Source organism: Dermochelys coriacea, chromosome 2 (assembly GCF_009764565.3).
Source record: "Dermochelys coriacea isolate rDerCor1 chromosome 2, rDerCor1.pri.v4, whole genome shotgun sequence".
In the NCBI taxonomy this organism is placed as follows: Eukaryota; Metazoa; Chordata; order Testudines; family Dermochelyidae; genus Dermochelys; species Dermochelys coriacea.
In genome coordinates, this window is record NC_050069.1 from 148,117,151 (window position 1) to 148,261,329 (window position 144,179).

A 144,179-nucleotide genomic window follows, 5' to 3' on the forward strand; every position below is an offset into this window, starting at 1 on the left:
TTAAAAACTTTTTTTGAAACTTCAAATTGGAACTCGTGTGTGTGTGTGTGTGTGTGTGTGTGTGTGTGTATACATATATGTATATGTTTACTTTAATCTTGTAAATATCTTGTAAAAACTTTTTTTTTCTTACATAATAAGTATTTAGATAGTTTATTATAGGATTGGCTACAAGTGTGTGTTTTTGGTGTGAGATCTAAGGTGCACTTGACCTGGGGTAAGCTGCCCTTTGGGACTGGGACTAATCTGAATGTTTCTGTGTTCTTCGGAGTATGGGACCATCTATCACAAAGGTAAGCCTACCCGAGTGGCAAGACAGATTGGAGTATCCAAGGGGACTATCTGTGACTTCATGTTAAGGCTGTTTTAGTGCCTGAGGAGTTTACAGTTGATAATTGGTTGGTGAAATCTAAGTATAAAACTCTCAACCAATTTGGGTTTTGTGCTGTTTCCTAACAGTCTGCCCTGAGGTTGGTACCCATGCTCTTGAGCCACTGCAGGACAGCCTGACACCTTAATTTTATGGGGAGACCTTATCTTGGTGGGGCTATGTTGCAGAGGCTGCAATATTTGTGAAGTTCATATGGAGCACAGACCATACGGATGCTGAGAAACTGACAGTAAGTGTTGGTGGGCAAAGCAAATGAAACTTCTTTTCATTTGTGGGAGGGGAGGCCACTTCAGATACTCACAGTGGGCTGCATAGATGGATGGAGGTGCAGTGTTGAAGAGAGGGAGTGGGTAGTCAGTGCAGAATTAGGATCCCAAAGATTAAAAATTAAGGATTTGCAGGCAGATCTTGCAAAATATCTCAATGCAAAACCCACAGATTCCTATCTACAGGCACAGTGACTGAAGCTACCATTTGGAATAAGTATACTGAGTGAGTCACCTGTGGTTCCTTTAGAAACTTTTTATATTTTTCAGAATTGTTTTTTGAAAATTGGTAGTGCTCAAGATGGCATATGAAACCATAGAATCATAGAATCATAGAATATCAGGGTTGGAAGGGACCCCAGAAGGTCATCTAGTCCAACCCCCTGCTCAAAGCAGGACCAAGTCCCAGTTAAATCATCCCAGCCAGGGCTTTGTCAAGCCTGACCTTAAAAACCTCTAAGGAAGGAGATTCTACCACCTCCCTAGGTAACGCATTCCAGTGTTTCACCACCCTCTTAGTGAAAAAGTTTTTCCTAATATCCAATCTAAACCTCCCCCATTGCAACTTGAGACCATTACTCCTCGTTCTGTCATCTGCTACCATTGAGAACAGTCTAGAGCCATCCTCTTTGAAACCCCCTTTCAGGTAGTTGAAAGCAGCTATCAAATCCCCCCTCATTCTTCTCTTCTGCAGACTAAACAATCCCAGCTCCCTCAGCCTCTCCTCATAAGTCATGTGCTCTAGACCCCTAATCATTTTCGTTGCCCTTCGTTGTACTCTTTCCAATTTATCCACATCCTTCCTGTAGTGTGGGGCCCAAAACTGGACACAGTACTCCAGATGAGGCCTCACCAGTGTCGAATAGAGGGGAACGATCACGTCCCTCGATCTGCTCGCTATGCCCCTACTTATACATCCCAAAATGCCATTGGCCTTCTTGGCAACAAGGGCACACTGCTGACTCATATCCAGCTTCTCGTCCACTGTCACCCCTAGGTCCTTTTCCGCAGAAAACATAACATAACAAAACCGTAACATTAAGGACAACCTTTTCAGAAATAGTCATTAGACACTCAGACATTATGTGTCTCCGTTTATGGCTTCCCAACTTGAGATGCATTGGACATAATATTTTAGAGGTGACGAGCATCTTCAACTCCCATTGATTTCATTTGGATTTGTGGTTGCTCAGTGCCTCTGATAATCAGATCCATGTTATCCCAGGTTTTAAAACTGCCTGAAGGGAATTAAATCCAGCATGCCAGTTCCACTTACTTAATAACTAAGCAGAAGAAGTTGGCTACAAATTTATGGTGGGAGGAAAAAGCCTCCAAATTTTTTGAATAGCCATGAAAGTACTGTAATGTTGCTACCTAAATTTAGTATTTAATACAGTAGTTCATTTTGTGTGTATGATCAGTAATGATAGAAAAACAAGACTAAACTCTAAGAGGGAGTTTTTTTTTCTTTCAGCAGTCAGCTGTGGTAGCACTAAATTGTTTTCATCTTACACCTGCAGCAAATGTCCCCTTTACTATGACTTTTACTACTCTCAGCAATTAAATCCTCAGTTAGTAGCAAAATGTGCAGAATTATCGGGTTAGGTTTAAGGGAGATCCAGGGTACAGATCTGACATTGTAAACTTGCTCTAGAATAAAAGTTGTGTATTCTTGTCTTCTATTACGAAAGATACAGACATTGATTGGGATGGATTTAATCTTTTTAACATCTGATTTCTTTTGCTTACCTAGGCTGGTATTCTGAAAAAGGATGTTTTTAAAACCTTTTACATATCCAGTACCTGAAACAAGGTTTCTTCATGCAGGCAGAAGTGTATATAAACTTAAAATCAGATATGGCAACTTCCTCAGGTAAACAAGTTTCTTTCTTTTAGGTATGAACCAAACCCATACTTTCAGTCCACAACAGCATGAAGCTACAGTCCGAATGTATTGTACTGCTATCTCAAACTGAGGATTTTGGGAGATTCTTCATTTACTAAGCACTAGCACCATTTCTGAAGGTTCCAAACTGTAACAGTTCTATTTTCGATCATGTAGGACTGGATATTTCCTCTTCAAAGTTCATTAACACCAGACTGAGCATTGGTCAGAGGGAGTCACCTGAGACTATGAAATGGTCCTCCTGCTCTCTTTTCCAGAGTGTTGAGCACACTGCCCTTTTTTTTATTATTGGTGGAGTTCGTACCTATTCCTGTAATTAAGATTGCCTAACACTTTTCATTATAAGGCCTTGTTTTCAGTTGCTTATAACTTCGCTAATCTTGAAAGGTTTTGTCTGAATTTTTCCTGTTGAGTATCTACCTCAGACTTTTTTGAAACGTTCATCTAAAATAGTCCAATAGCAATTTACAAGAATGAAGTTAAGGAAAAATAGGTTAATTCATGTTAAAATATTCTTACAAATGTTTAACTGAGAAGCTCTAGTGCCTTCATGGTTTGGAGCAGGGCTTTGATAGGTTGCCCTAGTGTTAAGGATGTGCTTTTTGCTGTCTCTAGATAAGTTACAAGCCTTTGGAAAAATCTATTGGTACATGCTTAGAGGTTTGCTTGCTATATTGACAGCCCTATTCAACAGGAGATTCCATTTTCACCACATGTGCTCCATCTCTTCATAGCACTATGTGCTGACTGAATCAGTTCAGTGCCATCCTCAAAGAGCAACAGCATGCCTCATTCTGGAGCTGCAGAGGCTGAGAAGGACTCTCTGTAATTGCTCCTCTCAATTGACAGAAGTTGAGGTGCCAGGCACTGGAACTGAGAACAATGAGACTGGCTCTCATACTCTCAGTGCTTCCACTGCTGTCACCTAAGCAGCAAGGAGGAGAAATCAGTATCTTTTCTTTTAGGGCCTGATCCAAAATACACTCAGGTTAATATGTCTTTCCATTTCTGTCAAAGGCCTTTGGATCTGGCTCTTTCTGATTTTATAAAGTTTTGTTCAAGTAATTATGCACATAGATTCCATTCTTCATGCGCCTGTGCCCCCATGTATGCAAAATCAGATTCTGTTGACCAGTAGTGTCTGTCTTAGTTGCAACTGTGCCATGTATGTCTTGTGACCCTCCCCCAAGATATAAAGGGGGGAGCAGGCCCAAGCATTGCTCAGTTCCTCCTTACCACCCATGACTGAGATGCCTGCCTTTTCACTATGCTTGGTGCTGGGGTTATTTAGGATTGTTAATTGGCTAAACAAAATGAATAAACTGATTAACTATATAAATATAGGAATTTGCATTGATTACATTTCAGTAAGACTAGACCCCTATCCTCCACCATGCAAGCTAGCAGTATGGCAGACACTACATCTCCAGGATTCAAGACCAGACCCTGGTGTGATGCTTTGATGCCTATTAACAAGCAGCACTGCTGGTGCTTACTCTACCTTGGAGAGGGACATGTCCATGAGCTGTTTGTTTGAGAGTTAAAGAAGCCCACCTGAAGGTTTTCCTCCTTGAGAGATGAATGCAAGTTTGGTCAGTCTGTCTGTTAGTGCCTGATGAGCCAAGACCCCATCCTGAGCTCCTGGGGCACTCTAGTCAAAGTTCATTTACCCTTATTCAAGCATCTGTGTCTTCTGACAAGGGCAGAAAGAAGCACCATTCTAAGGATGAGTGAAGGAACAGGTGAGGGTCTCTGGCACCTAGAAAGCTGAGACACAAGAATCATCCAACTTGTCTCAAGTTCAACCTTCCAAGGGCCAGAAGACTGAAAAGGCCTCTTCTGGTGTAAGCCACTAAAAACAAGTGGTGTCACTATATCTGCAGATCATGCTTCTCTTGGTACTGACCCCTCAGCATCAGGTGCCTTAATTCTGCTGGTCATATTTGGCCTTGAGTTCCTTGGCTTCCCTTATCAATTTGATTTCTGATTTATATTCATTACTATCAAACTTCCCCTTTTTTTTTTTACTTCCCTTCTAAATAACTATATTTGCTTTTTCTTCTAAACCAGGTTGTTTTTTTAGCCAGCAGGGCATTTTTCCTCAGTTGTGAGGATATGGCTTTTTGGGCATCGAGTAAGGTGTTCTTAAATGATTTGCAATTATCTTTCAAATTTAAGATAAAATTCTTCCCACCTGATTTGGCTCAATTGTTTTCAGCTTTGTGAAATTGGTCTTAAAGCACCACGTTTATGTATTACTGGTTTGGACTTTATTCTGCTTGCCCCTGATAAATTTGATCAAGTTATGGTCACTTGTACGTAAGCTATTAGTTTTCAGTTCTCTGATTAGTTCCTCTTTGTCTGTTAGGACAAGGTCTACTAAAGAATTCACTTGTGTTGGCTGCAACATGTTTTGAGTTAGGAAATTAGCTATAATGTTTAGAAATTGCAAGGATGTTTTTAGTACTGGAAAAATGAGACCTCCAGCTGAAGTTCCCCCACTATCACACTGCTTTTCCCCCCTCTTTACAAACTACATATGGGTGTATAATGAGGTAGTTAACCTATTCCCTAGTGTGATTTGTAGCAGATACCAACTAATGCCCTATCTGTTAAGCTATTGATCCATAAGCATTCAAAATCATTTTCATCTGGAGTTAACAACTTAATGATCACCCAAGAAAATTAGTGAGAATATGACTCAGACTTTTGGGACCTATGGTCTCATGCACCTAGGTGATGCTGTTTGGCTTTTTTCTCCTGTGCTCTATGGAAGGGTGGCTGAAATGAGTGTATATACCCAGCAAGAAGCACATGGATCCACAAATAGTTCTGTCTTCATTAAAGTGAAGGAAAGACTCTTAAAGTACACACCTCTTCCTACCAATGTTCTGGTGACAGATTTCCCCCATCCCTGACTGGAGGTCTTATCTAGATTACTTACAGATCTAGGGTCCATGGCTCTCTGAAGAGGCTTGCCTCCACATAAATATCCTTGTGTTCACAGCCATCTGCCTCACATGCAAAGGATTCCTGCCTCTTCTCCAGCAATCCACTGCACAGGTGCTGACAGACAAAACCACAGCTAGCAAGGTCATCTCCACTCTTTCAGGAAGCCATGTGACTATTGAACTGGCACTGTCAAGGTTCCTTCCCCACTCTGAACTCTAGGGTACAGATGTGAGGACCTGCATGAAAACCTCCTAAGCTTGCTTTTACCAGCTTAGCTTAAAACTTCCCCAATGTACAAACTATTTTACCTTTTGCCCCTGGATTTATTGCTACCACCACCAAGCGTCTTAATATACAAGAGGGAAAGACCCCACATGGAAACTACTTTCCCTCCAAAAATAGTCCCAAACCCTACACCCCCTTTCCTGGGGAAGGCTTGATAAAAATCTTCACCAATTTGCATAGGTGAACACAGACCCAAACCCTTGGATCTTAAGAAGAAGGAAAGCAATCAGGTTCTTAGAAGAATTTTAATTGAAGTAAAAGAATCACCTCTGTAAAAATCAGGATGGTAAATACCTTACAGGGTAATCAGATTCAAAATATAGAGAATCCCTCTAGGCAAAACCTTAAGTTACAAAAACACAAAATACAGGAATATACATTCCTTTCAGCACAGCTTATTTTATCAGCCATTTAAACAAAACAGAATCTAACTAGATTGCTTATTATCCCTGTACAGGAGTTCTGAGCTGCATTCCTGCTCTGGTCCCGGCAAAAGCAACACACAGACAGAGAGCCTTTGTTTTTCCATCCCCTCCAGCTTTGAAAGTATCTTGTCTCCTCATTGGTCATTTTGGTCAGGTGCCAGTGAGGTTGTCTTAGCTTCTTAACCCTTTCCAGGTGAAAGGGTTTTTCCTCTGGCCAGGAGGGATTTAAAGGTGGTTAGCCTTCCCTTTATATTTATGACACACCCCCCAAATCAGATGGGTGGAACTCTGGCTGTGATTTCTTCCTGGAGCTCTAGGCGAAAACAGAATTAATAAGACACATGCACCTCTATATATACTACCAGATATATAAAGACTAACAAAATTTTGCACATCTCAAGGATGATTTTAACCAGTTGATTCTGGGAAACTTTCATGGGAAAGTGCTTCACCCACTTTGTTAGAAGCTCCTGAGATGTGTTGGATATTGAAATCAGAATCTTGGAGAGCTAAACTCCACCGAATAAGTTTTTTGTTATTTCTTCTGGCGGTATGAATCCACTGTAGCGCAGCGTGGTTGGTTTGCAGGTGGAAACACCATCCCCAAACATATGGGCGTAGCTCTTCCAGAGCATAGACAATGGCGTAACATTCTTTACACTGACTGACCAGTTGCTTTCCCTCTGACAGCTTCTTGCTGAGAAAGACTACAAGGTGGAATTCTTGATCCAGTGCTTCCTGCGTTAAAATTGCTCCCACACCATGCTCGGATGCATCTGTGGTTACTAGGAATGGTTTGTCAAAGTCTGGGGCCCTTCGCACAGGGTCAGACATGAATATTGCTTTAAGCTGGTTAAAGGCCTTCTGACACTTTGGTCCACTGAACGGCAGTTGGCTGTCTCTTTTTGGTTAGGTCTGTCAGTGGGGCGGCCATTTGGCTGTATTGTGGTACAAATCGCCTGTAATAACCGTCCAAGCCTAAGAAGGATTGGACCCGTTTGACTTTGGGACACGCCACTTTTGGCTAGCATCCACTTTGATCTGTGGGGGGTTGATAGTTCCTTGACCCACCTGCTGTCAAAGGTAAGTCACTCTGTTTAGGCCTATTTGACACTTCTTAGCCTTAACAGTTAGTCCTGCAATCCTTATGCGCTCGAAGACTTTTTGTAGATGTTCCAGGTGTTCTGCCCAGGAATCCAAAAATATAGCCACATGGTCAAAGAAGGCGACTGCATATTCTCCTAATCCCACTAGGAGACCATCTACAAGTCTTTGGAAGGTGGCGGGTGCATTCTGCAGCCTGAAAGGGAGTACATTACGTACAGCCCAACATGTATGGTGAAGGCTGACCTTTCCTTGGCGGATTCATCTAGCGGTACCTGCCAGTACCCCTTGGTTAAGTCCAAGGAAGAGATGAACTGGGCCCATCCCAGTTCCTCTAATAGTTCATCTGTGCGTGGCATTGGATAGTTGTCTGGGCGAGTTACAGCATTTAGCTTACGGTAGTCCACAACAAACATATCTCCCCATCTGGTTTGGGAACTAGAACCACTGGAGATGCCCATGCACTGCCAGAGGGGTGGATTACACCCATCTGTAACGTATCCTGGATCTCCCATTCTATAGCGATTTTAGCTTGAGGAGACACCCAGTAAGGTTGGGTGAGCATTTAATTAACTTTAATTGGGTGAGCATTACCTGTGTCAATGGAGTGGTATGCCCATTGTCAGTCGTGGGTAGCTGAGAATGTTGGCGCGTAGCTACTGCACAGCTCCTGGATCTGCTGTTGCTGTATACGCCCAAGGGTCATGGAGAGGTTCACCTCTTCCACACCACCATCACTTTTCCCTTCATAGTAGACACCTTCAGGCCACTGTCATCTCCTCCCTGCACTGTAAATTGAGAAAGCTTTAATTCTCTGGAATAAAAGGGCTTTAGAGAATTAATATGGTATACGTCAGTGTTTCGGTTGGAGGTGGGGAATGCTCTGAGGTAATTAATAGCTCCCAGGTGCTCCTGGACCATGAATGGCTCTTCCCACGATGCTTCCATTTTATGCACCTGGAGCACCTTTAAGACCATAACCTGGTCCCCTATTTTGAAGGAACGCTCTGTCATATTTATCCTAACAGGATTTTTGCTCTTTGAGCATCCTGTAGGTTTTCATTTGCAAGGGCTAGAGAGGTTTGGCTGGTGTTTTGTAGGTTGGTTACAAAGTCCAGAGTAGATTCATAGATACTAAGGTCAGAAGGGACCATTCTGATCTAGTCAGACCTCCTGCACAGTGCAGGCCACAGAATCTCACCCACCCACTCCTACGAAAAACCTCACCTATGTCTGAGCTATTGAAGTCCTCAAATCGTGGTTTAAAGACTTTAAGGAGCAGAGAAGCCCCCCTCAAGTGACCTGTGCCCCATGCTACAGAGGAAGGTGAAAAACCTCCAGGGCCTCTACAACCTGCCCTGGAGGAAAATTCCTTCCCGACCCCAAATATGGCGATCAGCTAAACCCTGAGCATATGGGCAAGATTCACCAGCCAGATACTACAGAAAATTCTTTCCTGGGTAACTCAGATCCCATCCATCTAATATCCCATCTCAGGGGATTTGGCCTATTTACCCTGAATATTTAAAGATCAATTACTTACCAAAGTCCCATCATACCATCTCCTCCATAAACTTATCAAGTAGAATCTTAAAGCCAGATAGATCTTTTGCCCCCACTGCTTCCCTTGGAAGGCTATTCCAAAACTTCACTCCTCTGATGGTTAGAAACCTTGGTCTAATTTCAAGCCTAAAATTCCTGGTGGCAAGTTTATACCCATTTGTTCTTGTGTCCACATTGGTGCTGAGCTGAAATAATTCCTCTCCTTCTCCTGTATTTAGCCCTCTGATATATTTATAGAGAGCAATCATATCTCCTCTCAGCCTTCTTTTGGTTAGGCTAAAAAAGCGAAGCCCTGAAGTCTTTCATAAGACAAGTTTTCCATTCCTCCGATCATCCTAGTAGCCCTTCTGTATACCTGCTCCAGAGGAATTCATCCTTTTTAAACATGGGAGATCAGAACTGCACACAGTATTCTAGGTGAGGTCTCACCAGTGCCTTGTATAATGGTACTAAAACCTCCTTATCCCTACTGGAAATGCCTCTCCTGATGCATCCCAAAACCGCATTAGCTTTTTTCACAGCCATATCACATTGGCAGCTCATAGTCATCCTATGATCAACCAATACTCCAAGGTCCTTCTCCTCTTCCGTTACTTCTAATTGATGCCTCCCCAGCTTATAACTAAAATTCTTATTAATCCCTAAATGCATAACCTTACACTTCTCATTACATTTCATCCTATTACTATTAGTCCAGTTTACAAGGTCATCAAGATCCTCCTGTATAATATCCCGATCCTTCTCCGAATTGGCAATACCTCCCAGCTTTGTATCATCTGCAAACTTTATTAGCACACTCCCACTTTTTGAGCCAAGGTCAGTAATAAAAAGATTAAATAAGATTGGTCCCAAAACTGATCCCTGAGGAACTCCACTGGTAACCTCCCTCCAACCTGACAGTTCTCCTTTCAGTAGGACCCGTTGCAGTCTCCCCTTTAACCAATTCCTTATCCACCTTTTGATGTTCATATTGATCCCCATCTTCTCCAATTTAACTAATAATTCCCCATGTGGCATGGTATCAAATGCCTTACTGAAATCTAGGTAAATGAGATCCACTGCATTTCCTTTATCTAAGAAATCTGTTACCTTTTCAAAAAAGGAGATTAGGTTGGTTTGGCACGATCTACCTTTTGTAAAACCATGTTGTATTTTGTCCCATTTACCATTGACTTCAATGTCCTTAGCTAATTTCTCCTTCAAAATTTTTTCCAGGATCTTGCATACTACAGATGTCAAACTGGCCTGTTACCCGGATCACATTTTTTCCCTTTCTTAAAAATAGGAAGTATATTAGCAATTCTCCAATCATTCGGTACTACTCCCGAGTTTACAGATTCATTAAAAATCCTTGCTAATGGGCTTGCAATTTCAGTTGCCAATTCCTTTAATATTCTTGGATGAAGATTATCTGGGCCCCCCGATTTAGTCCCATTAAGCTGTTTGAGTGTCGCTTCTACCTCAGATATGGTAATATCTACCTCCATATCCTCATTCCCATTTGTCATGCTACCATTATCCCTAAGATCCTCTTTAGCCTCATTAAAGACTGAGGCAAAGCATTTGTTTAGATATTGGGCCATGCCTAGATTATCTTTAACCTCCACTCCATCCTCAGTGCTTAGTGGCCCCACTTCTTCCTTCTTAGTTTTCTTCTTATTTATATGGCTATAGAACCTTTTACTATTGGTTTTAATTCCCTTTGCAAGGTCCAACTCTACTCGACTTTTAGCCTGTCTCACTTTATCCCTACCTGTTCTGACCTCAATAAGGTAGCTTTCCTTGCTGATCCCTCCCATCTTCCACTCCCTCTTTGCTTTGCTTTTTCTTAATCACCTCTCTAAGATGCTTGGTCTACAACTCCTTCCTAAGAATTTTTTCCCCTTTCTTGGGATACATGCTTCCGATAGCTTCTGCAGTTTTGATTTAAAGTAATCCCAGGCCTCCTCTACCTTTAGATCCATAAATTCTTCAGTCCTATTCACTTCCCTAACTAATTTCCTTAATTTTTTGAAAGTCAGCCCTTTTGAAATCAAAAACTCTAGCTGCAGATTTTTGTTAATCCTTCCGTTCAGTTTGAACTGAACTAGCTCATCACCACTTGAGCCAAGATTATCCCCTACAACCATTTCTTCTATGAGGTCCTTGCTACTCACCAAAATTATATCTAAAATGGCATCCCCTCTAGTCGGTTCAGCAACTACTTGATGAAGGAATCCATCAGCTATCGCATCTAGGAAAATCTGAGCCCTATTACTACTAGCACTGGTCCTCCAGTCTATATCTCGGAAGTTAAAGTCTCCCACGATCATGCAGTTTCCATTAGTATTTACTTTATTAAAAACATTAAAAAGGGCTCTATCCATATCCAAATTAGATCCCGGTAGTCTATAGCACACCCCAAGCACTATCATAGGAGAGGCTTTACTAGTTATCTTCCCCAATGTAATTTTTGCCCAGACGGACTCTGTCTTATCCATTGCATCGCTTCTTATTTCTTTACATTCTACCTCATCGATACACAATGCTACTCTACCACCTTTACCTTTTGTTTGTCTTTCCTAAACAGCACATACCCTTCAATACCTGTAGTCCAGTCATGACTACTATTCCACCATGTTTGTTATCCCTATAATATCTGGTTTCACTTCCTGCACCAGTAGCTCTAGTTCCTCCATTTTGTTACCTAGACTCCTCGCATTGGTGTACAAACATCTTAATTTTTGCTGTTTGGCCTCACTCACATTTTGTACCCTATTAGGCACAGCCAGTATAACCTATTAGACTAGTATCCACACCGCCCTCGCTCCTTATATACATTCTCCTACCCACAGCTGTATCCTTACTTCGTCTTCTTCCCCCTCAATGCTAAAATCTGGTGTGGAGATTACCTGGACATCTCCCAACCATCTCCCCCAAATTTCTAGTTTAAAGCTCTATCAGTTGTGCCAGCCTCCATCCTACAAATCTATTTCCTTTCCTACTCAGATGAAGTTCATCCCGAGAGAACTGACCTCTGTCCGTGAATGCCTCCCAGTGGTCATACATCCCAAAGCCCTCCTTATAGCACCACTGCCTAAGCCATCTGTTGACAGTCATAATCTTGTCACACCTTTGTTGTCCTTCTCTAGGAAGAGGCAGGATCCCACTAAAGATCACCTGAGCCTCAATTTCCTTAAGCGTCTTCCCCAGCCTAGCAATCTCCCTTAATACTTTCCAGCGAGAATCTAGCTGTATCATTTGTTCCCACATGAAGGACAATTAGGGGATTCTTTCCTGCTTTTTAGGATCCTTTTCAACCTCAGGTCTACATCCCGTATCTTAGCACTCGGAAGACAGCATACTCTATTCTCTGGATCAGCTCTATTGAGAATAGACAGGCCTGTAACTAAAGAATCCCCTATCACATAGTCCTGCCTTTTCCTGGTGACAGTGGTATTCTCCAGTCTCTCCGCTGTTCCCTTGGGCTGCAAGTTGTTTCCATTCCTATTCTCCCTTGTAATCCTCTTCAACCCATCCTGTATCTTCCTGGGGCTCATATTTGGTGTAGTCTCCCTTGACTCTTCCCCTTTTCCTATAGGACTAGCCTCTCTTCTTCCTTGCCCTTCCACCTTCAGCAACTACCTGCTGAGCCCTTTCTTCATTTTCCAACTCTGCAAACCTGTTCCTAAGCTCTATTTCTCCTTCACTAGCCCGTCTTTTCCTCTGCCTGGTTCTTTTAGTCACATGCTTCCACTGACCACTTTCCTCACCCAGTCTCCCCTCCAAATTCCCCAGCCCTGCTTCCATCTGTGAGGTGAGCTTTTCCCTTCAGATACTTCATATCTTTGCTCCATCTGCTCAAACCCCTTCCTAAACTCAACCAGACTTTCCACCTGCATCTCCAAACCTCAGATCTTTTCCTCCATCAGCTCTATCAGACGGCATTTCATGCAGACAAAACTCTTACCAGGTACCCCCTCCGGGATCATGTACATACCACAGCTTCCACATCCAGTCATCCTCAATGTGTCTTCCACTACAGGAGTCAGTCCCACAGCTGCCTCCATATCTGTCATCACCTTCCCACCTAAGTCCTGTTTCCCAGATTAACAAGCCACACCAAAAAGACCACCCCCCCCAGCAAAAGCAAACCCCAAAGAAGCACCACAATACAAACTCCCCTGTTTACAGCTCTGTTTGCTAGCTCCTGTGCCGCTGCAGCTGTCTGTACTGCTGCCTGACTGGCTGGCTACCTTTATAGGACTTCTGGTCAGAAAAGCCCCGCCCCCTAATCAGGGCTCAGCTTCTCTCCCAGCACAAAGCCCCTACAAGCCTCTACACACACATACTAAAAATACAAAACCAAGTACAAATAACTTCTCAGAATGTTAGTTCCTGTAGAAGGTATACATCCCCTCCCATTGCTGCTTCACCAACTGTAATGGCCCCTTAACCTCACGGCCATATACAAGTTCAAATGGTGAAAACCCTAAACTGGGATGTGGTACAGCTCTGTAGGCAAAGAGCAACTGTGGCAACACTAGGTCCCAATCATTGGAGTGCTCATCTATCAATTTACCTATGATGGCCCCCAAAGTTCCATTAAACTTCTCCACCATGCCATTTGTTTGATGGTGGTAAGGAGTGGCAACCAAGTGATTTACCCCACGAGCTTCCCAAAGGCTTTCCATAGTTCCTGCCAGGAAATTAGTTCCTGCATCTGTGAGGATGTCGGAGGGCCAACCTACCCTGGCAAAAATGTCTGTTAGTGACTGGTGCATGCTTTTAGCCCTAGTGTTGCTTAGAGCTACTGGTTCTGGCCATCGGGTTGCAAAATCCATGAAAGTCAGTATGTACTCCTTTCCTCTGGGTGTCTTTTGGAAAAGGACCCAGAATATCCACAGCTACTCGCTGAAATGGAACTTCAATGATGGGGAGTGGCTGGAGAGGGTCTTTGACCTGGTCTTAGCGTTTTCCCACTCTGGCATACCTCACAAGACCGGACACAGGTAGAAACATCCTTGCCCATTCCCTCCCAGTGGAATGACCTCCCCAACCCGTCTTTGGTCCTGTTCACCCCAGCATGGCCACTAGGATGATCATGGGCTAAGCTCAAGAGCTTGACCCAGTTCTTAGTTGGAACTACCAACTGTCTGAGGATGCCAGTCTTCCTGGTGTCCACCAGGGAGTGTTTCCTTGTATAAAAGTCCTCTTTCTACAACAAACCTGGATTGATTAGAAGAGCTGAGAGGCGATGTGTTGCTTTGTGCCACCATCCAAGCTCTTTGGAGGCTTTCATCCACTTCCTGCTCAGCCTGGAACTGTTCCCTTGATGCTGGAGACATCAGTTCCTCATTGGATTGTGGATCTATGCTTGGTCCCTCTGGAAGCGATGCAGGGGATGGGGTTGTTTCCATTGACTCTGAACTGCTCTCTGCTGGTGCACTATGTTGGGTTTCAGGCTCTGGCTGAGCCTCTTGTGTAGGGTTATCGGCTGCTGCTGGTTCAAGTTCAGTGGGGCCCGCTGGTGTTTGGGTTGCAAGTACTGGATTCAGTGCTGGCAATGGGTCTGGTGCTGGTTGTTCCACCGGTTCTGGTTCTGGGATTGGATCCAATACTGCTGTTGCAGACATTGGCCTGGGGTCTGGGTCCATCATCTGACTGGGTCCTGGTAGAAGTTTCCAGAACAGCGCTAGGCATGACGGCTAGTTTAGCCTGGCTCTGAGTGACCATTCCCACCCTCTTGGCTGCCTTCACATGATTGGCCAAGTCTTCTCCCAACAGCATGGGGATGGGATAATCATCGTAAACCGCAAAAGTCTACGTTCCTGACCAGCCCTTATACTGGACAGGCAACTTGGCTGTAGGCAAATTGAAAGAGTTGGACTTGAAGGGTTGAATAGTCACTTGGATCTCTGGGTTGATTAAATTGGGGGTGCACTAAGGAAGCATGGCTAGCTGACACTTGTGCTCTGGTGTCCCTCCACGCGGTGACCTTCTTCTCGCCCACACTCAATTTCCCTCCGCTCTGAGGTTATCTGGGCCTGAGGACCTCTGGTGTGATTCCGGTGCAATGAACTAATCTGTTGGGGTTCTTGGGGCAGTTGGGCTTCACATGCCCTGGCTCGTTACATTTAAAGCATTGTCCAGCTGACGGGTCACTGGGGTGAGGTGAGTTGCTGGAGAACTGTGTGGCAGGATAAGGGGTCTGAAGTTTTCCTTCTTGTGTTGTTGGGGCTTTGGGCTGCCCCCCGATAGGGTGTGGTCTGAGGGCATCTCTTCAGGTATCTGCTCCAACTGCAACCAGGATTGTTTCTCTATCTCCCTCCACCTGTTTTGTTCGGGCTTGCCCCACCTCTGGTCGTCTGGAACTGCTCGTATTGATCAGCATAGGAAGCAAGACTTTCTGCTGAGTCCATTTCCTTATCCCATAAACGTTATTTCCTCCTTGGACATATTCAAGAATTGCTCCTGAGTTATCAAATTACACATTGTCAAAGCTAGTGACACCCCTTCCTTGGACCCATTTATCTAAACAGATCCTTTATCTGGTTTAGATAAGCCACATTACTTAGCCCAGGCTCTCTTAAGGGTTCAAAAGTTTACTCTGTATGTTTCAGATGTAATTTGAAATTTTAAAACCAAATACTTGAAATTATTATAGTCAGAAGCCTCATCAATAGGCATCTTATTGATTATGTCCAGAGCTCTTCCATTTAATTTTGTGACCAATGTGGTCATCTTGTGAACTTCAGGAATTTTATAGAGAGTGCACAGTCTCTCTAAGGTGAGGAAAATATTCAGCAATATGACTGGATTCATCATACTGTGGACATAGTCGCTCCCGTTTGTGGATTGTTAGGGAAGGATAGTTAGGGTTATCCAGTAGATTCCACTCAGCCTTTGCCTTCTCCATCTCCAGTGCATGCTTCCTCTTTCCTTCTCCGCCTCAGCATGCTTCCCCTCTTTCCTTTTCCTCCATGTCTTTTTCCCTTGCTTCCATAGCTCCCTGTGGGCAGCCTCTGGCTATTTCTTTGGTTTCTATCATGTTTGCCTCTGTTTTTAACTAACTTTACACCCAGAGTTAGAAATAAAACAAAAAACTTGGCTTGTGAAGACAAAAATAGGTTGTGCTGTAACCGGATACCCATGTTGTCAGCCTACAGAAAAATCCTTTTAAAAAAACCTTTGTCTCCAGGGAAATAGACAGAAACCCTCTAGTTGCTCTTAGGTAAAACACAACTTCAGGTCTGTGAAGGCTTGTGAATTTCCCTGCAAAAGGTTAACTACCCTGCCTTTAGGTAGAGAAAACTCCAGCTCACAAAAGACAATTACCTTTTGTCCCTGCTCTGGCCCCCAAGCAGAGAAAAAACCTCTAAATGCTTTCAGCTTAAAGCCTGCTTTCCAGCAGCCCAAAGGAAAAAAAATTTCCTTTTAAAAAAATCTGTGCTTCTGGTTCAAAAAAAATCTCAAATGATCTCAAAATGATTTCTTGTTAATCCCACTGTTCTGCCACCATGTCAAGGTTCCTTCCCCATTCTGAACTCTAGGCTAAAGATGTGGGGACCTGCATGAAAAAAACCCAAAGCTTATTTTTACCAGCTTAGGTTAAAACTTCCCCAAGGTACAAACTATTTTATCTTTTGCCCCTGGACTTTATTGCTGCCACCACCAAGCGTCTAACAAATACGTAACGGGGAAAGAGCCTGCTTGGAAATGTCTTCCCCCCAAATCCTCCCAAACCCTACACCCCCTTTCCTGGGGAAGTCTTGATAAAAATCCTCACCATTTGTATAGGTGAACTTAAGATCCAAGGGTTTGGGTCTTTGAACAATGAAAAAGTAATCAGGTTCTTAAAAGAAGAATTTTCATTGAAGTAAAAGAATCACTCCTATAAAATCAGGATGGTAAATACCTTACTGGGTAATCAAATTCAAAACTGAGAATCCCTCTAGTTACAAAAACCTTAAGTTACAAAAAAAGACACAAAAACAGGAATATACATTCCATTCAGCACAGCTTATTTTATCAGCCATTTAAACAAAACAGAATCTAACGCGTATCTAACTAAATTGCTTATTAGCCCTTTACAGGAGTTCTGAGCTGCATTCCTGCTCTGGTCCTGGCAAAAGTAACACAAACAGAGAGAGCCTTTGTTTCTCCCCCCCCTCCAGCTTTGAAAGGATCTTGTCTCCTCATTGGAGATTTTGGTCAGGAGCCAGTGAGGTTATTGTAGCTTCTTAACCCTTTAACAGGCGAAAGGATTTTTCCTCTGGCCAGGAGGGATTTAAAGGTGTTTACCCTTTCATTGTATTTCTGACAGGCACATTCCAAAGGAAATCACATCAGTGGCTCTGCACCTTCTCTGCCTTTTAAATACCTAAGCTGATCAACTCACCAGGCTTAGACAACCAGGAGTGTTCTGTCAAACAATCAAACCTAGAGAACATATTTTGCAAGTGAGGATGCTCAGAAATAGACTTGTGCCACAGACCAGTACAAGAAGTGTCAACATTCTGTTCTGGAGAGAGTGCAAGCCCAGGCTTCCTGATGAATGCTTTTTTCATTCCTTGGATATCAGGGTTGGTGTATGCCTTTCCACTGATCTCCATGATGCTGGAGGTTCTGACGAAATAGAGACAAGATGCAGGATAGACTATTGTGATAGCCACAATATAGGCCAACCAGTTCTGGTACTGAGATCTGACAAATCCTTTCAACACAGCCCTCCATCACCCTAGTAGTTCTGGGAGACTGCCAGACAGAACAACATTTGGATCTTGCATTAGGACCCAGCTTTCTTATAACTGAAAGACTGGATACTTCCTGGATGACAAACTAAAAGAAGCTGTTCAGCTGAAGTTTGGAATATTCTGCTCTAAAACAAGAAACTTGAACCAGATTGACTTATGAAGCTAAATTGGAAGAGGTATTCTATTTAAGAATCTCAATGCTAGTAATTTCCCTTGACATCAAACAATCTCCCTTTGAGACCTTAGCAACATGTTTCCTAACCATCTGTCTACACCACCTATCATGAATGCATTTTTAGTAGCCACTACATCAGGTAGAATGTTAGGGCAGATGCAGGCCCTCATGGCCCTTTATACAGCATTTTGTACAGACAGGGTTACTCTCGGGACACATCCAAAATTTGTCCAAAGTTGTTTAACATTTAACATAACAAATGAACTAATCCATCAATCTCCCAGTTTTCTCCCGAAAACTCCAACAATAAGGGAAATTAAACTTCATACACTTAAAGTTGTCTGACAATGCCTTTACTACATCAGGACAGAATCATTCAGGAACACATCTAGATTGTTTGTGGCCTTTGCTGATGGAGCTAAGGGTCAAGCAGTATTATCTCAGAGGTTGTCAAAGAGGGTCTCCACCTGTATAAGAACATGCTACAAGCCAGTCAGAATAGATCTGGTTAGCCACATTAGAGCTTGTTCCACTAGAGCACAAGTAGCTTCTGTTGCCTGTTTGAAAAATGCCTGTGTCTGAAATCTGCTGGGTAGCTATGTGTATTTCAGTCCACACCTTTACAAGACACTATTCCTTGGTAGACGCTTTCAGATTGGGTTCCTACTTTGATAGGGTGGTGCTGCAGGAATTGTTTAAGTAGGACTCCTAGCACCTGCCTCCAAGCAAACAGATAACTCTTAGTCACCAAGAGTGGAATCCATGTGGACGGACTTTCACTTGAAGAACAAACAGTTATTTATCCTTCAGTAACTGGTTCTTTGATACATGTTGAATATGTGGGTTCTACAACACCCCCCCCCGTCCTTCTCTGCTACTTTGGAGTCCTACTCCTCAGATTCTGTGTTGGCAAAGGAATTGAGTGATGGTTGGACCCACCCTGAATTTTATGCCCTCAGTTGGGGAGGGGTTGCTGTCTCAGTGGAGACTAGTGGCCAAAAAAGCCAACCTTGTGTGCATTGGGTGCAGTCGCACCAAGAGTGAAATCCTCAAGAACAATGCATCTTAAAGAACTAGAGTTACTGTGAGGAAATTATTGTTATTTCCCTTTAAGAATTTGTCTCTGCTTCATATTTTCCATGTGAAATCAGATTCTTTGGACATTTTATCAATATGGAAATAATTACAGTGCTTGAAGCTCCATCTTGTCTTTCATTTTGTGAGGCTAAATATATTATTTGTTTGTTTCACAGCAGTGATGATGTAGACAATAATGAAAGTACTACCAAGGAACTAGAGGTAGGTTATCTAAATTTTACACTGGGTGCTCCTCTCAAATATTTGATTCATTATAAGGTAATAGTATTCTGTCAAACAAAATATTCCCAGAGAAAAACATTTTTGATCTGCAGATTGAGGTTGACAACAAATATATCACCAGTTAAGAAACTTAAGATACTATAGTTTTCATCCAAACCACAAATGTGAGCCTGTAAATGCAAAGTTTTAAGGTGCCCCCTTAAATATAGAAATACACCTAATAAATACCAAATCTAAAAAATGGAAATTGTCATGTTCATGGAGCTAGCTGCACCTCTCTTCCTTTTCTGGTCTCTCTCAGTGAACCCACCTTAGATTCTGGGCCTCTTTTGGGGTGGAATCTCAGTTGTTTTACCCTTTGTTCAGGAACTGGTTGCTCTATTCTGTGTATATCAGCTGCTTATCCTGCAGGTCTGATGGGCTTTGGGGCATCTTCAGGAACCTGTGACCAGTGATATTGACCAACAGACTCTTAAAACAAAAGTGTTCCCACACTGGAAGCCCTAGTTAAAATTACTTCAACAGTAGAAATTTGCATATATGGTTAATATTTAATATTCCTCCCTAATTTTTTAATCTTTCAGGAAGCCATTCGAGTAATCATTGGAAATCTTGATAATTTACATCCATTTGCTACAGAACACTTGACTATATTTCCATGTATCCTTTGCTTGGTGTCTAAATAAATAAATTCAGTGAGCCAATCTGGGAAATTGTTTATATTATCACTGTGGAATTTATGGACAGATCCTCAGCTGGCATAAATGAATATTGAAGTCAATGGATCTATACAGTTTACATCAGCTGAAGATCTGTCCCTATGTTTGTCTTCTGTTACAGAACTATTATTTGAATGCATGCAGTGCTTTTAAATCTTTTTTTAGGGTGGTGGCTCCTTATTTGAAATCAATATTTTTCATAACTCTTTACCTTTTAAAGTAAAAACATACCTTGTAACAGTAAGATCATATAATGCAACCTTTACTAACACATATGGGTTCCACGACAACCCTCCCCCCTGCCCCGTCCTTCTCTGCTACTTTGAAGTCCTACTCCTCTCAGATTCTGTGTTGGCAAAGGAATTGAGCGATGGTTGGACCCACCCTGAATTTTATGCCCTCAGTTGGGGAGGGGTTGCTGTCCCAGTGGACATTAGTGGCCAAAAAAGCCAACCTTGTGTGCGCAAACTTTTAAGGTTTTGCCCACCTAAAGTTATTCTGGAAATTTTCTTGTTTTAGAATTATAATGAAAGCTTCGATTACCGTTTTTGATCTCACTGTGGGGAGGGGCTGTCAGGTCACAACCCCAGTGATTGAGAAACACTGGAGTGCACAAAAGTAAATTAGCAACACCTGAAATTGCAGTATTCTTTGAGTATTTATCAATATGGTTTCTGCTTCTGTTGTTCCTCTGCTCCAGGCATGCGAGGTTGAATTTTCTTGGCCAGCAGCTTGGTTGAGGCCTCACCTGTGCTTTGCACTACTTTGTACCTTTCTTTGGAGGACATAAAAGGCAGAGCAGCCCTCAGTTTCTTCTTACCGCCCATTGCAGGGAGATAGAACTTCCATAGTTATAGCGTTTAGGGCCAGAAGGGATCATCAAATCATCTAATCTGACCTGCATATCACTGGGTGGAATTTAATGCCCTAATGCTCTTATGCTGACCCCAATGTCTTTAGTTTAACTAAAGCATTTCGGTCCTCAGGTAGTGTCATGTGCCAGATGTTCTGCCTCTGCCTGGTTTGAGGACTCAAATCTGAGCCCCACGTACCTCCAGCTGCAAAAAAAATCCCTACACTCATACATTTGCATACACTGTTAATATCCCTCCCTAATTTAAATCTTTTAGCCATTTGAATAATTATTGGAAATCTTGATAATTTACATCTGTTTGCTACAGAACACTTTTTACTATATTTCCGTGTATCCTTTGCTTGGTGTCAAAATAAATTCAGTGAGCCCATGTATGGGACCTTGTTTAATTTATATTATTGGTATGTGGAATTTATGGGCCAGATTCTCAGCTGGCATAAATCAATATTGAAGTTGAGAGCTATGCAACTTACATCAGCTGTGGATCTGTCCGTGTGTGTCTTTGTAAGGAGTAAGTTCTCAAATAAAAATTCTGCAACAGAAGAGACTTTTCTAGCCTTCTCTGAAGCAATCTCATGCCTTGCTTCCTAATTTTCTATAGAAACCAGTTGCCAGATAGTTTGGCCTGTCCTATCCCATGAATGTTCTTAGGTGATTCTTGATTTTAACTTGCTGAAAATCCTTTTATTAGCAGCCATTTTTATAGGAAGATGGAAAAAAATATGCAGTGCTGTTTCCCTCTTTAGGGAAACTAATTTAAAAGCCTTTGATGAATGTAGCTAAGAGCTCAATCTTATGCTCTCCACTTTCAGAATTTAAATCCTTAGGGCAGCTGCTTGCTGTGTTTTAAGCATGCCTCTTTAGATCTTTGCTGCTTGTCCATTAAAAAAAAAAACCTCAATCTTACTTATTTCAGAGAAGCAGCCGTGTTAGTCTTATTCGCAAAGAGAAAAGGAGTACTTGTGGCACCTTAGAGACTAACAAATTTGAGCATAAGCTTTCGTGAGCTACAGCTCACTTCATTGGATGCATCAAGTACTCCTTTTCTTCTATTTTAGTTAGACATCCTATTGTCCAGTTGTGATAATATTGTGTTTAAGATGGGTTGAAAACCTTGTATTCAGAAACTTTTAGGATCGGGTGACCTTTTGTCTTTTGCAAGTTCGCTTGGCATTACTTCCCTTCTCTGAGATAGTTTTTCTTTGGACTGTGTGGATATTCTTAATATTTCAGCCTGTGAAGCAGTAGCTTCCTTACTTGCAATGAACCCAGAAGACTAATTCTGATAAAGCATCTCAAAGGCGACCAAGTAATCTGCAAGCTGTTTGATTGTCAAGAACTGGACTCAGCAATTTTTTGCACACTAATTTTTTTAAATGAGAGCGCTACAATATCTTGTCCAAAACAAGAAATTCAAACTCTGAAATGTTCATTTGCAAGCTGTCTGCTTTCAGCATAATTTCTGGCATATGATTGTATGAAGCCTTGATCTCGTCTAAAGTGTCAAACACCTTCAACCTGATTTCTATCCTTGCAGACCATCTTATTGTGCCTAGGCATTTTAATGTAAATGCAAATTTGCTTTTTCAACACACCCTAATGATTAGTAGAAGGGGAAAACAGGGTATACAATCTTTGAACAATTCTAAAAAGTAAAACAATTTGGAACCACCATTGCAGCAGCTTCTCCAACAAGATTCAGTGTGTGGGCAGCACATGGGACAAAAGATGTGTGCTGATTTACCTGCTCAATTTGATTTTGAACACCTTTTGTATCATGCAGGCATGTTATCCCAGTTGTCATAGCTTTGTCCCCTGCAGTGACCCCTGTCCAAACCATCTTTTTTCATCTTCTCTAAAATAACCTCCATAATATCGTCCCTGGTTTTGGTGTGGATATCACAGGAGCTGACTTATTTTTCCCAGTGGGTGCTCCACCTGCTTCTCTGAACCCCACCCTTGCTTTGCCTCTTCACCTGAAACCTCCTCCCGCCCGCCCGGCACTCGCTGCTCTCCTCCATCCCCTAAGCGCCTCCTGCCAGCCGCCAAATAGCTGAACAGCTGTTGCTGGTGGGTGCTGAGCATCCCTTTTCCCCCCCCCATGGGTGCTTGAGCTTCAGAGCATCCATGGAATCAACCCCTATGCATATCAGTGAAATCTATAAAGCTCTCAACCACCTTCTCTTTGCTTTTCAAGACCTCAGCATACCTTAACACCTGAGACATTTGGGAGATGTCTGGATGTAATCAGACAGAGAACTATGTAGCTTTTGTAATCTTGTCAAAAACAGTCTGCCATACTTTTCTTGTGATCTTACCAATAAATTCATTTTGAATTTGGTTTGATAAATGTCACCTTTACTGTATCGGCTTAGCATGTTGCAAGATCATGTGGAAGATATTGTCATCCTTTGCAAGCCTTTCAGGTAAAGGCAAAAAATTACAGTTACAAAGACTATGTACTTTCTCACCTGCATCTTTCAAAACTAAACATCTCTCACCTAAATACAACAGAATAGCCAAGAAACAATGCAAAATATTGTGCCACACATACTTCTACATCCGATAGGTTTGAATATCTTTGTCAATTATGCTACCCACCCAATTTTAGGCTATTGGAAAAAATAAAATAAAAATACATTTGTTGAACCAAGAGCCTTCTTAGTATCAAGGTGCCTCTGCCTCATGGATCAGCTATAGTCCCCAGGCTTCAAATGAGGAGCACCAAATGCCTGTTTTGTCTTGGTAATAGTTACATTTTATATTGCGGCTTCATTTGCAGATCCTTTTTCAAACAAATTGAGGGACACCAATCACAGGTTGTTCCTCTTGGAGCATTTGATCAAGGGTGCCATGGATTTGGAGAGTAGTGAGTCATACAAGGGACACTTTTCATAAGTCCCATTCTACCAGTGGTCTGGTGAGCTGGGACTCTGCTCTCAGTACCTGGCAACAGGCCTCCGATCTCTTCATTTTAGGGTCATTACTCTGTTCAGGCATCCAGGGATCAGAATACAGACTAACACGGCTGCTACTCTGAAAAGGGATCAGTCTGTAATCTGAGATGGTGTCTCAGTGCCATCCTTCATACCAACAGAAGTGAGCGAATAGTCACCCTATGAGAAACTGTTAGGACTCTGTCCTTTGAAATCTGACAGACTGAGATTGGGTTCCTCTGGCACTGCTAAATCTTTGCCAGACTGTGCACCAAGCATCTCCAGCACCAGTTTTGGTCACCAACCATTCTTCTTCTGCACTAGTATCTTCCTCAGCACTGGTACCTGTGGCACTGATACATTCAGTAATGTCCTCCTCAATGCCATCTGTCTTTACAGCATCCTGGGACCTTACCATTACACCAGAGCCAGAGTTTCCTTTACTTAAACTGGCACTAGCAGTATTTTAGTTGAGCGCTACAGTAGATGCTTGTTTGCAGCAACACCTTGTAAGAGCAACTGCCCCTTATGAGCAACATTTCCCCTGGGAACATTTTCCCTACTGTGAATCATCAACGATAACCATGTGGCTTAGGAACCACATAGCAAAAGGCCTCCCGATATGTTGCTACTAATGGGCATCTACTGTACCAGTACCAGAACCCAAGCTACCTAAATTAAGTCTCCATCCACCAAGCTCCACTAGTCCCTAGCCCCTGACATTTAGAAGGGCACTCTGGTTTTCTCAGAATCTGTTAATACCTGATAAGATGGCTTCACTGTTTTGAAGATTATTCCTACTTTTCCTTCTCATCTATTCCTTGAAGGGAGCCATTTCCCAAGTACAGCTCCATGTCGCCTATATCAATACCAGAATGGGAATCTGAAAGGAACGCTAAGAGACACTTACCTAGCCTGCATAAGACATACAACTAATATAGGTCATACTCTGATATGCCTTATCCACACAGTTTGCAAGCCTACCCTTATTCACCACCTTGAAATCCTGACTCAATTGTCTAGATGGCCATCCAGAGACCATCATTAGTGCTTCAACTTGCAGAGTGAAAAGATCTATATGTGAAGAGGGTCAAAGTGAGGAAGACCAGGAAAGAGAAGCAGACCTTAAGGTTCCTGTGGCGATTTCATCCTCTTCCCCATATAAGGCTGTTAATTCCACTGTACCTTCTACTACTGATGACTTTAAGGCCTTCCAGCATTCTTTTGGAAGTGGTTAGAGAAAAATCAGTTTATTTTATATCTTACTTACAAGATAGATTAGATTGGCTATGCTCATTTAATAATGGAGTCCTAGAACCAGCAGATTTACTTCAAACTGCAGCCTCTATCCCTGCCACTTCTAAAAGAGCTGACCAACAAGGTTCCACCTAAGGGTTTTGAATACTTTAAAACTTTTCCCTGCTCCTGATTCACTAGTAGTTGCTAATGTTCATGATCAATCAAAACAGCAAAGAGGTCTGCACAGTGAATCAAGCATTGCTCATGAAATGTGACTAACTACAATGCAATAAGAAAAGGAGTACTTGTGGCACCTTAGAGACAAATTTATTAGAGCATAAGCTTTCGTGAGCTACAGCTCACTTCATCGGATGCATTTGGTGGAAAAAATAGAGGAGAGCAATGCAATGCAATAATATCTCACAATTTGGAGACAAAATACCACAAGATTTGTGAAAACAATTGAGGTCCATTCTATCTGAGGGCCAGTTAATCACTAAGACATCACTTCAAGCTGTTTTTGTTGCAGTAGTCAGATATACCAAAAGACGTGCAAGCCATTACTGAGGCTCTGCTGTTTGAGGGTCCCAGTTTATTTAATTTAGAGACAGTCTGAGCTCTTCACTCCTAGTGATTCTAGAGTGATTCGTCTAACCTTGGACTTTTACACTCTGGCTCAAAGAAGGTGGTGAAGTAAACAGCTCATCATTTTTCAATGGAGAAATTCAGTCTCTTGCTCGGTTACTAGACATGATGTACCTTCATGCAAGCAGCAAATTTGACATAAGAGTTAAGAGCCTTGCACAGATCTCTATGGTTCTGTACTAGTTTCCCTCCTCCTGCCCCTTCACCATCCACACACACCATTTGGCAGCTATCACTTTTTTCCCCCCAGAGGTCTGAAATGGAATTACTATGGATTGTTGGGTACTGGAATTAAAAAAGGGCTATTTGTTCCAGCTTCAGTCCTTGCCTACTATCCTTTAGTGTTGCTCCTCCTCACAATATGCTGAGATGAGGTTTTTTTGCATCTTGAGGAGGTGCCCTCAAGTTCAGTACTCGTACTACTACTTTATCCTAAAAAAAATAAGAGGAAGGTGTCCCATTCTAGATCTCAAGTAACTCAACAAATTCATCCATTGCTTCAAGTCTAAGCTAGTCATGCTGACTTCCTCCATAATTCTTTCCCCAGATCCTCCAAATTGGTTCATGGCTCTCAACTGTCAATATGCATTCTGGAAGTTCCTCCATTTCATAGTAGGAAATACACATTTCTAATAAACCCTATACAGTAGTCCACTGTTTGGACTTTCCATGGACCAAGAATGTTTACCAACTATCTAGCATAGTATGGCAGCTCATCCAAGACAAGGATAGTACATTTATCGATATCACAATGATTGGCTGACCCCAGGCAAATCTCTTTGATAAGTAACCAATTGAATAAACAAAATTCTTGACCTATTTACCACCCTGGGATGCAAAGTAAACTCTGAAAAATCCTGTTTTATCCCTGCTCATACAATGGAGTTCATAGGGGATTTAATAGGTCATGGTGTCAAACAACTAACTCAGTTAAAGTTTTTTTTTTTTTTAAAGTAATACAGTTAAGCAAAACTCAATAGAAAAAACAAACATACATACCAACTCTGTAACTGGAGAAATAATGGAAGTTGTACTTTAGTTCACTTCTGACTAACTTCAGTGATCTCACCTCATATACTAGTTTAGAAAAAAGAAAAATCCTTTCTTATGCTTGATCTTATTTTGAATCAATAAACCAATGATATTTATAACTTAGCCCTGCTGGGACAATGCATGACCACAATTAGATCTTAATGCTTAGACAATCTATATATTAATGTTTTGCTGTTGCATTGATTACAGAACATGCCTCCTAAACCACATATTCCTTGTCCATATGTATCTGTAATTGATAAAATTAATAAAGGATGTTCATTTTGTCAATTACTAATTTTATCTATGACAACATGCATCTATAATAACAGGCATCCCTTTATATGCTATGTTTTTACAAAAAAAAAGTTAATGATCTATTGACCATGAAACTCTTTTCATGATATGTAGTTTACATAGGTTTCAGAGTAGCAGCCGTGTTAGTCTGTTTTCGCAAAAAGAAAAGGAGTACTTGTGGTACCTTAGAGACTAACAAATTTATTAGAGCATAAGCTTTCGTGAGATCCATTGAAGTGAGCTGTAGCTCATGAAAGCTTATGCTCTAATAAATTTGTTAGTCTGAGGTGCCACAAGTACTCCTTTTCTAGTTTAGATAATAAGCTAAAGCATCTTTTGATTATTTTATTAATTACAGAAAAAACCTGCCCCATATCAGTTACAAGTGATTCCTATTTGGGATAGGTTAGCTAAAACAGAGTAAAAAGCAAAGTGGTTAATTAAGTACAGTCTTACTGGATTGATTACAGGTATTATTTTCCTGATCATTTCTTTAACACAAAACACTGATCAGCTAACATACATCTTATATACAAAGAATTATAAACACAGGACACTTGGGACTTTGGCTTACCTACAAAGAATCAAAGGATTATTATAGGTTGGTTCATTTACTAACGGGGCATTCTTTAACTGAAAAGAATCAGTTAAAGGATAACATCCATAGGATTAATTCTGAAATATGGTAGACCTCATCATAAAGTTAGTCACCTGAGGACTTCAGCAAGAGAGCATCTCAGGTTTCTAGAGCATGTTACCTCTGATATTTCTGTGTCTAAACATCCCAGACTTTACATTCACCCTTGTCAGGGATGATTGAAGTCAGTTTATTAACCCAGCAAGCACAATCTGGACTTGTAGGTGTCAGTTCCTCAGGAAATTCTATCCTTGCTACGCTGGTGGATTGACCCAGAGGAAGTTTACAAAGGGATAGTTTTCTTCTCCCTTTCCTACCAAAATCTTGGTGATGGTTGTGTCCAAGTATGACAGGATTGGGACTCACCACCGCGGCACCTCCTGTTGGTCACTCTGGGAATTAGCTCAGTCCATGTGGAGCACCCTCCGCTGGTGGTGTCCTGTCCGTCTCTTGCCCTCTGTTGGCATCTGGATTTGCATGCCTCCTTTCCTGTGGGGTCCTCTTCAGGACACTACCTCTGGCAGTGCCCCCAGCCCACACTCACCCCCTTCTGGGGCATATGTGTTATCAGCAGTTCTTCAATTTGCCCCAGCCACAATGGCCAACCACACCCCAAAGTCTAACCCCTTTTGGCAGGGGTCTGGTGCAGTCCATGATGGCCACTCCTAATGGCCAGGTGAAAGTGCAAGGGGGAAGTGGGGGACCCCAGCTTGCCCTCTACTCTGGGTCCCAACCCAGGGACCCTTTGGCAGCAGGCTTCCTGCCTGCTCTCCTTCTCTCCCCTTTGTCCGTCTCTCTCCTTGGGCCATTTCCCTTTCAGCCCCTTTGCACCGGCTAGGCCCTTTTCTCAGGGCCCACAGCCTGGCAGGTAGCAGGCGGGAGTTCCCTTCTGTTCCCTCCCACCTGTGCAGCACTGCACTGTCCCTGATGCTAGTCTCCTAGCACAGGAGACAGACCTTCACCCTCTGAAGGCCTGGGAGAGACTGCCTGCCTTTTGCCTGGGCAGCCTTTATATAAAGCCTAGCCTGGCCCTGATTGGCTGCCTCTTGCTCAGCCCTGATTGGCTCCCCACAGCCCCTCTCTGGCTGCCTGTCTGTGCAGCCTCTCTGGCCTGCTGTAGCCCAATCTGGCTTGGGGGTAGGGCTCACTTAGAGCATGTTCAGGCACAAGGCATTTGGTGCTCAAGAGACTATTCCCTAAAGTAAATGTTCTAGAGCTCAAAGGCCATCTGCTGAGCATGCAAAGTATTCCCGTCTCTTCAAGGATCAACAGTTCAAAACATGACAAACAATACTATTGCCATGTGTTATATTAATAGGCAAGGAGGAGTAAGATCATCCCCTCTCTGTCAGGAGGTGATTAATCTGTGGAATTGGCGTGTACCAGCATTCACTTACACCCATAGCCCTACATCTGCCAGGAACTCAGAATTGCTTGGTAGACCATCTCAGCAGGAAGTACTTGAACAGTGTCTCAAAGATTCAGTCTTCTAAAGAATTTTCCTCAAGTATAGTATACCTCACATAGGCTTCTTTGTCACCAACTTGAATAAAAAGTAGCAATTGTTTTGTTCAGAGGACGTGTGACCAGGGTTCTCTACTGGATACATTTCTGGTGCAAGCATTTCCACCAGTTCCATTAATTCCCAAAGTTCTCAGGAAACTAAAGTAGGATAAGGCCTCATTAATAATATAGCACTACCATGGGCCAGGCAGTTTTGGTATTCAGACCTATCTCCAATTGCCCTACCAAATCTGATGGACATCATCTCTCAGAATTGAGGCTAGATCCTGCACCCTGAATCTCCATTTCTGTATCTGACACCTAGAATGTTGACTGGTTGACAGTCTGTTACTGACAGAAGCTGCTCATCTGAAGTCCAGGACACTTTGATACAAAGCAGAAAAGTGTCTATGAGTCAACTTATGAATCTAAGAGGCAAAGGTCCTCTATTTGGACCATTCAGCATCACCTGTGTGTTTTAGTGGCTACTTTCTCATATTTTAGATTGCTTCCAGGAGAATAAATAATCTATTCTCTCCATTAGCACGATTAGAGTCCACTTGGCTATAATATCAGCCTGCCACCTTTCCTTTCAGGGTTACATTATATTTTCACACCCCCTAGTCACTAATTTTTGGAGGTCTAATTCACATTTTTCATCTAGCTCAATAACCACCTTTTCCTCCTCCTTAGGATCTTAATGGAGCCTCCTTTTGAATCTGCTCTTTGAATCACTACTCCATTGAGATGGCATTCCTGATAGCCATTTCCTTTGCTTGGAGGATGGGGGGTGAAATTCAAGCCACTTATTCTGTATTCTATAAAGATGAACTGCCCATCAGGACCATCCTACATTTCTATCTAAGGTCACATTTTCACCTGAACCAGTACATTCACCTGACTGTATGTTTCCCTAAATCTCATTGAACTCCAGGGGAAGTTAACAGATTTTGGATGTTTTTGAGAGCCTTATCATATTACCTTAGTAGAACAAAATCCTTTTGCAATTTACTGAGACTCTTTTCTCCCCCTGGCCTTTGGGGGTAAGTCAAGGGGGGCAGGCCATCTCTACACAGAGACTATCTAAGAGCGTACCTAATTGCATAAGGACTTGCTACTAGTTGGCTAAGCAGTTTCACCCTCTGTATTAAAGCCCACTCACATGGAGCCCAAGCAGCTACATTTGCATGCTTGAGGAACGTTAGAATCTCAGAGATTTGTAGGGGGGGCAATGTGGAATTCAGTACATGTGTTTATCCAACAATGCTTCATGGTTGCGATTGCTAGATCTGACTTCTAGCTAATCACCAGGAGTGTGATCCACATGAATAAATACTTGAAGACCAGTTCCTCACCTTACAGTAAAGTGGTTCTTTTAGATGTTTTGTCCATGTGGAACCCATCACCCTACCTCCTTCCTCACTACTACAGAGTCCTATATAGTATGGAAAGTCTGTGCTGGTGAAGTAACTGAGTGATGTTTAGGCCCAGTGCCTTTTTCACCCTGGGATGGGGAGGTATGAGGACACTTCTGGCTAATATTCCATTTCACATGACTGTGGCACATGCACAGCCAGAACGGGATCCACATGGAGAAACATCTTGAATTAATTGTTATAAGGTAAATAACTGTTTTTAGTTACATTTTGAACAAGTCAATTCTGTACATTTGATAGTGTACTTATGGAAGGTACTTTAATTAAAAAATTAAATGTTACTTTCAATGAACATTCAAGGGTTTATTTTGATAGTCTTCCTGGAGGTGCTGAGTATATTACTTTGAGTGAGGGTTTCAGGACTAAGGCCTAGTAAAGAAACTGCTTGAATCTGGGGTGAAAAGACAAACCACTGATAAAAGAAAAAAATGCTGATCATATAGAATTTTTCTTATAACTACACAGATAAGTTAATATACAAGAGTATGGTATATATGTTTATAAAGGTACACTTTGAAGCAATGAATGGAAATTTAGCCACATGATTTTTATTCATCTTGTATAATTTTAATGATACATTTTAAAGCCTTAACTCCACTATCCAGATTTAAGTAAATGGGAGAGAGTATCAAAACTGAGATTCAAACATGGGGATACATTTCTTGCTCCGTATCCTCATGTTTGCACTATGTATGTTGAACTCAATTCATTTCAGCAAAGTTTATTTGTTGGTAAGTTTGTAAGGTTAAGGTTAAAGAAATACTGGCAACAAATGTATACTATTATAGCGTGACACAATTGTCACATGAAACCAACTGATTTTTCCTATTCTAAGGTGGCTTTCCCATGAAATACTAATTGAGACATTTGCTGCTTTTTCTTGACCTTGCTTTCCACATAGGCACTATGTAGGAATTGGGTGTCTATGTCTACAACAGTTTAGTCCTGAGGGCTTTCTGTGCCAAAAAATTAAAATTCTGCTCACAATATTTTAAAATTCTGCAAATTTATTTGTCAAAGAAATGTGGAGGCTCCAGCATGGCATTGGGGAGTACAAGCCACTGGCCGCATAGAGGTGGGAAATCTCTGTGCGGCTACCCCCAACCCCTGCCTGGCATGGACTCAGTGGTGAGGCTGCACCCAACCTGACATAGTGCAAGGACGGGGCCTGCCCCAGAAACACTTCAGGGCCCTGCCCCTCCGTGTCAGGTGCACCAGGTAGGCTCAGCAAGGCAGGATCCAAATGTGGAGGGTCTTAGCATGGGGGGGATCCAGGTGTGGGTTGAGAGGGTTCTATATGGGGCAATCTGGGTGCAGGTGTCTCAGTGGGGGATCTGGATGCACAGGCGGGTTAGTGGTTCTGGGTGAAATGGTAATGGGACTCTGCAGGGGGGTCCAGGTGAAGGTGGTTGGGCTCAGCAGGGGGTTGGTGTGTGGGGTATAGAGCTCAGCAGGGGTGTGTGGGTGTAGGGAGGATCCAGATGCTGGGGGAATAGGACTTAATGGGGTGGGGATCCAGATGCAACTGGTTGGGGCTTGGTGGCGTGGGGATCTGGGTGCAGGTGGCTTGTCCAGGGGGAGTGGGGGGGGATGAGGCTCAGCAGGAGGGTCTGGGTATGAATGGGGCACATGGATGTGGGAGCAGCTCCCTGTAGAGGGATCCTTCCCCCTGCAACTGAGGAGCGATGGGTGCAGGAAGCAGGGGGGCATTGCAGAGCTTCCTGCAACCAGGGGAGAAATCTGGTGGTGGGTCTGACCAGGTCCTGGATGCCATGCATGGGAAGAGGAAGTCCCGTCCTCTCCAGCCCCAGCCCAGCCCAGCCCAGACTAGCAGCTGAGCTGAGCTGTCACAGGGTAGGAGCCATAAGCTGGGTCTTCCCCAGTTCTGCCTCCTGCCCCATAATGATTTACCTCTTTGCCAGCTGCCCTGGGCACTCAAAACTTACTGCTGGGGAGGATCAAATGACCACTTTTGTGGCTTCCCTTTGCATCAGAAAGTCGTTTTTCTGTGGGGAAGCAAAGAAATCTGCGGGGGACATAAATTCTGTGCATGTGCAGTTGCGCAGAATTCCCCCAGGAGTAATAACAATGGAATCTTTAAATGCAGTGATAGGGAAGGTAACTATCCTCTAAGCTGTTGCCCACATTTGGCTGAGGGTCTGAATAATCACATCCTTGTGGGCTTGGGGCACATATGCACCAAGTTACATCTGTACTTGGAGTTAGGGGTGTGATTCCCAGCTTGTGTAGACATACTTGTGATAGTTTGATAGTAGTGAAGGTCACAGTAGCATGTGCTGCAATAGTGGCAGCATGGGCTAGGTGCCCTGAATATGTACCACAGGGTCCAGGCTAGCCCATTCTGCTACTGCCTATGCTGCAGCTACACTACTATTTTTAGTGTGCCAGCTCAATGAGTGCTAGCATGAGTATGTTCATGTGATCTGGGAATCACAGCTTATCCCCATGTGTTGACATACCGAAGATCCACAGTTACTGTGAGATAAGTAAGCATTCTATCTTATGACTTTTTCTGCTAGATTAAAGAGCCATGTACTATGAGAAATTCCTTTTCTACCTAGGTATTTGTAGATTCTGATTTTTTTCACTTCATAAACTTCTCTGGGATTAATTAAATAAATGAAGCTTCTTTGTATCTCACTCTAAGGCAGATTTTTGAGACCTTAAATCATTTTTGTTAAAAATGTGTACCTTATTTCTGATGTGAACTTTTCAGGCTTTATCTTCCAGCTATTGGTTCTTATGCATTTGTCTACTAGAATAAAGAACCTAAGATCAATGAGTCATTAGTATGATAAATATTTCTCAAAATATTTAGAAGGGGAGGTCCTTTCTTCAACCATCTGCTCAAATTATTATAGGGAGGGGGAGTTCATGTAAGAGCTTTGACTTTCAGGAATTGAAGCTCCACATAAACACTTTGGAACCAGGACCCATCCGATCATCTCTTGGATTTTTATTCCTCAGATCAGAGGCAACCCTGTACAGATTTTCCTACAAAACATGGTTGCTGTGTACTGTATGAATAGACAGGGAGAAGATAGGTCTCCCCTACAGTCTTTGGAGGCATTGCATCTGTGAGATTGATGTATTTAGACTCATGAGACAATGTAGTGTCCTCATTCTTTGCTCTAGTGAGAAACTAGTTTAGCTTTCTGAAGTTTAAAGTTTTATAGTTAGTATATTGTTAGGTTTTCTTTGCCATTTGACACTTTCTTTTTCTAGTTTAGTATAGTGATAGGGTTTCTTTTGTTTAGGAATTCCTCTCCTGATACAGACACTCCCTCTATATACCCTACTGTACAAGGACATACTCCCCTGTACATGATCCAAGATTATGGAACCCAAATTGCCAGGCTTCAGAATTTACCCATCATGAGGCTCAGCCATGGGAGTCGGCGACAGACATGCCACAGGGCCTATTTCTGGAAAAGGGTTATGTACCAGTATGCTGCTCTATATGCAGATCATTCTTAAGAGGACCCAGAAGAGCAGGGAGGTGGAGGTGAAGCTGAAGCTCCTCCTCCTAGGGAGATCGATGCAGGTAGAGTGTAACACAGGCAGAGTCAGATCCTCCAAAAAGCTCTCGTTATTGGACTCTTCCAGTTACTTCAGTGCTCTAACCAGCCTTGACACCATACCAAACTCCTGTGGTACCCAACTAAATCTCATATCAGCTGCACTACAGGTGACACCCAGAGAGGTTGTAAAGAGCACCCCTTTAGAGACTCCAACCAGCACTGATTCCCCTGTATGGAACAGGGATGGAGAGCCTTTCCTGAGATTTTGCCATGAGCAAGTCTTAAAATGAAGTCCATATGCTTTGGTACCAAAGTCTAGGTTGGTACCAGTGGTCACTTCTAAACCAAGGACCACATTACTTCTGATGGCAAGTTGTCACCAACCAAGCTCATTGACCTCAGCCAGGATGGTACTGTGTAATACCATTCTGCAACACTGTGTATCCTTGACATTGGTGCCTGCGATGCTTTCTTGGGACTCCCAGAACAGTAAGCCACTGTGTTACCCCTTTGCCTCAGCAAGAGAGAGTTTTGCTGGAGCTTAAACTGTATGTATTAGCTCCTTGCCACACCAGTCTGTCTGGCTCACCAGGAAACTCTTCGAGACACTGCGGTCTTAACCTTGCCTTGCAGGTAACATTCAGTGAATCCCAGTTCCTGAACTCCTGAAAAAGTGTTCTCTGCAGTATCCAGTGCCTATCAGTGTACACTTGCAGAAACTACCAAGTCCACTGTCTCCAAAAGGACAGAAGATGCACCAGCCTGCTGACTGAACTGAGAATGCACACCTCACTTTAGTAGAACAGCACCGAGATTAATTTGTAATAAAACAAGAATAAGTTAATTAGTAAAGATTGGAGATCTAAAGTGACACTAAGAAGAGACAATAGAAACAGAAAATGGTTACTTTCTAGTGTCTAAAACTTAACAGACTACAATTCTGGTCTCAGGCAATTTCTCACCTCCACTCAGTTCTCGGCATCCTCAACCCACATGGTTGGGGGAGCCACCTTTCACAGAAGAGCCTTGGCCCCGTTGGCCCTAAAGTGATGGATAATACCACATTTCTTCCCTTTTGTAGTCCATAAATCTTTGAAGTGTATGCCTTGAAAAGTAAGACCAGACAAAGTTCCTCTCCCCTGATCCTTGTTCTTTGGGGTGTAGGTGCCAAGCCCCTTCTTCAATTTTTGGTCAGTTTGCTTTTTTGATTGGCTTGATCACTTTGTTTCCCTTAGATGCAAACGTACTTTTATTTTCCCATGCTTGTAGTCAAGCCAGCTGTTTTGTCACCTGTCTGTTAGCTTGATCCATGTAGACAGATAAATCCACATTCCTTTGTCTAGGGCAGGCTTGTTTATAAGCTGCCTCCAAAACATTTTTAAGAACATATTTCCAGCACACATATGTAACTTTTATACACAACCTATACACACAACACACGATGATCAGTTTTCAAGACACAAACTAAATATTCTGATAACAATATTTTGGGTGTGCTCTTTGCCAGTTGGCATAAAGGGACTCTTAGGATCATAGTGCCCCATATAACACTGAAGGACTCTACCAATGGTTCTAGGATCACCCCTATTTGATCAGCTCTGGGAAATTGTCATAAGGCTGCCTTGGTAATGACTTAAAGGCAGAGTGCATCAGAAAGATCATTTCTGCCATTGGAGGAGGACTACCTCTTTTCTCCTTCAGAGGCCTGCAGCAGAGCCTCTGCTCCTGGGAACCTCCCTTATTTCTATCGATGGCCCAATGGGAGTATGACGTGGACCATTAACTTGAAACCCTGAAGGGAAGTGGAAGAACATCAAGGTTGCACAGAAAACCCCCATCTTGATACTCAATGATGTGCTGACCACGCTATCTGTACTGGCCCAGGCCATATTGATCCCTCTGAAGATTAGATCCATATACAAAGCAATCATCATTGTTCATGGTATCCGGAGCCAGGTCTCTCCCACTGATAATGTAAGTCCAGTTGGCCCCAGGCCAGCCCTGGCTAGTGGAGGAAGAGGAGAAGTTTAGCAGAGAAGACCACTTCAGAGCAGGACCTCAACCACAAGCCATGCAAGTTGATGGCTGTGCTGGAGGAAAACATTCTTGGTTTGGAAGAGCAAGGTGAGATGCTACTAAGAACCAGAGAAGCTGGTAAGTTTCTAGATGCCCAGCTTTGGGAAACACCTGCACCCCATGTTGAGGAAAGAATGGAACTGGCCACAAAGGAATAATTGAGAGAAGAAGCCTTTGAGGAGGCCTGACAGTTCGTAAGTACCAGAGGCAAGAATTCACGGCAGCCTTCTACACAGTTGGAGACATGAGGATAGGCAGATTATAACCACCGAAGAGAAGAGAAGCAGGAGGAATTCCGCACGGCTAGAAGTTTCAAATTGATTGAGGTCCTCATTATGGAAACTATTTGGAAGATAGCTCTCAAGATCTAGTAGGTCCAAGAGAATGGATAGGTGTATGCACATGTGGATGGTAGGTTGGTCTATCCTGTAAGAAAATCAGACTTACCCACAGACTGTTCTTCAAAGATTCAGTACTCAGAAGAATTGAAAGAACGTTTTGCAGGGGACTGGCAGACAACAAAATGGTGTACTGCTTTCCTCTAGTCAGGACATGAGACGTCACTATAAGACTGAGGTTTCTGAAGTCTACAGGCAAGGATCCATTGGTCATGGTTCATACTGGCACTAATGACATTGTGTCATGAGATATCTTACAGATAATGGATGACTACCGGGAACTTGAAAGTGTATGGAAGAATAATAATATTCAAGTAATCTTCTCTGAGATCCTTCCTTTCCCACAAGCAAAGGAAGACTGAAGGCAGAAGATTATGGAAGTGAATTGCTGACTAGGTAAGTAGTGGAAGGCTATGGTTTTGTGGAACACTGGTCCATCTTGTGTGGGAAGAGGGGTCTGTATAGTTTGGATTGTCTCCATCTCAGAAGAAGAGAGGACTAATCTCCTTGGGAACTGACTGGCTAGCGTAGTCAGGAGGCGGTAAACTAATAGCAAAAAGGAAGGGCAAAGCAACAACAGAGGCAGATGATTGAGATCCCCTTTATTGCCTGTGTTTCAGCCTACATGGTCCACCAAGCTGAAAACAATTATGAGCCAAATCAGCTGGGAGGAAGAATTTAATCAGAAAAATGTGAATAATTGTGAATTGTTTAAGAGTACCTTAATAGATGCCCCAAATCCTACAATTGAGGAAGAAGACTGTGCTGCTTAAAAAAAACCAAAAAAAACCCAGGTTGGATTAGAGGGGAAATGAAGGGAGCTGTAAAAAATAAATATACAATTAATTAAAGAAAGGAGAAGTTGATACTAATGAATATAAATCAGAAGTTATCAATTGCATAAAATTGATAAGGGAAGCCAAAAGACACAAGGAGAAATCTGTGGCGAGCAGAGTTAAGGACAATAAGGATTTTTGAAAAATATACTAGGAATAAAAAGAATCCTGTCAATAGTATTCATCCATACTCTTTGGGGCAGGTACTTTCTTTTGTTTTTGTGCTTTGTACAGTGCCTAGCTCAACAGGGTCCTGGCTCATAACTGGGACTCCTAGATGCTATGATAATACAAGTAATAGATAATAACGAACGCTATAGAAAGAAGCTGCTCTGCTGCAATACGAAGCATTTTCTTTTGCAGTTGGAAACCCTCAAACTGGGGATCTATGTGGACAATACAGCACCAGCTTTTACCAACAACAGGCCCAATACTTGCTATATTGGATGTTTGCTCTTGAAACAGTCTGGACTCTCCATGTGCTCAATACAGTTATTTGTAGCAGTAATATCTGCTAGTCACTGCCCCCCTCCAGTCCAAGGTCACTCCATTTTCTTAAACCTTCTGGTATAGAGAATTCTTAAGGGGCTCACACATGTCTTTCCACAGGTCAGGGTACCACCCGTCATGGGACCTAAACTTGGTACTGCTAAGGGTCCCCCATTTGAGTTTTTGGGTACATGTTGTCTCTGCCACCTATCAATGAAAACTGCTTTCTTGGTAGCCATCACGTCAGCTAGAAGGATAGGGAAATTCAAGCGGTCATGGTGGGAACTGCACATATGATGTTCCACAAGGATAGAGTCAGCCTCAGGCCTCACCTGAAATTACAGCCTAAATTGATGTCCAACTTTCACATCAACCAATCCATTTACCTTCTGGGTTTCTTTCTGGAACCTCACTCTTCTTTGAGCGAAAAGAGACTTCATATGCTAGCTGTTGCTAGGCCATTGTCCTTTTTATTTGGACAGAACCAAACCATTCAAATATATGTCTAGACTTTTTGTGGTGTTTGCTGAGGTTAAGGATCAATCAGAGACTGTGTAAGAGGGTTAGACAATGTTAAAAGCTGCTATACTCTAGCCAGAAAAGACCTAAGCCTCTGCAGCCTGCCTTGTGAATGTCCCTGTGATGCTCCTTGGGGCTGTGAGTCACCTTGTTACAATCTGCCTCCAATGTGAGGGAGTCTTGCCTGTGCCAGATGGATTTTAGCTCTCTAATACAATCAGCCTGTCAGCCATTGAAGCTCTTTCCTCTGGGCTATTCCATCCCTTCCTTTGCCCTGCAAGTTGGCAATAGATGTATCCCAGCCCCCCAGTCCCTTCAAAGTGTATTTCATGGAGAACTGCCTTCTTTTAAAAAGGCAGTTATCGCTTATCGACTAAGGTCACTGGCTTACCTTAGCGAAGATTGCCACTTCATCCATTCAGCTGTTTCTCACAGTGCTTTTCCTGACAACACAGGGGGACACTGTCTTCCCTGATATTGGCTTGGTTTCACTGCTGTTGGGAATTCTGAGAATGCTGGTCATTTCAAAAGAGTGCATCTTAACAGAGGGCAGCTTATGGTCTGATTCCTATTCAGAATAATAGAAGATGGAAACCATTTTGAAACTGGACATCTCTGTGAATGATCTCTTACATTTTTATATACCAGTCTTTGATGAGAGAAGAGCTTTCACTTATGCCAACTAATGGCAAAAATGACCATGGATCCTAAATATTTTATTTTAAAAACTACCATTGCATGAGATCAACTCATCAGGCGAAGAGAAGAGAGCTACTTGGATGGGGTTCGTTATGCAGAGGAATGGGGGGCAGGAGGAAGGGAAACTTGGGTGCAAACCCAATTTAACTGGCCAATATGCTCTAGCTGCTCCTAGTCCAGAGCAGTGTAAAGCAGGTAGAAAGTACTGGTGAATTTGATTTGAAAAGTTAAATTAAAAATATATATATTTAAGGCACCTAAACAGATTTAATTTTGCCTTGTAGTGATATCATGTAATAACCATACAACTATAATAAACACATAATTTGTGATCACAAATTAGATGAGTTAAGGTTGAGTATATTTAAAGGCACATTACATCCTTCCCATCCCGTCCCCCTATTATTGCTAGAGGACAGCTTTAAGGTTATTTTGATGCACTGACTGTTCATTTCCATACCTTAAAATATCTAGGTTTCTTTTAAGTTGAACTTCCAACTCTGAATTCCCTGGATATATTGTGTATTTGGGGGATAGTTATAACAGCCATTTAATGTATGTTGTTCATATTGTTTCCCCTTCTTCTCACATCAGTGCCCTGGTCTGACACCAGTGTCATCTCTTTGCCAAGTGGTGGTAGGTAGGGCTTTGCAGATTGGTTGCCCAGTGGAGGAGAAATCAGTGATACAGAATCTAGATATATTTGAAGCATAACTTGTTTGATTTACATAGATACCAGTTCTGGAACAGAGGTATTCATGCACAGCATGAAGGGCAATTCTTTCCTTCAGCAATCCTAGCCAAATGCCAATGCCTGTTCCCAGAGAGCAATTCTGCCTCAAGAATTGACTCTAATCCGAGAACAAGTCAGAGAGCCAACTCTCCTACTGCTCACACAGAGAGCTCCCTCTCCAAGTACCACTGCCTCTACATAGACCCTTGCATAATCTAAAACTAACAATACTAAAGCATGTCTTCCCAAGACTGAATATTTACTCTCCTGCTAAGAAATGAAAGCCATAGATGACTGTGCAACAGCGCCATATGAAAAACAACTGCTGTGATATATAGTCTTCACCTTAACTCCATTTTAATGAAGTTTGTCTGAAAATAGAATACTATAATCTATGCTAAACAATATAAACTAAATAATTACCCTTATTTTTCACTTACCAATGTTTAGCTAGTTCCTAAAAATCAACTGACTCTCCTCCTCCAGTATGTAGTCTTTATAGCAGGGGCATGCAAACTATGGCCTGCGAGCCACATCTGGCCCATCAGACAATTTAATCTGGCCTTCAGCTCCCGCCGGAGAGCGGGATTGGGGTTTGCCCCGCTCCAGTGCTCCAGCTGGGGAGCGGGATCGGGGGTGTGCCCTGCTCCATGCAGCTTCCAGGAAGCAGCTGGCACGACTCCCCTTCCGGCTCGACTCCCGGCTCCTACGTAGTATGAGGAGACATGGCCAGGCGGCTCTTTGCACCGCCCTGTCTGCAGATGCTGCCCCCCACAGTTCTCATTGGCCATGTTTCCCAGCCAATGGGACCTGCAGGGGTGGCACCTGCGGACGAGGCAGCATGCAGAGCCGCCTGACTGCGCCTCAGAGCTGGAGGGGCACATGCTTCCGGGAGCTGCCTGCACCCCTGAGTCCCCCCCTACCATGACCCAATCCCCTGCCAGAGCCCTGATCTCCCTCCTGCCCTCTGAACCCCTTGATCCCAGCCCAGAGCCCCCTCTTGTACCCCAAGCCCTTCATCCCCGGCCCCACCCCGGAGCCCTCACACCCCTTTCCTGTACTCTAACCTCCTGCCCCAGCCCTGATCCCTCTCCTGCCCTCCAAACCCCTCAGTCCCAGTCTAGAGCCCCCTCCTGTACCCTAAACCCTTCATTCCCAGCCCCACTCCAGAGCCCTCACCCCCCATATCCCAACCCGGAGACCCCTCCTGCAGCCTGAACTCCTCATTTCTAGCCCCATCCCAGAGCCCTCACCCGCCGTATCCCAACCCAGAGACCCCTCCTGCAGCCTGAACTCCTCATTTCTAGCCTCATCCCCTCCTACACTTCTACCCCCAATTTTGTGAACATTCATGGCCCGCCATACAATTTCCATACCCCGATGTGGCCCTCAGGCCAAAAAGTTTGCTCACCCCTGCTTTATAGGCTAGACTTCTAATTCCAAAAGACTGCTTTCACCCAAACAGACTATATGCCAATTTCTCAGTTTCAGCATGTAGTATGTAAATCCCATATCGACTCTAAATTGCTTGTTTAATTCCATGAAATTAAGCTGTGCTGCAGTAAATATATTTAAGCAATGGAGTTCTTTCATAAATATTTACTGTATATTATATATTACAGGAAAAGAAGTAAATGTGGATGCTTGTTACTTTGTAAGTAATGCTTTCTTTGAGTTTTATGGTACATGGGCCAGAGAAGGGAATGTAGAAAAACATACGGCTTGGAATTATTACATTGCAACTCCCCCGACCCCAACAACTCCTTATCTCTCCCCTTTTAGGTCCCAGTCCAACAAGACATTTCAGCATGTGTTTACCTTTAAGCAAAGGAGGCCTGATCCAAAACCCGTTGTCTTCAATGGTCAGATATTCCGGGTTGTAATCCAGACCACTGAGGGGCTGTGTTGCCCCTGCTCTGCAACCTCGGGTGCCTCACAATGCTTTGCTCTTCTGGCTTCCAGCTTGGGTTGCTCACAATCAGCCTGCCAGCAAGACACACCCTGAGTATCTGTGTATAGCCACAGCCCTGGTCCAGCAGCTCTGACTCCAGCAGCTTGTTAGCAGCACACCATCCACACTCTGGCTTTCAGCAGCTTTGGTTACTACTTGCAGGTTGACAGCAACATACTCCTAGAGCCAGATTCCCCCCCTCCCCCATATATGTTCTGCACTGTCCAGCCCTCTCTTGGACAGTTCAGGTATTTTCGGTCTGTTGCCCCTCAGTATTTAACAATTTGCTACTTTAAATGTAGTTACTCATGCATTTCAGTGTAGACACACCATTGGATTATTTTTGATTAAAGGATAAAACAAGTTTATTTAACTACAAAGATATCGATTTTAAATGAGTACAAGTATAAGGCACAGAAATGTTTGCAAGAGAAATAAAAATTAAATGCTTTTTAGTACTAAAACTTAACAAACTAGACTTGATTCAAGGTGCAGTCCTTTATCATATGCTCCCAGTAACTTTGCTGACCAAATTCTCAGGCCAGGATCTTCTCCCAAAGTCCAAGGGCTGTTTCTTTTGTTATCTTAGGTGAAAGAGAGAGAGGTGGACAGGGAAAGTTACATTGGGGTGTTTTTGCACTTCCCTGTTCTAGTCCAGTCCCCTTTTGAAATGCATTTTCCTGAGGGTTACTACTAGATAAATTTAATTACTGCTGTGAGGACAGAGACAAGGAGTCTAGTGGTGAAAGAAGTTCCATGCTGCTGTTTGCTAAAATGCAGATCCATTTGTTTCTGCTCCCCCTTTTTTGCCAAAGAATAGCATCTTGACAAGTGATTGCCCATCAACTTTGATACCTGGCAAGAGGTGTAAGCTTGTCTTTCATGTTTGAGAAACTAGTTTGCTCAGACTTGTCTGGTAAACACATTAGACCTAATTTCAGTTTGTTTATAACTTTGCATATAATGTTGCCACATACATTTCACAATGACATTATTGACCAGTGAGTTATTAATTTTAAATGATACCTTACAAGGCATATTTTGTACAAAGATTAATACATAAGTCCAACATTGACTCTAAATTGATCTGTTAAATGATTTTCCTCCATGAGTTGAATCTGCCTTTCAGTAAATATTTTTAAAATAATTAAGTTCCTTCCTAAATACTAAGTATGTTGTACATTAGAGGAAAACATTAAGCTAATTCTGAAGTGCTTTGTAGGAGTTGGGCCTTAGGGCCAGATTTTTTAATGTGCTTAGGTGCCTAAAGATGAAGAAACATGCCCAGTGGGATTTTCAGAAGTATTAGGCACCTAACTCATGTTGAAATCAATGCACATGTGCTTTTGAAAATCCCATTAGGTGTCTATCTGGCCAGGCATTTATAAAAAATACAAAGCTGAATCAGTAAAAGTAAAATGATTAGCTTGTATTTATATTTTTCTTGGAAAATGAGTTTTTATATTAAAAATAAAAAGAACAGAAAGATTTAAAGTTTGATATATTTTAAAGGTCAAGGATAGAATTGAAATGATAGAAAATGTTGAAACAGAAGCAACAGTGAAGTGGAGAAGAGCGGAAGACCCAACAGAAATTTCATATGCAAAGCCATGTATGGATAGGTTAGTTGACTAAAAAGCTTGTTAGTATTCCTCAAGTGTTAACATTTTACAGTTTTAATATATCATTAGACTTCCCATGATTCCATTGTTGTGCAATCTGTTGTTCCAGTTGGTTTTTAACCTTCCACCTGCATTTCATTGGATGTGTCTGTATTTAGGGCAAGATTGTTACTTCCTTTATGTTTCCTTGCAAGAGAGTAAGGGGGACATAAGGCTCCTCTTTTATTCCTCTGCACTAGCTACCCATATTATAAGTAGCACTCCAGAGGAGACAAGGAGCCACTACTGCCCCTTCTATGCAGATGGTACGTAGAGCTAACCAGCCAGCACAGCTGAGTCAGTGCAGAAGGAGAAGCATTCTTCACAATGTAAAGGACTGGTAAAGATTACTTCTTCTTGGAGAGCTGTCCCTGTGGGTGCTCCACTCTAGGTTTTGGTGCATCCCTTTGCTTGGAGATTTTTACAGCAGCACTCGTACCAGTCTCGCAGAGCTTGCCCCCGCCACCCTCCGAGTGTACCTTAATAGTACACGTGCGCGACCGGTCTCCTCAGTTCCTTCTCTACTATCCCTGGCCTGAGACGGAGCTCAGCAGACTTGTTAGAAAACTTTCTCCCAGTTACTCTTACCCTTTTAGATAGTTAGTTTGTTACCAATAGTGTTAGTTATTAGTGTTACCAGTAGTGTTAGTTAGTTTCTCTCTTAAAAAAAAAAAGAAAAAAAAAGTCTTTTAGTTCCTGTCAGCACAGCCGCTTCCGACATGCCTGGCTCCCCAGGCTTTAAGCGCTGCTCTAATTGTAAGGATGCCATCCCTCTGTTAGATGGCCATTCAAAATGCATAAAATGTTTGGGGGAGTCCCACATCCCCCCAAAATGTGCCCGCTGCAGCAAACTTAAGTCTAGGGCATGAAAGGACAGGGAGTTGAGGCTAAAGCTGCTCCTGCTGCAAAAATCCTTAGGGTCAGCTTCAGACCCAGGTGCTGATTCTGGCTCTGCTCCACACCACAGCCCTCCTGCCTCTAAGATGATGAAGAAAACTTCACCTTCTGTCACCTGCAAAGTGAACTTCATGGAGAAGTTCATAGAGAAGGCTTCTCCTGGCAGATCTACCGCCTCCCTCCCAGCACTTCCCCGACTGAGCAATTTTGATGCGCCGGGCTCCTCCGGCACCACGCAAAACCCGCCTGGGGTTGCCGTGATAACACAAAGCTCCAGTGCTGAGGCTTCAGGCTTCCAGTTGCCTGCCTCTCAGATGGCACCTTTTAGCACTGTGGTGAAAGCGGTGCCGACACATGCAGATGTGCATGACCCCCCACAGGCTATCACCGCTCTCCCGGCACCGACACCCGCTGAGCAGGCTGGCAGCCAAACAACTTTAAAGACATAGGTGCAGAGGAACTTTTCATCACAGCAAATTCCTCTCGCACAGCCCTCACCACACAGGAGCTTCAGCACTCCAATTTATGCAGTCAAGTGACCTGCTTGTGTCATCCATTCTGCAGTCACCCTTATTGAATGCCTACTTCTCGCCAAATGCTCAGCCAGGGTCCGAACAGCCTTCCTCCAGTGAGGAGGAAGCTGGTTTCTAGGAGGATTATTCACCATATGAAGTCTCTCATCCTCAGACCCCAATTAATAGAGGTCATGGAAACATCACCTCGTCCTACTCTCAGGATTCTGCCCCTGGGTGTGTAAACCCATGGATGGCACCACCTATGCCCTTCCAACCACAGTGGCAATATTGGGCCCCATGGCATCCTATCCTCGAGATCACACTCACTATGCCACTTCAACCAGGCCCGACACAGGCCTGACACCACAAGCTCATGAACCTGCCACTGATGCCAGTCACCATCATCACAAGTGCAGAATCAGGCATAACCTGTCTCTAACCCAGTAGACCCAGTTATTATGCCTGACGAAGCCCTACTTCCTCCTCCCCTCTCATCTTCAGATGACTTTTCAAAATTTCAAGACCTTTTCAAAAGAGTGGCCAGTGAATTAAGAATTAATCTGGAGGGGGTTCCTGAACAGCAGCATGAGTTAACGGACATCCTGCAGCCGCCTTCTTCTTCTTGCAGGATTGCATCGCCAATCAACCCAGCCCTTCTGGAACCCACCAAAGCCATCTGGCAGACTCCTGCTGCAAGCTTACCTACCTGCAAACGAACAGACCGCAAGTACTTCATCCCTTCCAAGGGCTCTGAATTTCTTTTCACTCATCCAGTGCCTAATTCAGTGGTAGTTGACGCAGTCAACCAAAAGAATAAGCACCAGTATCCCCGCTCCACTCCAGCTGATAAAGACAGTAAGCGTTTAGATCTGCTTAGATGTAAGGTATACTCATCTTCCACCCTACAATTTCAAATTGCTAATTATACAGCTGTTCTGGCAAAATATGATCACAAAAATTACAATAAATTCATGGACTTTACTGAGGACATTTCAGAAGCAAAGAAACCACAATTCACTGCTTTAGTCTCTGAGGAACAAATCGTATCACATATCGCTTTTCAAGCGGCCCTCGATGTAGCCAATACTGCAGCAAGATTCACCGCTACAGCAGTAGTTATGCACCGAGGTTCGTGGCTCTCTTCCTCTTCATTTCCTCGAGAGGTCCAGACTACTATTGAAGACCTTCCATTCGACGGCGACAAACTGCCTCCACAATGAATGACGTCCTTCACTCAATGAAGGATTCAAGGGCAACTCTCCGGTCCTTAGGAATACAAACCCCTATGACCAGAAGGTGACAATAAAGATGCCAATCCTACCAACATTCACACTACCCAACGTATACCCAGTACTTCCAGAGATCACACAACCAACAGCAGCAGCAACAACGCCAGAGACCCAGATACCAGTGTCGCCGCCCCAATTCCGCTGCAATGTCTCAACACCCTCTGACTAACAAGCAGATTTGAAGCCTTGGTTGAGGGTTTCACCGCCTGTCCCTACTTTTGGACGCTGCCTATGACCATTCATAGATTCATAGATACTAAGGTCAGAAGGGACCATTCTGATCATCTAGTCCTACCTCCTGCACAGTGCAGGACACAGAATCTCACCCACCCACTCCTATGAAAAACCTCACCCATGTCTGAGCAATTGAAGTCCTTAAATCATGGTTCAAAGACTTCAAGGAGCAGAGAAGCCTCCCTCAAGTCAACCATGCCCCATGCTACAGAGGAAGGCGAAAAACCTCCAGGGCCTCTCCAATCTGCCCTGGAGGAAAATTCCTTCCCGACCCCAAATATGGCAAGCAGCTAAACCCTGAGCATATGGGCAAGATTCACCAGCCAGATACTACAGAAAATTCTTTCCTGGGTAACTCAGATCCCATCCATCTAATATCCCATCTCAGGGGATTTGGCCTATTTACCCTGAATATTTAAAGATCAATTACTTACCAAAATCCCATTATCCCATCATACCATCTCCTCCATAAACTTATCAAGTAGAATCTTAAAACCAGATAGATCTTTTGCCCCCACTGCTTCCCTTGGAAGGTTATTCCAAAACTTCACTCCTCTGATGGTTAAAAACCTTCGTCTGATTTCAAGTCTAAACTTCCTGGTGGCCAGTTTATACCCATTTGTTCTTGTGTCCACATTGGTGCTGAGCTGAAATAATTCCTCTCCTTCTCCGGTATTTATCCCTCTAATATATTTATAGAGAGCAATCATATCTCCCCTCAACCTTCTTTTAGTTAGGCTAAACAAGCCAAGCTCCTTAAGTCTCCTTTCATAAGACAAGTTTTTCATTCCTCGGATCATCCTAGTAGCCCTTCTCTGTACCTGCTCCAGTTTGAATTCATCCTTTTTAAACATGGGAGACCAGAACTGCACACAGTATTCTAGGTGAGGTCTCACTAGTGCCTTGTATAACGGTACTAAAACCTCCTTATCCCTACTGGAAATGCCTCTCCTGATGCATCCCAAAACTGCATTAGCTTTTTTCACAGCCATATCACATTGGCAGCTCATAGTCATCCTATGATCAACCAATACTCCAAGGTCCTTCTCCTCTTCCGTTACTTCTAATTGATGCGTCCCCAGCTTATAACTAAAATTCTTGTTATTAATCCCTAAATGCATAACCTTACACTTCTCACTATTAAATTTCATCCTATTACTATTACTCCAGTTTACAAGTAATCCAGATCCTCCTGTATAATATCCCGATCCTTCTCCGAATTGGCAATACCTCCCAGCATCTTCCATCAATGGCACAACATTACCACTGACAAGTTGGTAGAGGTCTATTCCATCTCCTTCCTATCCATGCCTCCTACCCACCCACCCTCTCCTTCCCCCTTCAGGGACCCCTCTCACGAACAACTGATCCTGCAAGAAGTACAACATCTCCTTCTATTGGGAGCAGTGGAGCTTGTGCCCGAAAGACACAGAGGGAAGGGGTTTTACTCCCATTATTTCTTAACAGAAAAAAAATCCGGGGGATGGCGACCGATCCTCAACCTCAGGCAGCTCAACAATTTTATCAAGAAGCAAAAGTTCAAAATGGTTACCCTCTCCACCATAATCCCAGCGCTGGAGCAGGGTTATTGGTTTTCAGCCCTCTACCTACAGGACGCCTATTTTCATTTGACAGTACAGCCAGCCCACAGACGCTTCCTTCATTTCAGCCTCGGCTCGACACATTTTCAATACAGGGTACTACCCTTCGCCCTATCCACTGCCCCCATGTTTTTTCAAGCTCCTGGTCGTAGTTACTGCCCATGTCAGGAAGCAAGGAGTCATAATATTTCCTTACCTAGATGACTGCCTCCTCAAAGCCTCAATGCTCAACGAAGCGCTTCGATTCACGCAACTCACCGTCGATTGTTTCCTATCCCTCGGCCTACAAATAAACAACGACAAATCCACATTAATTCCTACCCAGCACCTGGAGTTCATCAGAGCACACATTGATTCCCGGATGGGAATAGCATCTCTCCCGTCCACTCGCTTCAACACCATAAAGCAGCTGGCAATGAAACTTCGCAACAGTCACTGCTCGAGACTGTTTACAACTACTAGGTCACATGGCCTTGTGCTCTTTCGTGGTCCAAAATGCACGACTCTACATGAGGTGCTTCCAAGCTTGGTTGGCCATGGTTTACAGACCCAATGTGCATGCCCTAAACAAACCCCTATCCACACCTTTCTGAGTCAATGACTGTGTCCTGTGGTTGACAGTTCCCTCCAACCTCTGCTCTGGAGTCCCCTTTCTCCAGGAGGTTCCATCCATAATAATGACTACCGACGCATCCCTCACAGTGTGGGGTGCTCCCATGTTACATCACACAACCCGGGGGCTATGGTCTCCAGCGGAAACCTCCCTGCACATAAACATCCTGGAACTTCAAGCTATAAGCAATGCCTGCCGTCACGTCCTCCTGTTAATCCGGAACCAACATGTATGGATAATGACAGACAACATCACCTGTATGTTCTATGTAAACAGGCAGGGAGGAGCTTGCTCTCATTCGCTTTGCACAAAAGCTATGAAACTCTGGAACTGGTACCTGGTGAACAATATCCGGATATCAGCCATCTACCTTCCCAGGGCTATGAATACCACAGCAGACGAATTAAGCAGACGCTTTTCCTGGGACCACGAATGGGAGATAAACAAAACCATCATCACCAATGTATTCCGCATTTGGGGCTACCCAACCATAGACCTCTTTGCAACTGCGAAATGCCCAAAATTTTGCTCCAGAGCAGGACTGGGCAAACACTCCCTGAGAGATGCATTTATGATTCCGTGGCACCGGAACTTACTCTATGCTTTTCCCCTGATTCTGATTCTCCAAGAGTTCTGACAAAAATGTGAACAGATTGTGCCAAGGTGATCCTGATTTGCCCCAGCATGGCCCAGACAACTGTGGTTCCCATTCCTCACCAGGATGTCAACTCGACCACCAATCTTGTTGCCTCTCATTCTGAATCTCCTATTGCAGCAACACGGCTGATTTGTCCATCCCAACCTGTCCATGCTTCACCTCAAAGCTTGGTTCCTACATGGTTCTCCCAAAATGAACTAGCATGCTCTGATAAAGTTCAAAGAGTGCTCTTACATAGCAGAAACCAATCTACTCGCACCACCTATCTTCAAAAGTGGAAGCGATTTACACAATGGTGCTCAACTAAATAACTGCCTCCTATGTATGCACCTCTTCCTCTTATACTTGACTACCTGTTGGACCTCAAACAATCTGGCCTTTCTTTTAGCTCCATCAAAGTCCACCTAGCTGCTATTACAACGTTCCACGATAAAATTGACAGTACCTCTGTGTCTGCTCATCCGATCACTAAAGGTTTTCTCAAAGGACTTCAATCCCTATACCCAGATGTTAGACCTTCTATCCCTTCACATAGTATTATCTTGCTTAACTCAACAACCATTCGAACCCCTAGCCACTTGCTCCTTCTTACATCTTTCTATGGCAATCACTTCTGCCAGAAGGGCAGGAGAAATAGCAGGTCTCGTGGCAGACCCACCATATACCCTATTTTTAAGGACAAAGTTACCCTTCAATTATACTCCAAATTTCTTCCAAAGGTCCATTCGTCATTCCACATCAATGAACTGATCCACCTGCCGACCTTCTTTTCTAAACCACATGCTGTCATAAATATAAAGGGAAGGGTAAACACCTTTAAAATGCCTCCTGGCCAGAGGAAAAACCCTTTCACCTGTAAAGGGTTAAGAAGCTAGGATAACCTTGCTGGCACCTGACCACAATGACCAATGAGGAGACAAGATGCTTTCAAAGCTGGAGGGAGGGAGAAACAAAGGCTCTGTGTCTGTCTGTGTGATGCTTTTGCCGGGGACAGAACAGGAATGGAGTCTTAGAACTTAGTAAGTAATCAAGCTAGATATGCGTTAGATTATGATTTCTTTAAATGGCTGAGAAAATAGGCTGAATGGAATGAATATTCCTGTCTTTGTGTCTTTTTTGTAATTTAAGGTTTTGCCTAGAGGGATTCTCTGTTTTGAATCTAATTACCCTGTAAGGTACTTATCATCCTGATTTTACAGAGGTGATTCTTTTGACCTTTTCTTCTATTAAAATTCTTCTTGTAAGAAATTGAATGGTTTTTTTTCATTGTTCTGAAGATCCAAGGGTTTGGGTCTGTGGTCACCTATGCAAATTGGTGAGGATATTTATCAAGCCTTCCCCAGGTGGGAGGTGCAAGGTTTTGGTGAGGATTTTGGGGGGAAAGACGTTTCCAAACAACACTTTCCCAGTAAACCCAGTCAAACGTTTGGTGGTGGCAGTGGAAGTCCAAGGGCAAAGGGTAAAATAGTTTGTACCTTGGGGAAGTTTTAACCTAAGCTGTTAAAAGTAAGCTTAGGAGATTTTCATGCAGGTCCCCACATCTGTACCCTAGGGTTCAGAGTGGGAAAGGAACCTTGACACATGCGAACTCTTTTGAATCCACAATGCATACCCTAGATGTACGCAGGACTTTGTCCTTCTATTTGAATAGAATGAAGCCCTTTAGGAATTCTTGTAGACTCTTTGTCTCCATCGCGGAGCGATCCAGAGGGACACCTATTTCAACCCAGAGACTTTCAAAATGGATTTCTGACTGTATCTGACTCTCTTATCAGATACGGAAAGTTACGCCTCCAGCAGACATTAGAACTCACTCCACTAGATCGATGGGTACTTCCGTGGCTTTTCTACGCAAATTTCACCGACTGACATCTGTAAAGCAGCCACTTGGTCCTCTGAACACACTTTTTTGTTAAGTACTATGCCTTTACTCAGGGTCCTCTCTCGGATATGCGATTAGGCAGAACTGTTTTATCTACTACATTTCTACCCAATCCGAAGTCCCTACCTCCTTGAGATACACTGCTTTTAAGTCACCTAGAGTGGAGCACCCACAGGGACAGCTCTTGAAGAGGAAGAGGAGGTTACTTGACATGTGCAGTAACTGACGTTCTTTGAGATGAGTGTCCCTGTAGGTGCTCCACTACCCACCCTCCTCCCCTCTACTTTGGAGTTGGAGTAGCCTCCGTTGTAGAGAAGGAACTGAAGAAATCAGTCACGCACACGTACTATAAAGGTACACTCAGAGCGGCGGGGCAAGCTCTGCGCTTTCGTGACCGGTATGAGTACTGCTGTAAAAATCTCAGAGCGAAGGCTCACGGACGCACCAACACCTAGACTGGAGCACCCACAGGGACACTCATCTCAAAGAATGTCAGTTACTGCACAGGGTGAGTAATCTCCTTTTCTCTGCCAGAGCAAGGGAGAAATTAGGGACATATTGTGGCTCTGAGTTCTAGTCTGCTGCATGGTCTGCTTCTGGGGCAGCACAACTAAACGCTGCCACTTACTGAAGGATTATGGCAAATCTCCAATTTGAATTTATAGTTTTCAAAGTATTTTGGGATCTTTCAAGGTGTGTGTGTATGTATGTAAAATATTACCACAGGTCCATATTTCTAAGTCAGGAAAATTCGCACTCTATTTGGGATGAAAAAAAATAACCTGTAACCTTTGTTCTTCGTCAAGTGATTACACAAGTCCATTCCACTTCAGGGGTGTGTGAAGCTGGAGAGATTTTTCCAATAGCGGTACCTGTAGGGTGGCATACAAGCCGCCTGCACGCTCATGCTGCCAGCTCATGGTATAAATGGGTATAGCTGCCAGACCCTCTGTCAGTTCTTCAAGTGATTGCGCATGTCCATTCCACTTCAGGCGTGTGCATGTCCAGCACTCCAGAGTCAGAATTTTTTCACTTAGCAGTACCTGTCAATGTGGAACACTCACTCTCCACTGCCTTGTGCTGCTGACCAGCTGTGATTGGTGCTTGGAGCATGGTAGTTTGCTTCTGAAAATGTTCTCACTTTCCAGGAAATTTCTCTCTTGTATATTGTTAGTGGTATTCACTTTCATATTTAGTACTTTGGTGTAAGTTTCATTTGTTATGTTTTCTTAGAGTGTCGGTTCCTGCTTGTTCTGGGTGTTGACACCCGATACTGGGGTATGATGTGGTCTCTGGGTTTGGCCAGTAAGTGATCCTCATTCTATGTGCCGAAAGTACTTTAGTGAGGGTCAGATTTATGACTCTTGTCAGATCTGCGGAGACCACAAGCTCCAGAAAAAAAATGATATGGAGGTGAGACCGCAACAACTTCTTATGAAGGCCGCCCTGCATCCACGTTCTGATTTGTCCTGATCAGGGACCAAGCACTTCTGTCTTGGTTAGAAGTGCATTGCAAAGATGTGGCACCAATCCCCTTTTTCAGTGCCAAGGCAGAAGCGTAGACAACATTCCTCAAAGGAGCCTCCAAGAGATTGAGATCCCAATACCATGCATGAGCAAACAAACTGGAGGACAGGCAGAGTATCCTGGGAAGAGAGACTCCTCAGTACTGACTTCATCTCATCCATGGTTGTTGACTCTGGCAGTGGTGCCTGCGTTGATGAGGCTGGCCCACTGTGGTACTGCACCCTTTGATGCAACAATAATAGCAGCATCAGGGAAAACTCTCGGTACCAATGTACCAGAAGCATATGCGGCAGCACAGGACCTGCTCTGTCTGTCTGTCCCAGATTCTCCAGCAGTGCAGGAGACAAACTGTCTAATACTGCTTGATCCTCAGGCTTAATCTTTGGACTTACCTGCAAGATGCATCCAACTCTCAGTACTGTGGCTGACTTCTTCAAACCATCCAGCACTTCCTCACATGTTAGTGTCCCTGGAGACACAGTACCAGATCTTGGCACTACACCTCAATGGTCTGGCAACTCAGAATCCTCCCTGGAGTTGGAGGTAGGCATAAGAGCCTCTTGCTCTTGGGATAGAAGACTACCTTCACCTTAATCACAAAGATTTCACTGCTGGTATCCAGCAAATGTCCCACGATGGTCCAGGAACCCAGATCTGTGGACTGGTAGAGGGTGGGGTCCAATGGCTGTACTGGAACCCATGCGGTTTCATCACCACTACCAGATCTTCCTGGTTCCTTCTCTCTCTAGATTCTCAAGCAGACACCAGGCTAGTTCTCATGAAGAGGCTCAGGTGGCCCTGGGGACTGCCACACCGGCCACTGCTGGAGCAGCCCTGCAGCCAGCCACACTGTGCACTGCTGGAGTGGCCCCGTGTGGCTGGCCCTGGGGCTGCTTGAGCAGCAGTGCGGGGATGGCTGGAGCAGTGGCCCTGGGGACGGCTGCACGAGCCGCTCCTCAGCGGTCCCTAGCTGCTGACCCCGGGGACTGCTTGAGTAGCGACTGGTGCTGCTGGCCCCATGGATGGCCTGAGCAATGGCAGGTGGGGCTGGCCCTGGGAGCTTCCCCAGAGCAGGGGCGCCCCAGAAGCCGCCCACCCCAGCACAACCACAGCCCCATGCCTCCCAGATAAGATTTAGTCAGGAGTATTTATAGAAAAGGTCATGGGCAGGTCACGGGCTGTGAATTTTTGTTTATTGCCCCTGACCTGTCCATGACTTTTACTAAAAATGACTAAATTGTAGCATTAACAATGAGCAGGGGTTGATGACTTCAGTTGTTGGGTCTCCTGCATGAAGTCCAGCAGACTATCTTCCCTTTGAGAATCCTACTGTCTTCTCACATCAGGCTGACGAGAAGCTTCACAGTCTCAAAGACTCAAAGGCTATGCTGAAATCACTGGGAATTTACACTCCTTTCCCTAAGAAGAAAGGAAACAATTTTGCCTTCAGTTTTATGAATGTTACCTGCTTTTCCAGCTTAGAAAGCCTGACCATTCCAAAAAAAGGGGAAAAATAACAGGAGACCTCCACTTCCTCAGTTTTCTTCTGCAACAGGTTTTTTCAGACACCTGGGAAATTCACAGCAGTCTGTTTTGATTGTGGTGTTGAGGACAGAGTACTAGTTTTTGTGCCAGTTTCTTCTGACCGTTTTTTCCAACAGTTTATCCCACTTCCTATGAACTCAGGGCCATATTACCATGGATTGATATGTTCTAAGTATTGTGGAACATGGATACACCTTACAGTTAATTTCTATCACTCCATCCCTCCCCTTTGTCAGGGACCACTCTTGCAAGGCTGATCTCTTCCAGGAGGCCAATCTCTCCTCTGTTTGAGAGCTATAGAGGAGGTTCCCCCTCTCCACTGATGGAAGTGGTTTTATTCACTTCTAGATTCCTGAGGCAAAAGAAGGTCTCAGGCCCGTTTTAGACCTGAGATATCTGAACAAATGTATAAAAACAATAAGATTTCACATGGTCACCCCATCTTGGAGATTAGTATGCTGCCCTTGACTTGAAGATGCATATTTCCATGTGCCTATACTTCAGAATCGTAGGAGGTTCCTACAATTTCTGGTTAACAATAGCCATTATCAGATTATAGTCCTGCCCTTTGGCTTCTCTGCAGCCTCAAGAGTATTTACAACATGCATGGCAATGGTGTCTGCTTTCCTAAGAAAAGCAGTTGTGCAAATATTTCCATACCTGGACAAACAGTCTTCTTCCTAATTCATAGGATAAAATTTATAGGAGTGGTCTTGGATTCTACAGTAGCCAGCACATTCCTACCTTAAGCCAGATTTCAATGTTAACCATTTCCACAGACCTAAAAACCTAACTAACCACAACAATAAGAAACTGCCTCAGACTTCTGGGACACATGGCCTCCTGCACGTATGTGGTTCAGAATGCCAGACTTCATCTTAGAAAGTTACAGAGCTGGTTAAAGTCAGTATACTCCATAGATCGTCACCCATTGGATATGCTGATTCGAGTACCTGAAGGAGTACTGGCTTCCTTTGATTGGTGGGTGGATCCAGGTAATGTATGTATGGACATTTCCTTTGCCCCTTTCTTACCCATATTGACTCTGGTTATGGACACTTCTTTTGTAGGTTGAGAAGCTCACTTAGGGAACCTATGTATTCAAGTTCTGTGGTAATTTCAAAATTTAGCTCTCTGCATAAATGTGTAGTAGTTGTTAGTCATTTGTCTGGCCTATTGGAATTTTTTCCCCTCACATCAAGGGAGAGGCCCTACCTATTCTCAGGGAGAATGCTGTGGCAATGTTGTATGTGAATAGATAGGGAGAGGCCAAATAGCACTCTCTTGGTCAAGAGACGATACAGCTTCGGGAGTTTTGGATCACCAATGCAATTAATCTCAAAGCATCCAATCTGCCTGGTGTTCAGAACAGCTTGGTGGATCACCTGAGCAGATCATTCAGCAGAGCTCATGAGTGGTCTTTCAGGCAGATATTGTGAGATTTGTTTTTCAAAACTGGGGGCCTTCACATAGACTTATTTGCTACTCACAATAGAAATACCCACTTTTTTGTTCAAGGGCAAGTCATTCAGGGATCTCTGACATACACCTTCCTGTTGTCTTGGAAATACAATCTGCTGTATGCTTACCTTCCAATTCCACTCATTCCCTTGTTGCCCAGACTCAAGCAGGATCAGATTCACATTATCCTCATAGGACTGGCATGGCTTCTCCAGCATTGGTTCTCCAGTCTGCAGAGCCTGTGCACTAGGCTCCTGTTACACTACCTCCAGAACCTGACTTGAATTCCCAGGACCGCGGTCACCTACTACATCTCAATCCGACTACTCTCCATTTTGTGGCCTGGATGCTCCATAATTAATGCCTCAGGAAGGTCCAGTGTTCGGGGAAATGTACAAAACATTCTCCTGAATATCAGAAAGCTTTCTACTAGATACACATAATTGTTAAAGTAGAAATGATTCTCTTTATGATCACAGAAAAAAAGTGTTTAGACAGTCTAAGCCTTTATCCAGCATGTTTTGGACAACTTGTTCCACGTAAAGCAACAAGGCCAGTCTATTAGTTCCCTCTGAGTTCACCTGGTAGTTATCAATCAGGTTCTGAAAATGTCTGGAGAGCTTTTATCCTCAATTTGTGGATGCTATCCCTGCCTGGGTCTTGAATCTGGTGTTAGCCAGATTGATGAACCCTTTGAACTTTACTATCTATGAAAGCAGCATTTTGGCAGCTATTATCTCTGTGGGAAGAGTGGTGGAGTTACTAGCATTGGTAGTTGACCCTCCTTACAGTCTTTTATAAGGACAAAAGTCTACTTATTTTCACATCCAAAACTTTTAACTAAAGTCGTATCGGAATTCCACCTCAGTCAAGTGATATACTTACCAACTTTCTTTCCTAAGCTCCGTTCTCATAAAGATGAAGAGACACCATGTCTTGTATGTTAGAAGAGTTTTAGCTTTTCACTTGGACAGAACTGGGTCATTTAGATCAGCATCCCAACTGTTCATGGTAATTGCAGTCATTGTTACACTAATAAAATAATACCAATAGGATCTTATAAGAGGGATAAGGCAAAATGCCGCATTTATTGTAAATTCAACAGTTAGCATATGCTTTTCAATCTCACACACACCATGCACACAGTGTTGCCAGTTGCTGTTTATAGTTACCAGTCCAGAGTCTGGATCAATCTAGTGGCCAGCCAGACTGGTCGCAGAGGGGAGCAGGGCTCTGTCGGTCACGATTCAATGCTCCTGGAATGTGGCAAGACTAACCCCAAGTCTCATGGCCAAGCATCCTGTTCTTATAGTCTTTTTTTTCTCTCTTGAAGTCTATGGATTTTGCTGTGTCGGTTTCTGACCGGTTATTCCTTGATTGGTGTTAACATTTCAAAAAACCTTTGAGAGGGTCATCCTGTTCTGGTTTCGATTTAATCAATTGTCTTTAGGGGTGCCAGCCTTCCCCTCAGGATTGTCAATCTGCCCTGCCTTCATTATGGATGCACATTGATGATTTTCTGGTGTCGTTAAGTCTCTTCACTCCTCCTTCCTTGACCATCTGGCTATAACAATGGCCTTCACACCTTATCTTTTCCTGATGCATGCATTCCTCATTCACACAGTCTCTCACAGAGAAGATATTGTAAATTAAGCCTTGCTAAATCTTATAACTAAAACAATTCACATTGGGGCTTCAGGCCCCAACATTCCTTTAATCTAATGAACATAGACACAATACAAAATCCTGTCTTTTACTAATTAAACTTGCTATTCAAATGCGGAGGGCTAACAAGATGAAATCAAGACATACATTAATTCTTATAGTATAAATATAAAATCCTGCTCCTACAACAGGATGAAAGGCCTTCCAATCTGTACCCAGAGAATCTTATCCTGGATTTCCTACTGCATATGTCTATCCTAGGACATTGCCAATGTAACACCTCCAAGGAGGGTAGGAGCACACTCTACAAGATCTCAATCAGCTTCTGCAGCTTTTTCTGGCTCATGTACTGATAACAAATATTTGTAAAGCTGTAACTGGTCATCAGTACAGATAGCATAATGAATTGTAACATTCATCTGTTACAATCTGTTGTATCTGTTACGGCTGCTACTCTGAAACCTGAATTGTAACAGTATCTCAGCATTCCAGAGATGAAGCCAGGTTTGGATCAGTAGTCCTTCAGTTATTGTTATGGTAGACTCCAAAATCCACCTCCTTATTGAATTGCTTATGAGTCGCCTGAAGTGGAATGGACATGTGCAACCACTTGAAGAAGAAAAAGATGGTAACTAACCTTTTCTGTAACTGTTGTTCTTCTGGATGTGTTGCACATGTCCATTCCTTGATCTACCCTCCTTCCCCTCTATTTTGGCATTTGTCCAGTAAGAAGGAACTGAGGCAGGAGGTGAGTTTGACAGCTCTACCCTTTATACCATCATACAATGGCATGAGGCAGCAGAGGGTGCATGCACTTCCCCAACAGGTACTGTGAAGAGAAAAAAAATTCAAATTGTGGGGTACTCAGCATGCACACACCTGAAATGGAATGGATATGTGCAACACATCTAGAAGAACAACAGTTACAAAATAGGTTAGTAACCATTTTTTTCTCCTCACCACACATGGTTGGTAGTTGACATGTGTGTGCCTACTCACATAAATCTCTTTTTTTCCTCTTAGAGAAAACTTTATAAAACATTGTAAATAGTTAGATCATTGGTTTAGTGTTAGTTTAGACAGTAATTCTCATTTCTTATAATTTTTTTGTTTTGATTTTTGGACATGAACTTTGCATTATAGATGCTTGGTACTGGGGCATGCCTAAATCCTTGGGATTTAAGCACTGTTCTGTCTGTAATTAGTCTAGAATCATAGAATCATAGAAGATTAGGGTTGGAAGAGACCTCAGGAAGTCATCTAGTCCAAATCCCTGCTCAAAGTAGGACCAACCCCAACTATAGCATCCTAGCCAGGGCTTTGTCAAGCCGGGCTTTAAAAACCTCTAAGGATGGAGATTCCACCACCTCCCTAGATAACCCATTCCAGTGCTTCTAGTGAAACAGTGTTTCCTAATATCCAACATAGACCTCTCCCACTGCAACTTGAGACCATTGCTCCTTGTTCTGTCATTGCCACCACTGAGAACAGCTGAGCTCCATCCTATTTGGGACCCCCCTTCAGGTAGTTGAAGGCTGCTATCAAATCCCCCCCCACACTCTTCTGCAGACTAAACAAGCCCAGTTCCCTCAGCCTCTTCTCATAAGTCATGTGCCCCAGCCCCCTGATCATTTTTGTTGTCCTCCACTGGACTCTCTCCAATTTGTCCACATCCTTTTTGTAGTGGGGGCTTCAAAACTGGATGCAATATGCCAGATGTGGCCTCATCAGTGCCAAATAGAGGGGAATAATCACTTCTCTTGATCTGCTGGCAATGCTCCTACTAATGCAGCCCAATATGCCATTAGTCTTCTTGGTAACGAGGGCACACTGCTGACTCATATCCAGCTTTTCATCCGCTGTAATCCCCAGGTCCTTTTCTGCAGAACTGTTGCTTAGCCAGTCATTCCCCAGCCTTCCTTCCTAGTGCAGGACTCTGCACTTGTCCTTGTTGAACCTCATCATATTTCTTTTGGCCCAATCCTCCAATTTGTCTAGGTCACTCTGGACCCTATCCCTACCCTCCAGCATATCTAGCTCTCTCCCCAACTTAGTGTCATCTGTGAACTTGCTGAGGGTGCAATCTATCTCATCATCCAGATCATTAATAAAGATGTTGAACAAAACCATCTATGCTAGGTAGTTACCCTCATTCCTATTGTCTGGGGTGTTTGGGTGAGGAGCAGAATTGTGATAAGTGCCTAATTTGCAGGGGTTTCCAGACTAGGACCAAAAAATCTAGAGAGATGAGGCTTCATCGTATACTGATGGAAGTTGCCTTGCATCCTCCCTTGGAACCTCGCCACTCGGTACACAGATCCATGGACATTGCACAGCTCTGGACATTGCTATTTCCCCACATCAGAGGGATAAGAACACCCATACTGGGTCAGACCAATGGTCCATCTAGCCCAGGATCCTGTTTTCCGATAGTGGCCAATGCCAGGTGCTTCAGAGAGAATGAACAGAACAGGTAATCATCAAGTGATCCATCCCCTGTCACCAATTCCCAGCTTCTGGCAAACAGAGGCTAGGGATGCTTCAGAGCATGGTTTTGCATCCCTACCCATCCTGGTTAATAGCCATTGATGGACCCTATCCTCCATTAAGTTATCTAGTTCTTTGTTGAACCATATTATAGTCTTGGCCTTCACAGCATCCTCTGGCAAAGAGTTCCACAGGATGATTATGTGTTGTATGAAGAAATACTTCCTTTTGTTTGTTTTAAACCCTCTGCCTATTAATTTCATTTGGTGACCCCTAGTTCTTGTGTTCTGAAAAGGAGTAAATAACAATTCCTTATTTACTTTCTCCATAAAAGTCCATGATTTTATAAACCCTTTATCATTTCCTCCCTTAGTTGTCTCTTTTCCAAGCTGAAAAGTCCCAGTCTTATTAATCTCTCCTCCTATGGAAGCTGTTCCATACCTCTAATCATTTTTGTTGCTCTTTTCTGTACCTTTTTCAATTCCAATATATCTTTTTTGAGATGGGACGACCAGATCTGCATGCAGTATTCAAGATGCAGACATACCATGGATTTATATAGAGGCAATATGACATTTTCTGTCTTATTATCTATCCTTTTCCTAATGATTCCTAGCCTGTTTGTCTGCCGCTGCACATTGAGTGGATGTTTTCAGAGAACTATCCACAATGACTCCAAGACCTCTTTCTTGAGTGATAACAACTAATTTAGACCCCATCATTTTATATGTATAGTTGGGATTATGTTTTCCAATGTGTATTACTTTACATTTATCAACTTTGAATTTCATCGACCATTTTGTTGTCCAGTAACCCAGTTTTACAAGATCCATTTGTAACTCTTCACAGTCTGCTTTCGACTTAACTATCATGAGTAGTTTTGTATCATCTGTAAATTTCACCACCTCACTCTTTACCCCTTTTTCCCATTCTTTCGCCACCCCAGTCTTTACCCCTGATTCCATTACAGACCCCTGGGGGACACCACTATTTACCTCTCTCCATTCTGAGAACTGGCCATTTATTCCTACCCTTTGTTTCCCATCTTTTAACCAGTTACTGATCCATGAGAGGACTTCCTCTGTTATCCCATGACAGCTTACATTGCTTAAAAGCTTTTGGTGAGGGACCTTGTTGAAGGCTTTCTGAAAATCTAAGTACACTATATCCATTGGATCACCCTTTCCATGTGCTTGTTGACTCCCTCAAAGAATTCTAGTAAATTGGCAAGGCATGGTTTCCCTTTACAAAAATCATGTTGACTCTTCCCCAGCAAATTATGTTCATCTATGTGTCTGACAATTTTCTTCTTTACTATAGTTTCAACCAATTTGCCTAATACTGAAGTTAGGCTTACCATCCTGAAATTGCCAGGATCGTCGCTGGAGCCTTTTTAAAAAATTGGTATCACATTAATTATTCTCCAGTCATCTGGTACAGAAGCTGATTGAAATGATAGGTTGCACATCAGGTTAGTAGTTCTGCAATTTAACATTTGAGTTCCTTGAGAACTCTTGGGTGAATATCATCTGGTTCGGATGACTCATTACTATTTAATTTACCAATTTGTTCCAAAACTTTCTCCTCTGACATCTCAATCTGGGACAGTTCCTCAGATTTGTCACCTAAAAATAATGGCTCAGGTTTGGGAATCCTCCTCAGCTATGAAGACTGATGCAAATAATTCATTTAGTTTCTCTGCAATGGCCTTATCTTCCTTGAGTGCATCTTTAGCATTTCAGTTGTCCAGTGGCCCACTGGTTGTTAAGCAGGCTTCCTGCTTGATGTACTTAAAAATTTTTTTGCTGTTACTTTTTGTGTCTTTGGCTAGCTGTTCTTCATTCTTTTTCCTAATTATATTTTTACACTTCACTTGCCAGAGTTTATGCTCCTTTCTATTTTCCTCAATAGGATTTAACTTCCAATTTCTGAAGGATTCCTTTTTGCTTTTAACTGCTTCTTTTACTTTATGGTTTAGCCACGGTGGCACTTTTTGGGTCCTCTTACGATGTTTTTTTTTAATTTAAAGTATACATTTAAATTGAGCTTCTATTATGGTGTCTTTAAAAGGTTTCTATGCTGCTTGCAGGGATTTCACTTTTGACCCTGTACCTTTTAATTTCTGTTTAACTAACTTCCTCATTTTTGTGTAGCTCCCATTTCTGAAATTAAATGGTACCATGGTGGGCTGCTTTGGTGTTCCCCCAACAGGGATGTTAAATTTTATTATGTTATGATCACCATTACTAAGTGGTTCAGCTATATTCACCTCTTGGACTAGATCCTGTGCTCCACTTAGGACTAAATCAAGAATTGCCTCTCACCTTGTGGGTTCCAGGACTAGCTGCTCCAAGAAGCAGTCATTTAAGCTGTCAAGAAACTTTATCTTTGCATCCCGTCCTGAAGTGACATGTACCCAGTCAATATAGGGATAGTTGAAATCCCCCATTATTGAGTTTTTTATTTTTATAGCCTCTCTAATCTCCCTGAGCATTTCACAGTCACTATCACCATCCTGGTCAGGGGGTCAGTAATTTATCTCTACTGCTATAGTCTCATTATTCAAGCATTGAATTACTATCCATGGAGATTCTGTGGTACAGCTTGGTTCATTTAAGGTTTTTACTTCATTTGACTCTATGCTTTCTTTCACATATAGTGTCACTCCCCCTGCACCATTGAATGCTCAGTGGTTATAGTCTCAGGAAACCTCAGAGGTTCACAAAAACAACAAGAGTCCAGTGGCACCTTAAAGACTAACATTTATTTGGGTATAAGCTTTTGTGGGTAAAACCTCCCACTTCAGAATGCTCTCTTAAACAGGAGGAAACCATCCACTAGATACACTTACCTGATGGAATGGAGGAGTTTCTCTATGTGGTGTCAGAAGTGGAGCGTTCCTCCCTCACAGTTTTCACTTCACCTTATTTTCTATTATTTATTCTTTTGCATAACCTTGCAGCCAGAGGGAACAGGGGAGAGACTGGAGAATAGCACCGTCACCAGGGAAAGGCAGGTCTATGTGATCGGGGACTCTTTATTGAGAAGAATAGACAGGCCTGTAACTAGAGCTGATCCGGAGAATAGAAGGGTGTGCTGTTTTCCAGGTGCTAAGATACCGGAGGTTGAAAAGGATCCTAAAGGGAGCGGGAAAGAATCCCCTAATTATCCTTCGTGTGGGAACAAATGATACGGCTAGGTTCTCGCTGAAAAGTATTAAGGGAGACTATGCTAGGCTGGGGAAGACACTTAAGGAAATCGAGGCTCAGGTGATCTTTAGTGGGATTCTGCCTGTTCCTAGAGAAGAGCAACAAAGGTGTGACAAGATTATGACTATCAACAGATGGCTTAGGCAGTGGTGCTATAAGGAGGGCTTTGGGATGTATGGCCACTGGGAGGCATTCATGGACAGAGAACAGTTCTCTCGGGATGGATTTCATCTGAGTAGGGAAGGCAATAGACTTCTAGGATGGAGGCTGGCACAAATGATTAGAGAGCTTTAAACTAGGAATTTGGGGGAGATGGTTGGGAGATGTCCAAGTAATCTCCACGCTGGATTTTAGCATTGAGAGAGAAGAAGACGAAGTAAGAAAGGATACAGCCATGGGCAGGAGAATGTATATAAGGAGGAAGGGCAGTGTGGACACCAGTCTAATAGGCTGTAGAATGACTGTGCCTAATAGGGTACAAAATGTGAGCGAGGCCAAACAGCAAAAATTAAGATGTTTGTACACCAATGCAAGGAGCATAGGTAACAAAATGGAGGAACTAGAGCTACGGGTACAGGAAGTGAAACCAGATATTATAGGGATAACAGAAACATGGTGGAATAGTAGTCATGACTGGACTACAGGTATTGAAGGGTATGTGCTGTTTAGGAAAGACAGAAATAAAGGTAAAGGTGGTGGAGTAGCATTGTATATCAATGATGAGGTAGAATGTAAAGAAATAAGAAGCGATGTAATGGATAAGACAGTCCGTCTGGGCAAAAATTACATTAGGAAAGAAAACTAGTAGAGCCTCCCCTACAATAGCGCCGGGATCTAATTTGGATATGGATAGAGCCCTTTTTAATGTTTTTAATAAAGTAAACACTAATGGAAACTGTGATCATGGGAGACTTTAACTTCCCAGATATAGACTGGAGGACCAGTGCTAGTAATAATAATTAGGGCTCAGATTTTCCTAGATGCGATAGCTGATGGATTCCTTCATCAAGTAGTTGCTGAACCGACTAGAGGGGATGCCGTTTTAGATTTGGTTTTGGTGAGTAGCGAGGACCTCATAGAAGAAATGGTTGTAGGGGATAATCTTGGTTCAAGTGATCATGAGCTAATTCAGTTCAAACTGAACCGAAGGATTAACAAAAATAAATCTGCAACTAGGGTTTTTGATTTCAAATGGGCTGACTTTCAAAAATTAAGGAAATTAGTTAGGGAAGTGGATTGGACTGAAGAACTTATGGATCTAAAGGTAGAGGAGGCCTGGGATTACTTTAAATCAAAGCTGCAGAAGTTATTGGAAGCCTGTATCCCAAGAAAGGGGAAAAAATTCATAGGCAGGAGTTGTAGACCAAGCTGGATAAGCAAGCATCTTAGAGAGGTGATTAAGAAGAAGCAGGAAGCATACAGGGAGTGGAAGATGGGAGGGATCAGCAAGGAAAGCTACCTTATTGAGGTCAGAACATGTAGAGATAAATTGAGACAGGATACAAGTAAAGTAGAGTTGGTCCTTGCAAAGGGAATTAAAACCAATAGTAAAAGGTTCTATAGCCATATAAATAAGAAGAAGTGGGGCCGCTAAACACTGAGAATGGAGTGGAGGTTAAGGATAATCTAGGCATGGCCCAATATCTAAACAAATACTTTGCCTCAGTCTTTAATAAGGCTAAAGAGGATCTTAGGGATAATGGTAGCATGTCAAATGGGAATGAGGATATGGAGGTAGATATTACCATATCTGAGGTAGAAGCGAAACTCAAACAGCTTAATGGGACTAAATCGGGGGGGCCACATAATCTTCATCCAAGAATATTAAAGGAATTGGCACCTGAAATTGCAAGCCCATTAGCAAGAATTTTTAATGAATCTGTAAACTAGGAGTTGTACCGTAGGATTGGAGAATTGCTAATATAGTTCCTATTTTTAAGAAAGGAAAAAAAAGTGATCCAGGTAACTACAGGCATGTTAGTTTGACATCTGTAGTATGCAAGGTCCTGGAAAAAATTCTGAAGTTGAAAATAGTTAAGGACATTGAAGTCAATGGTAAATGGGACAAAATACAACTTGGTTTTACAAAAGGTAAACCAACCAACCACGTGCCAAACCAACCTGATCTCCTTTTTTGAGAAAGTAACATATTTTTTTAGACAAAGGAAACGCAGTGGATGTAATTTACCTAGATTTCAGTAAGGCATTTGATACTGTGCCATATGGGGAATTATTAGTTAAATTGGAGAAGATGGGGATCAATATGAACATCAAAAGGTGGATAAGGAATTGGTTAAAGGGGAGACTACAACGGGTTCTACTGAAAGGCGAACTGTCAGGCTGGAGGGAGGTTACTAGTGGATTTCCTCAGGGATCAGTTTTGGGACCAATCTTATTTAATCTTTTTATTACTGACCTTGGCACAAAATGTGGGAGCGTGCTAATAAAGTTTGCAGATGATACAAAGCTGGGAGGTATTGCCAATTCAGAGAAGGATTGGGATATTATACAGGAGGATCTGGATGACCTTGTAAACTGGAGTAATAGTAATAGGATGAAATTTAATAGTGAGAAGTGTAAGGTTATGCATTTAGGGATTAATAACAAGAATTTTAGTTATAAGCTGGGGAGGCATCAATTAGAAGTAACGGAAGAGGAGAAGGACCTTGGAGTATTGGTTGATCATAGGATGACTATGAGCGGCCAATGTGATATGGCTGTGAAAAAAGCTAATGCAGTTTTGGGATGCATCAGGAGAGGTATTCCCAGTAGGGATAAGGAGGTTTTAGTACCATTATACAAGGCACTGGTGAGACCTCACCTAGAATACTGTGTGCAGTTCTGGTCTCCCATGTTTAAAAAGGATGAATTCAAATTGGAACAGGTACAGAGAAGGGCTACTAAGATGATCCGCGGCATGGAAAACTTGTCTTATGAAAGGAGACTCAAGGAGCTTGGCTTGTTTATCCTAACTAAAAGAAGGTTGAGGGGAGATATGATTGCTTTCTATAAATATATCAGAGGGATAAATACCGGAGAAGGAGAGGAATTATTTAAGCTCAGCACCAATGTGGACACAAGAACAAATAGTATAAACTAGCCACCAGGAAGTTTGGGCTTGAAATTAGACAAAGGTTTCTAACCATCAGAGGAGTGAAGTTTTGAAATAGCCTTCCAAGGGAAGCAGTGGGGGCAAAAGATCTATCTGGCTTTAAGATTAAACTCGATAAGTTTATGGAGGAGTTGGTATGATTGGATAACATGATTTTGGTAATTAATTGATTTTTAAAAATTCATGGTAAATAGGCCTAATGGCCTGTGATGGGATGTTAGATGGGGTGGGATCTGAGTTACTACAGAAAATTCTTTCCTGGGTATCTGGCTGGTGAATCTTGCCCCTATGCTCACGGTTTAGCTGATCGCCATATTTGGGGTCGGGAAGGAATTTTCCTCCAGGGCAGATTGGAAGAGGCCCTGGAAGTTTTTCGCCTTTCTCTGTAGCATGGGGCATGGGTCACTTGAGGAAGGATTCTCTGCTCCTTGAAGTCTTTAAACCATGATTTGAGGACTTCAATAGCTCAGACACAGCTGAGGTTTTCCATAGGAGTGGGGGGGGGGGGTGAGATTCTGTGGCCTGCGTTATGCAGGAGGTCGGACTAGATGATCAGAATGGTCCCTTCTGACCTTAGTATCTATGAATCGAGGTTTGTTGCATGGATTGGTTCCTGAGTTAGACTTATTATGGTGCAGTGTGTAGTTGCTGGTGAGAAGGCTGATAAAGGAGGTGCTGTTGTCATCATGAACAGGTCTGACTACCAAAAGGAGGCTACCAGACAACTCTCCAATACCAAATTCTAGAGGCCACTTTCCTCAGATCCCACTGAGGAATACACTAAGAAACTGCACCATCTACTGAGGACACTCCCTACGCTAACACAGGAACAAATCAACATACCCTTAGAGCCCCAACTGGGGTTATTCTATCTACTACCCAAGATCGGGAAATCCTGGATGCCCCATCATCTCAGGCATTGGCACTCTCACTGAAAGACTGTCCAGATATGTGGACTATCTACTCAGAACCTACGCCACCAGCACTCCCAGCTATCTCAGTGACATCACTGATTTCCTGAGAAAACTACAATGCATTGGTGGTCTTCCAGAAAACACCATCCTAGACACCATGGATGTAGAGGCTCTCTACACAAACATCCCCCACACAGATGGAATACAAGCTGTCAGGAACAGTATCCTGATGATGCCACAGCACAACTGGTTGCTGAGCTCTGTGACTTTATCCTCATGCACAATTATTTCAAATTTGGTGACAATATATACCTCCAGACCAGTGGCACTGCTATGGGCAGCCGCATGGCCCCACAATATGCCAACATTTTTATGGCTGACCTGGAACAGCGCTTCCTCAGCTCTTGTCCACTCACACCCCTTCTCTACTAGACTACATTGATGATATCTTCATCATCTGGACCCATGGGAAGGAAACCCTGGAAGAATTCCACCATGATTTCAACAGCTTCCACCCCACCATTAACCTCAGCCTGGACCAATCCACATGGGAGGTCCACTTCCTAGACACCACAGTGCAAATAAGTGACAGTTACGTTAACACCACCCTATACCGAAAACCCACCGACCGCTATGCCTACCTTCATGCCTCCAGCTTCCATCCCGGACACACCACACGATCCATTGTCTACAGCCAAGCACTGAGGTACAACTGCATTTGCTCCAACCCCTCAGACAGAGACCAACACCTACAAGATCTTCACCAAGCATTCTCAAAACTAAAATACCCACACGAGAAAAGAAGGAAACAGATCAACAGAGCCAGATTTGTACCCAGAAGCCTCCTGCTGCAAGACAAGCCCAAGAAAGAAACCAACAGAACTCCACTGGCCATCACATACAGTCCTCAGCTAAAGCCTCTCCAACGCATCATCAGTGATCTACAACCCATCCTGGACAATGATCCCTCACTTTCACAGGCCTTGGGAGGCAGGCTAGTCCTCGCCCACAGCCAACCCGCCAACCTGAAGCATATTCTCACCAGCAACTACACACCACACCATAGTAATTCTAACTCAGGAACCGATCCATGCAACAAACCTCGATGCCAACTCTGCCCACAAATCTACACCAGTGATACCATCACAGGACCTAACCAGATCAGCCACACCATCAGTGGTTCATTCACCTGCATGTCCACCAATGTAATATACACCATCATGTGCCAGCAATGCCCCTCTGCTATGTACATTGACCAAACTGGACAGTCCCTATGTAAAAGCATAAATGGACACAAATCAGATATTAGGAATGGCAATATATAAAAACCTGTAAGAGAACACTTCAGTATCCCAGAACACACAATAGCAGATTTAAAGGTAGCTATCCTGCAGCAAAAAAACTTCAGGACCAGACTTCAAAGAGAAACTGCTATGCTTCAGTTCATTTGCAAATTTGACACCATCAGCTCAGGATTAAACAAAGACTGCGAATGGCTAGCCAACTACAAAAGCAGTTTCTCTTCCCTTGGTGTTCACACCTCAACTGCTAGAAGAGGGCCTTATCCTCCCTGATTGAACTAACCTCGTTATCCCTAGCCTGATTCTTGCTTGCATATTTATACCTGCCTCTGGAAATTTCCACTACATACATCCGATGAAGTGGGTATTCACCCATGAAAGCTTATGCTCCAATATGTCTGTTAGTCTATAAGGTGCCACAGGACTCTTTGCTGCTTTTACAGATCCAGACTAATACGGCAACCCCTCTGATACTTGCTTCCGTATGGCCATTCACCTGGATCATAGGTTTCTAAAGTTTGTTGAAGCAAATGTTCATTATCAATTTATAATCCTCCCCTTCAGCTCCTTGAGTCTTCACCAAGTTCATGACAGTGGTTGCAGCACATTGTCAGGTGGGCATCAAATTTTATCCACATCTGGATGATTGGTTGGTTCGGAGCTGATCCAGCTGTCAAAAGGAAATAGCTATCAAGAAGATCCAGTCCCTCTTCAGTTCATTGGGCCGGTTGATCAACAAGTACAAATCAGTTTTTCTCCCTGTGTAGAGAATCAAATTCATAGGATTGGTTCTCAACTCCATCACAGCAAGCCTCAAGCCAGTTTTCAGACAATTTAAGGCTTGTGCAAAGATTTCATGGTGCATCCTCATACAACAGTAAGGAATTGCCTGACACTTCTGGGACACATGGTAGCTTGCATGTATGTGACTCAGCATGCCAGGCTTCATTTTAGAGTCATGCAGAGATGGTTGAAGTCTGTCTACCATCCTTCATGTCACTGGATATGCTGACTCATGTGCTTGCAAGTGCCTTGTCCTCCCTGGATTGGTGGATGTGCGATGTGTGCAAAGAGATTTCTTTTCCCCGCAACCTTACCCTTCCTGGCTTTGGTCACAGGTGCCCCCTGTCTCAGATGGGGAGCTTCCTTAGGAGACTCCCAGATTCAGGGGCTGTGGTCAGCAATGTTTGGGGCTTCGAGCAATCCATCTACCATGCAGAGTGTTCCTTTTGCACATTAAAAGATGTGCCATGCAGGTACCCACTGATGGCACTGCTGATATATTATACTATATTGAACAGGAAGGAAGGTACCAAATCAGACCCTGTCATATTAATTTAGATGGAATATGTGGGTCTGGAGGGTCAAAGGTATTAATATGAACCTGAAACTGTCCAACATTAAACAGTTTTAAACAAGGTTCAAGTTTTGGTTAACAGAGACCTCAGCCTGCTTAGTATTGTGGCAAACACACTATTGAAATCTTTTTAACCTTTTATTAAAGTCACAGAAAAGAGAGAAAAACAATTAAAGCATTTGAAATGTAAAGCATTAAATAAGATTTTTATTTTATCTGCATCACTTGTTCCCTTTTCCTGTAGCTGTAGAGAGTCTTTAGAAGGAACTTATTTGACAATCACTCAGGGCTTGGCTACACTTGCGAGTTAGAGCACATTAAAGGAGTCCCGGGTGCACTAGCTCACTACCCGTCCACACTGGCAAGGCACGTAGAGTGCTCTGACTCTGCAGCTAGAGCGCTCCTGGTACTCCACCTCGGCAAGTGGAATAACATTTGGTGCACTCCTGCTGGAGCACAGCAGCACCAGTGTGGACGCCTTGGTCTGTTAGTGCGCTCTGATCGGCCTCCAGAAGTGTCCCACAATGCCTGTTCTAGCCACTCTGGTCATCACTTTGAACTCTACTGCCCTGCCCTCAGGTGACCAACTGTCAGACCTGCCCTTTAAATTCTCTGGGAATTTTGAAAATCCCCTTCCTGTTGACTTAGCCAGGCATGGAGTGCTCTCAGCGAATCTTTCCAGGTGACCATGCAGCCACACGCCAGGCGATCCCTAGTATGGAGCAATGGCGAGGTGTTGGACCTCATCAGTGTTTGGAAGGAGGAAGCTGTCCAGTCCCAGCTGCGCTCCAGCCACAGGAATTACGATACCTTTGGGCAGCTATCAAGGGACATGATGGAAAGGGGCCATGACTGGGATGCATTGCAGTTCAGGATAAAAGTGAAGGAGCTGTGGAATGCCTACCACAAAGCCTGCAAGGCAAACAGCCGCTCTGGTGCTGACCCTGTGGTCTGCCATTTCTCCAAAGAGCTGGACGTGATACTTGGGGGCAACCCCATCTCCATTCTGAGGACCACCATAGACACTTCAGAGCCCAGTGCAACAAGGCAGGAGGAGGAGGAATAAAGCAGGAGTGAGGGTGCTGAGGCGGAGGAAGACACCCCGGAATCCCTAGATGCATGGAGCCAATAGCTGTTCTCAAGCCAGGAGGAAGGTAGCCAGTTGCGGTGGCTGGTGCTTGGGGAAGGACAAACACCAGAGGAGGTTCCCGGTAAGCGGCTTTTATTTTGGGAAGGAAGTTATTCGGTGCGGGCTCTTGGGCGAGGAGAGTTACGGCTGCATGCATGCCTAGATGTGGAATAGGGCATTGATGTGCTCTCTCACATCGCGGTAATCTTTCTCAGTGATCTCTTCAAAGGTCTCATCAAGAACTTGGGCAATGCGCTTGCGCAGGTTTCTCAGGAGAGCCACTGTGGTCCTTATCCCAGTAAGGCTAACTTGTCCACGCCACTGTGCTGTGAGGGGTGGGGGAGACCATTGCTGCACAAAGACAAGCTGCATATGGGCCAGGGTGGAATCTGCATTGCAGAAGAAGACCCTTCCTTGCTTCCCAGCGAGATATCTTCCAGGACGAACGCCTGTGGAAAATGTGGGGACAGTGTTCAGTATAAGGGCCCCCTGCCACTGTTGGCTCTCCCCAAGGCGCAGAAACCCAAAGGACAGTACAGCTGTGAAACAATCAGTCACGCTTGACCCTGTGCTTACTCACCATTTTGGGGTTCCCGTGTGTTATGTGTGCTCACTTTGGGATGGGCAAATGATGCTATTGTGTATACTGTGCTTGCCCTTAAGTATGGGGGAATCATTGCTCTGTCTGGTGTGAACAATGCTGCCTCTGTTAAGTGTTGCATTTTGCCTTTACAGATGCAACCTTGAGATCTCAGCTGTCCATGTTATCACTGGCTGAAAGACTCCAAAGAATCAGACAGAGGCCACGTAGAAGCAAGGAAGACATGTTGCATGAAGTAATGCAGCATTCAAGTAATGAAAATCAAAAAGTGCAGGAGTGGTGGGACAGTGAAAGGAGTATCTGCCAGCAGAATAAGAAGTGCTGGCACAAAAGCGCGGTGCTCCGGCAGCAAAGCACGGATTGGCTGATAAGCATAATGGAGTGCCAAGCGGACTCTATCCAGGCACTCGTAGCCATACAGGTGCAGCACTACCGTGCCCGCCCTGCTCTGCAGCCCTTGTCCAAAAACTCTTTCACTTGTGCCCCCACTTTCCCCAACATCTGGGTTCTTACCACCACCAGCTGCCTTCAACACCTGTAGCTTCACCACCCAGCCCTGAAAACCCTTATCCTTATCCTTATGAACCTTACCCACTGCACTCAACCCCCATCAGTATAGACATCCTGAAGTGTAGCACTCCAGACAGGAAGGCTGAGTATGATAACACGACATACGCAAATTTGTGATTGTACTGTTCCCCACCCCATCCCCTTTCCCTTTCTGTTTCCCAAGCAGTTGTGTTTCTTTTTAATAAATGGATTTTTTGGCTTTTGAAAACATTATTATTGCATAAAGTAAAAGATATCTTAGCACAGGAAAGAAACAGGCACCACAAGTCAGCATAGCAAACACAGATTCCTACTAATATTGGAACCACTGCACTTCACTCCTGTGCAGGGCACCAGACATTACTGGTGGCTTTCAGCCGCAAATTGCTCCCTCAAAGCATCCCTAGTCCTTGGAGCCCTTTGCTGGTCCCCTCTTATAGCACTGCTCTCTGGCTGTTCAAATTCAGCCTCCAGGTGTTGAACCTCTGAGTTCCATGCCTGAGTGAATCATTCACTCTTCCCTTCACAAATGTTATGGAGGGTACAGCATGCAGGTATAACCAAGGGGATGCTGTCATCAGCCAGGTCCAGCTTCCCATACAGAGAGCACCATCGGGCCTTTAAACAGCTAAAAGCACACTCCACAGTCATTCTGCACCGGCTCAGCCTGTTGTTGAACCGCTCCTTGCTGATGTCAAGGCTCCCTGTGTAGGGTTTCATGAGCCACAGCATTAAAGGTAAGTGGTTTCTCCAAGGATCACAGTGGGCATTTCGACTTCCCCTATGGTGATCTTCTGGTTTGGGAAAAAAGTCCCAGTTTGCAGCTTCCTGAACAGGCCAGTGTTCCAAAAGATGTGTGTCTCATGCACCTTTCCAGGCCAACCTGTGTTAACGTCAATGAGATGCCCACGGTGATCCACAAGCGCCTGGAGAACTATAGAGAAATACTCCTTCCAATTAACTTACTCGGAGGCTAGGTGGGCTGGTGCCAGAATTGGAATATGCGTGCCATCTATTGCCGTTCCACAGTTAGGGAAACCCATTTGTGCAAAGCCCTCCACAATGTCATGCATGTTACCCAGAGTCATGGTTCTTCTGAGCAGGATGCGATTAATGGCCCTACAAACTTGCATCAGCACGATTCCAACGGTCGACTTTCCCTCTCCAAACTGGTTAGCGACCGATCAGTAACTGTTTGGAGTTGCCAGCTGTCAAGGTTCCTTCCTACTCTGAACTCTAGGGTACAGATGTGGGGACCTGCATGAAAGACCCCCTAAGCTTATTCTTACCAGCTTAGGTTAAAAGCTGCCACCACCAAAGTGTTACACACAGAACAGGGGAAGTGCCCACTTGGAAACGTCTCCCCTCAAAAATATCACCCCAAGCACTACACCCCCTTTTCTGGGGAAGGCTTGATAAAAATCCTCACCAATTTGCATAGGTGAACATAGACCCAAACCCTTGGATCTTAAGAACAAGGAAAAAGCAAACAGGTTCTTGAAGAATTTTAATTAAAGAAAAAGTAAAAGAATCACCTCTGTCAAATCAGGATGGTAAATACCTTACAGGGTAATCAGATTCAAAACATAGAGAATCCCTCTAGGCAAAACCTTAAGTTACAAAAAGACACAAAAACAGGAATATACATCCCATTCAGCACAACTTATTTTATCAGCCATTTAAACAAAACAGAATCTAACGCATATCTAACTAGATTGCTTACTGACTTTTTACAGGAATTCTGACCTGCATTCCTGCTCTGGTCCCAGCAAAAGCATCACACACACACACACAGAGAGAGAACCCTTTGTTTCCCCCTGCCCCTCCTCCAGCTTTGAAAGTATTTTGTCTCCTCATTGGTCATTTTGGCCAGATGCCAGTGAGGTTATTTTAGCTTCTTAACCCTTTCCAGATTAAAGGGTTTTTCCTCTGGTCAGGAGGGATTTAAAGGTGTTCACCCTTCCCTTTGTATTTATTACACCAGTTTCCAAATTGCAATAGTCACCTGCTTCTCCACCATCAGGGCAGCTCTCAATCTCGTGTCCTTGCACCACAGGGTGTGGGCAAGCTCATCACGCAGTTCCATGGAAGTGGCTTTTATCATCCAAAAGTTCTGCAGCCATTGCTCATCATCCCAGACTTTCATGACTATGTGATCCCACCACTCAGTGCTTGTTTCCTGAGCCCAAAAGTGGCATTCCATGGTGGTGAGCATGTTCGTGAATGCCACAAGCAAACTCGTGTCATATGCGTTATTCAAGTCGATATCGTCAGAGCCCTTACTGTCACTTTGGATCATAAGGAATAACTCGACTGCCAAATGTGACGTGCTGGTGAGACTCTTCAGCATACTCCTCAGCAGTTCGGGCTCCCTTCCCACAGACTGAAAGGGAAGACAGAGCATGCAGTACAAAAAACGTTGAAAGATGGCACCAAATGTGTACAGAAGCACAGGGATTGCTAGGATGCTAACTGATGATTAACGGGGTATTGGGACAGGACCCAGAATGCCCTGCACCCACTGCCCACAAGCCACAGCACCAGAATGAGAAGAGGTGCTCTGTGGGATAGCTGCCCATAATGCATCGCTCCCAATGCCGCTGCAAGTGCTGCAAATGCCAGTGCGCTTGCAGCTGTCAGTATGGACAGACTGCAGCAGTTTCCCTACTGTGCTCTCCAAAGGTGGGTTTAACTCAAAGTGCTCTACATCTGCAAGTGTAGCCATGCCCTTAGATGGTAATTAATTGTCCTTTTTGAGAAAAAGTGAGTTGACATGGGCAGGAGTTGCTGTTGTTAAAGTCTGATTCCATTTCCTAGAAGAAAGACACACACACACACAGAGGAGGAGAGAGAGAAGAAGAGTAAAGACAAAAGCAGCTTCTGTATCTGGTGTTGACTTTCACTTGCAACCTCACTACTGGAGAAACCCTGGCACATGGTTTTATTAGCCACTTTGAGACCTGGAAAACTTGTACCAGCATTAGGCTGTTTAGGGCATTGCTTTTAGTTGTCTTTCTGGTCACAGACTTACAACAGTGTTGCAAGAAAATATGCAATGTAGCTGGCTAAGCCACAGGAAAAAAAAAGGGATAGGAAAGAGAAGAAATTAGGTGAGGAAGGGAAAACACACACATGGGAGGAGGGTGACAAAGTTCCATCCCAGCTGATATTCACGATTTAGCCTTAGCCAATGGAGGTGGCAGTGTCATATGTATCCCTCTCTCTGGTCCTTTCTGGGCAGGACATTTCTCAGGATTAGGATGAAGATGGTCCAGGGTCCCAGAAAATGCTGGGAGTGGCAGCCATGATGGTGAAGCTCTCCCCTTCTTCTTTCAGTCAGCCAGTGTTGTAGCCATTGTGACAGAGCTCCTTCTCTGCCTCAGTGAGTTCCATGCTTCCACTTCCTCTCTACCTCTGAATTTCCCCACACCCCTGGGCTTGCTGTCCATACCTTGCCTTCCGGCCTCCCTGATGGGGGGAGCAGGAGGGGAGCCTCTTAGTCTCTGGTAGCCCCTCCGGGTGTGGTGGCAACAAACCAGGCACCCATTTCAGTTTTTCCGCTCCGGCTGTTCATCCTGTTGGGTAGGGTTTCCCCTGCCTTTTGCCTCTGTACCTGTAGGGTTTTCCTCTTGGTGCTTGTCAGCATCTGCACTGCTCAGCTTTCCAGTTGCATGCTTTCCTCCCAAAACTTCGATCACATGCTCCTATCTGATTGGAGGGGAGGCTTTTAACAGGTTCTGGCAAGCCCCAGGTGTCCTAATTAACCTCTGATCAGTACCAAGGGAAAAGGGACCTGCTTATCCTGGGGCTAATATACCTGCCTTCCACCACAGATCGTATAAATCGTTCATCTTTTCCTAAAGATTTCCATAGAGAGGAACATTTATGAGTTTCTACCCAATTTTTTGAGGCTTCACCACTCTCCTCTAGCCATCTGGCCTGACCCTGTCACACCGGCTTTGCCTCCTACAATCTCTTTATGAGGGCCTCAAAGTGCAACAGCTGTCAAAAAAGCAAAGAGAATGTTAGGAACCATTAGAAAAGATAGATAGATAGATAATAGGACAGAAAATATCACAATGCCACTATATAAATCCATGGTATGCCCAACCATGGATACTGTGTGCAGTTCTGGTCACTCCATCTCAAAAAAGATCTATTAGAATTGGAAAAGGTTCAGAGAAGGGCAACAAAAATGATTACAGGTATTGAATAGCTTTGAAGTGAGGAGAGGTTAAAAAGACCGGGAATTTTCAATTTGGAAAAAAGATGACTAAGGGGGGGTATGACAGAGGTCTATAAAATCATGAATGGTGTGAAAGAAGTGTTATTTATCTTTCACATAACACAAGAACTGGGGGTCACTCAAGGAAATTAATAGGCGGCAGCAGGTTTAAAACAAATAAAAGGAAGTACTTCTTTACCCAACGCACAGTCAACTTGTAGAACCCATTGCCAGGGGATGTTGTGAAGGCCAAAAGAATTAGATAAGTTGATGGAGGATAGATCCATCAATGACAATTAGCCAAGATGGTCAGGGATTCAAGCCCATGCTCTGGGTGTCCCTAGCCTCTGACTGCCAGAAGCTGTGAGTGGATGAGAGTGGATGGATGACTTGATAATTGCCTTTTCTGTTCATTCCCTCTGAAGCACCTGGCATTGGCCACTGTTGGCAGACAGGATACTGGGCTAGATGGACCATTCATCTCACACAGTATGGCCGTGCTTATGAGTTATGGGCAGTATAGCCCGGCCTCTTATTATTTTGCCTGTCAGTTGAGCCTAATTTCCGACACACTTATTTTGGTTAATTGATTTCTGGTCCCACATTTCTCCTGTTTATTGTGTATAATCTTAGTACAGTCCTTGAATGATAGCAGTAGCCCCGCCCATTGGCACTTGGGGCATAACACACAAAAGTCTCACACCTCTGAATGGACACCAGCTAGTAGATTTGCATAGCCATTCTGTCAAGTGTCATTTCTCTCCCCAGGTGGCCCCCAGGTGGTATTACCTGGGCCAGCTGGAGCACCGGCTTTTGGAACTTTCTTGGTTCTTAGCAGCAGCATTCTATCCTCCCCCATCTTGGAATCCCTCATGGCCTGATATGCCCTTTTCTCAACCAGCTCAAAATGGGACCACTGTTTCAATAACTGAGGGTCTAGTACTGTGTTCATAAAATATCAGGGTTGGAAGGGACCTCAGGAGGTCATCTCAGTCTAACCCCCTGCTCAAAGCAGGACCAATCCCCAATTTTTGCCCCAGATCCCTAAATGGCCCCCTCAAGGATTGAATTCACAATGCTGGGTTTAGCAGGCCAATGCTCAAACCACTGAGCTATCTCTCCCCCCAGACAAGCTGTTCAAAAACTGACCCCCAGTTTGGTTATTGAGGGGTGGAGTCAGACCCTTACTGTTCTAATTAGGCCCTGGTGTATGGTCATTCATTTGTAAGGAGGTCCTTCACCCAGAACTTAGTCCTCCTCTCAAGCACTATCCTCATGGTGTCCTTTCCTAGCCACCACGACTATCTCCTGTCTTCCAGGGTATTTTGGCCTTTGCCTCCATTAAGGATAACCACCCTGTCTCGGAACAACCTCCAGTCTCTCCCCAGGATGACCGGATAGGCCAAATCTTTGGCCACTCTGGCCTGCACCATCTTGGTGTGGTTTTGCACAGTCAACCTCACCTCTCTCATTGAGTAGGGTCATATGTCTCTGTGGATACACTGGAGGTATATTGTACCTCTGTGCTTTCCTGCCCACCCCACCAGTTGTTCCTTGACCAGGGTCTGGTTTCAGCCAGAGTTTATCAGACTTTGTACAGTTACTCCATCCACCTGTATGGGAATGAACATTTTCCCTGGGCCTCTCTTCTGAGCCTGGCTGTCTGCTGTCCATGCTTGCTTGTAATTACAATCCATGAACTGGTAGTCCTGCTGGAAATGGCCATGTTGCCCACAGCTGAAGCAAGCCCTTGTAGTTGAATGTTAATTCATTAATTCTCCTGAGGGGATAACATTGCCCCACTAGGCTTGGATCTCTCCTATCAGGCTGAGGGTGGGCTTCTGGACCAATGTGAATGTACTCCCCTTACTGGGGTTTGATGCCCCAGTTCCCCAGGATCCCTTCAGTTGGATTCAGGGATTGGTAGTGTATGGGCCCCAGGGGTACACTGGACCAACCTTTGGTGTTTTTGCTTCAGGCTTGAGGGACATCAGATAGTTCTCCACTAGGGCAACAGCCTCTGCAAGAGTTTTGGGATGGTGCCTCATCACTTATTCATGCCCCCCCATGGGGAGGATCTGCATGAACTTCTCCCATGATGACCTTTTCTGGCACCTGAACACCTGTGCAGCCCTCTGGCTGGAGCCACCTCCAGCAATGTTCTTTCAGACTCGAGGTGACAGCCCAGGGCCAAGCCCCAAGCAAGAATTTCTTATGGCAGGACCACTGTTGGTAGGTTTCAGGAGAGATGTTCTAAGCATCGAGGATGGCTGCCTTGACTTGGATGTAGTCCTGGCTGGCCATCCTGTCAAGGTCTCAATACATGACCTGGGCCAGACCTATCAATTAGGGGGCCAATAGGGCCCAGCTTTCCATGGGCCATTGAACTTCTGTGCTGACCCTCTTGAATGTGATGAGGGTCATCTGTGGACCCCTTCTTAGCTTCACCAGGATGGATGGCTTTGAGATGGAACCTCCCACTCATTTGGTGAGACTTGCTGCTCCAGGTGGTGGTAGGAGCATTGTCATCTGCTGGATGAGCCGCGACTGCTGCTTCTGCTGCTGCAATACTATTTCTTTAATCAGCTACTGTTGCTGCTGCTGTTGATGGTCTGCCTGCCATTGATGCTGGGAAGCAACCTGCTGCAGGGGTTGGTTCTGGAGCTGCTGTGGCTGGTTTTCCAGGACTCACATCAGCAACTTCTCAAAATCTTTTTTCCCATTCTCTCTCTTTGTTCTCTGGCTTACTTTCATACCTGGGATTCTAAGATGCCCGCATTCTTTACCACTTTTGATTAGGTGGTTGGAGGGCTGGGTAGCCTAGTGATTAGCACACCTGACCTCTGGCCCCTTGGCTGTCTGTCAGGGTAGTAGAGATGCCTGAATCATGACCCTAAATTGGGAATTTTTTGGCCTTCACCAGCATCTGGGAAACAGCCCTTAAGGGGAAGTGGTAGGGGGACCCAGGCCCTCCCTCTCCCACCCCATGGTCCTATGGGAAGCAACACTGGCAGGGTCTTCTGTGCTGACAGTCTAAGTCCACTGCCCTGGGGCACTTCCTACCTATGTGCTCCTTCAGTTTGGGGCATGGCCTCTATAGTCCAAACACTCAATCATTTTAAAAAAGAATGCAAATGAACAGAGCCCTACAGGACCTACTGGTTCTCAAAGTGAATGCGGGTTGGAGAAAGCACTGCCTATGAACCTTACCTGCTCTGTGGTCTCCTCTTCTGTCTGTAGAAGGATTAATCTCTCCTGCAGCCCGACCACTACCCTTTGCCTTTCCTTTTAACCTAGTCCTCCAGTTGGACTATGCTCTGCATGCCCAGAGGGGCTTAGGTAGCCCTGCCCAGTATTGACTTTTAACCTCTTCAAGTTCAGTATGGGGTTTGTATACCCCACCATAGAAGGTATGGACAAATGATCAAGTTGCAACCCTACAAATGTCATTGATTGGCACCAGACCCAAGAAACAGCTTAGAATGTGTAGAATGTGCTGAAACTCTTCCTGATGGAGGAACTTTAGTGATATCATAGCACTGTAGAATACAGGAAGAGATCTAGGGGGATATCCTCTGTGAGGAGGCAGCCTGCCTTTTAATTTTGTCAGTGAAGGAGATGAACAATTGATGGGATATTATCAAGTGGTTAGTCCTGTCCAGGTAAAAACCTCATGCCCTGCGGATGTCACACACATAGAATCTGTCCTAATCTTTGTCAGAGTGAGGCTTCAGAAAAAGGTTGGTAAGCATATAAACTGATTTAGGTGAAAATCTGTCACCACTATAGTGAGAAATGTAGTATGTGAAGGTAGTAGACTGTCCTTATAGAACACAATATATGAGAGGTCAGAACTAAAGCCTGCAATTCTGCCACTTTTTTGGCAGAGGTAATCGCCACCAGAAATGCTACTTTTATCAAGAGATGACAAAGTGTGCACATAGCCACAGATTCAAGAGTGGGGCCCACCAGAGCCAGCAGAACCAAATTTATATCCCATGAAGTTGTGGGATCTCTTAAAGCTGGGAAGAGTCTGCCTAACCCTTTAAAAATCTAATCATTATTAGTTGGAAAAAAAACAAGGACATGAACAAGGGTACTACAACTATAGTGAGAAGCTGCATTCACTGTGAAGGTAGGCCTACACCAAAGATCAGTAGGGGAGAGGCTCTATGGAACATGCTTTTCACCAATAACATTCTGGTGTGCCGTGAAGATAAATACATACTGGAAAATGACCTAGAACTATGGAGGACTGCGTTAGAAAAAAAAAAGGTTTACTAATCAGCCAACAAGAGACACACAACACATGTGATACTTCATCGAGAGAAATAACAAGAAGCGAGTAAAACTAGATTATGTAGAGTTAATGTCTGTGCAACAATTTAAATATCTCAGTTCAATATTGAGTCATGATGTGGATGATAGAAGCTGCAGGAAGAGTGCTTGGATAAATGGAGGAGGTTGACAGGAATTCTCTATGGTAAGAAAATGTCAAGTAAGCTGAAGAGCAAAGTGTATAAGACCATAATTAAGCCAGCCATGATGTGTGGGTTGGAATGATGGCCAATGAGGAAAAATAAGTACTTCATACTGGTAAAATGAAAATGCTCAGGTGGACCGTGGATAAGGCAAGAGCTGATAGGCTATGCAATGAAATGCTATGAGCCATGATGTAGGTAGCCCTCATCTGGGAAAAGCTGAGGGAGTATTGACTGAGATGACTGGATCATGTGAGATGACAAGATATGGGATACATTGGCCAGAGAGTAAAATAGCTAATAGTCATGGGACAAAGACCATGAGGAAGACCTAGAAAAAGGTGGTTTGAGACACTGAAGGAGAACATGAAGAATGTAGGTGTCAGCTTGCAAGGTGCACTTGTCAAAAATGCTTGGAGATTAATAACAAGAGCTGCTGACACACTTGATATGACAAGTCAAAAGCAAAGAAGAAGAGGTAATCCAGAATAAACTGTGTGGAAATCTGTGAAGGAGGCGTCCTTTTCTTCTAGAACCATGCAGAATAATCTTCTCCGTTTCATTAAAGTAAATATATCTGGTGGATGGCTTTCTGCTATTTAAAAGAATGCTTTGAACCATTAGGGAACACTTCATTTCCTGAGAAGATAGCCGCTGAGCATCCATAACAGATGTAGGATGAGGGTCAGGATGTGTCATCTGGTCATAAGTCTGTGATGCTATGTTCAAAACCTGAAGCAGAGATATGGGATCCCAAATGAAAAGATTTATGTATCATGGCCCCCAAAGTCCCATTAAATTTTCCCACCAGGCCATTTGTTTGATGATGGTAAGGGATGGCAACCAAGTGATTTACCCCATGAGTTTCCCAAAGGCTTTCTATAGTTCCTGCCAGGAAATTAGTTCCTGCATCTGTGAGGATGTCGGAGGGCCAACCTACACTGTCAAAAATGTCTGTTAGTGCCTGGCACACACTTTTAGCCCTGGTGTTGCTTAGACCTACTGCTTCCAGCCATCAAGTGGCAAAATCCATGGAAGTCAGTATGTACTGCTTTCCTCTGGATGTCTTTTTTGGAAAAGGACCCAGAATATCCACAGCTACTCACTGAAATGGAACCTCAATGATGGGGAATGGCTGGGGAGGGGCTTTGACCGGTCTTGGGTTTTTCCCACTCTTTGGCATACCTCACAAGACTGGACATAGATAGAAACACCCTTGCCCATTCCCTCCCAGTAGAATGACCTCCCCAACCGGTCTTCAGTTCTGTTCACCCCAGCATGGCCACTAGGATGATCGTGGGCTAAGCTCAAGAGCTTGACCTGGTACTTAGTTGGAACTACCAACTGTCTCTGAGGATGCCAGTCTTCCTGGTGTCCAGGTGTAGTTGGGGCCTTTTGCTGCCCCCGGTAGTAGGGTGTGGTCTGAGGTTGTCCCTTCTGGTATCCGCTCTAACTGTGACCAGGGTTGTTTCTCTCTTCTCCCTCCATCCATTTTGTTCTGGTTTGCCCTGCCTCTCTGGTGGTCTGGGACTGCTCGTATTGATCAGCAAAGGAAGCAAGACTTTCTGCTGAGTCCATTTTCTTATACCATAAGCACTGTTTTATTTCCTCCTTGGACATATTCAGGAATTGCTCCTGAGCCATCAGATCACACATTCCTTCAAAGCTAGTTAGACCCCTTCCTTTGACCCATTTATCTAACAGATCCTTTATCTGGTTTAGATAAGCCATATTAATTAGTCTAGGTCCTCTCTTAAGGGCTCTAAATTTTACTCTGTAAGTTTCAGGTGTAACTTGAAATTGCTTTAAAACCAAATCCTTGAATTTATTATAGTTAGAAGCCTCATCAATAGGCATCTTATTGAATGTGTCCAGAGCTCTTCCAATCAATTTTGCAACCAATGTGGTCATCTTGTGATCTTCAGGAATTTTATGGAATGTGCACAGTCTCTCAAAGGTGAGAAAATATTTAGCAATATCACTGGATTCATCATACTGTGGACATAGTCGCTCCCATTTGTGGATTGTTGGGTAAGGATTGTTAGGGTTATCTGGTATATTCTGCTGAACCTTTGCTTTCTTCATCTCCAGTGCATGCTTCCACTCTTTTTCCTTTGCCTCCATTTCTCTCCTGTGGGCAGCCTCTTTTTCCTCCTCAGCATGCTTCCATTCTTTTTCCTTTACCTCCATTTCTCTTCTGTGGGCAGCCTCTTTGGCTTTTTCTGCCTTGGGTTCTGTCATCTTAGCCTCTCTGTGTTTAACTAACTTTACAGGTAGTTGAAAGCAGCTATCAAATCCCCTTCTAGTAACTTCTCATAGACTTCACTCCCTATATATTTGGTTTGTTTTTAGAACTGAAACTGAAAATATTCACACTGGAAGCAAGTCAAAAGGTGACTTCAGAATGGTAAGCCATAGAACATACATAATGCATAACTACCTTCTTTTACAGCCAGATTTTTAGAATTGCTAGTGTAAAAGCATATATTAGGACTGTCAAAGAGTTAAAAAATTGTGATTAATCATGAGATGAAAAAAATTAATGGTAGTTTTAATTACACTGTTAAACAAGAATAGAATACCATTTATTTAAATATTTTTGGATGTTTACTACATTTTCAAATATATTGATTTCAATTACAACACAGAATACAAAATGTACAGTGCTCAAATTATTATTTTTATTACAAATATTTGCTATGTAAAAAAAGATAAAAGAAGTAGTATTTAAGTTCACCTTATACAAGTTTTGTAGTACAATCTATTATGAAAGTTGAACTTACAAATGTAGAATTATTATTGTTGTTTTTGTACATAACTGCACTAAAAATAAAATAAAACAATGTTAAATTTTAGAACCTACAAGTCAACTCAGAAAGTCAGTATTCTGCAGATGGGAGGGCTGTGAGTTGTGCAGGAAAAGGGTCAGCTGTGCAGGAGAAAGGTGAATTCTTGATGCTGCTCCTTTTGGGCTGGGTTTCTGAGCTCACGAGGCTTGCCTCCTATCCAGAAAGGAAGAGTTTCATCATATAAATCTGCATTCAGTGTTCAGAGAGGACATGTGGGGAGGCGGGGGTGGACAAGCAATGACTTGTGAAGGAAGAAGGTGAAGGAGGTGTCTTGCTGCTGCTTTTGGAATCGTGGTTTCTGATACTGGGTTTGCCAGGCTCTCCTTTTACTGAGTTAGGTGGGCTCCCTTCAGCTTAGTGAGCTCTTGTTTGCAATGGAGGTCGGGGAGCACAGGCGCCAACTTTTGTTGGCACCGGTGGGTGCTTGCACCCTCCTGCCCCTGGCCCCACCCTGACTCCACCCCTCCCTGCCCTTATTGGACCCCTCCCCAAATCCGCACCCCAGCCCCACCTCTTCCCCCAGCGCGCCGCGTTCCTCCTCCTCCCCCTCCCTCCCAGTGCTTGCCACACGAAACAGCTGTTTTGCAGTGCAAGCGCTGGGAAGGAGGGAGGGAGGGGAGAGAAGCAGGACGCAGCAGCGTGCTCAGGGGAGGAGGCAGAGGTGAGCTGGGGTGGGGGGGTGGGTCAGGGAGTTGCTGGTGGGTGCAGGGCACTCACCAATTTTCCCCCATGGGTGCTCCAGCCCCAGAGCACCCACGGAGTTCGCACCTATGGTGGGGAGGAGAGGTTGGTACAGGGAGGCTGAGCTCAGCAGGCCCCAGTTCTCTCTGGGGTATCCCACACAGCAAGGAGCCAGCCAGGGACAATGAGGCAATGGGGCACAGCATGGAGGGGGTGTTGGTCCCCAGAGCGAGGGGCTGGCTGGGGGCAATGGGGCGTGGCATGGGGGAGGAAGGTTGGTCACCAGAGTGAGGTGCTGGCCGGAGGAAATAGGGCACGGCAGGATCAGGATCACTACCTCTCCACCGGAGCCGGAATGGGAGCCACTTCCTCTTCTCTTCCTGTCCTCCAGAGGTGTATTGGGTTACTGTGCCTCACTGGACACAGTCATGTCCATTCGCAACTGATGCTTCCCTTCCTACCCAGTGTTTTCAATTAATCACAGGCATTAACTGTGATTAATTGACAGCCCTAGTACATATACATAATTTTGATATTCCTTTCCACCAGAAACTCTAACAGCAAAGGAACTAAGTATGTCTGGTCAGAATTTTTCAAATCAAAATATTTAATTGAAAAGTGCTCTTTTTATTGAAATGTGTAATGAAAGTATTTGACATTTTCAAATTTTCTATGCACAGGCAGACTTCTCTAGCTTAGTCACTCTGAAAGGCACAGTAGTGAATCTAACTGAAGTTTAGATTTGTCACGTTGGAGAGCTGGGTTCTGTGCCTGTTAATGTCTTTTTTAAAAATGGGAGGAATTGTTCAGTGGCTGTTCCGAAACTGTCTTCTAGGTTTCAGAGTAGCAGCCGTGTTAGTCTGTATTCGCAAAAAGAAAAGGAGTACTTGTGGCACCTTAGAGACTAACAAATTTATTAGAGCATAAGCTTTCGTGAGCTACAGCTCACTTCATCGGATGCCAGGCATCCGATGAAGTGAGCCGTAGCTCACGAAAAACTTATGCTCTAATAAATTTGTTAGTCTCTAAGGTGCCACAAGTACTCCTTTTCTTTTTGTCTTCTAGGTTGGGGATCATGCCTGTCCTATAGTGAATTTGAATTCCTGGTCTCCTCTTTTCCAGCTCAGGAAACTCTTTCCTAGGCTACAGAGTGTTTGATAAATTGGTCTTTCTCTCTCTTATGTTAAGACTCTCTAGAAGTGAGTGATTGTGATCTCACAGCAACATGTATTTTGTTATCAAATTATAATTTGGCACTTCCAGGTTGACACAAAAACTTGACTTTTAACACCTTAAAATACTTTTAAAAATATGCCACACATGTATCTAAAAATAGTATTTTAGGAATCCTTGTTTCAGAAATTATATCTATGCAAACTTGAACCATAATCATACCATTATGTTAGAGGAGTACAAAAAAAAGTGAGACTCTCCTCTGAACAGAATAAAATGGCAGTTCTTAAAGGAAGCTTAATTATGATGCAGTTGCCACAGCACCATAACACATAAATAGTTAATAATTAAGGTGCCATATATATAGCTCATGGATATGTAGCATAGATCTTGGGTTTTGTCAGAACAATAAAACTAGTTCACTATAAATGGCTTTTTCGGTGTAGCCCTCTACATCAGCTTCTAACATGGTGTCAGAAGTAAAGGAGTTTTTATCCTTTCTCTGTTGTGGCTGACCAGCACTGAATCATTTGGGCAATAGCTGTGAACAACTTTCCTCTCAATGCTATATTGCAAATTTATGGAGAGATCTGTGAAAACTAGAGTTTATTCTGGGGATCATAGATAAAATGCAAAGTGGCTGCAAAACTGGATTATGAAACTATAGAAATCTGAGTGGCTACACTGAATACAGCAGTGGGTAAGGCCTGCTTCCTAATTAGTCAGCACAGATAGCCAGCAGATGCAAAACAAAAACAAAAAAACCCAAAAAACCCAACCTCCCCAACTTTGTGCTTAAAAGAAATGTAATATTGGAGGTATATTTTCAGTACATCTGATCAAACAACCTGAAATCAATCTGCAGCCAGGCTGTGCCAGTTAGCCTCATCATGCAAATTTGTCAGACATTTGCAGAAGAACTTTAAGATCATATAGTTTTAGGCTCCACAGATACTGATGCCAGAGTGTACATGTTGCAGCTAAACTGAAATTAAATCAGACTCGTGATATATACCACAGTAGCAAACAAGGAAAGCAACAGCTACAAAGATTGAAAACATTAGAACTAATGCCAGATATACATTACATGCAATACAAAATAAAGAGCAGCACAAGTGAAAACAGCTGTGAGCTGCAAAGAAGGGCAAACAAAAGCACTTATTGTAGGACAAGACAGTGGAAAAGGCAAATGCCCAGCTTTTGGTGTGCTTATTGCAAAATAAAAAAAATCAAGTTGCAAAAGTATGAAATAGTTTTATAATACACTCCAGGTAGGGAATGACAGTGACAGCTCCTCAGATGAGTTCGTCTTAGGACTACTCACTGTGTGGGGACTGTGAGGAGTACAGGTTAAAAGGAGGTTGCACAACTAAAAATTCCAAGGATCACGAAGAGACCCAACTTAGACATTTACATTTCAAACAGACAGTGGGGCTACCGGCAAGGTCATGAGCTTTAAAGGTTAATGCAAAATTGTACACAATAAATCCCAATGTAAATAAATAAATAAAACTACTGGAAAACAACTCAGTGCTAAAGTTCTGCAATGGCATATGAATATATCCTATAGATGATGAAAAAGAGATTACTTACATTTGGTGAGTACATGTCTAGTGCATACACAGAGAATTTTTTAGTCAACAATATTCACTGGGGCAGCACATGACTCTTTCTCTCCTTATGTGCCACCCCACCACACTTCAGTTTCTTCTCCACTGTGAGAGCCTGTGACATCAGGACTCTGAGGTAGCAGAGTTGTCTGGTGGGTTGTGGAATATGTATACAGACTACATATCTCAAAGATCATCAGTTACTGTACAAGTGACAAAGAGTCCTGTGGCACCTTATAGACTAACAGACGTATTGGAGCATAAGCTTTTGTGGGTGAATACAAGTGAGTAATCGTTTACTTCATCAGGTGCTAATCCATATCCAAGTCCACTGTTGGTGACTTCCAAGCAGTAGTCATCACTTGGCATGGATACAAGGAATCTCTGTGACTCTGGACTGCAACAGGGATATTCCAAATATTGCATCAGCTCTTACCACTTGCACCTACATGTAATGCTCAGCAACATGTATATGGATTCCTAAATCACTGCTTTGCAAATATCCTGAACAGGCAGGTTTGCTAGGGAAGCTACTGAGATAGACTGTGCCTTGGTGAAGTGGGTTCATACTTCTGCCAGGTGGCTACCTGACCACTAGCTGGTAACATATCTTGATGCACTGGAGAGTTTGATGTCCTCTCTGTAGACATGGCCTGTCCCTTGATTCTTTTTGTATATGCCAGAAACAGCCAGGGAGGCTTCCAGAATTATTTTGTTGTGTCCAGGTAGAAAAATATGGCTGTGTACACTTCCTCCGTGTGCAACCTCTGCTCCCTTCTCCCATCATGAGGCTTTGGGAAGAACACAGACAGGTGGGAGAGCTTATAGCTGTAGAATTCTGACACTACTTAAGAAAGAAATATAGGATGTGTCCTCATGGATACTTTGTCCTTGTAGATAACCTTAGCTCCCTGATTCTCCTGGCAGGTGTGTTTTTATGGAGAGATAGGATAGCAAGCATGTAGCCATGGGTTCAAAGACAGCATTCATCAATTTCACAAGGGCCAGATTAAGGTTCCATGTTAGGACTGATTCCCTGACTGGTGGATAAAGATGCTCTTCAGGCATCTTTTTACTATACGGTGGGAGAAGACTGAGGATTGGTCAGTTAGTGAGGCAATAGCTGAAATGGACAGATGAACCCACAGCGATCTCAGTGGCAGCCCAGAGTCCTTCAGGTGCAATCAGGTACTCTGAGATCTCCTGGATTTCCAAATGCATGGGGACAGCTGGTGCTGCAACCCCCAGTTCATAAACCTTGTCCATTTAGAGACACAGACGGACCTGGTGGAATCTTTCCTGCTACTAATAAGACCCTTCTGGGCATCTTGCAGGCAGGTCCTCTATGCTGGTATCAGAGAGCATGCATGCTGTCAGGTGGACTGGACCATAGCACCATTCTCCCAAATTAGGCATCAGCATACAATGCTATGGGGAGGGTGAAGGTGGTGCACTGAATTCAGAATTTCTTCTTTGCAAATTTGTAACATGAGAACCTGTCTGCAACATGCCACTGAAGCTGTGGTGTTTTTTGTGAAGTAGGTCTTTAAGCCAGAAGGCATCAATTTCTCATCTTAAGTGTAACAATATTCTAGAATCTCTTTTACCAGTAGCAGTTTAGGAGGCATTTGATAATGCTTCCAAGACTGCATTTCTTGTGTTATGAAGCAGCCTGCCTTTTGAAGCAAAATGCTGGATAGGGAGTTTTCCAGGTAGAGGAGGGCTATGTTAATCCCAGGGAGCAGGCAGTGGCCTTAGTGGCGTTGATGTTTGCTAGTGCTTCATTAGCTCTATTACTAAAGAGGCCCATGCCCTCAAAAAGGAGGTCTTCCGTTTTTCCTTGGGATTTCAATGCGAGGCCAGAGGGTCTCGGCCAGGAGTATCTCCAAATAGCTACTCTTATGGCCATTGTTCTTGCACTGTTTTCTGAGGCCATCGTATTTTACTCTGAGAGAGTACCTAGTGACTGAATTACCCTTGATGAGTAGGGTCATGGATGGGTATGTAATCAAGGCGGCTAGCCCCTCCTGCTGAGTATGTTTCCGCAAGCTGGAATTTACAACTTCAGTTCAAGTGTTCAAAATGAAGAGGCAGAGTGAGATGCTTTATTGCCTCTAGCTCTTTACACCATGGAATTTGTCAAAAAGGGCTGTAATAGAAGCTGATCTTTCAACTGGTACAGGGTATACCCTGCTCACTCTATTGGATACTTGTGGAAAAGAGAACAGAGAAAGCCAGATAAAGACAGAGCAGATAGATAGAGCCAGCTTCTCTTTGGTCTGTGGTTGTAATATGTTGAACAGGGGTTCAGTTGTTTCCAGTGCCCTGAGTCTTGTCTGCAGCTTAAACTCTTTGCCATTCTGCACAATACTTCCTAAAGCTGTTTCTGTTCATCAGAAGGAGAACCAAATAAGGCACCAATCTGATTCTTTAGTGAAGTGCCATCTATATGTTCCTCTAAAGAAGTCTTGTATAGTTCCTCTGAAGGAGTCTTATTTCATTCCTCAGATAAAGGTAGATTCTCTTACAGGTTTGAGGGGTCCAGTGCCAATACTGTGCTGGGAAGGAAGGCTGCAGCAGTGTGTATGTTATGCATCCTGCTGTACTCCCCATCCACAGAGGATGTGAGCCTGTGACCACCCTGAACTTCAGATTCTGGTTCTTTAGCACAAGTGGATAGTCACATACTGTTCTTTCCACAGGACTATATACTGCACAGAATAGATGTTGTTCACTGAATGAACAGCTATTCAGTGTTTTGTTTTATCCTCAGTATGTTCAATGTGTGGCCCCTTTCCTTTTTTACTGCACACTATTTAAAGCCAGCTCTGAAGACAGAATTATTAATTCTTCTTCAAGAGGCCTCTGCATATTTCAACTCATCAGATGCACCAGTGAAATGCAGTTCAGACAGTGGAACTTTAGTTATCAGTGCTCGCTGGAGTGCTCAGGCACCCTTCCACGTGTCTCCTCAGCATTTGTGAAGGTTCTGAGGTAAGGCTACTGTCAAGGTTCCTTCCTCACTCTGAACTCTAGGGTACAGATGTGGGGACCTGCATGAAAGACCCCCTAAGCTTATTCTTACCAGCTTAGGTTAAAAACTTCCCCAAGGTACAAACTTTGCCTTATCCTTGAACCCTATGCTGCCACCACCAAGTGTGTTAAACAAAGAATAGGGAAAGACCCCACTTGGAGACATCTTCCCCCAAAATATCCCCCCAAAGCCCTACACCTCCTTTTCTGGGGAAGGCTTGATAATAATCCTCACCAATTGGTACAGATGAACACAGATCAAAACCCTTGGATCTTAAGAACAATGAAAAATCAATCAGGTTCTTAAAAGAAGAATTTAATTAAAGAAAAAATAAAAAAATAACCTCTGTAAATCAGGATGGTAAATACCAGATTCAAAACTTAGAGAATCCCTCTAGGCAAAACTTTAAGTTACAAAAAAACACAAAAACAGGAATATACATTCCTTCCAGCACAGCTTATTTTACAAGCCATTAAACAAAAGAAAATCTAACGCATTTTTTAGCTAGATTACTTACTAACTTTACAGGGGTTGTAAGGCTGCATTCCTGATCTTTTCCCCGCAAAAGCATCACACACAGACCAAACCCTTTGGTCCCCCCCCCCAGATTTGAAAGACTCTTGTCCCCTCATTGGCCATTTTGGGTCATGTGCCAGCCAGGTTACCTGAGGTTCTTAACCCTTTACAGGTGAAAGGATTTTGCCTCTGGCCAGGAGGGATTTTATAGCACTGTATACAGAGAGGTGGTTACCCTTCCCTTTATATTTATGACAGCTACAAAAGGGGGAGTGGCCCTCAAGACGCCTCAGTTCCTTCCAACCACATCCAGCCAATGGATTCAGGAACAAGTCAGGAAGATTGTTTTCTTCAGTGCCTTAGATAGTTAAATAGAATGGTAGTGCCTGAGTAATCTTTTCTATAGTTTTAATAATTGGTTTTGTGAAGTTTTAGAATAGTACAGTTAGTTAGAGAGTCTTATTGTCTTTTGATTCCATTATGGCAGTTCCAAAGTGAAAAGTCCAGGCTTCAAGAGGTATGCTTCTTGTTCCTGTTTTCCCAACTTTGAATGCACACAATATACTTGGCTTCCCTTGGAGAGGAACTTGGCTTGCCTTGGAGATGGACATTAACCTTCAAGATGTTCTGTTTGCTTGACACTCATGCCTCATGCCAGGAAGGAGAGGCAGAACAGACTGCAAGCTCTATTACTGCAGCAAAGGTTGGCAGTCAAGCCAACCTGATCCAGAATTGTAAAGGATCACTGCCCTTAGGGATAAGAGACAATAAAAGCCAGTACAGGCTGTGGCAGCTGGGGAATTGGGATCTAAAAAGGTACTCACCCAGAGGAAGGATCCAAAACCAGTGGATCCAAAGCCTGCTATGGATCCATAGCCTAAACACTAGGAATCATCAGTGTTATTGGCCTCCGTATCTACAGCCAAACCATAAGATACAGGTTCTTCAGTTCCGGGTGCATCAACTCCCAAGGACTGATAGGAGAGAAGAGAGTTGGTGCCAAGAGCCTTGAATCCAATGGATGTTATTTCCTATGGATCCAAAGGTTTGACTCAAAGGGAAGTACAATGGGGAAGAAGGCTCCTCAACCATAGGGACTGTGTGTTAGTTCTGACCCATCCAACAATATTATTACAGCCATGGCCGAAATTCATTACAGAAAGATGGTGACTTTTTGGTACCAACAGTTTGGAGTCAGTGCAGAGACATCTCTCCATCTGGCATAAAAAAAAATGTGTCTGACTGTAGAATCTCACCTGTCACCCACAGAATTTAGGCTTCTACCCCCTACCCTCCCTGGGCCCAGGGTCCACTGGCCCTCTATGGGTTTGTGGGGCCTTTTCCAAATGACAGAGCTTCACACAATGTTACCTAAGCTACTATTTATTAATTATACACAACAGAATATACACACCATCCTTGCAATGCTTACCACTCCCAGTATACAGATGAATTTCACGCAATGGCCAATCAGGGTCTGCTCGTCCAGGGCTCTGGTGCCTCTGCTCATCACGATTGTGTGAGGGGTAAGAGTTCTGGCAGCTCAAACTTAAACTGAAGATCAGAGTTGGTTCCAAAGAGCTTTACATTTCACACACATTATACAGGTAAAACCACTACTACTTTGTCTATACATCAATTTATCACCTTTCTAAAAAACCTTTAAAATAATATATTTTAACTACTCATACAAATTCCCCTATGTTTGTTTATTTCTTTACACATTACAGCTAAACTATACGACTTTGCCAGATGGTCAGCACAAGAGATTTTCTTTCAAGGTTTATCTAATCTCTGCCCAGTGTTTCTTGGGTTTCTCTGGTCCCTCCCAAAAATTCTTCAGCATCAATTTATCTTTTGGTATGACTGTTGGTGAGTGCATTCCTGAGGTGGGAGTGCTTTATCAGCAGTGGAACATTCTGTTTTAGTGATTTAGTGTGCTACCATCCGGTTTTACTTGGTCACAGATGGCCTGAGGGGTGGGTAAGTTGTCATCATGGCAACACAATGATCCTTCTTCCACTGAAGACTCCATTGAGCTCCCTTACTAAGGCTCTATTCCCATTTTTGATTATATCTCTGTTACCTGGGATTCTTTCAACCCAAAGATCTTGGTAACTTTTACTCTGCAATATGGTGTCAGGAAATAAATCAATGGAAACATGGACGTCCGACTGATAGATGGCTAGCACAAACAGTACAATACAAGAGTGCTCTCACTTAAAGCTATACTTTATTTAGTCTCAAGCACTTGTATACATCTGCCACAGATCAGTAAAATGCCCCAAATATCCAACATTCAGATTTACCCATGGTCTTGAGGAGCTCTCAAGTGGATAACTACAAAAGTTCAGTGGCTGGCCTTCCGTCTGCAGGGGAACTTGAGAGGTGTGCAAGTGTTCAAGTGCCCATCGAGTTCATATTTCTTTCTCTTTTTATAGGTAACTTGTTAGTATTACATAGCTTGTTCATCAAAAAAACTGAGCAGAAGCTAAGTTAAGTGTAGAGATTTCCAGCCTGTCAGGTAGGGAATTTTCCACCAGTTAACCATCTATATAGCAATAGTTAACTATTGCCAGATTTTTCATCTTGCAAAAACTGCCTGCTTCAGAAAAAACAATTCAAGTCAGGAAGGCAGAAGGTCATGTTTACTTCTCGAGGTCACTCACTTCATCCTCTCCTCCTGGTCTGTTGTTTGTGCTAAGGTTTCAGAAAGGCCTCCTTTAGCTGCTTTCAGAAATAAGCATAACATTTGGTATTACAGCTGCTGTCAGTGTTTTAAACATGTTGTTGGGCTCTGGGCTATCAAAAATCACATCTCCTGGAACACTCTTATTGCCAGCACCATCAATTGCAGATCCAAGATCGATCTGCAGTCCAACTCCTATAAGGAACTGCATTGCATAGTAAGACCTTCTTTTAGAGGATGGTATGAAGATGTTTCATATCACTAAAGGTCATATTATCTGGATCTGGGTATAGATTTCTGGCAAGACTGGAAATTCTACTGTGGACCAGGTGAATCTCCAAATTAAGGGTATCAGAGAAGAATTTCTTTATGGAGAACTATAGGACTTCAGATCTGAGGAGTTTGGGCTGGATAATGGATCATACAATAAAAGATAAATTGCTTTCTGTCATCCATGATACATTGTCAGAGGAGAAGAAACCTATGCTAATAGAAACAGTTCCTGAGATGGATCCAGACTCAAAAGGGAAAACCACCCTAATTCTATTTCCTTTAGGGGATACGATTGTTTTACATGATCTTGTGGAATGAATGGCAAAGACTTTAGAGATACCATCAATCCTGAGTGAAGATATTTCACACCCAGTCTTTGACACACTGGGTTCTTCTTCAAGCAGTAGTGTTACCTTGCCTTTACTAGAAGGGTTGTTACAGCCTGCCAGGCCTACCTCGGCTACACCTTCATCAGCCCAGCTTCATCCCCAGCTGGGCTGCAGCTTCATCACCTACATCTAGAAAAGATAACTAATACCCAAGAGGGTGTTAGAAGACTTTCTTTTCACCCTCTCCCCTGGTTCTTGTCACACAGACAGAAAGCAGAAGACCAGAAGTCTGAAGTGCAGGCAATGCAATGTTTATTGGAGTTAGTTCCAAGCAAGCATATCCATAGCTCTACATGTCAGCAGAGTCTGTTTCCAAGTGTTCCTTTACCAACTCTGACGCTGCAGAGCATTTACCCCATATCCCCCTTTGCAGCTCTGATGCCGCAGAGCCTTGTCTGTGTCCCCATTCCTCCTTCCCTCATTCCCTATTCCCACCTCCTCTTTCTTAGCAGGCCCAAATATACCTGAAATGCATGCCCACAGTCCCATCCCTTACAATTTATGGTCATGTTCCATTTTGGAGGGTCATGAGTCTAGGGTCTTCATCCTACCTCTTTTGTATCCCATGGGAGGGGTGAGGAGTGAGGTTGTGTTACGGTCAGGGACAGGCATTTCTTTGGCCTTTTAATGTTTTATACCTTCCCCCCAATACCCTTTGCCCCTCCCGACTGGTTGCTTGAGATAGGGGTTGAAGCACTCTTAAAGTGTGCTCATATATTACACTCCCACCATGCCCTGTAATTCTTTAGCTCTATCCTTTATCTTTTGTCATGTATTAAAAGCCCCATCTGTTTGTGGGAAATGCAACACACAGTGTCTTTGTTCATTGTTCTTCACACATATTAGTATAAGATTTAAGAGTATCAAAAGGTCAAACCCAAAATTCTATCTCAGGCTGACAAACAGGCTTATATGCTAACAGAGGGGTAGTCCATGTTTCCTTCTCACAAAACTCCTAATTCTTTGTTAGGTGAAGACACCACAGAAGCTGACTTTTCAAAGTGTTGGGGGGTGCTCAACCCCTAGCTCCGCCCAGGCAATGCCCCCACTCTACCCCTTCCCCCTAGGCCCCATCCTTGCCCTGCCTCTTCCCACCCAGTTCCATTCTTGCTCTTCTCCCTCCCAGCCTCCTGAACGCTGTGAAACAGCTGTTCACAGTGGGTGGAGGGTGCTGGGGGAGAGAGGCGCTGATCCATGGGGTCCATTGGTCAGCAGGAGGCACTTGGGGGAGAGGGAAGTTCTGATAGGGGGCTGCCTGTGGGTGCTCAGCACCCACCATTTTTTCCCCATGAATGCTCTAGCCCCAGAACACCCATGGAGTTGGCACCTATGCAAATCACTATCCACTATTTTAAGGGGGGGGGGGTAGTTCACTCGATCTCTTCTGATAAAGAAACTAAGAGGTTGGGCATGTTGGATAGAAGATCTTTTCAGCTACACTGGGTATCACTAACTGTCAGGCAGTTTTGATGTGCTACCATTATCACATTTGGGCCAGATGCCTGCTTAAGATCATCTGGACTGCCTTCTGTATCAGGTCAAAATTAGAGGACTCTCCCTTTGAAGATGAAGTTTTATTTAGCTCCAAAACTGATGACATCCTGGAGAGGATGATGGGGTGTTCAGATTTTCTTAATGAGTGAATGTACTGAACTCTGGGAATGGAAATGGGCTGTTAGTTGTTGGTATAGGCAAAGTGGATCCATGCTGTTTGAGAAGGCTTTAATGAATGCACATGATCTTTTCAGAGAAGTAGGATACTGAGCACTTGGTGCTCAGCTCTGATGCCGGTTATAGGCATTCAGGATTGATGAAATGGTTTACCACTGAGATAGCTTCTTGGTGTACAATTTGGCACCCTCAATGGAAGGTCATAGGAAGGTCCTCTTGGCCTACAATATAGCTTCAGCATAGGCTTTTAGAAATTTATTTTTTATCATCCAGTCTGAATCAGCCTTTCTTGCCTGCCATTGGTGCTCGAGTTTCCACCCCTCTCTCTCTATCTGTCGCAGGGTGTCAGAAAATCAAGGAGATCTGTGTGAGCAATGAGGAAGAAGAGTCCGTTTGGAGGCTAGCATGCTAGTTTATAATGGCAATGATTCACCAGGTCCTTGATTCCTCATCTTTCGGTTGAGGTGCTATTGTCCTGCAGCAGGCTTTGGAATTTGTTGAAGTCCAAGAGTCTTCCTGGTGAATCAGGATCATTGGTCTTTCTTGTTGCCTGGACACAGAAAGGTCTCTGACCACTGCCTTAATGAACTGAAAGTCTGTCCAAGACAGTGTCTGGGTTGGGATGTCCTCTTTTGATATCTAGGCTGTAGATCAGGGTCAGGCTGTGACCAGCTGTGTGGTTTGGACCAGAGATGATCTGTGAAAATGCTAAGGAGGCAAGTGACAAGATGAGTTTTGGGGCTTGTGCATCTGCAACCTTGTCGATATGCTTTTTAAAATCTCTAGGATGATAAGACTGGGGCATTTCACCACTATCGTTGACAAGGTATTAGCAGGCTCCTGTATGAATTCTTTTATCTGTAGTGGTCTGTAAATAAGCATAAAGTCTGTTAGCTTTGGCTGTGGTTTCTGCTGTCAGATGAATGAATCTGAATGAAATTGCCTTACCTGCATTTGATGTCTGAAGAAAATTTGAATGCTGTGCTGCCTGTCTTCTTGTCTTATATGTCTGTGATGTTCTGAGTATCTTGGAAGGGCGAGATGGCCTAGCATGGGATCTGCAGTGTCATCTAGGCAGGTCTCAGTGTACAGACTATACTGGATGCTTCATCACTGATGAACTCATATGTTGTTGTTCGATTAGCAGCAGATCTTGCATTGATAAGCATCAATTTTAGTTCAGGATACTTTGTACTGTCTACTTCCAGCCCCTTTGTAGGTAGTGGTCCTTTGCAGTGGTCCTTTGCAGGTGTTAGATGTCTGGAACATGGCTTCTTATTTCTGCTTTTGTTTCCTGGGACAGTTCCTCCCAATTTGAACTTTGATAGGGGATGAAATGGTACAGGATTCTGTACTTCTAAAATGACAGGTTTCAGAGTAGCAGCTGTGTTAGTCTGTATTCGCAAAAAGAAAAGGAGTACTTGTGGCACCTTAGAGACTAACAAATTTATTAGAGCATACGCTTTCGTGAGCTACAGCTCACTTCATCGGATGCATTTGGTGGAAAAAAACTTTTTTTTGTAGTAATATCTACCTCTATATCCTCCTTCCCATTTGTCATGCTACCATTATCCCCAAGATCCTCTTTAGCCTTATTAAAGACTGAGGCAAAGTATTTGTTTAGATATTGGGCCATGCCTAGATTATCTTTAACCTCCACTCCATCCTCAGTGTTAAGCGGCCCCACTTCTTCCTTTTTAGTTTTCTTCTTATTTATATGGCTATAAATTTGATTTGATAGATTTGTTTTCTGTAACATCAGCTGTGTCTTTTTTTTTTTAAAGTAAGCATAGATTCATATATTTTAAGGCCAGAAGCCACAATTGTGATCATGTGGTCTGACCTCCTGTATAACACAGACCATAGAACTTCCCAAAAACAATTCCTAGAGTGTATCCTGATTTAAAAATTGCCAGTGAAGGAGACTCCACCATGCCACTTGATAAATTGTTCCATGAGTTAATTACTTTCGCTGTTAAAATATATGCCTTATTTCTAGCAACCTCTGGAACTCCTTGCCAGAGGGTGTTGTGAAGGCCAATACTATTATGGGGTTCAAAAGGGAGCTAGATAGATTAATGGAAGATAGCTATTAGCCAGGATGGGCAGGAATGGTGTCCCTAGCCTCTGTTTGCCAGGAGCTGGGAATGGGAGACAGGGCATGGATCACTTGATGATAACCTGTCTGTTCATTCCCTTTGGGGCACCTGCCATTGGCCACTGTGAGAGGACAGCATACTGGGCTTGATGGACCTTTGGTCTGACCCAGTATGGCCGTTCGGATGTTCTTAGCAGCCCAAAGAGCTGAGGCCCTTTGCACAAAGAGAGCTTTTACTGGGTATTGGCTCAGCAGAGAAGAGACCCTTTTTCCCTGGAAGAGGGTTTATTTCCCTCCTCCAGACTGACTCCTAGTATTTGTGTTAGGAGTATTGGAATTGGGATCACTGTAGAGTTCCCAGAGTGATATTGTAGCTAAAGGGGTTAATGTGATCCTTGGATGTATAAATAGGGTAATATTCAGAGACAGAGTGATATAAAATTATCTCTGAATGTGGCATTACTGAGACCATTACTAAAATACTAGTTATGCTTTGGGTTCAACTCAGATGAATAAGGGGTTATATCACCACCTGCCCTGAAATTCTGGGTGCCTTAAACATTATGCTTATGTGGCTCACAGTTCTGACACCAGCAGCCAGCCTACAAGCATGCAGGTCACACTCTGGCTTCCACTGCCAAGTTACTTTTAGAAGAGTGACCCCAACACCCTCCCATTATCAAATTTCCCCCAAACCATCTGCCAATGTGACAATCTTCTGTGGTTCCCAGAATCGTGAGAAACTGTGGTACCCCTCTCAGCCTCAGCGAGTGATCATTTTGCTGTTGCTAAGCTGCATGACAAATCACTGACAAACCAGCTTGTCTGCCTTAGGACAAAAACTTTTGTCCTATGACTTTCAATTCTGTGACAACAGGGGATGTTAACGGGCTACTTCATCTTGAATAGTTCCTTAAAATATGTGCTAACTGCCTATGCTAAATTATCTGTTCAACCTTGTATTTAGCTGTGACAATAACCCCTTATTCAAACCTATAGAGTTCAATCTATGTAGTTTATCAAAGAGAAGATTAAGATGTGACTTAACCATGGTCTAGAAGTCTCTGCATGAGAAGATGATGTTTGATTCTAGAGATGTCTTTTATCTACCAGACAAAGGCATAATAAGATCCAGTGGAAAGAACCATCACATTTTTTAATAGTGAAGGTAATTAACCATTGGAACATCTTACCAAGGGATGTAGTGGATTCTTCATCACATTAATTCTTTAAATCAAGATTGGATCTATTTCTAAAACATATACTCTAGCTCAACCAGGAGTTATGGGCTGGATGCAAGAATCCGGAGGTCAGACTAGATGATAGTAATGGTTGTTTCTGGACTTAAAATCTTTGATTTTGTATTTTATAACTCTGATTATAATTGACTGTCTCATCTCCCACCCCCTCTTTCACATTTGTGGTTATGCTGAGGGTATGTCTATATTTCAGTCAGAGGCTGAGATTAATGTAGCTATCTGAGGTACCAGTAGCAATGAAGCTGCAGCAACATGGGCTTCAGCACAGCCTCTGCCCAAGTAATTACCATGGTTCCAGGTGATCTTGTATCACCTTCATTGTAGGCCATGCTACTGTGGTTTCACTCCTATTAGTGCCCAAACTAGCTAGATTAAAGCTATCTTGGGTATGTTTACACAAGATACCATCACACCTTGTGATTGCAGGTAGACATTGCAATATTGGTACTGGAGCAAAGTCCCAGCGGAGGTGTGCTGTCATGGTGGAAGCAGTGCCTGCACTGGTATAGCATACTCTAGTTTGAAATTGGTGTAAGGGGGATTAGTGTTAGTCACATTTTACATTGGTATTGCACATCTAGTTTAAGAGTGTGAACAAAGTCTTCCATGATTTCTTGCTTCCCATCCATTCAGGAACTGACTGGAAGTCTCTAGTGGGGGATTGAAGCACTAATGGATAGAGTGGGTGGGGGTTTATGTTCAGTTATCAGCTTCAGAGGACCACAACTTAAAAAGTCAGGGTGAGTTCTCATTCTGTCTTGTGCTGGAAGCTCAAGAACTAGGACTTGGAATCTCCTGTGAAGATCAATCCTGCCTATATTGGTCCAGTGAAAAACCTGAGGGAAAAATACATATAATTTATATTTGCTTAACATCTTTTCTCTCAACTCTCTCAATTACCCTACCATACAAATACCTCCATTCCTTCCTGCACTTGCTGTTCACCAATGTTCCCTTTTTGCTCTTCCACACTGCACTAGTATTCTTTCTGTCTCCCCTAATCCACCAATACATCAACATACTATGCAATGAAAATTTAGCTTATATGAGCATTTTAATCATTCAAATTTATATGTTTTAAAGATTGAAATGACAGATTCTGTAAAATGATGGATACAACCATAGTGCACAACAGAAATTCCAAAAACATCTATTGTAAAAATGCAGGCTGGTAGTAACAATAAAAAAATCATAAAAGAGAATAGATTTTTTCACTTTCTTTTTTTTTAAGCGTAAAACACAATTTAGCAAATTTAACAATGTTGATTTCTCTCCTTACTACCTCCCCCATCTCCCAATCAGTCGGAAGATATTCAGCGGAAATATCAGGATCCTGCAGCCCTTAGGAAGGACTATGGCCATATGAGTATATGTAAGTACGAAATTATCAGCATGTTTACGGTGTTTGAACTGGTCACACTGATTATTTGAAGACTGCACTGATTAAATTGGTTCAGCTTTTCTTTTAAAAACAATTTTGGTATGACCATAGCATGAATGGTCTAGAATCTCAGCTGGTGTAAATCAGCATGCACTGATTTACACCAGCTAAGTATCTGAGCCAAAGTAACTTCTCTGCTCCTCTAATCAAACTGTCTCTTCTTGCTCTTATTTGTTGTAGGGGAACCTGTGGAATATAACATCGAACAAAGTACAGAAACCACCCAGAAAGAAGATAAAATGCAACTGCAACAGCAAATCAGCCCCATTAGAAATGAAGGAAATGTGGAGTCAAAAGGAAGAGGTTTCCTAGAGTTAGTGAAAAGGTACTATAGTAGCTTTAAACCATCTAGAGATATATTTATCCATGGCAGGGAACAGGGGCAATGCCCATTCATGAATTCATTATAGCTGAATGGTAGTTAAGGTTGGGACTTGCTTACTGTTTAACAGCTGTTTTTTTCCAATGCTTTACAATCCACATGCTTAATGGATGGTCTTGAAAATCGCTGTTTGCCGAGGGGGTTTGGGGGCAGGGCTACTGGTTCAAATTTGGGTTCAGTTGGGTTCCCAAGCTACAGCTCCCACTAAAAGTCCAATGATATGAAAATGTTACATTTATTTTTATGTTTTTGTGCACAATGGGGATTAAACTATATAACTCTAATACTTCCAAAACTAATATCGTCCACTTGTACTTAACCTCAGCTAGTGGTGGGCAACCACTGGCTCTTTGGAGATACAATATTTCAAAAATTCTTCAGGATAAAGTTTGAAACTACAGTATAGATCAAATGAAAGTGATATGACAAAGAGAGTGAAGTGTGCATGGGCAACAGAACTAGGGTTCTGCTGTAAACCAGAACCCAAGCACAACCCATGTATTTGGAGGTTTAATCCTGCCCTTGGCAGCTTTCTGATAATAGGTGTTATGCATATCAATTGCATTCTTCATATGCTCTTTCTAGAATTTTTGCCCTGACAGCAAAGCTTCTTGTTCAAGAGCTGAGATTTCGAAGTGCTCTAAAATGCATACATTTAGTCAAATTTTACCTTAGAAGTATTGTCATAGAAAATAATATTAACTAAATAAAGGGAAGATGAAAGATTCTAGTAAGCAGCTGCATTACAGTAATGTAATCATAAGTCATGCTGTTCAATAGTTTTCAGAAGTATTCAGTGTGAGTGTGATCAAAGAAAAGCAAATAGCTATGACTCATCAATGTCAACATGATCAAAGTTGCTGTTCTGCATTAGGAAATACATCCATAATAGAGAGTCTTGTTCTAAGGACTGATGTAAAGTCCACAGTGACTAATGTTGTACTAAAATACTGTCCTCAGTCAAAGCAGTAATTTATGTTTATCATGAAAAATAAATATAAAACAAACTTCAACTTTCTACAGTAATTCATCCAATCTACACAAAGCAAGAATCACACCCATCAATTTCACCCCTCAGCATGCTGGAGTTCCTTGGAAAAAGGGCTCTGAAGGAAATGTCAGACACTAGAAAAATCTTAGTCATGTAGGGCTAGATCCACAGAGGGATTTAGGCATGGCAGGGCTGAGTATTAAAGTGCCTGCCCTTTAGGCATCCTGTCACCTAGTGGAATTCACAGCCCCAGGTTAGGCACCCAGGCTCCCTGTACAATGTCTGGGGAAAGTTAGGTGCCTAAGAATGGGATCCTTTAGCCATGTCTACACTACAGAGTTTTGTCGACAACCAAAAAACGCTATAGTAACATCGCTATTGCATATTCACACTAAGCTCCCTCTTTTGGCAGAGCACGTCCACGCACCTGGTGCTCTAGCATCGACAGTGAGAGTGGTGCACTGTGGGAACTTATCCCACAGTCCCACTCACCACCTTATGCTGCTATGACTTGTGGGTTGGTGGAATGAATCACAGTGCATCATGGGTATGGGCTCAACGTCCCATGATGCATTGTTTTCTGTCCCAACATTCCATAGTCTTCCAGCCATCTGTGTGTGAAAGGATGGATCCCAAACTGCTTTCCAATGCTCTGCTAGCTGTCATGAACACATCACGGATGGCAGTGCAGTTAATTATAAAGTTTCTAACTGAACAGCATTCAGAGTTGCCTGACCTGCTGGGTGACATGAATAGGAGTGACATATGATTACTTTTGGCATTCATGGAGCAGCTGCACACAGTGGACCATCACTTTTGGGCTCGGGAAACAAGTACTGAGTGGTGGGATCGCATCATTATGCAGATCTGGGATGATGAGCAGTCGCTGCAGAACTTTCAAATGCAGAAAGCCACTTTCCTGGAACTGTGTGCGGACAAGGTCACCAAAACAAGAGCTGCCCTTTCAGTGGAGAAGCATGTGACGATTGCAGTATGGAAGCTCCAGACTGCTACCAGTTGGTCGCTAATCTCTTTGGAGTGGGGAAGTTGACTGTTGGGACCACTTTAAGGCAATTGTGCAAGGCCATTAGTTGCATCCTGGCCCCACACAGCGGGGTCCAGGATCCCGCACAGCGGGGGTATGGGTCCCTGCCACCTGCCCTGCGCCCAGCGCTGTGCTTCTGACCCCATTCTGTGGAGAGGCCTCTGGGCAGAGGGATCCATGATATCAGCCAGCCAGGAATTCCTCTAGTTCAGTAGTTCTCAAACTTACTTGATTGTGTCGTCCTTCTTTGTGTCTGTAATCATTTATGCGTGTCCCCCCACCCCCAAGTACATATACTGCCACTGAGCTCTGAAGACAGCACCATGTCAGCAGCAGCAAAGAATTAAGAGTGGCAATGTGAAAAGTGATATTCTTCAATTCACTTTTCACGGCAGACTTAGCATTGCATTGCCACCCTTATTTTTGTGCAGCTGCTGCCCCCCCAAGGCTGACAGCTGAGCCCCACTGCCTCCAAGTGAGGGATCAGGGGTGCTGGGAGAAGCAGAGCGTGAGTTCAGGCTGCCGCCTGGTGAGGGATTGGGAGGGAAGGAGAGCCTGAGCCTGGGTGGTGGGCTGTCTCCTTTTATCCCTGCCTCCTGGCTATGCATGGCCCTTCTGCACGTGCCCCAGCCACCCGGGGCTAAGAGCGTTTTTTAAAAAAAAAAAAAAGAAAAGCACACATCTCATGCCTCCCTTGAGAGGCTCACCCCATAGTTTGAGAACCACTGCTCAGACAACTTCATGATGTTACTTCTTCGTTTATATAGAACCTCTCAGCCAATCGGGGGCTGAATGTTTCTCCCAATCATGAGCTTTAGGGGCAGGGTCTTCTGCAAGCTAACTTTTCACTGGACCCTTCCCTGGTTTCTCACATGAGCTGCTGCGTGGCAGTCATGACCTGGGCACTTCCCAGGGACCCATGGGCCTGGGTTCAAGGCCTATGATCCCTCACATTATTCAGCTGCAAAAGAGCCTCTTGGTACTGTACTCACCAGTCATGCAGACTAACAGTACCCTGCTGGCTCCATCACATGTGGTGCACACATTGGTATCCATGTTGGGATCTATTGTGATGCTGGTGACCTCATGTCTGGTACTACTTTTCTCGATCTCCTCAATGTTGGTTCCAGGGCCACTGTAGCTGTTCCAGTAGCTGCTCCATCTCAGTGTACAGTACCAGTAGCTGGGAAGCCCCTGATGTTGTTACTGGTATTGGAGTCGTATCAGTCCTGATCTCCAGTGACACCACCTGGTACCACACCACCAAGACTTTCTTAATACTCCAACTCCTCAGAGTGCAAAGTAAGTTCTTGTGTACTCCCACTTCAGGGAATCTAGGGTGTCTTCCAGAAATTGTTCCCCATCCTGTAGACATCATGCTGACAAAAGCAGGTTGAAGGACTGGCGTGCCTGATGGTTTTGGGCCAAGGTGCTCGAAGCACCAAAGGCCTGGCAGGAGTACTTTGAGAAAAACAAGGCTTACACACAGCTGTGAGTTATTGGCTTTACTGAAGGTTAGTGACCCACCCACAACGGGGACTTTAAGCGTTGCAGTTATGAAGGCGGGGAACCCAGCACACCGGAGCTTTGCCTGGGACAGAGTCCAATGGAGGGGCAGACAGTTAGCATTAATAAGCACTACACAAAAACAGCTTATAAATATAGAATTAGGTACTTTTCAAAGGGGTCTTTTTGCTACCTGGCAAAGGGCCATGCAAAGCAGCTGTGTTTTTTACTAACTATTTATGTTCTACAGTAACGTTTTGGCTTGAGAAAGCGGAAATTTTCTAGCTAGGCCGTAACAAAGTTTTTCGCAGTTCCCTACACTTCTTTCCTTGCTTTCTTGAGCGATGTTAAGGACCATGAGGATACAGTACGGGAGGGGGAACTGCGCACAGCACTGGGAGACTAGGCCACGGCTGCAAAGGCAGCAAAAATACAAGCCAAAAAGGCAAATAAGGCCAATAAGCAGGCCTTGAACAAGATGGGTGGCCCTACCCCGTAAGGTGGAGAGCCAGGACCAAAGCCAGGTGTTTCCTTGTTGTTGGCGGATTTTTGCCGCCAACTGATGGAGTTGTTGTAAATTGGCTTTAACGGAGGGCCCAGTGTCTGTTACATTGAAGCAACACATACCAGCAAACTTCTAGCATGGGTGGCTATGTCTAAGTAGCCCAAATAATTAATAGCTAGCCTATTTTGCAGCATTTTCTGGTGTACCTTGCCCAACTTGTGTGAAAGGAGTGTGAGGACTGTAGAAGTTAGGTTGATAGCTTTTGCGACAGCACACGCAAGGTGTTTCACCGCATGATAATTATGCACCACCAACCCAGGAATGCCAATTAATGAAAAAGCAAGGGCTGCAGCTGTGGCCTTGGAAAATAAGGTTACTTTGGCTTTACAGTTGGAGTTAAGAGGGATGGTGTCTCTCCGGTGGCGGGCAGAGAGACTTGTGCAGGATGTGGAAAGATGAGGGGGCCACATGGCCAAGGGCGCAGGGGCCCCCTGAACTATTAGCTGGAATGAAAGAATAAGCGGTCCTGCCACATAAGAGAAACCATCCGGTGGGCAATTTTATATGCCCGTATGCAAATGAAACATTAGTGCTTTCATTACAGATTAACTTTACATTGGTATGATTTGCCCCAACGTGCCTGGCATTTACAAAAAACATACAAGAAAAGGCAACAGTTACATTGGCAAGACGGAATGAATACGTAGACGCATTTAAATTGTATTGGGCAGGACCCAAAGCATACAAATTTGTGTACGTAATAGTTTTATTAATTGTTTTTAGTAAGGAATAGTGCTGAACGAGGGTTAGAACGTTTGTGCAGACGCCGATGAAACAGGTTTTCATTACGGCACCCACGGCATACGTACGCGGTAAGCAAAACGACATTGCATTAACAGCACTTTGGGCTAACACCAACCAGGTATTTATGGAGGAGGTGGTAGCTTTTGCAGCGGTGATTCTTATAAGGAGCGCCATGACAAATGGGAGAGCGAGACCATGCAGGGATAGTTTTTTCCTTTCGGGAGTATGTATGCCCATTTTTTCCCAGTGGTGAGGACTACGGCGGCTTGCGATTTTTGCTGCGGTACCATTCACCACACGTTAGCCAATACGTGCCACTTGGTCTCGCTTGGGGCACTGCTTTTTAGACTTACAGGAGGTAAAGGGAACAGATTACAAAGGGCCTTTCCTTGCTTCCATTGCAATGGATTTATTGCAGCACTGGTGCAAGAGAGGGCGCCCAAAAAGCGGTTCGAACTTAACCAATACAGGGGATAAAATTGTAACCAATGGTGTGAAACCAATGGTGTGATAAAAAATAAGCATGGTGGCTCGCATTGGAGCTGCGACTGGGCGGACCAGGGATTCGCCTCCTGTACAGGCTGCAGGGTATAAGGGTGTGGTGCGTACAAGGTAACTACGCCTTGCACGGGGTTAATTACACCCGGCACCTGTATGAGATTTACCTGTAGGTGGGCATGTACGGCAGGGGGAAAGACCAGATGCTGGAAGGGCGTCTGGCCACCCAGCGAGCGATTGTTGAGTAGCCAGACTGCCTGCTCCAGCACCCCAGACCACCCGCGGAGCGTATGGGTGGGAGTAAGGCGACGGATCTGATCCTTTAAGAGCCCATTTAGGCGCTCAATAAGGCCACTTGCTGTAGACGTATACGGAATGTGGTAGTGCCAATTTACTGCTACGTCTGCGGCCCAGGTCCGTACGGCCTGGGCTGTAAAGTGGGTTTCCTGGTTGCTTTGTAGAGTGCAGGGAGTTTCGTAGCAGGAGCACAATTGCTGTAGCGCAGCCCATGTAGTGGCTGCGGCCGCGGTGGTGCTGGGCTATCCAAACAGCCGGCCAGTATATTTATTCACAGCCTTAAAGGCATACTGCCAGTGCTGCTCTTGGGGCAAGGGGCCAATATAGTCCACTTGCCAATCCTGACAGGGACCTGCAGCCCGAGAAATTTTGCCAATTGGTCCTGGGAGGACAATGGGCACCAAGCGGGAGCAAACTGGACAACTGACATGAACCGTTCGACAGGCCACCAAGGGCAGGGAGGCGCCTTGGCGGAGGGCCATGATTTGCGTTGCTTGGGCTCTTCGGTGGCCGCACTCCACATGGTACCGTTTTGCCAGCTGCAAGACCTTCCCTCGTACCATGGCATTGGCCACCGCATTCCAGTGGGCCTCAGAGGTTTTAGCTTTTGTCTGGGTGTTTACATGTTGCACGGCCAGAGGGGCTTGTTGGGCATAGCGCAGGAGTTGCTGCCAGAGCGCCACTCCCCACGGGCCGGCCTGCAAGTTTTTAACCCTTTGCCTTCCACGCAGTTATTCAGGTCCGGAGGCCCTTGTATAATACCCAGCTGTTTGTATAAAGGTAAACCCGTGGTGGGGCGCCCTCGATTGCTTGGATGGCAGCCCAAAATTCAGCCCAATGGCTGGAGCCGGCTGTTTCCCAAGCCATTGCCATGATATTTGCATAGGGGGCAAAGGCTATGGCCCGCCATTGCCGGGCTCCCTGCGCTGTATAGGAGGCTGACACATTTGTGAACTGTGCATATTTTTGTTCCTCGGTTGATAATTGGTCCACCGAGGGAGCCTTTACTGGAGAGGCAGGCATGGGGTTTTCCACTGGGGGCAGCTTTTTCGTGAGAGAGGATACATGCTCGAACATGACGGCCCCCAGTAACAGGGCATGTGGGGTAGAAAGAGAGGTAGAAAGGGCCCAGCAACATGCGCTGTTGCAAGTAATGCTTCCACTTAAAGTGGGTTGTGATTTGTGCAACCCCTGTCTGCGTTTGGGCCGATTTTGCCCATACCCAGTGCCCCAGGGGAATGGGCGTGTGCACGATGACCGGGGTGGGGCCCGTTATGTGTTCAGTATTCTGCAACGCCCAGACCCCTGCCAGGATTTTCTTTTTTAGGGGAGTGTATTTGGGTTTAGCCCCCTTTAACGTACGGGACCAGAACCCAATTGTTTTTTTTGTTGGGCCCCTACCTGCTGCCATAGCCCCCAAGAGGTTACGTTCGCCACTGTGGTGACCTCGAGCTCGAAGGGGACCCCAGGCTGGGGAGCGTGGAGCCGAGCTTGAGTGAGCAGGGCCTCCTTACACAAGTTAAAGGCAGTTTGATGGCTCCGCTGCCATTGCCAGGGTGCCGCTTTTTGTACCAAGGCCTGCAAGGGCCGCATGAGAAAGGCTAAATGAGGAATGAAGGCACGCCAGAACCCAAGTAGACAAAGGAAAGCATGCAACTTTTTTTCATTTGGGGTGGGGGATAACCCTGCACTGTTTGTTGCACCTTTCGAGGAATTTGTCGATTTGGTTCCACCCACATAATACCTAGATAGACTACCGTCTGAGCGGTGCCCTGTATTTTTTGCAGATTTACAGTTTATTCGCGTGCCTTTAAGCCAGTAACGACTGCATGTAACGCATCCGTCACCAGTTCACGGGAGGGGCCGGATACCATTACACTGTTAATGTAATGGTAACAAAGGGTCACGTTTGGCAGCCGTATTTGGGCAAGGTCAGCACTCACCAACTGGTGGCAAATAGTTGGGGAGTGCTTCCAGCCCTGCAGCAGAACACAGAAAGTATATTGGTGGGCCTGCCACGAAAAGGCAAACTGCTTCTGACTCTCAGGGGCAATGGCGATAGAAAAAAAAGCATTTGCGAGGTTAATTACAGCGTGCCAGGGCAAGGCAGCTGCCGCGATGTGCTCGATCAGGGTCACCATATCCAGCACGACCGCCATCAGCGGAGGGGTGACCCTGTTCAACTTGCGATAGTCTACCGTCATACGCCAAGTTCCATTTGGTTTCCGCACTGGCCAAAGGGGGCTATTGTACGGGCTTAAGGTGGGCCGAATAATTTTGGCCTTTAACTGCACACTGATTGTTTGGGTAATTTTCTCCTCCCCTCCAGGGAGGCGATATTGTTGTTTAGATACTACAGCGGTTGGGAGAGGCAACACCACGGGCTCCCAACGAGGGGAGCCCCGTAGGATTGTTAATGCCCGTACCTCTAGCTTCAATTTCCAGCCATTGGATCAAGTTATACCTTTCTCTGCTAGATTGAAGAGCCCTTTATTAAATATTTGTTCTCCATGCCGATACTTACAGAATGTAATCAAGTCACCCTTTAACCTTCTCTTTGTTAAGCTAACTAGATAGACTTAAAGAGCACTATCACTATAAGGCATGTTTTCAAATCCTTTAATCATTCTCATGGGACTTCTCTGAACCTTCTCTGATTTATTAACAACCTTCTTGAACTGTTGACACCAGAACTGGACATAATATTCCAGCAGTGGTTGCACCATTGCCAAATATAGAAGTATTCCTTTCTATTCCTCCTCGAGATTCTTCTGTTTATGCATTCCTGGATCACATTATTGCCTTTGGCCACAGTGTCATACTGGGAGCTCATGTTCAGCTGATTATCCACCACAACCCCCACATTTTTTTTTCAGAGTCACTGCTTCCCAAGTTAGAGTACCCAATCCTGTTAGTAAGGCATATATTCTTTCTTTCTAATTGTCTAAATATGGCATTTACATTTAGCCATATTAAAACACATATTGTTTGCTTGCACCCAGTATACCAAAAAGAAAAGGAGTACTTGTGGCACCTTAGAGACTAACAAATTTATTTGAGCATAAGCTTTCGTGAGCTACAGCTCACTTTATCGGATGCATTCAATGGAAAATACAGTGGGGAGATTTATATACATAGAGAACATGAAACAATGGGTGTTACCATACACACTGTAACGAGCGTGATCACTTAAGGTGAGCTATTACCAGCAGGAAAGCGGGGGTGGGGAGGAACTTTTGTAGTGATGATCAAGGTGGGACATTTCCAGCAGTTGACAAGAATGTCTGAGGAACAGTGTGGGGTGGAGGAGGGGAATAAACATGGGGAAATAGTTTTACTTTGTGTAATGACCCATCCATTCCCAGTCTCTATTCAAGCCTAAGTTAATTGTATCCAGTTTGCAAATGAATTTCAATTCAGCAGTCTCTCATTGGAGTCTATTTTTGAAGTTTTTTTTGTTGAAGAATTGCAACTTTTAGGTCTGTAATCGAGTGACCAAAGAGATTGAAGTGTTCTTCAACTGGTTTTTGAATGTTTACCAAGTGATCCAGATTGCTTTGAATCAGTGACCTGTCCTCTTCTTTATTTGTCACTGCCCCAGTTTTTGTGTCATCTCTAAACTTTATCAGTGGTGATTTTATGCTTTCTTCTAGGTTATTGATAAAGATGTTAAATAGAATAGGGTCAAGAACCGATCCCCATGGGATCCCACCGGAAACACACCCAGTCGATAATAATTCTCATTTACAACTACATTTTGAGACCTATCAGACAGACAGTTTTTAATTAATTTTATGTGTACCATGTTAATTTTATATCATTCTAGTTTTTTAATCAAAATATTGAGTGGTACCGTGTCAAATGCCTTACAGAAGTTGAAATATACTATGTCAACACTATTACCTTTATCAACCAACCATCTCTACTTGACAATGGTACCATCAATGACTCAAGCTCAAAGATGGAAATGGTGAGAGGTGCCCCCAAAAGATCAGTGCTGGCTGATGTCCTGGTACCAGGTGTGGGACTCCAAAGAGTAGCTAGGAATGTGGGTCCAGAAGCACATAAGATCAACTGGTGCCAAGAAGTAAGCCAGAGTGGAGAGAATCATTTCTGGGATGATTTAGTTGGGGTTGGTCCTGCTTTGAGCAGGGGATTGGACTAGATGACCTGAGGTCTCTTCCAACCCTAATCTTCTATGATTTATGTGTAGCAGTGTCTTGGCAGGAGATCATCTGCCCTGAATTGTGTGGTGCTGTACACGGGCTCCCCAGCCTATCAAGGAGACATTAGTTGTGAGAATCATTGCAGGTGTGGTTTGTGTGAAAGGCATGCACACATTATTGGGTTGCATCCACCAGAGTAGTGAGTCTTTGACTCTGAGCAGCATTATGAGGCTGCTATTAAGGCTGTGTTTGCGCAGTATATAGATGGTTCTTAGCCAGCTCTGAAGGCAGTGGCCCCATGGAGACAAATCTGCCTAAAACAATAGTTCTGAGAAGTGTGAACTAATCCATTTATCTCAGTGGCTATTCTCAAGCCCCTCCCTAGTCTAAGTGCTTGTAAACCTCTCTGCTCCTCCACCTCATCTCAACAGTGTGTGCTTGGTACATGCTTGAAACATGTCTGTTCTCAACTCCTGACTGTGTACCAAGCATACAACTCATGCCAATTCACAGCTTCCCATCCTACATTCAGCATTGTGTGCCTGTGCAATCTACCTACCATAGCAGTTCCCAGGACTTGACACAGATCTAGTGCTGCCTGGCAGAAATTCAGATAGCCTATCTGTAAAGGAGGGGCACTCGCCTTGCGAGGGCCTCCTAGTGGATGGGTGTGGTACTGCAATCTTCCCTGCTCCTGGCACTTCTGTAGGTTGCTGACCTTGTTAGGCAGGTCTTCAGTGGCTGAGCCCTCCAGCCAAGTCACACAAGCAAAATGGACTCCTTCTGTACTATCAGAGAAAATGTCCATCCTCACCAGAATTTTCAGCCCCATCTCTGGGTCCTTTAAATCCAGCCCTTTGCTCAGACTGCTATAGAGCCTTGTCCACCTCTCAGGGCTTAAGCCACTTTGCCAGTGGCAGAACTTGGGACCAACCTCTACTCCATATTCAACCCAGAGACCCTATAATCAGAAGCCATGTACTGCTTCAATTAGTTGCTGCAGCATTCCCTGGGCCTCTTCCTACCTGGTCCATTTATCTCTACCCATTACTTTAGGAGTTAGAGTTCTCAGGTCCTCTCACTCCCAGGTTTAGCACATGCAGTTCGTCAAGCTCTTTTGGCCAGAGTTGAGCACACTTCCTTGCCCCTTTAGCCCCATCCAGGAACTTACCTGCTAAGGCCCTGCAACTCCTTTTATTTAAACTAAATCATCCCAGAAATGATTCTCTCCACTATGGCTTACTTCTTGGCACCAGGTGATCTTATGTGCTTCTGGACCCACATTCCTAGCTACTCTTTGGAGTCCCACACCTGGTACCAGGACATCAGCCAGCACTGATTTTTTGGGGGCACCTCTCACCATTCCCATCTTTGAGCTTGAGTCATTGATGGTACCATTGTCAAGTAGAGATGGGTCAACGCCACCTCTGGTACCGAGAGTTCCTTTGTTGGATTCAGGTTCAGAATCCTTGGAGTTAGAAGAGATCTGTGGGGAACAGCCATCCTCAGTCTGTGCCCCATGGGCTCCTTGCAGGTGTTAAGCCTAGACAAAGCATTGGGAGTCTCCAGGGGATCTCAGTACTCCCACATGAGAGAATACTTCCCTATACCTATTGGACAGCAGCTTGGGACCCTGTATCGAGGGGATATGAGGTCCCAGAATTGTCTAATATACACACCCCATGGGATTGGGGATTCACAAAGACCTAGGAAGAGCATGTTCAGCTTCCTTAGGAGTCACAGCAGCAGAATCACAGGAGACAGGAGCAACAGGAACTAGACGTCATCACACCAGGTGACCTTGTCCTGTTCTCCAGAGGAGGTGGTGTTTCCAATTTCCCCACCTCATCCTGACAAACCTAATGGCTTTCAGGACTTGCTTTAAAGGGTGGAATAGGTATTACAAATCCCCCTAGAAAAGTCCAGGAAGCCCCACACAAGCCCACATGGAGGAGCAGGTATTGCAAAGGACACGGTCCCCTCAAAAGTCTATACTCCACATCATCATGTCGTAACCAAGAGTGGTCAAGCTGGTGTACAAGCAGTTTCCCCCCTACATCCATGACTAGTCAGTTCACGTATTATTGGACAACATGATGGTGGACTATTACATCAACAAGTAGGGAGGAGATAGACTCTGCACAAAGCTGTAAGGAGCAGTCGTCTTCACCAGTTGCAACTATCAGCATACCTATGCAGGTTACCCTGACTACTGCCAGTTTACCAGGAATCCAGAACATCCTGGTAGACGACCAGACACTTTTCATGCTCTATGGAGTGGGAGTTACATATCCTGATTTTAATGGAGATGTTTAAGGTGTGGGATCTTCAAGCTGTGCATATTGTTGCATAACATTTGAACCAAAAATGCAAAGAATTCTGCTGCAGAAGGAGTTGTAGCCCAGGCTCCATGCGCAATGCTTTCCTCATACAATGGTAAGGGGACCTTGAGATACGTGTTTCCCCCTCCCCACTGATTCCCTCATTACTGAAGGTATTGAGGAAAATCAGACAGGACAAGGCACAGGTCAGTTTCATAGCACTAGGTTGGGTACCCCATGTTACTGCAACTATTATCCCAACCTCTTAATCTCCCTCCCCCTGATATATCTCTTAACTCAGGCCAAGGTGAGCACTTGCCACCCCAACCTAGCCACATGATATTTGGGTGGATGTCAGACCTACAAAAGGCATGTTTGGCTGATGTTCATATCATAATAAATGGTAGTATAAAAGTGGCAGGAAATGTTACATGGCAAAGTGGAAAAGGTTTATGTTTCAAAGATTCTGAATATTCTGGACTACCTTAAAGTTCATAGTAGTGTCTCTTGGCTACCCGGTGTATCCTGAGGGAACTATTAGCATGTTTCATCTACTGGTAGATACCTACTCCCTATTTTCTTACCCAGTCACATCCCATTTCTTGAAGGGTATGATTAGTCATCCTTCCAGTGTCAAAACCTGTACCAGCCTGGGACTTGAAACTAGGTTTTATCCATCTTGACAAGATCACCGTTTGAGCCGCTGGCATCCGGATCTCTCCTACATCTTGCAATGAAGTTTGCATTCTTGGTTGCTTTCTTGTCAGGGATGGGGAATTAATTAGAGATGCTCATGGCTGACCCCGCCCCCCCAGGCAGTTTTCCACAAAGAAGAAGTATCCATGAGACAGAGATGGCAAAAGTGGTGACAGACTTTCATATCAGTTAAAGTATTCACTTACCTTTGTTCTATCCTAAACCTCATTCTAGTAGGGAAGAGGTAGTAGGGCACTTCTTGGATGTGTGTTGGGCTCTTGCTTTTTACCTGTAGAGGTCAAAGTCATTTTTGTAAATCTCCTAGACTGTTTGTATAATTTGCTAAATGAATGAAAGGGCAGGCTATATCCTCCCACAGGCTGTCAAAGTGGATCTCAAGATGCATCATACTATGCTATGATATGAACAATATCTCTCTTGAAGTGAGAGAGCACACTCCATGAGAATTCAAGCAGCATCCTTCAGTGACATCCCTATTATTAACAGCTGCAGAGCAGCAACTTAGAGCTATATACACACCTTCATGAGACACTAAGCCCTGATGCAAGCAACTGTCTTAGATAATTCTCTAGCTAATGCAGTGTTACATTCTGTTGGTGCATAGGACTCCAGGGCCCATGTCCTTAAAAGAGTCACTGCTTGTAAATCACCTGAAGTGACAAATAGGGCCAAGCACTCAAAGGAGTGTTTACTCATCTTGAAGTAATTTGAGTTCTTTGAGATGTATTGTACCTATGTGTAGTGCACTACCCACATGCCTTCCCTGTTGCATAGGTTCCACTAGTGTGGCCAGATAGTAAAGCAGGAACCAAAATGGCAGTGGTCCGGCAGTCTCTTTGGTGCAGAGCATGTGGAAAGCAGGAGTGCATATGGGGAAAAATCTCTGATCCTGGGACTATGGAGTGCATGCACCACCTGAAGTGTACCAGACATAGGGACAACACATCTTAAATAACAAGTTGCTACAATGTGAGTAATCCTTCCTTTTTCTACAATCTCTTGATGATTGTTGTCAAAGAGACTTGAACAGAGCAGAACCAGAAAGGGGAAAGTTGTGAACCTTCCCCTTCAGTGGCATGCGGGGGTGTGTGGAAAGTGGAGCCATCTGAACCTTCCCTACAAACACCGCACCATCCCCTAAAAATTCCTCCCCATGGCTGCTCCTCCAGGCTGATGGAGGTGGCACCAGGTCTTCCTTTCCCTCTTCTGCTCCCCAGTCAGGGGAAGGATACCAGAAATCCCCTCTTTCTTCTTCTTCCAGTAGTGACCCTGTGAGTGCTCCACTTTAGGTATGCATGTGCCCCGTGCCTTTGATCAGAGATTTTTAGTAGCACTTCATGTTACCTACACATCCTCATGCCCCATTCTGAAGCTAGATAGGGCCGGATGGGTGAGCTGCCCTCAGTTCTTTCTCAACTGCCATTGGCCTGAAACAGAGTCTAGCATGTGCCTGTTTGCTGTGTGCCTGTTTGCCTCTTTTATTAGTGTTAGCTGTATAGTTAATTAGAATAGATTTTGTATCTTATATTTGGAACGTTTGTTCCCTTTTTTCTTTCCTTAAAAATGTTTTTTTCTTTTCCCCTATTGAGGGGTTTGAATAACTTTTTTCTTTTGTCAGGGATGCTGGGCTCCCTGGGCTTTACAGGTGCCTCTCGTGCTGAGAAACAATACCGTTAGTGATGGGCACCCCCACTGTATTCAGTGTTTGGGAGAGTCTCCTAAGCAAGTGTAAAACCTACTTGTCCTTTAAGGAAGATCCTGTAAAAACAGGGAAATTAAGTAGAGACTTTTAATGATGAGCAAGCCTTAAGACTGACTTTGGACCTGGGTTCAGAGAACCCCCCTGTACAGGGACCTTCCACACCAGTCAATGCGCCATTGTCATCAAGATCACAATCACCTAGAGCTTCCAATGGAACAACAATGTTGAAACCTGAGTCTCCAACACTCTCCTTGACTGAGGTACCAATAGTCATGCCACTGGTACCAAGAGCTTCCTACTACAAATACAAGGAAGGGGATAAGAGGAGCAAAATGTCAGGGAGTGCTAGTCAGGCTCTGGCTACTTTGGGTAGCTTGAAGCATGTTAAGGCTTATCTAAGTCCCATACATCAGTGGTAAAGGGCTCAGTACTGAAGACAATTACTACCAGAAGATTGGTTTCAGTCAACTCCTTGGCACTCTCATTATTGACATCAGTGCCTCACATGGCATCTGCAACATCAAGTTTGGTTGTTGTTAGAATTATTATTATTTATGCAGGGTATTACCACAACATTAATTTAACCATAAATTCCTTTATTAAATCCAAAGGGCCGAATGGTATTTTTCCATTGCTCTAAACATGCCTAAAAAGCCAAAATAATAAGCAATTTACTACATCCAAACAGTAACAAAACACTTATAAGAATTTGTCAAGATGCTTATAAACAGGCTAAACTCAGAGGTGCTTAGATCTGTATTGGTCGGCTCCAACTTGGTCAGGCAGGTATTAACAATGAACCCTGTTCATGATGTCATTATAAGTTATGTCATTACCAGTTATTGGAACTTAGCCAAGGCCAGATGAAGGAGTTTCTTATATCGCCAATTATTTATTGCACCTAGTAACCAATTAACCATGTTTTATTTCTATTACTTTAGCCCACACCTCATATAAGATAATACTGGTATTTCAAAGGGTCACAACAAATTTAACACAGCTCTCTTTTTTTCTCATTTCATTTTTTTTGATTCCATGCTTTGGGCCTGATCATGCTAATAACCCAACTGAATTTAAAACCATAGTTCACCTAAATCTAATATAGGCCTGTATTCCTACAGTAGTGTTTCTAGTACTGCAGCAATTCTGATACCTGAAAGACCTTATGGTACTGAATCAGTACCTCACAAAGCCTCTGCAACATTATCAGCACCAGTATGAAGTTCTGTTGTGCTTCCAGTACCACAGGAATTCCAGTACCCAAGAGACTTTGCGATACGGGTCTTTAGTCTCCACTCCTTGCAACTTCCAGACACCTCTTGTACCGATGATGTGTCTGATGGGTCACTGACTGCTCATGTTTCTGGGAGACCTACTTCTTCAACTATCCATGAGGAGGGGCTGTCACCTTGTATACAATATGTGGAAGAGCATTCCAGTTCGGACTCTGAACTTTCAGTTCAAGGATCTCCAGTTTATTTTAGGAGACCTTATTCTCTGTTGCAGATGCAGCAAAGGGAGGACACCAGATCCCTGCCTTCCAACACTTTGAAGGACCTGTGCTGGATTCCTCCTTCTCCCACCCATGCTTTATGGTTTTCCCCCATTGTCCTTTCTGGGATCCCTGGGCAATATACTCCCAACAGTTTTGAGGGACCTCAATTCAGCCCCACATGGAACACAGAAGACCTTGTTCCCAGTACCATCCATCCCTCCTCCCCTCTCTGAGCCCAAGGAGACCTTTGAAGAGCAAGAGGTGAGAGCAGACAAGGAGGTTACCCCCCTTACAAACATCTCATCACCACTACTGCCATCACTAGCTGATGACTTTAGACAATTCCAGGGGTTGATGAAGTGGGTTGCTGACATCCTGGAAATTCCATTGGAAGAAGTCCAGGATTCCCATCACAAACTCCTGGACATACTGAACATATCTACCTCAGCATAGGTTGCACTGCCAATTAATGAAATGCACCTTGAACCAGCCAAGTCCATCTTGAAAACTCCAGAAATGGCCCCCACTACATGCAAGAGGGCTGATAAAAATCCTACATCCTGGCCAGGTATTCTCAGCCAGCACCAAACTCTCTTGTCATGGATGCAGTTAATAAAATGGTAGGCAGCATACCTAAAAGGCAAGCCCTTATAATAAAGATCAGAAATGTCTGGACCTATTTGGTCATAAGATCTATTCATCAGCAATACTTCAGTTCAGAATAGCTAATCACCAGATGCTGATGTCAGAATATGATTATCTTAACAGAGAGACATTTAATGCTTTTGTTGACCATTTCTCAGAGGAACACTGAGTACAGTTCAGCATGGGCCAAATGGGCACTGCTTCCAAAAATCTCCAATCAAAGGTTCAGAGCCACATGCTCTCTTGAAGTGGAGCACCAACAGGGACACAGAACTCAAAGAGCTCCAGTTACTGCACAAGGTGAGTAACCTCTGCTTCTCCATGTCATCTCCAGCAGTAGGGAAGGGACACCATGCTCATGCTTCCCCCTTCAGAGTTGCAGCACCTAACACAGTGAGCTCAGCTGGAGTGTTTGCAAATGAATACTGGAATTCAAATTTGTGCAACATAATGGCACATTCTTTTTCTTGTTCTTCATGTCTACTTGTTATGGCATCACCACTAATGAACCATTCCCGCTGGCTGTTGCCAGCTTCAGAGGTGCAGAGTTAAGATAGAGATCTGAGGAGGGTGTTTAACTTTGTGTTTTCTGGTTTTTAGATGTTTAAGTTTAGCCACTCTCCACATTCTGGAAGGACACAAGGCAGCATCAGGCAATTTTTATTCTGTGTTTATTAGGTTTTTGGACAGTTAATAATGTGTAAAGCCAAAAGGGACTATTATGTTCCTCTAGTTTGATGTCCTGCATGACAGGTCTTAGAAGATAGAATCAACCAGTAAGTTCTCCCTCAAGCCCACAACTTGGTTGTCTAGGGTTATGTCTACACTGAAGCTGGAGGTGTAATTTCAAGTAGATATATGCACACTAGCTTTGAGCTAGCACATTAAAATAGAAGTATAGTTGTGGTGGCACTGGTAGTGGGATGGGCTAGCTGCCTAAGTACCTACCTGGGTGGAACTGTACTTGCTGCAGGTAGCCTGTCCCACTACCCCCACCCCTTGGGCTACAGTGCTATTTTTAGCATGCTAGCTTGATCATAGTTAGAATGCATGTCTACCCACATTGCAAATTATATCTCCAGATTCAGTGTAACTATACCTTTAGACAACCAAGTTTAAAAAGGAAGAAAAGTGTAGAAGCATGTACAAGAAATACTGATTTGCATTGTACATTCTAATTATGTTAATTGCATTATGAAAATATAACAAGGAAAATGCAAATAGTAACCCTGCTTTCCAACAGCATTAAAAACACTAAACAGGAACCAGCCTTTAATTTCAGAGAACTGATTTCCAGGAATGGGAGAACCTGTTGGACTTTGCTATTTCCTGTAGTAATTTTGAGTTTTGTGTAACATTTTCCAATTTAATTTAAAGGGACACCATCAGGTTGCTCTCAGACTAAATTTTAGGTTTTGAGTAAACAGGGTTTTCCCAAATTTGAGGTGCACTTGTTTGTATCAGGGATGAATATTTTTCCTTGAACTCCATTAAAGCCATCCATTCAGGCTGTGTCTACACTGCAGAGTTTTGTCACCAAAAGTTATGCCATTTTAATTAAAGCACTTTAATTAAACAGGTGTTGCATGTCCACACTGTGCTTCTTGTGTTGGCAGAGTGCATCCACACTAGCAGCTCTTTTATCGACATAGAGAACACTGTACTGTTGGTAGTTATCCCATTGTGCAACTGGCCACAGGGTGCTTTGGGAAGGGTTTGCAATGCCTCATGGAGCAGGTATAGCATCACATGATGCAGGTTTCTCAATCCCATTGTTCCATGGGTATCCGACTTGATTGCCAGCTGCTTTTCAACTGGGGCGGGGGCGTTAGAGGGATGAAAGTGTATGAAAGGGAGTGTGTGTGCGCGTGTGTGGGGGCAGAGTATGTGTTGGGAAAGAGTGAGTGTGTTGGCATAGAATCATAGAATATCAGGGTTGGAAGGGACCTCAGAAGGTAATCTAGTCCAATCCCCTGCTCAAAGCAGGACCAATCCCCAACTAAATCATCCCAGCCAGGGCTTTGTCAAGCCTGACCTTAAAAACTTCTAGGGAAGGAGATTCCACCACCTCCCTAGGTAACGCATTCCGGTGTTTCACCACCCTCCTAGTGAAAAAGTTTTTCCTAATTTCCAAAGTAAACCTCCCCACTGCAATTTGAGATAATTATTTCTTGTTCTGTCATCAGCTACAACTGAGAACAATCTAGATCCATCCTCTTTGGAACAACCTTTCAGGTAGTTGAAAGCAGCTATCAAATCCCCCCTCATTCTTCTCTTCCGCAGACTAAACAATCCCAGTTCCCTCAGCCTCTCCTCATAAGTCATATGTTCCAGTCCCCTAATCATTTTTTGTTGCCCTCTGCTGAACTCTTTCCAGTTTTTCCACATCCTTCTTGTAGAGTGGGGCCCAAAACTGGATACATTACTCCAGATGAGGCCTCACCAATGTCGAATAGAGGGGAACGATCACGTCCCTCAATCTGCTGGCAGTGCCCCTACTTATATAGCCCAAAATGCCATTGGCTTCTTGGCAACAAGGGCACACTGTTGACTCATATCCAGCTTCTCGTCCACTGTAACCCCTAGGTCCTTTTCTGCAGAACTGCTGCTGAGCCATTTAATCCCTAGTCTGTAGCAGTGCATGGGATTCTTCCGTCCTAAGTGCAGGACTCTGCACTTGTCCTTGTTGAACCTCATCAGATTTATTTTAGCCCAATCCTCTAATATGTCTAGGTCCCTCTGTATCCTATCCCTACCCTCCAGCGTATCTACCTCTCCTCCCAGTTTAGTGTCATCTGCAAACTTGCTGAGGGTGCAATCCACACCATCCTCCAGGTCATTTATGAAGATATTGAACAAAACTGGCCTGAGGACTGACTCTTGGGGCACTGCACTTGATACCGGCTGCCAACTAGACATGGAGCCATTGATCACTACCCTTTGAGCCCGACAATCTAGCCAACTTTCTATCCACCTTATAGTCCATTCATCCAGCCCATACTTCTTTAACTTGCTGGCAAGAATACTGTGGGAGACCGTGTCAAAAGCTTTGCTAAAGTCAAGGAACAACACGTTCACTGCTTTTCCCTCATCCACAGAGCCAGTTATCTCATCATAGAAGGCAATTAGATTAGTCAGGCATGACTTGCCCTTGATGAATCCATGCTGACTGTTCCTGATCACTTTCCTCTCCTCTAAGTGCTTCAGAATTGATTCCTTGAGGACCTGCTCCATGATTTTTCCAGGGACTGAGGTGAGGCTGATTGGCCTGTAGTTCCCAGGTCCTCCTCCTTCCCTTTTTTAAAGATGGGCACTACATTAGCCTTTTTAGCCTTTTTCCAGTCATCTGGGACTTACCCTGATCGCCATGAGTTTTCAAAGATAATGGCCAATGGCTCTGCAATCACATCGGCCAACTCCTTTAGCACTCTCAGATGCAGTGCATCCGGCACCATGGACTTGTGCTCATCCAGCTTTTCTAAATAGTCCTGAACCACTTCTTTCTCCACAGAGGGCTGGTCACCTCCTCCCCATGCTGTGCTGCCCAGTGCAGTAGTCTGGGAGCTGACCTTGTTCGTGAAGACAGAGGCAAAAAAAGCATTGAGTACATTAGCTTTTTCCACATCCTCTGGCACTAGGTTGCCTCCCTCATTCAGTAAGGGGCACACACTTTCCTTGACTTTCTTCTTGTTGCTAACATACCTGAAGAAACCCTTCTTGTTACTCTTAACATCTCTTGCTAGCTGCAACTCCAGGTGTGATTTGGCCTTCCTGATTTCACTCCTGCATGCCCGAGCAATATTTTTATACTCTTCCCTGGTCACTTGTCCAATCTTCCACTTCTTGTAAGCTTCTTTTTTGTGTTTAAGATCAGCAAGGATTTCACTGTTAAGCCAAGCTGGTCACCTGCCATATTTACTATTCTTTCTACACATCGGGATAGTTTATTCCTGTAACCTCAATGAGGATTCTTTAAAATATAGCCAGCTCTCCTGGACTCCTTTCCCCTTCATGTTATTCTCCCAGGGGATCCTGCCCATCTGTTCCCTGAGGAGGTCAAAGTCTGCTTTTCTGAAGTCCAGGGTCTGTGTTCTGCTGCTCTCCTTTCTTCCCTGTGTCAGGATCCTGAGCTCGACCATGTCATCGTCACTGCCTCCCAGGTTCCCATCCACTTTTGCTTCCCCTACTAATTCTTCCTGTTCAGACAGCTGCCAGAAGCAACCAGCCCTGAAGCAGGGGGAGGAGGAAATCCCTGACATTAACCCCCACATCTCTCTCTCTCTCTCTCTCTCACACACACACACACCCTGTCCCTGCCTCTGTGTTCATAGCCTGGAGCAGAGCAGCATGCTCAGCTGTCAGAATGGAGCTTCTAAAGGATAGGGCTCATATCAGCAAGACTGCTGAGTTCAAAACAGTGAGCAGAACAGTCACACTGGTGATATAACTCTACACTGACACTTTGTCATTTTAACCTTATCGCAAAAAGCTTTATGCCTTGTCAAAGTGGTTTTATTTTGTTGTTGAAACTGAAGAGTTTTGTTGCCAAAAGTGGCTTTGCATTGTTTTGCAGCTAAAAAAGCTGCCTTTTGGCGAAAAGACTTGGCAGTGTAGACAAGTCCTTAGTTACAAGCATTTTGAAGCCTTGATATTATTAACAAGACAAAAGATTTCATTTCTTTCCTGTACATTCATATCAGTTATAAAAACATAACTCTTTACGGTGAATATCACATTTCATCAACAGCAAAAAAGTACCTTTTTAAGAAGCAGTGGTTTCTGAATTAAATATTATTATTTGGTTAGGTACTGTATAATTAAACTAAAGCACAATTACATAAGCCAGTCCGCTACAGTTATGCTCTGCCACTTTTGTGAAAAACAGGACATCTCTGTTTCATTTCTTCCTACCACTGCTCTCTTTTCTCTCTTGCCTAATTTTTGAGTGGCCCTTTTATATTCTTTATACCCTCACTCAGTGCCTAAAACACCCCTCATTATCCTATAGTCAGTTCCTTTTTGTTCTTGGTTCATGAATGAGTTTCCCCCTAGACTTGTCAGCTCCTTTGGGGTATTTATCCCAATTCTTTTTGATCTTCTGGTCGTTTTGTGCTACTTTAGCTTGCCTTCAAACATATATCAATTACTAGCATCTTATGTTTCAGAGTAGCAACCGTGTTAGTCTGTATTCGCAAAAAGAAAAGGAGTATTTGTGGCACCTTAGAGACTAACAAATTTATTTGAGCATAAGCTTTTGTGAGTTACAGCTCACTTCATCGGATGCATTCAGTGGCTGAATGCACTGAATGCATCCGATGAAGTGAGCTGTAGCTCACAAAAGCTTATGCTTAAATAAATTTGTTAGTCTCTAAGGTGCCACTAGCATCTTATGTGAATCTCATTTTCTCTAGTTAAAAAAAAAGTTTCATCAAGACACTAATTCTAGGTAAATCCGAGTGCTCTTTGTTGTCTGTACTACTATTTTTCCAGAATTAGCAGAGGTTAACTGTGTCACTAGCACATAACCTACTTTGTTATTCCTGTCTCTGCTCCTCTATGGAGTTATTAGGATTCTATTTAAATTATTGATAAGATATTATAACTCAGGCTGAATCCAGTTTTATTAATTAAATATTATTAATCAGCATACTACAGAAAGGGTAAAATTAATATTTCAACTCATTTCAATCTGGAGAAGAGACCCTACAGCTCAATCAATTCTAACATTCAGAAAGCCACTTGCCTGTATGGTGAGTAGTAGTGAAGAGGTGGTAATGTGGGGTGTGAAATGAATAAAATGGTGAGTGAGTCCATGGAGAGGGAGAAAGAAGGAATGAGTGGGAGGGAATGTGGCAATAGGAGAAGGAGGAAATGGGAGTTGGAAAAACTGAGCTCATGGGTTTTGAACTTGAACTCTGGCAGTTATTTGTTCTGCATCTTCTAGCACACACACTTAGAGGGAACATAGATCACTTACATTTAAACAGATTACCAAGGATTGTGGTAAAATCTCCATCAGTTGCAGCCTTTAAATCAAGAATTGCATGTCTTTCTAAAATATATGCTTTAGTTCAACCAGAAGTTATTGAGCCTGATGAAATTCCAAAGTCAGCATTATGCAGGAGGTCAGACTAGATTATCATCATGGCCACTTTTGGCCTCAAATCTATGATTTTTAATCCACTTTCCACCCACCTCCCTGTGACCAACTTGAACACCCTCCTTATCAAACCCAGTAATCAATATGATTTGATATATGGCCCTAAATGTATTAAATAAACAGCATCACCTAAAGAAATAAAGAACTGTATTGAAAATGAGGAGAAAGGATAAAATGAAAAAAAGAGAAAGGAATATGATTGTTTTAAAATACTTGCAATGGGCCTGTTAAGGAAAAATAATAGAATTCAAGCTATAAATTACCTCTTACAAGTTTTCTCTGTAATGGATAATGGAAAAGCAAACTGTAAACAACAACAACAAAAATACTTCTTCCATATTCATCAGAATCTCTATACCAATGTGGAGTGTGACATTAAAAAAGTAAGTTACATTTTTTCGAGAAACCAAATGTAATTCACAATTAATATTTTTATTTTTCATTCCAAAAAGGTGCTAAGATACTTTGTTAGCGGAAGCATCTATAGTTAAACTGTTTGTGCTGATTTTAAAGCCACAACTGTGATGGTACAAAGATGTATATTTGTTTTTAAACTGCTCTATGTCCTGGCTTCCGCTGGACTCTCTCCAATTTGTCCACATCCCTTCTGGAGTGAGGGGGGGCCAAAACTGGACACAATACTCCAGGTGTGGCCTCACCAGTGCCGAATAGAAATGGAATAATCACTTCCCTTGATCTGCTGGCAATGCTTCTGCTAATACAGCCCAATATGTCGTTGGCCTTCTTGGCAATGAGGGCACACTGCTGACTCATATGCAGCTTCTCGTCCACTGTAATCCCCAGGTCCTTTTCTGCAGAACTGCCGCTTAGCCAGTTGTTCCCCAGCCTGTAGTGGTGCATGGGATTCTTCCTTCCTAAGTGCAGGACTCTGCACTTGTCCTTGTTGAGCCTCATGAGATTTCTTTTGGCCCAATCCTCCAATTTGTCTAGATCACTCTGGACCCTATCCCTATCCTCCAGCAAATCTACCAGTCCCCTCCAGTTTAGTGTCATCTGCGAACTTGCTGAGGGAGCAATTCATCCCATCATCCAGATTAATAAAGATGTTGAACAAAACCAGCCCCAGGTCTGACCCCTGGGGCACTCTTCTTGAAACTGGCTGCCAACTAGACATCGAGCTGTTGATCACTACCCGTTGAGCCCAACAATCTAGAAAGCTTTCTGTCCACTTTATATTGGATTCATCCAATCCATACTACTTTAACTTGCTGGCAAGACTCCTATGGGAGACTGCATCAAAAGCTTTGCTAAAGTCAAGATATATCACATCCACTGCTTTCCGCATATCCACCGAGCCAGTTATCTCATCATAGAAGGCAATCAGGTTGGTCAGGCATGATTTGCCCTTGGTAAATCCATTTTGACTGTTCCTGATTACCTTCCTCTCCTTCAAATGCTTCAAAATGGATTCCTTGAGGACCTGCTCCATGATTTTGCCAGGGAGTGAAATGAGGCTGACTAATCTGCAACTCACTGGGTTCTCTTTCTTCCCTTATTAAATTATGGGCACTATATTTGCCTTTTTCCAATCATCGGTACCTCCTCCGATCGCCATGAATTTTCAAAGATAATGGCCAATGGCTCTGTAAATCACATCAGCCAACTCCCTCAGCACCGTTGGATTCATTAAATCTGGACCCATGGACTTGTGCATGTCCAGCTTTTCTAAATAGTCCTTAACCTGTTCTTTCACCACTGAGGGCTGCTCCACCTCCTCCCCATAGTGTGTTGCCCAGTGCAGCAGTGTGGGAGCTGACCTTGTCTGTGAAGACCGAGGCAAAAAATGCATTGAGTACTTTAGCTTTTTCCACATCCTCTGTCACTAGGTTGCCTCCCTCATTCAGTAAGGGTCCCACACTTTCCTTGACCACCTTCTTGTTGTTAACATAGCTGTTGTGAAGGTTCCTTCCCCACTCTGAACTCTAGCGTACAGATGTGGGGACCTGCATGAAAACCACCTAAGCTTTCTTTTACCAGCTTAGGTTAAAACTTCCCCAAGGTACAAACTATTTTACCCTTTGCTCTTGGACTTCCATGGCCACCACCAAACGTTTGACTGGGATAACTGGGAAAGCATTGTTTGGAAACTTCTTTCCCCCCAAAATCCTCACCAAAACCTTGCACCCGCCTGCCTGGGGAAGGCTTGATAAAAAATCCTCACCAATTTGCATAGGTGACCACAGACCCAAACCCTTGGATCTTAAGAAGAATAAAAAAAAGCATTCAATTTCTTACAAGAAGAATTTTAATATAAGAAAAGGTAAAAAAAAATCACCTCTTTAAATCAGGATGGTAAATACCATTCAGGGTAATTAGATTCAAAACACAGAGAATCCCTCTAGGCAAAACCTTACGTTACAAGAAAGACACAAAGACAAGAATATTCATTCTATTCAGCACAGTCTAATTTCTCAGCCATTTAAAGAAATCATAATCTAACGCATATCTAGCTAGATTACTTACTAAGTTCTCAGACTCCATTCCTGTTCTGTCCCCGGCAAAAGCATCACACAGACAGACACAGAGCCTTTGTTTCTCCCTCCCTCCAGCTTTGAAAGTATCTTGTCTCCCCATTGGTCATTGTGGTCAGGTGCCAGCAAGGTTATCCTAGCTCTTAACCCTTTACAGGTGAAAGGGTTTTTCCTCTGGCCAGGAGGGATTTTAAAGGTGTTTACCCTTCCCTTTATTTTTATGACACGCTCCCCCAAATCACAGCTAGGGTGAAACGCTGGCTGGGATTTCCTCCTCGAGCTCTAGGAAAAAACAGAGTTAATAAGACACATGCACCTCTAAATATACTACCAAAAGTATATAACAATATTTTCCACATCTCAAGGACGATTTTATCCAGTTGATTCTGGGAAACTTTCACGGGAGAGTGCATCAGCCACTTTGTTAGAAGCTCCTGAGATGAGCTGGATGTCGAAATCAAAATCTTGGAGAGCTAAACTCCACCGAATAAGTTTTTTGTTATTTCCTGTGGCGGTATGAAGCCACCGTAGTGCAGCATGGTCGGTTTGCAGGTGGAAACACCATCCCCAAACATATTGGCGTAGCTTTTCCAGAGCATACACAATGGCGTAACAGTCTTTTTCAGGTTTCAGAGTAGCAGCCGTGTTAGTCTGTATTCGCAAAAAGAAAAGGAGTACTTGTGGCACCTTAGAGACCAACAAATTTATTTGAGCATAAGCCTTTGTGAGCTACAGCTCACTTCATCGGATGCATCCGATGAAGTGAGCTGTAGCTCACGAAAGCTTATGCTCAAATAAATTTGTCATTCTTTTTCACTGACTGACCAGTTGCTTTCCCTCTCAGACAGTTTTTTGCTGAGAAACACTACAGGGTGGAATTCTTGATCCAGTCCTTCCTGCATTAAAACTGCTCCCACACCACGCTCAGACGCATCTGTGGTTACTAGGAACAGTTTGTCAAAGTCTGGGGCCCTTAGTACAGGGTCAGACGTGAGTGTCGCTTTAAGCTGGTTAAAGGCCTTCTGACACTCTTCGGTCCACTGAACGGCATTTGGCTGTTTCTTTTTGGTTAGGTCTGTCAGTGGGGTGGCAATTTGGCTGTATTGCGGTACAAATCATCTGTAATAACTGGCCAAGCCTAAGGAGGATTGAACCTGTATCTTTGACTTTGGGACAGGCCACTTTTGAATAGCATCCACTTTGGCCTGTAGGGGGTTGATAGTTCCTTGACCCACCTGGTGTCCAAGGTAAGTCACTCTGTTTAGGCCTATTTGACACTTCTTAGCCTTAACAGTTAGTCCTGCAATCCTTATGCGCTCGAAAACTTTTTGTAGATGTTCCAGGTGTTCTGCCCAGAAATCCGAAAATATGGCCACATCATCAAGATAGGCGACTGCATATTCTCCTAATCCTGCTAGGAGACCATCTACAAGTCTTTGGAAGGCGGTGGGTGCATTCTGCAGCCCGAAAGGGAGTACATGAAATTCATACAGCCCGACATGTGTGGTGAAGGCTGACCTTTCGTTGGCGAATTCATCTAGCGGTACCTGCCAGTACCCCTTGGTTAAGTCCAAGGTAGAGATGAACTGGGCCCATCCCAGTTTCTCTAATAGTTCATCTGTGCGTGGCATTGGATAGTTGTCTGGGCGAGTTACAGCATTTAGCTTACGGTAGTCCACGCAAAAACGTATCTTCCCATCTGGTTTGGGAACTAGAACTAGATTACACCCATCTGTAACATATCCTGGATCTCCCGTTCTATAGCAGTTTTAGCTTGAGGAGGTTAGGTTCGACTTTAATTGGGTGAGCATTACCTGTGTCAATGGAGTGGTATGCCCGTTCAGTCAGTCCTGGGTAGCTGAAAACATCGGCGTGTAGCTAGTGCACAGCTCCTGGATCTGCTGTCGCTGCATATGCTCAAGGGTCATGGAGAGGTTCACCTCTTCCACGCCACCAGCACTTTTCCCTTCGTAGTAGACACCTTCAGGCCACTCACAGTCATCTCCTCCCTGGGCTGTAAACTGACAAACTTTTAATTCTCTGGAATAAAAGGGCTTTAGAGAATTAATATGGTATACCTTAGGCTTTCAGGTGGAGGTAGGGAATGCTGTGAGGTAATTAACAGCTCCCAGGCGCTCCTGGACCGTGAATGGTCCTTCCCACGTGTCATAAATATAAAGGGAAGGGTAAACACCTTTAAAATCCCTCCTGGCCAGAGGAAAAATCCTTTCACCTGTAAAGGGTTAAGAAGCTAGGATAACCTCGCTGGCACCTGACCACAATGGCCAATGAGGAGACAAGATACTTTCAAAGCTGGAAGGAGGGAGAAGCAAAGGGTCTGTCTGAGTGATGCTTTTGCCGGGGAGAGAACAGGAATGGAGTCTGAGAACTTAGTAAGTAATCTAGCTAGATATGCGTTAGATTATGATTTCTTTAAATGGCTGAGAAAATAGACTGTGCTGAATAGAATGGATATTCTTGTCTTTGTGTCTTTCTTGTAACGTAAGGTTTTGCCTAGAGGGATTCTCTGTGTTTTGAATCTAATTACCCTGAACGGTATTTACCATCCTGATTTAAAGAGGTGATTTTTTTTTACCTTTTCTTATATTAAAATTCTTCTTGTAAGAAATTGAATGCTTTTTTTTATTCTTCTTAAGATCCAAGGGTTTGGGTCTATGGTCACCTATGCAAATTGGTGAGGATTTTTATCAAGCCTTCCCAGGCAGGGGGATGCAAGGTTTTGGTGAGGATTTTGGGGGGAAAGACATTTCCAAACAACGCTTTATCAAAAATAATCCCAGACGTTTGATGGTGGCAGCGGAAGTCCAAGAGCAAAGGGTAAATTAGTTTTTACCTTGGGGAAGTTTTAACCTAAGTTGTTAAAAGTAAGCTTAGGAGGTTTTCATGCAGGTCGCCACATCTGTACCCTAGAGTTCAAAGTGGGGAAGGAACCGTGACACCATGAAGCTTCCATTTTATGGGCCTGGAGTACCTTTAAGACCATGACCTGGACTCCTACTTTGAAGGAACACTTTCTAGCATGTTTATCATACCAGTCTTTTTGCTCTTTTTGAGCATCCTCTAGGTTTTCTTTAGCAAGGGCTAGAGAGGTTTGGAGGGTGTTTTGTAGGTTGGTTACAAAGTCCAGAATGTTAGTTCCCGGAGAAGGTGTAAATCCCTCCCATTGCTGCTTCACCGACTGTAATGGTCCCTTAACCTCGTGGCCATATACAAGTTCAAATAGTGAAAACACTAAACTGGGATTTGGTACTGCTCTGTAGGCAAAGAGAAACTGCAGCAACACTAGGTCCCAATCATTGAAGTGCTCATTTATGAATTTACATATCATGGTCCCCAAAATTGCATTAAACTTTTCCACCATGCCATTTGTTTGATGGTGATAAGGAATAGCAACCAAGTGATTTACCCCATGAGCTTCCCAAAGGCTTTCCATAGTTCCTGCCAGGAAATTAGTTCCTGCATCTGTGAGGATGTCGGAGGGCCAACCTACCCTGGCAAAAATGTCTGCTAGTGCCTGGCACACACTTTTAGCCCTGGTGTTGCTTAGAGCTACTGGTTCCGGCCATCGGGTGGCAAAATCCATGAAAGTCAGTATGTACTGCTTTCCTCTGGGTATCTTTTTTGGAAAAGGACCCAGAATATCCACAGCTACTCGCTGAAATGAAACTTCAATGATGGGGAGTGGCTGGAGAGGGGCTTTGACCTGGTCTTGGCGTTTTCCCACTTTTTGGCATACCTCACAAGACCGGACATAAGTAGAAATACCCTTGGCCATTCCCTCCCATTGGAATGACCTCCCCCAACTGGTCTTTGGTCCTGTTCACCCCAGCATGGCCATTAGGATGATCATGGGCTAAGCTCAAGAGCTTGACCCGGTACTTAGTTGGAACTACCAACTGTCTCTGAGGATGCCAGTCTTCCTGGTGTCAACGAGAAAGAGTTTCCTTGTATAAAATCCTCTTTCTACAACAAACCTGGATCGATTAGAAGAGCTGAGAGGCAGTGGATTGCTCCATGCCACCATCCAAGCTCTCTGGAGGCTTTCATCTACTTCCTGTTCAGCCTGGAAGTTTCAGATTATCAGCTGTGTTAGTCTGTATTCGCAAAAAGAAAAGGAGTACTTGTGGCACCTTAGAGACTAACAAATTTATTTGAGCATAGGCTTTCGTGAGCTACAGCTCACTTCATCGGATGCCTGGAAGTGTTCCCTTGATGTTGGAGACATCAGTTCCTCATTGGATTGTGGATCTATGCTTGGTCCTTCTGGAGGCGATGTAGGGGATGGGGCTGTTTCCGTTGACTGTGAACCGCTCTCCGCTGGTGCACTATGTTGGGGTTCAAGCTCTGGCTGAGCTTCTTGTGTAGGGTTATCGGCTGCTGCCGGTTCAGGTTCGGTGGGGCCCTCTGGTGTTGGGGTTGCAAGTACTGGATTCAGTGCTGGCAATGGGTATGGTGCTGGTTGTTCCGCCGGTTCCAGTTCTGGGACTGGCTCTGTCTGGGTCTCTGGGACTGGATCCACTACTGCTGTTGCAGACATTGGCCTGGTGTCTGGGTCCATCACCTCTGACCAGGTCCTGGTAGAAGTTTCCAGAAAAGAGCTGGGCATGACGGCTTGTTTAGCCTGCCTGCTGGTGACCATTCCCACCCTCTTGGCTGCCTTCACATGATTGGCCAAGTCTTCCCCCAACAGCATGGGGATGGGACAATCATCATAGACTGCAAAAGTCCACGTTCCTGACCAGCCCTTGTACTGGACAGGCAACTTGGCTGTAGGCAAATTGAAAGAGTTGGACTTGAAGGGTTGAATTGTCACTTGGATCTCTGGGTTGATTAAATTGGGTCCACTAAGGAAGCATGGTTACCTGATGCTTGTGCTCTGGTGTCCCTCCACGCGGTGACCTTCTTCCTGCCCACACTCACAGTTTCCCTCTGCTCTAAGGGTATCTGGGAGGTATCTGGGCCTGAGGACCTCTGGTGTGATTCTGGTGCAATGAACTGTAATCTCTTGGGGTTCTTGGGGCAGTTGGCCTTTACATGCCCCGGCTTGTTACATTTAAAACATCATCCATCTGATGGGTCACTGGGGCGAGGTGTGTTGCTGGAGAATGGTGTGGTGGCTGGAGGGTTCCTTGGGGGGTAGGTGGGGCCTTGGGCGGCCCCCAGTAGTAGGGAGTGCTCTGAGGTGTTCCCTTCTGGTATCCGCTCCAACCACGACCAGTTTTTTTCTTCTCTGCCACCTCCACTCCTTTGGCTCCAGTCTCCCCTGCCTCGATTACAGTTTTGGTCTTCCCATCTAGGATGTATCTTTCTATTTCCTCTGGAACACTGTCTAAGAACTGTTCCATTTGCATTAGGAAGGGAAAATCTGCTGGAGATTTAACACTTGCTCCTGTTATCCAGGGATCCCAATGTTTCACAATGTGGTAGGCATGTCGGGTTAATGATACGTTTGGTTTCCACCTTAGGGCTCTGAACCATTGATGGGAATGCTCGGGGGTTAGCCCCATTCTGATTCTCACCTTGGTTTTAAACAGTTCATACTGGTTCATGCGTTCCTTAGGCATTTCAGCTGCCACCTCAGCTAAGGATCCACTGAGCTGCAGCCTCAGCTCTACCATGTATTGGTCTATAGAGATGCCGTACCCAAGGCAGGCCCTTTCGAAGTTTTCTAAGAAGGCCTCGGTATCATCGCCTGCCTTGTAGGTGGGGAACTTTCTGGGATGGGAAGTGGTACCTGGAGAAGGATTGCTAGGGTTTGTTGGTATATTCTGCTGAGCCTTTGCCTTCTCCATCTCCAGTGCATGCTTTCTCTCTTTTTCCTTCTCCTCCTCCACATGCTTCCTCTCTCTTTCCTTCTCCTCCAGTTCCTTGGCCCTTGCCTCCATGCCCATCCTCATGAGTTCTATCTGTCTTTGATGTTCCTTTTGTTTTTCCTCAGCCTCAAATCTGGCTAATTCCAGCTTTTGTTGAACCATGGAGTCTGTCATCCTAACCTCTCTGTTTTTTACTAACTTTATACCCGAGGGTTAGAAATAAAACAAACAAAACTTGGCTTGTAAAATTTTGCTGTGCTATAATAGGATACCTATATTCTCTGATAGTGATTGTCAGCCTACAGAAAAAAAAAAAACTTAACACTTTGGCTTCAGGCAAAAAGGCAGAAAACCCCTCTAGTTGCTCTTAGGAAAAATAAAAACTTCAGGTATGTGAAGACTTGTGAATTTCCCTGCAGGAGGTTAACTACCCTGTCTTTATGTAGAGAAAACTCCGCCTCACAAAAGACAATTCCCTTTTGTCTCTGCTCTAGCCCCAAAAGCAGAGAAAAGAAAACTCAAACTGTTTTCAGTTTAACCTGCTTTCCAGCAGCCCAGAGGAAAAAAATATTTCCTTTTCAAATCTGTGCTTCTGGTTCAAAAAAATCTCAAAATGATTTCACGTTGATCCCATTGCTCTGCCACCATGTCAAGGTTCCTTCCCCACTCTGAACTCTAGGATACAGATGTGGGGACCTGCATGAAAACCTCCTAAGCTTACTTTTACCAGCTTAGGTTAAAATTTCCCCAAGGTACAATGTCATAAAAATAAAGGGAAGAGTAAACACCTTTAAAGGGAAGGGTAAACACCTTCCTGGCCAGAGGAAAACCCCTTTCACCTGTAAAGGGTTAAGAAGCTAGGATAACCTCGCTGGCACCTGACCACAATGACCAATGAGGAGACAAGATACTTTCAAAGCTGGAGGGAGGGAGAAAAAAAGGGTCTGTGTCTCTCTGTGTGATGCTTTTGCCAGGGACAGAACAGGAATGGAATCTTAGAATTTAGTAAGTAAGCTAGCTAGATATGTGTTAGATTATGATTTCTTTAAATGGCTGAGAAAATAGACTGTGCTGAATAGAATGGATATTCCTGTCTTTGTGTCTTTTTGTAACTTAAAGTTTTGCCTAGAGGGATTCTCTGTTTTGAATCTAATTACCCTGTAAAGTATTTACCATCTTGATTTTACAGAAGTGATTCTTTTTACCTTTTCTTATATTAAAATTCTTCTTGTAAGAAATTGAATGCTTTTTTTTATTCTTCTTAAGATCCAAGGGTTTGGGTCTGTGGTCACCTATGCAAATTGGTGAGGATTTTTATCAAGCCTTCCCCAGGCAGGGGATGCAAGGTTTTGGTGAGGATTTTGGGGGGAAAGACGTTTCCAAACAATGCTTTCCCAGTAAACCCAGTCAAACGTTTGGTGGTGGCAGTGGAAGTCCATGGGCAAAGGGTAAAATAGTTTGTACCTTGGGGAAGTTTTAACCTAAGCTGTTAAAAGTAAGCTTAGGAGGTTTTCATGCAGGTCCCCACATCTATACCCTAGAGTTCAGAGTGGGGATGGAACCTTGACAGCTGTAGAAACCCTTCTTGTTACCCTTCACATCCCTTGCTAGCTGCAACTCCACTTCTTGGCCTTGGCCTTCCTGATTACACGCCTGCATGCTCTAGCAATATTTTTATACTTCCTGCGCCCTCAATAAAGCTTCTTTAAAATACAGTCAGCTCTCCTGGACTCTTTTCGCCCTCATATTAGCCTCCCGGGAGATCCTGCCCATCAGTTCCCTAAGGGAGTCTAAGTCTGCTTTTCTGAAGTCCAGGGTCCATATTTTGCTACTCTCCTTTCTTCCTTTTTTCAGGCTCCAACTCAACCATCTCATGGTCACTGCTGCCTAGGTTGCCACCCACTTCTACTTCCCCTACCAATTCTTCCCTGTTTATAAGCAGCAGAGGAGCATGGCCCCTAGTTGGTTCTTCCAGCACTTGTACCAGGAAGTTGTCCCCAACACTCTCCAAAAACTTCCTGGATTGTCTGTGCATTGCTGTATTGCTCTCCCAGCAGATGTCAGGGTGATTGAAGTCCCCCATTAGAACCAGGAAACTTCAGTTAGTTGTCCGAAGAAAGCCTCGTCTACCTCATCCTTCTGATCTGGTGGTCTATAGCAGACGCCCACCACGACATCACCCTTGGTGGTCTCTCCTTTAAACTTAACCCAAAAACTCTGAACAGGCTTTTCTCCAGTTTCATACTGGAGCTCTGAGCAATCATACCACTCTCTTACATACAATGCAACTCCTCTACCTTTCCTTCTGTACCTGTCCTTTCTGAATGACAGTGCTCCATTCATGTGAACTGCACCACTAAATTTCTCTTATTCCAATCACATTATAGTTCCTTGATTGTGCCAGGACTTCCAGTTCTTCCTACTTGTTTCCCAGGCTTCTTGCATTCATGTACATGCAGCTAAGATAACTAGCCAATTGCCCTACTTTTTCAGTATGAATCAGGAGGCTTCCCATCTTGTACCCTCCTCCTCTTTTTTCCTCCTGGTATCCCACTTACGTCTGGGATTAGGTCACCATCCCCCAGCAAACCTAGTTTAAAGCCCTCCTCACTAGGTTAGCAAGCCTGCCTGCGAAGATGCTCTTTTCTCTCTTCATTAGGTGGATTCCATCTCTTCCTAGCAATCCCACGGTTGAAGAGTGCAAACCCTCTCTCTGACACCACCTGCGTAACCACACATTCACCTCCATAATTCGACAGTCCCTACCTGGGCCTTTTCCTTCAACAGGGAGGATGGACAAGAACATAACTTGCACCTCTAACTCCTTTATCCTTCTTTCCAGAGCCATGTAGTGTACAGTGATCCACTCAAGGTCATTCTTGGCAGTATCATTGGTGCCCATGTGGAGAAGTAGGAAGGGGTAGCAGTCTGAGATCTTGATCAGTCTTGGCAGACACTCCATCACATCCAGGATTTTAGCTCCGGGCAAGCAGGACATTTCTTGCATCTCCCAGTCTGGTTGGCAGATGGATGACTCCGTCCCCTTTAGGAGGGTGTCCCTGACCATAGTCACCCATCTCCTCCTTTTGGGGGGGGTGGTCATGGAACCCCCATCCCTAGGACAGTGCATCCCATGTCTTCCAGCCAATGGGGTCTCCTGATCCCTTTCCTCAGAGGGCTCTTCCAAATCCTTCTCTGCAGCAGTACCTGAGCAGAGAGCCTGAAAACTGTTTTGCACCTCTATCTGCATTAGAGGTACATAGGTTCTCTTCTTTCTTTTTCTAGAGGCCACATGCTGCCAATATTCTTCCCCGTTCTGCACTGCACTCTCTGATTCTTCAGCAAGTTGTGCTTCCAGCACCAAACACTGACTTCTATCCAGAAAATCATCATGTTCTCTGATGCAACACAGGGTTGATACTGGATTCTCTAGTTCTTTAACCTTCTCTTCCAATATGCAGACCAGCTTGCACTTTGTACAGACGAAGTCGCTTCTGTCCTCTGGGAGAAAGACAAACATGGCACATTCTGAGCAGGTCACAACAGCTGATCGCTCGCTATGCATGTCTTCCTTCTGAGAGACTCTTCAGATATTGTATGTACTGCTCACAGGAACTTGAAAGGCAAAAACACTCCATGCGAGCTCCCCACAGGCAAGCTTCCTCTGTTTGCTTGTCCTCTGTTTGCTTCCAATCTCAGAAGGTGCATAGATCCTCAGTTGCTCTGCAGTGTACTATAGGGGGAAAAAAACCTCTCAATTTTGCTTCTTACCAAGAGGAGTGCAGCTGACCTGAAAGCATCCAATTTCATAAAATCTCAACCACCATAGGCACTGGGCAGAAAGAAAAGCTAGTCCCAGGCCCAAACAATCCCCAGCTACAAACTGTAACCACCAGATAGGCAGAAGAACCAGCCTGTCCAAGTCTGAACAAAAGAGGGGAGAGAGATATAAACTCTATAGTTCACTATCCAGGGGGAGAGACATGACTGCCAGTCTCATACTCCTGGAATGTTAAAATCAATGATTATAACCTATTTAGAAAGGATCAAATTGTCAAAATGGGAGGGGGAATGGCACTCTGTCAAAAATGGTATTACCTGAGTCACTGATAACTTGGAAGAAAATTATCTTGAATAATTATGGATCAATGTTCTAACCAATAAAGCACAAGATAAGGCATTAGTTGGTATCTGCTACAGACCATCAAATTGCCTGAGGGAACAGGATGACTGCCTCCTTATGCACCTAGCTATAATGTGTAGGGGGAAAAAGTTTATGATCATGGGGATCTTCAGTTTGAGTGACATGTGCTGGAGGTCTCATGCTACCAATATTAAAATATCGATAGAATATCTAAACATTATAGATAACAATTTCCTAACTCAAACTGTTGCAGCCAACATGGGGCACTTCTTTATTAGACCTTGTCATGACAGAAAAAGAGGACAGAACTAAAAGTAGTTTAGGTACAAGTGATCATGATTTAAATGAAAGTCCAGACCAGAGTGTGTGTGTGTGTGTGTATATGTGTGTGTGTGTATATATATATATATATATATATATATATATTAGGGCCAGTTTCACAGACCTGAAAACAATTATGAGCCAAATCAGCTGGGAGGAAGAATTTAAATCAGAAAAATGTGAATAATTGAGAAATGCCCAAAAAGCCACAACCCCACAATTGAGGAAAAAGGCCTTGCTAGTTAAAAAACTAACGTTGTGTAGAGGAGAAGTGAAGGCAGCTTTGAAAAATAAAAAAAATACATAACAAATAGAAGAAAGGGGAAGCTGATAATAAATAATCTAAATAGAAGTTAGGAATTGTAGAAAATTGTTAAGGGAAGCAAAGGGACACACAGAAATCTATAGCCAGTTACGCTGCCACCACCAAGTGATTTAACAAAGAACCAGGGAAAAGGACCACTTGGAGTTCCTCTTCACCCAGCAATCCCCCCAAGCCCTTATACCCTGTTTCCTGGGGAGGCTTGAGAATAACATCCTAACCAATTGGTTACAAAATGATCAAAGACCCAAATCCCTGGGTCTTGGAACAATGGAAAAATCAGTCAGGTTCTTAAAAGAAGAATTTTATTTAAAGGAAAGGTAAAATAATCACCTCTGTAAAATCAGGATGGTAAATACTTTACAGGGTATTCAGATTCAAAACACAGAGGATTCCCCTCTGGGCAAAACCTTAAAGTTACAGAAAACAGGACTAAACCTCCCTCTTAGCACAGGGAAAATTCACAAGCAAAACAAAAGATTAAACTAATCCGCCTTGCCTGGCTTACCTATACTGGTTGCAATATTGGAGACTTGGATTAGGATGGGTTGGAGAAGATGGATTTCTGTTCGGCCCCTCTCAGTCCCAAGAGAGAACACACACACAAACAAAGAGCACAACCCAACTTCCTTCCCCCCAATATTTGAAAGTATCTTCTTTCCCCATTAGTCTTGTTAGTCAGATGCTAACCCGGTTATCTGAGCTTCTTAACCCCTTACAGGTAAGGAGAAATTCTAGGCTACCCTTATGTTGCCAGCATAGAGTGCCCGAGGCAAGCAACAGCTGGATTTGTTGCCTGGTGTGCATCGCCAAATAATCACAATGGGGTGGAGAAGTAGAAAAGTTTATTTGAAGCTTCAAGCGGTACAGGAGACAACAATCTCAAATCCTGCACACCAGTGCAAGCAGTTACACATATTTTTATACATTCATTCTTTAGCATGCTTATCCAATAGCAAGCTGTCCTAAGTATCCATATAGCCAATCCGGTATACCGGCCAGTTCCCCTTTTTTCTCTTATCATCGATTCCCCCATATATGGAGTTGTTTGTTCAGCACTATCTAACATTCCTGTCCTGCTTGACCTAATCTTGCTCCAGCTAGTCTGTGCCTGCAATACACTGTTGCAAGTTTCTCAGCCTGAAGGCTGTGAGTATCTCCAGGCAGAAAAGGGAAGGTGCGGGGGCCATCTGGGCCTAGAGCGAGGGGGCTTCATTGACACTCGTGGTCTTCCATCCCCTTGAGTTACCTAGTGGCCATGCCCGGTGCCCCCAACAATGCCTGCATCTTTTGTTCACTATTAACTTAACTCTTTTCAGTCAGCACTAGACTGACCTTCCCAAGAATTATGAAAAAATTGTTTGCTCTGTCAAGTTATAAATCAATATTTAGATTCACTTTTTGTGTAAAAGGTGGGGGGAGCTCAAGAGCTTTTTGTGTTTAGAGATTTTTGTTAAGGGGTTCTGTTTCCTGATGAGTCAAGGGTCTGGGTCAAAACAGGATCCTGCCAAATACTGTCAGTTTTTGTCTTCAACCCTACAAATCCCACAGTCTAAATGGAGAACAAATCTAGCAATTACAGTTGCACAAAAAAACAGCCCCCTGAATTTAAAAATGGCTGAGAACCCAGAAGCTCCAATTTACTTCAAAGAGACTAATCATGAGAATGAATTACAGGTTTGGACTTTACATTAATTTTGTGCTTATCACATGATATCTCTATATCTTCTAAGCATAATAATTGCACTGGTTTTTGGGAGGGGAAAAGATCTGATATGTGTGTCAGGAAGTGGGGGTTGTGTCCAAGGCTGGCAGTGCTGCCTACTGGCGATACTCTGGGCTATGCCGCCCAATGGGGAGAGTTGGTGGCTGCCTTGCCTAGCGGCTAGAGTCAGTGGCAATGTCACCCAGTGGTGAGCGTGTGGCCACCTCGCCTAGTGGCTAGAGCCAGTGACAATGTCTCTCCTGGGGGTTGAGGAACCCTGGCCCATGCTGCTCCACTGGATTCCAACCCAGGTCTCTTCAAAATAATGGTCCCGATACATGGTCTAGAGGCAAGCGCCCTTATGCCTGTTCTGGGTCACTTCCTACCCCTGCTTCTGTTCCTCCTTCTGCACCACAGGTCTGCCTGGGCAACCTGTTGGAGTCCCCCCACCCATTTTCCCCTGTGTTTGAAAAGCTTGCTGCAGCTTTACTGTGAGGCCCAGTTCTGGCCTCTTGGAGCCCTGGTGGCTTCTCTGCAGGAGGCTATAGCACCCAGCTGCTCTCCTGCTCAGCCAGCTCAGACCAAGCTAAGTTGTTTCCTTTTGAATCCTCCGTTCACTGGGAGCATGCCCAGCAGCGGCAAAGGGGTGTGACTTCCTGTGTCCAGAGCAACTCCTTAACCCTTACCTCACCAGTGTGGATTGGTACACCCCATCACAGTCTGGCGTGTACAAAGAATTTTACTTCAATTCAGATGGCATTGTGCCTTCTTAGGTGATCTACCAATTGGTGAAGAGAAAGCAAAAACTTAACAATAATATTTTCAGCTTCATAATTGTGCAATATCTCTTTTGAGATTGGATTCTGGTCACCACATGCCAAAGGCTATTGCATTATTAGATTGGGTTCAGAGAATGCTGGTGAAAATGAGTAGGGACATGGAAAAAATTCTCATATGTAGAGATCAAGAAGGTTGGGATTGTTTAGCACAGAAGGAGATGAATAAGAGGAGATATAATAAAAGTATAAAAATAATGAATGTCATAGAGAAGGGAGATTGGGCGCATCCGTTCTCCCTGTCTTCTAACACGAGAACAAGGGACTTTAAATTAAAGGTGGCAAATTCAGAATTTATAAAAAGGAAAATACTTTTACATACAATGAATCATTAGAATGTGGAACTCATTGTCACAGGTTGTCATTTAGGCAAAACTTAGCAAGATTCAAAAAAGGATTGGATATTTATAATGGATAACAAGAATACCCAAGTTCTAAAAGTTAATGGAAGCAGTTCTTTAAGTGATTATCCATATATATTCCATTCTTGGTGCACATGTGCCAGAGATTGGAATCTTTTGTCTAGCAGTGTTCACTGAGGCTACACACGCACCCTAAATTTTCTTGTGTCCTGTACTGAGAGTATAAAGGGCAGAATAGGCCAAACCACCACTCAGTTCCTTCTTACTGCTTGGGTAGTGGGAGAGAACCCCCAGCACTGTCTGCATCTCAGCATACTCACTAGACTTTTTATTGTACATATTTGTAAATAGAGCTAGGATTGTTTGTTAGTGTAGTAAATGTAGTGTTTTGCTTGTTGTCAGATAGACATAATTGTGATTTTTATTTTCTGATGAGGGAAAATATTTTTTGCTGGTACCAGAGTATTTAGTCATGACTGAACATAAGTCTTCCAGGTTTAAGAACGGCCCCTCCTGTGAAGTGGCCATGCCACTCAATGATGGCCACAAGAGATGCCTTTTTTGTCTTGGTGATGGGCACATCCCCAGTAAATGCTCTATTTGTTGGGTGCTTTTTGAAAAGCACCTAAAGGCAAGAGAGGTTCAGTTCAAACTATTTCTCTTAGCTAGAACTATGAAGCCTTTATCAGATCCAGGCAAGCAAGAGCCCTCTTGTTCTTCTTCGAGGTGTGTTCCTGTGGGTGCTCCACTTTAGGTGTCTTGGTGACCTGCACTTCTAACTGGAGATTTGTAGTAGCAGTACCCCAATTGGATGCACATGCATAGCAACCATCTCTCAATGCTCCGAGCGGCTACTCCATGCGTGCAGCCAACCAACCCCAGTTCCTTCTCTACCGCCTTAGGCTTCGGTCGGAAAGACAGCAGTGCCCTTAACAACTTTAGAGATTCCTTATTTCAGCCCTTTCTCAGTTATTACCCTGCTTTTATTAATTTCTCCTTTCATTTTTCTTTACCATTTAAAAAAATCACTTTTTTCTCCCCTTTTCCCTGCCTCAGGCGGGCAGTCACCTAACGACTAAAGAGGCATTACAATGGGACTATTCGCATTCTTTACTCAACACAGCCTCTCAGACATGCCTGGCTCTCCAGGTTTCAAACGCTGTCTGACCTGCAGACTTTCCATACAGTCACAGACTACTATGCAGAGTGTGTCCATTGTCTGGGGGAGACACACGTTACCCAAAATTGTCCCCACTGCAAGAATTTGACAGTGAGGACAAGGAAGGCTAGGGATCTCCAGCTAAAACTTTTGATGATGGAGAAATCTCTCAGACCTGCCTCTGGTCCCAAGATCCTGGCCAATGCTTGCCTGCAGCTGCCTCAGATATGGGATCTTCTTCAAAAATGGCTACTAAGGATGCTGTTCCTAAGAAAGCCACAAAAAAGTGGCCTCACTCTTCACCATAGAGAGATTCACCTAAAAAAAAAAGCGATCTCCGACCACAAAGTCTGCCCCAGTTCCTACAGCCCTGAGAGTGCCAAACCATGAGGCACTGGGACCGTGCGGTACTGAGACATCCCAAGGAGCAAACGACTCGGTGCGGTCTAGCTCTTACGGAGGCACACATAACAAAACCAAGCCTTCTAGCTCGGCACCAAGGAAACCTAAGGAAACTCAGGCACTGAGCAGTGTCACCTGCCACACGGATGAAATACAGCCAGCCACAGCTCCACCTTCTTGTAAGAGATCTGACAAGAAGTACTATGTACTGGCAAAGGGAACTGAGTTTTTGTTCACCCACCCTACCCCAAATTCATTGGTGGCAGAGGCGGTTAATCAAAGGGAGAAGCAACATCAGGCCACTCCTGTGCAATATTAAAGACACTGGGAATATATGTCTCTGTGAACAAAAAGAAATGGCAGATTTTATAACCAGCAATTCTGGACTGCCCCATATACACAGTCTCAAAGACATTACGACCAACACCGCAAGCAGCGCCAGACGAGCCGCCGACAAACGCAAGAGAAGTCATCTACATCTCAACCATCCACTTCCAGGCACATGTTTTGAAGTGTTGGTTGAGGATATGAGAGCCCCACATTCTCCAATTCCAGAGTCACTTTTAATTTCCAGGCCATTTGGGGACTTCCCTACATGTTTTTACCCAGTCTGGAGATCCATCACTTCAGACAAGTGGGTTCTGGAAATTATACAGAATGGCTATTCTATCCCCCTTTTCTCTATTCCACCTACCCACCTATCTCATTAGCACCTGTTACAGCAGGAAATAAACCATCTCCTGTAATTAGGAGCCGTGGAACCCATACCAGCTCAACACAGGAGCAGGGGGTTTTATTCACATTACTTCCTCACACAGAAGAAAACAACAGATGGAGGCCCATTCTAGACTTGCGCAAACTAAACACAGTGCTTCAAGATACTAACCCTAGCAACTATAATTCCAGCACTGGGAAAAGGAGAGTGGCTTTTGGCCCTCAACCTACAGGACGCTTACTTTCATGTCACTATTGCACAGGAGGTTGCTCCAGTTCACTCTTGGAAACCTGCTCTACCAGTATGGGGTGCTCCCCTTCAACCTATCCACAGCCCCAATGGTATTTTCCAAAGTTCTCGCTGTTGCAGTAGCACATCTTTGCAGGCAGGGTGTGATAATCTTTCCCTACCTAGACGACTGCCTGTTAAAAGCACCAGAACCAGGAGGCAGTCGACACCACTCACACCACTATAACCCTGTTTACAAACCTAGGGTTACAAATCAACCTTCAGAAATCCACCTTAACACCAGCCCAACAACTGGACTTTATAGGGGCACACCTTGAATGTATCACAGCTATCAATGGTTTCTTACCTTAGCAAACCTAATTACAACAGTAAGACACAGCCCACAAACATCCAGTGCCTACAACTTCTAGGGCATATGTCAGCTACGACGTTTTTTGTGAAACATGCCAGGCTTCATATGAGATGTCTACAAACCTGGCTATGCACTGTCTATATTCCTCACAAACACTCGATCAACAGACATCTTACAATGCCCAACACAGTGAAAGAATTGCTCACATGGTGGATGAAAAACATACATTTGCTCCAGTGTCCCCTTCCAATGGGAACCCCCATCAGTAACTATCACTATGGACGCCTTTCTAGTGGGATGGGGTGCACACTTGCCTGAAAACACCATCCAGGGCTGCTGGTCCCTAGCAGAGTCTGATCTCCACATAAATCTACTGGAGCTACAAGCACTCCAAAATGCCTGCCACCACTTTCTCCCTCTTATCCGCAACAAAACTATCCAGATTCCACGGACAAGTTGGCGATTATGTTTTATATAAATCGCCAAGGAGGGGCCCAATCTTACCTGTTCTGCACAGAAGCAGTTCACCTGGAGTGGTGCATCTCCAACAACATAGACATGACAGCATCCTACTTATCTAGAAGCCAGAATACCACTGCAGATGACCTAAGCAGCAACTTCTCACAAATTCACAAGTGGGAGCTGGACTCAGGAATACTTCAAACTATAGTCAAACAATGGGGATTTCCCTCAATAGACTTTTTCACAATGATCCACAATGCCAAATGCCCGCAATACTGCTCCCGAGCTGGACTGAGGCCTGGTCTACACTGGGTGAGTAGGGAGAGTCGATCTAAGATACATAGCTATTCTCGTAGCTGAAGTTGCGTATCTTAGGTCGACTTAGCTCACGGTCCGGGGTCGATTGCAGCCGCTCCCCCATCGACTCCACTTCTGCCTCTCGCCAGGCTGGAGTACAGGAGTCGACGGTGATAATTGATCCCTGATCTGGTGGGTAGTGTAGACGTACCCTAAGGCACAACTCTCTGGGAGATGCTTTCCTTTTCAAGTGGGAAGCCCTGCTCCTGTATGCCTTCCTCCCAATCCCCCTATTGAGCTGTGTCCTTCACAAGATCAGGAAAGACAAATCCAGATTCATCCTAATTGCACCAACATGGCCCAGACAAACATGGTTCCCATACCTGGACCAGATGGCTGTGAGACCACCATAAACCCTTCCCCCGCATGCCCCATCCACTGACGCAGGACTCCTCCATCATCCCAACATTCCAATACTCCATCTCAAGGCTTGGCTAATCCATGGATGACAGAACTTTGAACATGCTGTTCCAAGGAAGTACAGGACATTCTACTGAACCGCCAATGACTGTCCACATGAAAAACAGATGCACACAAGTGGAAACGATTCTCCATCTGGTGCTGGGACAAGCAAATTACTCCACAATCAGCCCCACTACCCTCAATTATATATTGACACTCAAAAAATCGGGCCTTTCCACTAGCTGACTCAAAGTGCACTTGTCAGCCATCACCACCTTTCACACTAAGGTGGACAGACTCACTGTCTTCACCCACCCACTGACTAAGTGCATTCTCAAGGGTATAGAGCAGTGGGTTCTCAAAGCCAGTCCGCCGCTTGTTCAGAGAAAGCCCCTGGTGGGCCGGACTGGTTTGTTTACCTGCTGCGTCCGCAGGTTCGGCCGATCGAGGCTCCCACTGGCCGTGGTTCACTGCTCCAGTCCAATGGGGGCTGCGGGAAGGGCAGCCAGCACGTCCCTTGGCCCGTGCTGCTTTCCGCAGCTCCCATTGGCC

General features: G+C 44.0%; 1 protein-coding gene across 1 annotated transcript; it reads left to right on the forward strand.

Moving 5' to 3' along the window:
- Positions 1–2,234: 2,234 nt before the first annotated feature.
- Positions 2,235–100,689, forward strand: MAJIN (membrane anchored junction protein). The gene is made up of 9 exons (XM_038389078.2): positions 2,235–2,530; positions 19,056–19,101; positions 19,707–19,782; positions 31,046–31,171; positions 41,355–41,386; positions 43,196–43,305; positions 82,949–83,003; positions 100,141–100,210; positions 100,460–100,689. The coding sequence occupies exons 1-9, from the start codon at positions 2,430–2,432 to the stop codon at positions 100,687–100,689; spliced, it is 846 nt and encodes a 281-aa protein (XP_038245006.2). The 5' UTR covers positions 2,235–2,429.
- Positions 100,690–144,179: the final 43,490 nt, after the last annotated feature.

Bases quoted from the DNA above. Each gene is read 5' to 3' on its own strand.
- MAJIN (XM_038389078.2), top strand. From the start codon at position 2,430: ATGTTTTTAAAACCTTTTACATATCCAGTACCTGAAACAAGGTTTCTT. The intron at 41,387-43,195 runs GTAAGTAATGCT...TATATTTTAAAG, and splicing joins ATGTGGATGCTTGTTACTTT to GTCAAGGATAGAATTGAAAT. The intron at 83,004-100,140 runs GTAAGCCATAGA...TCTCCCAATCAG, and splicing joins CAAAAGGTGACTTCAGAATG to TCGGAAGATATTCAGCGGAA.